The following is a 144179-nucleotide window of genomic DNA, read 5'->3' on the forward strand; positions in this document are numbered from 1 at the left end:
GTGAAGATTTCGTTGGAAACGGGAATATCTTCCTATAAAATCTAGACAGAAGCATTCTCAGAAACTGCTCTGTGATGTCTGCATTCAAGTCACAGAGTTGAACATTGCCTTTCATAAAGCAGGTTTGAAACGCTCTTTTTGTAATATATGGCAGTGGACGTTTCGGACGGTTTGAGGCCCATGGTGATAAAGGGAATATCTTCCCCTACAAGCTAGAAAGAAAGCATTGTGTGAAACTTGTTTGTGATGTGTGTACTCAACTAACAGAGTTGAACCTTTCTTTTCACAGAGCAGTTTTGAAACACTCTTTTTGTAGAATCTGCGAGGGGATATTTGGATAGATTTCAGCATTTCGTTGGAAACGGGAATATCTTCATATAAAATCTCGACAGAAGCATTCTCAGAAACTTCTTTGTGATATCTGCATTCAAGTCACAGAGTTGAATATTCCCTTTCACTGAGTAGGTTTGAAACACTCTTTTTGTAGTATCTGGAAGTAGACATTTGGAGCGCCTTGACGCCTACGGTGAAAAGGGAAATATCTTCTCATAAAAAGTAGACAGAAGCAATCTCAGAATCTTCTTTGGGATATATGCACGCAGCTAACAGAGTTGAACCTTTCTATTGACAGAGCAGTTTTGAAACTGTCTTTCTGTGGAATCTGCAAGTGGATATTTGGATAGCTTGGAGGATTTCGTTGGAAACGGGATTACGTATAAAAAGTAGACAGCAGCATCCTCAGAATCTTCCTTATTGATGTGTGCTTTCAAGTCACAGAGTTGAACATTCCCTTTCGTACAGCAGTTTTGAAAAACTCTTTCTGTAGTATCTGGAAGTGAACTTTAGGAGAGCTTTCACGTCTATAGTGAGAAAGGATATATCTTCAAATAAAAACTAGACAGAAGCATTCTCATAAACTTGTTTGTGATGTGTGAACTCAGCTAACAGACGTGGATCTTTCTTTTGATACAGCAGTTTTGAAAAACACTTTTTGTTGAATCTGCAAGTGGACATTTGGATAGATATGAAGATTTCGTTGGAAATGGGAATATCTTCATATGAAATCTAGACAGAAGCATTCTCAGAAACGTCTTTGTGATGTTTGCATTCAACTCATAGAGTTGAACATTCCGTTTCAGAGAGCAGCTTTGAGGCACTCTTTTTGTAGTATGTGCAAGTGGATATTTGGAGCGCTCTGAGGCCTACGGTGAAAAAGCAAATATCTTCCCATAAACACTAGACAGAAACATTCTCAGAAAATCCTTTATGACGTATGCACTCACCTAACAGAGAAGAACCTTCCTTTTGACAGAGCAGTTTTGATACACTCTTTTTGTAGAATCTGCAAGTGGATATTTGGATAGCTGTGAAGATTTCGTTTGAAACGGGAATATCTTCCTATAAGATCTAGACAGAAGCATTCTCAGAAACTGCTCTGTGATGTCTGCATTCAAGTCACAGAGTTGAACATTGCCTTTCATAGAACAGGTTTGAAACGCTCTTTTTGTAGTATATGGAAGTAGACGTTTCGGACGGTTTGAGGCCCATGGTGATAAAGGGAATATCTTCCCCTACAAGCTAGAAAGAAGCATTCTGTGAAACTTGTTTGTGATGTGTGTACTCAACTAACAGAGCCTTTCTTTTTACAGAGCAGTTTTGAAACTCTCTTTTTGAAGAATCTGCGAGGGGATATTTGGATAGATTTCAGGATTTCGTTGGAAACGGGAATATCTTCATATAAAATCTCGACAGAAGCATTCTCAGAAACTTCTTTGTGATATGTGAATTCAAGTCACAGAGTTGAATATTCCCTTTCACAGAGTAGGTTTGAAACACTCTTTTTGTAGTATCTGGAAGTGGACATTTGGAGCGCCTTGACGCCTACGGTGAAAAGGGAAATATCTTCCCATAAAAACTAGACAGAAGCAATCTCAGAATCTTCTCTGGGATATATGCACCCAGCTAACAGAGTTGAACCTTTCTATTGACAGAGCAGTTTTGAAACAGTCTTTCTGTGGAATCTGCAAGTGGATATTTGGATAGCTTGGAGGATTTCGTTGGAAACGGGATTACGTATAAAAATTAGACAGCAGCATCCTCAGAAACTTCTTTGTGATGTGTGCATTCAAGTCACAGAGTTGAACATTCCCTTTCGTACAGCAGTTTTGAAACACTCTTTCTGTAGTATCTGGAAGTGAACATTAGGACAGCTTTCAGGTCTATGGTGAGAAAGGCAAAATCTTCAAATAAAAACTAGACAGAAGCATTCTCATAAACTTGTTTGTGATGTGTGAACTCAGCTAACAGAGATGGATCTTTCTTTTGATAGAGCAGTTCTGAAAAACACTTTTTGTTGAATCTGCAAGTGGATATTTGGATAGATTTGAAGATTTCGTTGGAAACGGGAAGATCTTCATATCAAATCTAGACAGAAGCATTCTCAGAAACGTCTTTGTGATGTTTGCATTCAACTCATAGAGTTGAACATTCCCTTTCAGAGAGCAGTTTTGAAGCACTCTTTTTGTAGTAAGTGCAAATTGACATTTGGAGCGCTTTGAGGCCTAAGGGGAAAAAGCAAATATCTTCCCATAACCAGTAGACAGAAACATTCTCAGAAACTCCTTTATGACGTATGCACTCACCTAACAGAGAAGAACCTTCCTTTTGACAGAGCAGTTTTGATACACTCTTTTTGTATAGTCTGCAAGTAGATATTTGGATAGCTGTGAAGATTTCGTTGGAAACGGGAATATCTTCCTATAAAATCTAGACAGAAGCATTCTCAGAAACTGCTCTGTGATGTCTGCATTCAAGTCACAGTGTTGAACATTGCCTTTCATAGAGCAGGTTTCTAACACTCTTTTTTTAGTATATGGAAGTGGACGTTTCGGACGGTTTGAGGCCCATGGAGATAACGGGAATATCTTCCCCTACAAGCTAGAAAGAAGCATTGTGTGCAACTTGTTTGTGATGTGTGTAGTCAAGTAACAGAGTTGAACCTTTCTTTTTACAGAGCAGTTTTGAAACACTCTTTTTGTAGAATCTGCGAGGGGATATTTGGATAGATTTCAGGATTTCGTTGGAAACGGGAATATCTTCATATAAAATCTCGACAGAAGAATTCTCAGAAACTTCTTTGTGATATCTGCATTCAAGTCACAGAGTTGAATATTCCCTTTCACAGAGTAGGTTTGAAACACTCTTTTTGTAGTATCTGGAAGTGGTCATTTGGAGCGCCTTGACGCCTACGGTGAAAAGGGAAATATCTTCCCATAAAAACTAGACAGCAGCAATCTCAGAATCTTCTTTGGGATATATGCACGCAGCTAACAGAGTTGAACCTTTCTATTGACAGAGCAGTTTTGAAACAGTCTTTCTGTGGAATCTGCAAGTGGATATTTCGATAGCTTGGAGGATTTCGTTGGAAACGGGATTAAGTATAAAAAGTAGACAGCCGCATCCTCAGAAACTTCTTTGTGATGTGTGCATTCAAGTCACAGAGTTGAACATTCCCTTTCGTACAGCAGTTTTGAAACACTCTTTCTGTAGTATCTGGAAGTGAACATTAGGACAGCTTTCAGGTCTTTGGTGAGAAAGGAAATATCTTCAAATAAAAACTAGACAGAAGCATTCTCATAAACTTGTTTGTGATGTGTGAACTCAGCTAACAGAGGTGGATCTTTCTTTTGATAGAGCAGTTCTAAAAAACACTTTTTGTTGAATCTGCAAGTGGACATTTTGATAGATTTGAAGATTTCGTTGGAAACGGGAATATCTTCATATCAAATCTAGACAGAAGCATTCTCAGAAACGTCTTTGTGATGTTTGCATTCAACTCATAGAGTTGAACATTCCGTTTCAGAGAGCAGCTTTGAAGCACTCTTTTTGTAGTATGTGTAAGCGGATATTTGGAGCGCTCTGAGGCCTACGGTGAAAAAGCAAATATCTTCCCATAACCACTAGACAGAAACACTCTCAGAAACTCCTTTATGACGTATGCACTCACCTAACAGAGAAGAACCTTCCTTTTGACAGAGCAGTTTTGAAACACTCTTTTTGTAGAATCTGCAAGTGGATATTTGGATACCTGTGAAGATTTCGTTGGAAACGGGAATATCTTCCTATAAAATCTAGACAGAAGCATTCTCAGAAACTGCTCTGTGATGTCTGTATTCAAGTCACAGAGTTGAACATTGCCTTTCATAGAGCAGGTTTGAAACGCTCTTTTTGTAGTATATGGAAGTGGACGTTTCGGACGGTTTGAGGCCCATGGTGATAAAGGGAATATCTTCCCCTACAAGCTAGAAAGAAGCATTCTGTGAAACTTGTTTGTGATGTGTGTACTCAACTAACAGAGTTGAACCTTTCTTTTTACAGAGCAGTTTTGAAACAGTCTTTTTGTAGAATCTGCGAGGGCATATTTGGATAGATTTCAGGATTTCGTTGGAAAGGGGAATATCTTCATATAAAATCTCGACAGAAGCATTCTCAGAAACTTCTTTGTGATATCTGCATTCAAGTCACAGAGTTGAATATTCCCTTTCACAGAGTAGGTTTGAAACACTCTTTTTGTAGTATCTGGAAGTGGACATTTGGAGCGCCTTGACGCCTACGGTGAAATGGGAAATATCTTCCCATAAAAACTAGACAGAAGCAATCTCAGAATCTTCTTTGGGATATATGCACTCAGCTAACAGAGTTGAACCTTTCTATTGACAGAGCAGTTTTGAAACAGTCTTTCTGTGGAATCTGCAAGTGGATATTTGGATAGATTGGAGGATTTCGTTGGAAACGGGATTACGTATAAAAAGTAGACAGCAGCATCCTCAGAAACTTCTTTGTGATGTGTGCATTCAAGTCACAGAGTTGAACATTCCCTTTCGTACAGCAGTTTTGAAACACTCTTTCTGTAGTATCTGGGAGTGAACATTAGGACAGCTTTCAGGTCTATGGTGAGAAAGGAAATATCTTCAAATAAAAACTAGACAGAAGCATTCTCATAAACTTTTTTCTGATGTGTGAACTCAGCTAACAGAGGTGGATCTTTCTTTTGATAGAGCAGTTCTGAAAAACACTTTTTGTTGAATCTGCAAGTGGACATTTGGATAGATTTGAAGATTTCGTTGGAAACGGGAATATCTTCATATCAAATCTAGACAGAAGCATTCTCAGAAACGTCTTTGTGATGTTTGCATTCAACGCATAGAGTTGAACATTCCGCTTCAGAGAGCAGCTTTGAAGCACTCTTTTTGTAGCATGTGCAAGTTGACATTTGGAGCGCTCTGAGGCCTACGGGGAAAAAGCAAGTATCTTCCCATAACCACTAGACAGAAACATTCTGAGAAACTTCTTTATGACGTATGTACTCAACTAGCAGAGAAGAACTTTCCTTTTGACAGAGCATTTTTGATACACTCTTTTTGTAGTATCTGCAAGTGGATATTTGGATAGCTGTGAAGATTTCGTTGGAAACGGGAATATCTTCCTATAAAATCTAGACAGAAGCATTCTCAGGAAACTGCTCTGTGATGTCTGCATTCAAGTCACAGCAGTTGAACATTGCCTTTCATAGAGCAGGTTTGAAACGCTCTTTTTGTAGTATATGGAAGTGGACTTTTCGGACGGTTTGAGGCCCATGGTGATAAAGGGAATATCTTCCCCTACAAGCTAGAAAGAAGCATTCTGTGAAACTTGTTTGTGATGTGTGTACTCAACTAACAGAGTTGAACCTTTCTTTTTACAGAGCAGTTTTGAAACACTCTTTTTGTAGAATCTGCGAGGGGATATTTGGATAGATTTCAGGATTTCGTTGGAAACGGGAATAACTTCATATAAAATCTCGACAGAAGCATTCTCAGAAACTTCCTTGTGATATGTGCATTCAAGTCACAGAGTTGAATATTCCCTTTCACAGAGTAGGTTTGAAACACTCTTCTTGTAGTATCTGGAAGTGGACATTTGGAGCGCCTTGACGCCCACGGTGAAAAGGGAAATATCTTCCCATAAAAACTAGACAGAAGCAATCTCAGAATCTTCTTTGGGATATATGCACGCAGCTATCAGAGTTGAACCTTTCTATTGACAGAGCAGTTTTGAAACAGTCTTTCTGTGGAATCTGCAAGTGGATATTTGGATAGCTTGGAGGATTTCGTTGGAAACGGGATTACGCATAAAAAGTAGACAGCAGCATCCTCAGAAACTTCTTTGTGATGTGTGCATTCAAGTCACAGAGTTGAACATTCCCTTTCGTACAGCAGTTTTGAAACACTCTTTCTGTAGTATGTGGAAGTGAACATTAGGACAGCTTTCAGGTCTATGGTGAGAAAGGAAATATCTTCAAATAAAAACTAGACAGAAGCATTCTCATAAACTTGTTTGTGATGTGTGAACTCAGCTTAGAGACGTGGATCTTTCTTTTGATAGAGCAGTTCTGAAAAACACGTTTTGTTGAATCTGCAAGCGGACATTTGGATAGATTTGAAGATTTCGTTGGAAACGGGAATATCTTCATATCAAATCTAGACAGAAGCATTCTCAGAAACGTCTTTGTGATGTTTGCATTCAACTCACAGAGTTGAACATTCCCTTTCAGAGAGCAGCTTTGAAGCACTCTTTTTGTAGTATGTGCAAGGGGATATTTGGAGCGCTCTGAGGCCTAAGGTGAAAAAGCAAATATCTTCCCCTAACCACTAGACAGAAACATTCTCAGAAACTCCTTTATGACGTATGCACTCAACTAACAGAGAAGAACCTTCCTTTTGACAGAGCAGTTTTGATACACTCTTTTTGTAGAATCTGCAAGTGGATATTTGGATAGCTGTGAAGATTTCGTTGGATACGGGAATATCTTCCTATAAAATCTAGACAGAAGCATTCTCAGAAACTGGTCTGTGATGTCTGCATTCAAGTCACAGAGTTGAACATTGCCTTTCATAGAGCAGGTTTGAAACGCTCTTTTTGTAGTATATGGAAGTAGACGTTTCGGACGGTTTGAGGCCCATGGTGATAAAGGGAATATCTTCCCCTACAAGCTAGAAAGAAGCATTCTGTGAAACTTTTTTGTGATGTGTGTACTCCACTAACAGAGTTGAACCTTTCTTTTTACAGAGCAGTTTTGAAACACTCTTTTTGTAGAATCTGCGAGGGGATATTTGGATAGTTTTCAGGATTTCGTTGGAAACGGGAATATCTTCATATAAAATCTCGACAGAAGCATTCTCAGAAACTTCTTTGTGATATGTGCATTCAAGTCACAGTGTTGAATATTCCCTTTCACAGAGTAGGTTTGAAACACTCTTTTTGTAGTATCTGGAAGTGGACATTTGGAGCGCCTTGACGCCTACGGTGAAAAGGGAAATATCTTCCCATAAAAACTAGACAGACGCAATCTCAGAATCTTCTTTGGGATATATGTACGCAGCTAATAGAGTTGAACCTTTCTATTGACAGAGCAGTTTTGAAACAGTCTTTCTGTGGAATCTGCAAGTGGATATTTGGATAGCTTGGAGGATTTCGTTGGAAACGGGATTACGTATAAAAAGTAGACAGCAGCATCCTCAGAAACTTCTTTGTGATGTGTGCATTCAAATCACAGAGTTGAACATTCCCTTTCGTACAGCAGTTTTGAAACACTCTTTCTGTAGTATCTGGAAGTGAACATTAGGACAGCTTTCAGGTCTATGGTGAGAAAGGAAATATCTTCAAATAAAAACTAGACAGAAGCATTCTCATAAACTTGTTTGTGATGTGTGAACTCAGCTAACAGACGTGGATCTTTCTTTAGATAGAGCAGTTTTGAAAAACACTTTTTGTTGAATCTGCAAGTGGACATTTGGATAGATTTGAAGATTTCGTTGGAAACGGGAATATCTTCATATCAAATCTAGACAGAAGCATTCTCAGAAAAGTCTTTGTGATGTTTGCATTCAACTCATAGAGTTGAACATTCCGTTTCAGAGAGCAGCTTTGAAGCACTCTTTTTGTAGTATGTGCAAGTGGATATTTGGAGCGCTCTGAGGCCTACGGTGAAAAAGCAAATATCTTCCCATAACCACTAGACAGAAACATTCTCAGAAACTCCTTTATGACGTATGCACTCACCTAACAGAGAAGAACCTTCCTTTTGACAGAGCAGTTTTGATACACTCTTTTTGTAGAATCTGCAATTGGATATTTGGATAGCTGTGAAGATTTCGTTGGAAACGGGAATATCTTCCTATAAAATCTAGACAGAAGCATTCTCAGAAACTGCTCTGTGATGTCTGCATTCAAGTCACAGAGTTGAACATTGCCTTTCATAGAGCAGGTTTGAAACGCTCTTTTTGTAGTATATGGAAGTGGATGTTTCGGACGGTTTGAGGCCCAAGGTGATAAAGGGAATATCTTCCCTACAAGCTAGAAAGAAGCATTCTGTGAAACTTGTTTGTGATGTGTGTACTCAACTAACAGAGTTGAACATTTCTTTTTACAGAGTAGTTTTGAAACACTCTTTTTGTAGAATCTGCGAGGGGATATTTGGATAGATTTCAGGATTTCGTTGGAAACGGGAATATCTTCATATAAAATCTCGACAGAAGCATTCTCAGAAACTTCTTTGTGATATCTGCCTTTAAGTCACAGAGTTGAATATTCTCTTTCACAGAGTAGGTTTGAAACACTCTTTTTGTAGTATCTGGAAGTGGACATTTGGAGCGCCTTGACGCCTACGGTGAAAAGGGAAATATCTTCCCATAAAAACTAGACAGAAGCAATCTCAGAATCTTCTTTGGGATATATGCACGCAGCTAACAGAGTTGAACCTTTCTATTGACAGAGCAGTTTTGAAACAGTCTTTCTGTGGAATCTGCAAGTGGATATTTGGATAGCTTGGACGATTTCGTTGGAAACGGGATTACGTATAAAAAGTAGCCAGCAGCATCCTCAGAAACTTCTTTGTGATGTGTGCATTCAAGTCAGAGAGTTGAACATTCCCTTTCGTACAGCAGTTTTGAAACACTCTTTCTGTAGTATCTGGAAGTGAACATTAGGACAGCTTTCAGGTCTATGGTGAGAAAGGAAATATCTTCAAATAAAAACTAGACAGAAGCATTCTGATAAACTTGTTTGTGAAGTGTGAACTCAGCTAACAGAGGTGGATCTTTCTTTCGAAACAGCAGTTTTGAAAAACACTTTTTGTTGAATCTGCAAGTGGACATTTGAATAGATTTGAAGATTTCGTTGGAAACAGGAATATCTTCATATCAAATCTAGACAGAAGCATTCTCAGAAACGTCTTTGCGATGTTTGCATTCAACTCATAGAGTTGAACATTCCGTTTCAGAGAGCAGCTTTGAAGCACTGTTTTTGTAGTATGTGCAAGTGCATATTTGGAGCGCTCTGAGGCCTACGGTGAAAAAGCAAATATCTTCCCATAACCACTAGACAGAAACATTCTCAGAAACTCCTTTATGACGTATGTACTCAACTAACAGAGAAGAACCTTCCTTTTGAAAGAGCAGTTTTGATACACTCTTTTTGTAGAATCTGCAAGTGGATATTTGGATAGCTGTGAAGATTTCGTTGGAAACGGGAATATCTTGCCTATAAAATCTAGACAGAAGCATTCTCAGAAATTGCTCTGTGATGTCTGTATTCAAGTCACAGAGTTGAACATTGCCTTTCATAGAGCAGGTTTGAAACGCTCTTTTTGTAGTATATGGAAGTGGATGTTTCGGACGGTTGGAGGCCCATGGTGATAAAGGGAATATCTTCCCCTACAAGCTAGAAAGAAGCATTCTGTGAAACTTGTTTGTGATGTGTGTACTCAACTAACAGAGTTGAACCTTTCCTTTTACAGAGCAGTTTTGAAACACTCTTTTTGTAGAATCTGCGAGGGGATATATGGATAGATTTCAGGATTTCGTTGGAAACGGGAATATCTTCATATAAAATCTCGACAGAAGCATTCTCAGAAACTTCCTTGTGATATGTGCATTCAAGTCACAGAGTTGAATATTCCCTTTCACAGAGTAGGTTTGAAACACTCTTTTTGTAATATCTGAAAGTGGACATTTGGAGCGCCTTGACGCCTACGGTGAAAAGGGAAATATCTTCCCATAAAAACTAGACAGAAGCAATCTCAGAATCTTCTTTGGGATATATGCACGCAGCTAACAGAGTTGAACCTTTCTATTGACAGAGCAGTTTTGAAACAGTCTTTCTGTGGATTCTGCAAGTGGATATTTGGATAGCTTGGAGGATTTCGTTGGAAACGGGATTACGTATAAAAAGTAGACAGCAGCATCCTCAGAAACTTCTTTGTGATGTGTGCATTCAAGTCACAGAGTTGAACATTCCCTTTCATACAGCAGTTTTGAAACACTCTTTCTGTAGTATCTGGAAGTGAACATTAGGACAGCTTTCAGCTCTATGGTGAGAAAGGAAATATCTTCAAATATAAACTAGACAGAAGCATTCTCATAAACTTGTTTGTGATGTGTGAACTCAGCTAACAGAGGTGGATCTTTCTTTTGATAGAGCAGTTCTGAAAAACACTTTTTGTTGAATCTGCAAGTGGACATTTGGATAGATTTGAAGATTTCGTTGGAATCGGGAATATCTTCATATCAAATCTAGACAGAAGCATTCTCAGAAACGTCTTTGTGATGTTTGCATTCAACTCATAGAGTTGAACATTCCCTTTCAGAGAGCAGCTTTGAAGCAGTCTTTTTGTAGTATGTGCAAGTGGATATTTGGAGCGCTCTGAGGCCTACGGTGAAAAAGCAAATATCTTCCCATAACCACTAGACAGAAACATTCTCAGAAACGCCTTTATGACGTATGCACTCACCGAACAGAAAAGAACCTTCCTTTTGACAGAGCAGTTTTGATACACTCTTTTTGTAGAATCTGCAAGTGGATATTTGGATAGCTGTGAAGATTTCGTTGGAAACGGGAATATCTTCCTATAAAATCTAGACAGAAGCATTCTCAGAAACTGCTCTGTGATGTCTGCATTCAAGTCACAGAGTTCAACATTGTCTTTCATAGAGCAGGTTTGAAACGCTCTTTTTGTAGTATATGGAAGTGGACGTTTCGGACGGTTTGAGGCCCATGGTGATAAAGGGAATATCTTCCCCTACAAGCTAGAAAGAAGCATTCTGTGAAACTTGTTTGTGATGTGTGTACTCAACTTACATAGTTGAACCTTTCTTTTTACAGAGCAGTTTTGAAACACTCTTTTTGTAGAATCTGCGAGGGGTTATTTGGATAGATTTCAGGATTTCGTTGGAAACGGGAATATCTTCATATAAAATCTCGACAGAAGCATTCTCAGAGACTTCCTTGTGATATGTGCATTCAAGTCACAGAGTTGAATATTCCCTTTCACAGAGTAGGTTTGAAACACTCTTTTTGTAGTATCTGGAAGTGGTCATTTGGAGCGCCTTGACGCCCACGGTGAAAAGGGAAATATCTTCCCATAAAAACTAGACAGAAGCAATCTCAGAATCTTCTTTGTGATATATGCACGCAGCTGACAGATTTGAACCTTTCTATTGACTGAGCAGATTTGAAACAGTCTTTCTGTGGAATCTGCAAGTGGATATTTGGATAGATTGGAGGATTTCGTTGGAAACGGGATTACGTATAAAAAGTAGACAGCAGTATCCTCAGAAACTTGCTTTGTGATGTGTGCATTCAAGTCACAGAGTTGAACATTCCCTTTCGTACAGCAGTTTTGAAACACTCTTTCTGTAGTATCTGGAAGTGAACATTAGGACAGCTTTCAGGTCTATAGTGAGAAAGGATATATCTTCAAATAAAAACTAGACAGAAGCATTCTCATAAACTTGTTTGTGATGTCTGAACTCAGCTAACAGAGGTGGATCTTTCTTTTGATAGAGCAGTTCTGAAAAACACTTTTTGTTGAATCTGCAAGTGGACATTTGGATAGATTTGAAGATTTCGTTGGAAACGTGAATATCTTCAAATCAAATCTAGACAGAAGCATTCTCAGAAACGTCTTTGTGATGTTTGCATTCAACTCATAGAGTTGAACATTCCGTTTCAGAGAGCAGCTTTGAAGCACTCTTTTTGTACTATGTGCAAGTGGATATTTGGAGCGCTCTGAGACCTACGGTGAAAAAGCAAATATCTTCCCATAACCACTAGACAGAAACATTCTCAGAAACTCCTTTATGACGTATGCACTCACCTAACAGAGAAGAACCTTCCCTTTTGACAGAGCAGCTTTGATACACTCTTTTTGTAGAATCTGCAAGTGGATATTTGGATAGCTGTGAAGATTTCGTTGGAAACGGGAATATCTTCCTATAAAATCTAGACAGAAGCATTCTCAGAAACTGCTCTGTGATGTCTGCATTCAAGTCACAGAGTTGAACATTGCCTTTCATAGAGCAGGTTTGAAACGCTCTTTTTGTAGTATATTGAAGTGGACGTTTCGGACGGTTTGAGGCCCATGGTGATAAAGGGAATATCTTCCCGTACAAGCTAGAAAGAAGCATTCTGTGAAACTTGTTGGTGATGTGTGTACTCAACTAACAGAGTTGAACCTTTCTTTTCACAGAGCAGTTTTGAAACACTCTTTTTGTAGAATCTGCGAGGGGATATTTGGATAGATTTCAGCATTTCGTTGGAAACGGGAATATCTTCATATAAAATCTCGACAGAAGCATTCTCAGAAACTTCCTTGTGATATGTGCATTCAAGTCACAGAGTTGAATATTCCCTTTCACAGAGTAGGTTTGAAACACTCTTTTTGTAGTATCTGGAAGTGGACATTTGGAGCGCCTTGACGCCCACGGTGAAAAGGGAAATATCTTCCCATCAAAACTAGACACAAGCAATCTCAGAATCTTCTTTGGGATGTATGCACCCAGCTAACAGAGTTGAAACTTTCTATTGACAGAGCAGTTTTGAAACAGTCTTTTAGTGGAATCTGCAAGTGGATATTTGGATAGCTTGGAGGATTTCTTTGGAAACGGGATTATGTATACAAAGTAGACAGCAGCATTCTCAGAAACTTCTTTGTGATGTGTGCATTCAAGTCAAAGAGTTGAACATTCCCTTTCGTATAGGAGGTTTGAAACACTCTTTCTCTAGTACCTGGAAGTGAACGGGGCGAGAGCTTTCAGGTCTATGGTGAGAAAGGAAATATCTTCAAATAAAAACTAGACAGAAGCATTCTCATAAACTTGTTTGTGATGTGTGAACTCAGCTAACAGAGGTGGATCTTTCTTTTGATAGAGCAGTTCTGAAAAACACTTTTTGTTGAATCTGCAAGTGGACATTTGGATAGATTTGAAGATTTCGTTGGAAAAGGGAATATCTTCATATCAAATCTAGACAGAAGCATTCTCAGAAACGTCTTTGTGATGTTTGCATTCAACTCATAGAGTTGAACATTCCGTTTCAGAGAGCAGCTTTGAGGCACTCTTTTTGTAGTATGTGCAAGTGGATATTTAGAGCGCTCTGAGGCCTACGTTGAAAAAGCAAATATCTTCCCATAACCACTAGACAGAAACATTCTCAGAAACTTCTTTGTGACGTACGTACTCAACTAACAGAGTTGAACCTTCCTTTTGACACAGCAATTTTGATACAATCTTTTTGTAGAATCTGCAAGTCTATATTTGGATAACTGTGAAGATTTCGTTGGAAACGGGAATTTCTTCCTATAAAATCTAGACAGCAGCATTCTCAGAAACTGCTCTGTGATGTCTGCATTCAAGTCACAGAGTTGAACATTGCCTTTCATAGAGCAGGTTTCAAACACTCTTTTTTTAGTTTATGGAAGTGGACGTTTCGGACGGTTTAAGGCCCATGGTGATAAAGGAAATATCTTCCCCTACAAGCTAGAAAGAAGCATTCTGTGAAACTTGTTTGTGATGTGTGTACTCAACTAACAGAGTTGAACCTTTCTTTTTACAGAGCAGTTTTGAAACACTCTTTTTGTAGAATCTGCGAGGGGAAATTTGGATAGATTTCAGGATTTCCTTGGAAACGGGAATATCTTCATACAAAATCTCGACAGAAGCATCCTCAGAAACTTCTTTGTGATGTGTGCATTCAAGTCACAGAGTTGAACATTCCCTTTCACAGAGTAGGTTTGAAACACTCTTTTTGTAGTATCTGGAAGTGGATATTTGGAGCGCCTTGACACCTACGGTGAAAAGGGAAATATCTTCCCATAAAAACTAGACAGAAGCAATCTCAGAATCTTCTTTGGGATATATGCACGCAGCTAACAGAGTTGAACCTTTCTATTGACAGAGCAGTTTTGAAACAGTCTTTCTGGGGAATCTGCAAGTGGATATTTGGATAGCTTGGAGGATTTCGTTGGAAACGGGATTACGTATAAAAAGTAGACAGCAGCATCCTCAGAAACTTCTTTGTGATGTGTGCATTCAAGTCACAGAGTTGAACATTCCCTTTCGTAGAGCAGTTTTGAAACACTCTTTCTGTAGTATCTGGAAGTGAACATTAGGACAGCTTTCAGCTCTATGGTGAGAAAGGAAATATCTTCAACTAAAAACTAGACAGAAGCATTCTCATAAACTTGTTTGTGATGTGTGAACTCAGCTAACAGAGGTGGATCTTTCTTTTGATAGAGCAGTTCTGAAAAACACTTTTTGTTGAATCTGCAAGTGGATATTTGGATAGATTGAAGATTTCGTTGGAAACGGGAATATCTTCATATCAAATCTAGAGAGAAGCATTCTCAGAAACGTCTTTGCGATGTTTGCATTCAACTCATAGAGTTGAACATTCCGTTTCAGAGAGCAGCTTTGAGGCACTCTTTTTGTAGTATGTGCAAGTGGATATTTGGAGCGCTCTGAGGCCTACGGTGAAAAAGCAAATATCTTCCCATAACCACAAGACAGAAACATTCTCAGAAACTCCTTTATGACTTATGCACTTACCTATCAGAGAAGAATCTTCCTTTTGACAGAGCAGTTTTGATACACTCTTTTTGTAGAATCTGCAAGTGGATATTTGGATAGCTGTGAAGATTTCGCTGGAAACGGGAATATCTTCCTATAAAATCTAGACAGAAGCATTCTCAGAAACTGCTCTGTGATGTCTGCATTCAAGTCACAGAGTTGAACATTGCCTTTCCTATAACAGGTTTGAAACGCTCTTTTTGTAGTATATGGAAGTGGACGTTTCGGACGGTTTGAGGCCCATGGTGATAAAGGGAATATCTTCCCCTACAAGCTAGAAGGAAGCATTCTGTGAAACTTGTTTGTGATGTGTGTACTCAACTAACAGAGTTGAACCTTTCTTTTCACAGAGCAGTTTTGAAACACTCTTTTTGTAGAATCTGCGAGCGGATATTTGGATAGATTTCAGGATTTCGATGGAAACGGGAATATCTTCATATAAAATACTCGACAGAAGCATTCTCAGAAACTTCTTTGTGATATCTGCATTCAAGTCACAGAGTTGAATATTCCCTTTCACAGAGTAGGTTTGAAACACTCTTTTTGTAGTATCTGGAAGTTGACATTTGGAGCGCCTTGACGCCTACGGTGAAAAGGGAAATATCTTCTCATAAAAAGTAGACAGAAGCAATCTCAGAATCTTCTTTGGGATATATGCACGCAGCTAACAGAGTTGAACCTTTCTATTGACAGAGCAGTTTTGAAACAGTCTTTCTGTGGAATCTGCATGTGGATATTTGGATAGCTTGGAGGATTTCGTTGGAAACGGGATTACGCATAAAAAGTAGACAGCTGCATCCTCAGAAACTTCTTTGTGATGTGTGCATTCAAGTCACAGAGTTGAACATTCCCTTTCGTACAACAGTTTTGAAACACTCTTTCTGCAGTATCTGGAAGTGAACATTAGGACAGCTTTCAGGTCTATGGTGAGAAAGGAAATATCTTCAAATAAAAACTAGACAGAAGCATTCTCATAAACTTGTTTGTGATGTGTGAACTCAGCTAACAGAGGTGGATCTTTCTTTTGATAGAGCAGTTCTGAAAAACACTTTTTGTTGAATCTGCAAGTGGACTTTTGGATAGATTTGAAGATTTCGTTGGAAACGTTAATATCTTCATATCAAATCTAGACAGAAGCACTCTCGGAAACGTCTTTGTGATGTTTGCATTCAACTCATAGAGTTGAACATTCCGTTTCAGAGAGCAGCTTTGAAGCACTCTTTTTGTAGTATGTGCAAGTGGATATTTGGAGCGCTCTGAGGCCTACGGTGAAAAAGCAAATATCTTCCCATAACCACTAGACAGAAACATTCTCAGAAACTCCTTTATGACGTATGCACTCACCTAACAGAGAAGAACCTTCCTTTTGACAGAGCAGTTTTGATACACTCTTTTTGTAGAATCTGCAAGTGGATATTTGGATAGCTGTCAAGATTTCGTTGGAAACGGGAATATCTTCCTATAAAATCTAGACAGAAGCATTCTCAGAAACTGCTCTGTGATGCCTGCATTCAAGTCACAGAGTTGAACATTGCCTTTCATAGAGCAGGTTTGAAATGCTCTTTTTGTAGTATATGGAAGTGGACGTTTCAGACGGTTTGAGGCCCATTGTGATAAAGGGAATATCTTCCCCTACAAGCTAGAAAGAAGCATTCTGTGAAACTTGTTTGGGATGTGTGTACTCAACTAACAGAGTTGAACCTTTCTTTTTACAGAGCAGTTTTGAAACACTCTTTTTGTAGAATCTGCGAGGGGATATTTGGATACATTTCAGCATTTCGTTGGAAACGGGAATATCTTCATATAAAATCTCGACAGAAACATTCTCAGAAACTTCATTGTGATATCTGCATTCAAGTCACAGAGTTGAATATTCCCTTTCAGAGAGTAGGTTTGAAACACTCTTTTTGTAGTATCTGGAAGTGGACATTTGGAGCGCCTTGACACCTACGGTGAAAAGGGAAATATCTTCCCATGAAAACGAGACAGAAACAATCTCAGAATCTTCTTTGGGATATATGCACGCAGCTAACAGTGTTGAACCTTTCTATTGACAGAGCAGTTTTGAAACAGTCTTTCTGTGGAATCTGCAAGTGGATATTTGGATAGCTTGGAGGATTTCGTTGGAAACGGGATTAGGTATAAAAAGTAGACAGCAGCATCCTCAGAAACTTCTTTGTGATGTGTGCATTCAAGTCACAGAGTTGAACATTCCCTTTCGTACAGCAGTTTTGAAACACTCTTTCTGCAGTATCTGGAAGTGAACATTAGGACAGCTTTCAGCTCTATGGTGAGAAAGGAAATATCTTCAAATAAAAACTAGACAGAAGCATTCTCATAAACTTGTTTGTGATGTGTGAACTCAGCTAACAGAGGTGGATCTTTCTTTTGATAGAGCAGTTCTTAAAAACACGTTTTGTTGAATCTGCAAGTGGACATTTGGATAGATTTGAAGATTTCGTTGGAAACGGGAATATCTTCATATCAAATCTAGACAGAAGCATTCTCAGAAACGTCTTTGTGATGTTTGCATTCAACTCATGGAGTTGAACATTCCCTTTCAGAGAGCAGCTTTGAAGCACTCTTTTTGTAGTATGTGCAAGTGGACATTTGGAGCGCTTTGAGGCCTACGGGGAAAAAGCAAATATCTTCCCATATCCACTAGACAAAAACATTCTCAGAAACTCCTTTATGACGTATGCACTCACCTAACAGAGAAGAACCTTCCTTTTGACAGAGCAGTTTTGATACACTCTTTTTGTAGAATCTGCAAGTGGATATTTGGATAGCTGTGAAGATTTCCTTGGAAACGGGAATATCTTCCTATAAAATCTAGACAGAAAGCATTCTCAGAAACTGCTCTGTGATGTCTGCATTCAAGTCACAGAGTTGAACATTGCCTTTCATAGAGCAGGTTTGAAACGCTCTTTTTGTACTATATGGAAGTGGATGTTTCGGACGGTTTGAGGCCCATGGTGATAAAGGGAATATCTTCCCCTACAAGCTAGAAAGAAGCATTCTGTGAAACTTGTTTGCGATGTGTGTACTCAACTAATAGATTTGAACCTTTCTTTTTACAGAGCAGTTTTGAAACACTCTTTTTGTAGAATCTGCGAGGGGATATTTGGATAGATTTCAGGATTTCGTTGGAAACGGGAATATCTTCATATAAAATCTCGACAGAAGCATTCTCTGAAACTTCTTTGTGATATGTGCATTCAAGTCACAGAGTTCAATATTCCCTTTCACAGAGTAGGTTTGAGACACTCTTTTTGTAGTATCTGGAAGTGGACATTTGGAGCGCCTTGACGACTACGGTGAAAAGGGAAATATCTTCTCATAAAAAGTAGACAGAAGTAATCTCAGAATCTTCTTTGGGATATATGCACCCAGCTAACAGAGTTGAACCTTTCTATTGACAGAGCAGTTTTGAAACAGTCTTTCTGTGGAATCTGCAAGTGGATATTTGGATAGCTTGGAGGATTTCGTAGGAAACGGGATTACGTATAAAAAGTAGACAGCAGCATCCTCAGAAACTTGTTTGTGATGTGTGCATTCAAGTCACAGAGTTGAACATTCCCTTTCGTACAGCAGTTTTGAAACACTCTTTCTGTAGTATCTGGAAGTGAACATTAGGACAGCTTTCAGGTCTATGGTGAGAAAGGAAATATCTTCAAATAAAAACTAGACAGAAGCATTCTCATAAACTTGTTTGTGATGTGTGAACTCAGCTAACAGAGGTGGATCTTTCTTTTGATAGAGCAGTTCTGAAAAACACGTTTTCTTGAATCTGCAAGTGGACATTTGGATAGATTTGAAGATTTCGTTGGAAACGGGAATATCGTCATATCAAATCTAGACAGAAAGCATTCTCAGCAAACGTCTTTGGGATGTTTGCATTCAACTCATAGAGTTGAACATTCCCTTTCAGAGAGCAGCTTTGAAGCACTCTTTTTGTAGTATGTGCAAGTGGATATTTGGAGCGCTCTGAGGCCTAAGGTGAAAAAGCAAATATCTTCCCATAACCACTAGACAGAAACATTCTCAGAAAGTTCTTTATGACGTATGAACTCAACTAGCAGAGAAGAACTTTCCTTTTGACAGAGCATTTCTGATACACTCTTTTTTTACTATCTGCAAGTGGATATTTGGATAGCTGTGAAGATTTCGTTGGAAACGGGAATATCTTCCTATAAAGTCTGGACAGAAGCATTCTCAGAAACTGCTCTGTGATGTCTGCATTCAAGTCACAGAGTTGAACATTGCCTTTCATAGAGCAGGTTTGAAACGCTCTTTTTGTAGTATATGGAAGTGGACTTTTCAGACGGTTTGAGGCCCATGGTGATAAAGGGAATATCTTCCCCTACAAGCTAGAAAGAAGCATTCTGTGAAACATGTTTGTGATGTGTGTTCTCAACTAACAGAGTTGAACCTTTCTTTTTACAGAGCAGTTTTGAAACACTCTTTTTGTAGAATCTGCGAGGGGATATTTGGATAGATTTCAGGATTTCGTTGGAAACGGGAATATCTTCATATAAAATCTCGACAGAAGCATTCTCAGAAACTTCTTTGTGATATCTGCCTTCAAGTCACAGAGTTGAATATTCCCTTTCACAGAGTAGGTTTGAAACACTCTTTTTGTAGTATCTGGAAGTGGACATTTGGAACGCCTTGGCGCCTATGGTGAAAAGGTAAATATCTTCCCATAAAAACTAGACAGAAGCAATCTCAGAATCTTCTTTGGGATATATGCACGCAGCTAACAGAGTTGAACCTTTCTATTGACAGAGCAGTTTTGAAACAGTCTTTCTGTGGAATCTGCAAGTGGATATTTGGATAGCTTGGAGGATTTCATTGGAAACGGGATTAAGTATAAAAAGTAGACAGCAGCATCCTCAGAAACTTCTTTGTGATGTGTACATTCAAGTCACAGAGTTCAACATTCCCTTTCGTACAGCAGTTTTGAAACACTCTTTCTGTAGTATCTGGAAGTGAACATTAGGACAGCTTTCAGCTCTATGGTGAGAAAGGAAATATCTTCAAATAAAAACTAGACAGAAGCATTCTCATAAACTTGTTTGTGATGTGTGAACTCAGCTAACAGAGGTGGATCTTTCTTTTGATAGAGCAGTTCTGAAAAACACTTTTTTTTGAATCTGCAAGTGGACATTTGGATAGATTTGAAGATTTCTTTGGAAACGGGAATATCTTCATATCAAATCTAGACAGAAGCATTCTCAGAAACGTCTTTGTGATGTTTGCATTCAACTCATAGAGTTGAACATTCCGTTTCAGAGAGTAGCTTTGAAGCACTCATTTTGTAGCATGTGCAAGTGGACATTTGGAGCGCCCTGAGGCCTACGGGGAAAAAGCAAATATATTCCCATAACCACTAGACAGAAACATTCTCAGAAACTCCTTTATGACGTATGTACTCAACTAACAGAGAAGAACCTTCCTTTTGACAGAGCAGTTTTGATACACTCTTTTTGTAGAATCTCCAAGTGGATATTTGGATAGCTGTGAAGATTTCGTTGGAATCGGGAATATCTTCCTATAAAATCTAGACAGAAGCATTCTCAGAAACTGCTCTGTGATGTCTGCATTCAAGTCACAGAGTTGAACATTGCCTTTCATAGAGCAGGTTTGAAACGCTCTTTTTGTAGTGTATGGAAGTGGACTTTTCGGACGGTTGGAGGCCCATGGTGATAAAGGGAATATCTTCCCCTACAAGCTAGAAAGAAAGCATTCTGTGAAACTTGTTTGTGATGTGTGTACTCAACTAACAGAGTTGAACCTTTCTTTTTACAGAGCAGTTTTGAAACACTCTTTTTGTAGAATCTGCGAGGGGATATTTGGATACATTTCAGGATTTCGTTGGAAACGGGAATATCTTCATATAAAATCTCGACAGAAGCATTCTCAGAAACTTCTTTGTGATATGTGCATTCAAGTCACAGAGTTGAATATTCCCTTTCACAGAGTAGGTTTGAAACACTCTTTTTGTAGTATCTGGAAGTGGACATTTGGAGCGCCTTGACACCTACGGTGAGAAGGGAAATATCTTCCCATAAAAACTAGACAGAAGCAATCTCAGAATCTTCTTTGGGATATATGCACGCAGCTAACGGAGTTGAACCTTTCTATTGACAGAGCAGTTTTGAAACAGTCTTTCTGTGGAATCTGCAAGTGGATATTTGGATAGCTTGGAGGATTTCGTTGGCAACGGGATTACGTATAAAAATTAGACAGCAGCATTCTCAGAAACTTCTTTGTGATGTGTGCATTCAAGTCAAAGAGTTGAACATTCCCTTTCGTACAGCAGGTTTGAAACACTCTTTCTCTAGTACCTGGAAGTGAACGTTTCGAGACCTTTCAGGTCTATGGTGAGAAAGGAAATATCTTCAAATAAAAACTAGACAGAAGCATTCTCATAAACTTGTTTGTGATGTGTGAACTCAACTAACAGAGGTGGGTCTTTCTTTTGATACACCAGTTATGAAAAACCCTTTTAATTGAATCTGCAAGTGGACATTTGGATAGATTTGAAGATTTCGTTGGAAACGGGAATATCTTCATATCAAATCTAGACAGAAGCATTCTCAGAAACGTCTTTGCGATGTTTGCATTCAACTCATAGAGTTGAACATTCCGTTTCAGAGAGCAGCTGTGAGGCACTCTTTTTGTAGTATGTGCAAGTGGATATTTGGAGCGCTCTGAGGCCTACGGTGAAAAAGCAAATATCTTCCCATAACCACTAGCAGAAAACATTCTCAGAAACTCCTTTATGACGTATGTACTCAACTAACAGAGAAGAACCTTCCTTTTGACAGAGCAGTTTTGATCCACTCTTTTTGTAGAATCTGCAAGTGGATATTTGGATAGCTGTGAAGGTTTCGTTAGAAACGGAAATATCTTCCTATAAAATGCTAGACAGAAGCATTCTCAGAAACGGCTCTGTGATGTCTGCATTCAAGTCACAGAGTTGAACATTGCATTTCATAGAGCAGGTTTCAAACACTCTTTTTTTAGTATATGGAAGTGGACCTTTCAGACGGCTTGAGGACCATGGTGATAAAGGAAATATCTTCCCCTACAAGCTAGAAAGAAGCATTCTGTGAAACTTGTTTGTGATGTGTGTACTCAACTAACAGAGTTGAACCTTTCTTTTTACAGAGCAGTTTTGAAACACTCTTTTTGTAGAATCTGCGAGGGGATATTTGGATAGATTTCAGGATTTCGTTGGAAACGTGAATATATTCATATAAAATCCCGACAGAAGCATTCTCAGAAACTTCATTGTGATATCTGCATTGAAGTCACAGACTTGAATACTCCCTTTCACAGAGTAGGTTTGAAACACTCTTTTTGTAGTATCTGGAAGTGGACATTTGGATCGCTTTGACGCCTATTGTGAAAAAGGAAATATCTTCCCCTAAAAACTAGACAGAAACGTTCTCAGAAACTCCTTTATGACGTATGCACTCACCTAACAGAGAAGAACCTTCCTTTTGACAGAGCAGTTTTGATACACTCTTTTTGTAGAATCTGCAAGTGGATATTTGGATAGCTGTGAAGATTTCGTTGGAAACGGGAATATCTTCCTATAAAATCTAGACAGAAGCATTCTCAGAAACTGCTCTGTGATGTCTGCATTCAAGTCACAGAGTTGAACATTCCCTTTCATACAGCAGTTTTGAAACACTCTTTCTGTAGTATCTGGAAGTCAACATTAGGACAGCTTTCAGGTCTATGGTGAGAAAGGAAATATCTTCAAATAAAAACTAGACAGAAGCATTCTCATAAACTTGTTTGTGATGTCTGAACTCAGCTAACAGAGGTGGATCTTTCTTTTGATAGAGCAGTTCTGAAAAACACTTTTTGTTGAATCTGCAAGAGGACATTTGGATAGATTTGAAGATTTCGTTGGAAACGGGAATATCTTCATATCAAATCTAGACAGAAGCATTCTCAGAAACGTCTTTGTGATGTTTGCATTCAACTCATAGAGTTGAACATTCCCTTTCAGAGAGCAGCTTTGAAGCACTCTTTTTGTAGTATGTGCAAGTGGATATTTGGAGCTCTCTGAGGCCTACGGTGAAAAAGCAAATATCTTCCCATAACCACTAGACAGAAACATTCTCAGAAACTCCTTTATGACGTATGTACTCATCTAACAGAGAAGAACCTTCCTTTTGACAGAGCAGTTTTGATACACTCTTTTTGTAGAATCTGCAAGTGGATATTTGGATAGCTGGGAAGATTTCGTTGGAAACGGGAATATCTTCCTATAAAATCTAGACAGAAGCATTCTCAGAAACTGCTCTGTGATGTCTGCATTCAAGTCACAGAGTTGAACATTACCTTTCCTAGAGCAGGTTTGAAACGCTCTTTTTGTAGTATATGGAAGTAGACGTTTCGGACGGTTTGAGGCCCATGGTGATAAAGGGAATATCTTCCCCTACAAGCTAGAAAGAAGCATTGTGTGAAACTTGTTTGTGATGTGTGTACTCAACTAACAGAGTTGAACCTTTGTTTTTACAGAGCAGTTTTGAAACACTCTTTTTGTAGAATCTGCGAGGGGATATTTGGATACATTTCAGGATTTCGTTGGAAACGGGAATATCTTCATATAAAATCTCGACAGAAGCATTCTCAGAAACTTCTTTGTGATATGTGCATTCAAGTCACAGAGTTGAAAATTCCCTTTCACAGAGTAGGTTTGAAACACTCTTTTTGTAGTATCTGGAAGTGGACATTTGGAGCGCCTTGACGCCTACGGTGAAAAGGGAAATATCTTCCCATAAAAACTAGACAGAAGCAATCTCAGAATCTTCTTTGGGATGTATGCACGCAGCTAACAGAGTTGAACCTTTCTATTGACAGAGCAGTTTTGAAACAGTCTTTCTGTGGAATCTGCAAGTGGATATTTGGATAGCTTGGAGGATTTCGTTGGAAACGGGATTACGTATAAAAAGTAGACAGCAGCATCTTCAGAAACTTCTTTGTGATGTGTGCATTCAAGTCACAGAGTTGAACATTCCCTTTCGTACAGCAGTTTTGAAACACTCTTTCTGTAGTATCTGGAAGTGAACATTAGGACAGCTTTGAGGTCTACGGTGAGAAAGGCAATATCTTCAAATAAAAACTGGACAAAAGCATTCTCATAAACTTGTTTGTGATGTCTGAACTCAGCTAACAGTAGGTGGATCTTTCTTTTGATAGAGCAGTTCTGAAAAACACTTTTTGTTGAATCTGCAAGTGGACATTTGGATAGATTTGAAGATTTCGTTGGAAACGGGAATATCTTCATATCAAATCTAGACAGAAGCATTCCCAGAACCGTCTTTGTGATGTTTGCATTCAACTCATAGAGTTGAACATTCCCTTTCAGAGAGCAGCTTTGAAGCACTCTTTTTGTAGGATGTGCAAGGGGATATTTGGAGCGCTCTGAGGCCTAAGGTGAAAAAGCAAATATCTTCCCATAACCACTAGACAGAAACATTCTCAGAAACTCCTTTATGACGTATGTACTCAACTAACAGAGAAGAACCTTCCTTTTGACAGAGCAGTTTTGATACACTCTTTTTGTAGAATCTGCAAGTGGATATTGGATAGCTGTGAAGATTTCCTTGGAAACGGGAATATCTTCCTATAAAATCTAGACAGAAGCATTCTCAGAAACTGCTCTGTGATGTCTGCATTCAAGTCACAGAGTTGAACATTGCCTTTCCTAGAGCAGGTTTGAAACGCTCTTTTTGTAGTATATGGAAGTGGACGTTTCGGACGGTTTGAGGCCCATGGTGATAAAGGGAATATCTTCCCCTACAAGCTAGAAGGAAGCATTCTGTGAAACTTGTTTGTGATGTGTGTACTCAACTAACAGAGTTGAACCTTTCTTTTAACAGAGCAGTTTTGAAACACTCTTTTTGTAGAATCTGCGAGGGGATATTTGGATAGATTTCAGGATTTCGTTGGAAACGGGAATATCTTCATATAAAATCTCGACAGAAGCATTCTCAGAAACTTCTTTGTGATATCTGCCTTTAAGTCACAGAGTTGAATATTCCCTTTCACAGAGTAGCTTTGAAACACTCTTTTTGTAGTATCTGGAAGTGGACATTTGGAGCGCCTTGACACCTACGGTGAAAAGGGAAATATCTTCCCATAAAAACTAGACAGAAGCAATCTCAGAATCTTCTTTGGGATATATGCACGCAGCTAACAGAGTTGAACCTTTCTATTGACAGAGAAGTTTTGAAACAGTCTTTCTGTGGAATCTGCAAGTGGATATTTGGATAGCTTGGAGGATTTCGTTGGAAACGGGATTACGTATAAAAATTAGACAGCAGCATCCTCAGAAACATCCTTGTGATGTGTGCATTCAAGTCACAGAGTTGAACATTCCCTTTCATACAGCAGTTTTGAAACACTCTTTCTGTAGTATCTGGAAGTGAACTTTAGGAGAGCTTTCAGGTCTATAGTGAGAAAGGATATATCTTCAAATAAAAACTAGACAGAAGCATTCTCATAAACTTGTTCGTGATGTGTGAACTCAGCTAACACACGTGGATCTTTCTTTTGATAGAGCAGTTCTGAAAAACACTTTTTGTTAAATCTGCAAGAGGACATTTGGATAGATTAGAAGATTTCGTTGGAAACGGGAATATCTTCATATCAAATCTAGACAGAAGCATTCTCAGAAACGTCTTTGTGATGTTTGCATTCAACTCATAGAGTTGAACATTCCCTTTCATAGAGCAGCTTTGAAGCACTCTTTTTGTAGTATGTGCAAGCGGATATTTGGAGCACTCTGAGGCCTAAAGTGAAAAAGAAAATATCTTCCCATAACCACTAGACAGAAACATTCTCAGAAACTCCTTTATGACGTATGCACTCACCTAACAGAGAAGAACCTTCCTTTTGACAGAGCAGTTTTGATACACTCTTTTTGTAGAATCTGCAAGTGGATATTTGGATAGCTGTGAAGATTTCGTTGGAAACGGTAATATCTTCCTATAAAATCTAGACAGAAGCATTCTCAGAAACTGCTCTGTGATGTCTGCATTCAAGTCACAGAGTTGAACATTGCCTTTCATAGAGCAGGTTTGAAACGCTCTTTTTGTAGTATATGGAAGTGGACGTTTCGGACGGTTTGAGGCCCATGATGATAAAGGGAATATCTTCCCCTACAAGCTAGAAAGAAAGCATTCTGTGAAACTTGTTTGTGATGTGTGTACTCAACTAACTGAGTTGAACCTTTCTTTTTACAGAGCAGTTTTGAAACACTCTTTTTGTAGAATCTGTGAGGGGATATTTGGATAGATTTCAGGATTTCGTTGGAAACGGGAATATCTTCATATAAAATCTCGACAGAAGCATTCTCAGAAACTTCTTTGTGATATGTGCATTCAAGTCACCGAGTTGAATATTCCCTTTCACAGAGTAGGTTTGAAACACTCTTTTTGTAGTATCTGGAAGTGGACATTTGGAGCGCCTTGACGCCTATGGTGAAAAGGGAAATATCTTCCCATAAAAACTAGACAGAAAGCAATCTCAGAATCTTCTTTGGGATATATGCACGCAGCTAACAGAGTTGAACCTTTCTATTGACTGAGCAGATTTGAAACAGTCTTTCTGTGGAATCTGCAAGTGGATATTTGGATAGATTGGAGGATTTCGTTGGAAACGGGATTACGTATCAAAAGTAGACAGCAGCATCCTCAGAAACTTCTTTGTGATGTGTGCATTCAAGTCACAGAGTTGAACATTCCCTTTCGTACAGCAGTTTTGAAGCACTCTTTCTGTATTATCTGGGAGTGAACATTAGGACAGCTTTCAGGTCTATGGTGAGAAAGGAAATATCTTCAAATAAAAACTAGACAGAAGCATTCTCATAAACTTGTTTGTGATGTGTGAAGTCAGCTAACAGAGGTGGATCTTTCTTTTGATAGAGCAGTTCTGAAAAACACTTTTTGTTGAATCTGCAAGTGGACATTTGGATAGATTTGAAGATTTCGTTGGAAACGGGAATATCTTCATATCAAATCTAGACAAAAGGATTCTCGGAAACGTCTTTGTAATGTTTGCATTCAACTCATAGAGTTGAACATTCCGTTTCAGAGAGCAGCTTTGAAGCACTCTTTTTGTAGTATGTGCAAGTGGATATTTGGAGCGCTCTGAGGCCTACGGGGAAAAAGCAAATATCTTCCCATAAACACTAGACTGAAACATTCTCAGAAACTCCTTTATGACGTATGCACTCACCTAACAGAGAAGAACCTTCTTTTTGACAGAGCAGTTTTGATACACTCTTTTTGTAGAATCTGCAAGTGGATATTTGGATAGCTGTGAAGATTTCGTTGGAAACGGGAATATCTTCCTATAAAATCTAGACAGAAGCATTCTCAGAAACTACTCTGTGATGTCTGCATTCACGTCACAGAGTTGAACATTGCCTTTCATAGAGCAGGTTTGAAACACTCTTTTTGTAGTATATGGAAGTGGACGTTTCGGACGGTTTGAGGCCCATGGTGATAAAGGGAATATCTTCCCCTACAAGCTAGAAAGAAGCATTCTGTGAAACTTGCTTGTGATGTGTGTACTCAACTAACAGAGTTGAACCTTTCTTTTCACAGAGCAGTTTTGAAACACTCTTTTTGTAGAATCTGCGAGGGGATATTTGGATAGATTTCAGGATTTCGTTGGAAACGGGAATATCTTCATATAAAATCTCGACAGAAGCATTCTCAGAAACTTCCTTGTGATATGTGCATTCCAGTCACAGAGTTGAATATTCCCTTTCACAGAGTAGGTTTGAAACACTCTTTTTGTAGTATCTGGAAGTGGACATTTGGAGCGCCTTGACGCCTACGGTGAAAAGGGAAATATCTTCCCATAAAAACTAGACAGAAGCAATCTCAGAATCTTCTTTGGGATATATGCACGCAGCTATTAGAGTTGAACCTTTCTATTGACAGAGCAGTTTTGAAACAGTCTTTCTGTGGAATCTGCAAGTGGATATTTGGATAGCTTGGGGGATTTCTTTGGAAACGGGATTACGTATAAAAAGTAGACAGCAGCATCCTCAGAAACTATTTTGTGATGTGTGCATTCAAGTCACAGAGTTGAACATTCCCTTTCGTACAGCAGTTTTGAAACACTCTTTCTGTAGTATCTGGAAGTGAACATTAGGACAGCTTTCAGGTCTATGGTGAGAAAGGAAATATCTTCAAATAAAAACTAGACAGAAGCATTCTCATAAACTTGTTTGTAATGTGTGAACTCAGCTAACAGAGATGGGTCTTTCTTTTGATAGAGCAGTTCTGAAAAACACTTTTTGTTGAATCTGCAAGTGGACATTTGGATAGATTTGAAGATTTCGTTGGAAACGGGAATATCTTCATATCAAATCTAGACAGAAGCATTCTCAGAGACGTCTTTGTGATGTTTGCATTCAACTCATAGAGTTGAACATTCCCTTTCAGAGAGCAGCTTTGAAGCACTCTTTTTGTAGCATGTGCAAGTGGACATTTGGAGCGCCCTGAGGCCTACGGTGAAAAAGCAAATATCTTCCCATAACCACTAGACAGAAACATTCTCAGAAACTTCTTTATGACGTATGTTCTCAACTAGCAGAGAAGAACTTTCCTTTTGACAGAGCTTTTTTGATACACTCTTTTTGTAGTATCTGCAAGTGGATATTTGGATAGCTGTGAAGATTTCGTTGGAATCGGGAATATCTTCCTATAAAGTCTGGACAGAAGCATTCTCAGAAACTGCTCTGTGATGCCTGCATTCAAGTCACAGAGTTGAACATTGCCTTTCATAGAGCAGGTTTGAAACGCTCTTTTTGTAGTATATGGAAGTGGATGTTTCGGACGGTTGGAGGCCCATGGTGATAAAGGGAATATCTTCCCCTACAAGCTAGAAAGAAGCATTCTGTGAAACTTGTTTGTGATGTGTGTACTCAACTAACAGAGTTGAACCTTTCTTTTTACAGAGCAGTTTTGAAACACTCTTTTTGTAGAATCTGCGAGGGGATATTTCGATAGATTTCAGGATTTTGTTGGAAACGGGAATATCTTCATATAAAATCTCGACGGAAGCATTCTCAGAAACTTCTTTGTGATATGCGCATTCAAGTCACAGAGTTGAATATTCCCTTTCACAGAGTAGGTTTGAAACACTCTTTTTGTAGTATCTGGAAGTGGACATTTGGAGCGCCTTGACGCCTACGGTGAAAAGGGAAATATCTTCCCATAAAAACTAGACAGAAGCAATCTCAGAATCTTCTTTGGGATATATGTACGCAGCTAACAGAGTTGAACCTTTCTATTGACAGAGCAGATTTGAAACAGTCTTTCTGTGGAATCTGCAAGTGGATATTTGGATAGCTTGGAGGATTTCGTTGGAAACGGGATTACGTATAAAAAGTAGACAGCAGCATCCTCAGAAACTTCTTTGTGATGTGTGCATTCAAGTCACAGAGTTGAACATTCGCTTTCGTACAGCAGTTTTGAAACACTCTTTCTGTAGTATCTGGAAGTGAACATTAGGACAGCTTTCAGGTCTATGGTGAGAAAGGAAATATCTTCAAATAAAAACTAGACAGATAAGCATTCTGATAAACTTGTTTGTGAAGTGTGATCTCAGCTAACAGAGGTGGATCTTTCTTTTGATAGAGCAGTTCTGAAAAACACTTTGTTGAATCTGCAAGTGGACATTTGGATAGATTTGAAGATTTCGTTGGAAACGGGAATATCTTCATATCAAATCTAGACAGAAGCATTCTCAGAAACGTATTTGTTATGTTTGCATTCAACTCATAGAATTGAACATTCCCTTTCAGAGAGCAGCTTTGAAGCACTCTTTTTGTAGTATGTGCAAGGGGATATTTTGAGCGCTCTGAGGCCTAAGGTGAAAAAGCAAATATCTTCCCATAACCACTAGACACAAACATTCTCAGAAACTCCTTTACGACGTATGTACTCAACTAACAGAGAAGAACCTTCCTTTTGACAGAGCAGTTTTGATACACTCTTTTTGTAGAATCTGCAAGTGGATATTTGGATAGCTGTGAAGATTTCGTTGGAAACGGGAATATCTTCCTATAAAATCTAGACAGAAGCATTCTCAGAAACTGCTCTGTGATGTCTGTATTCAAGTCACAGAGTTGAACATTGCCTTTCATAGAGCAGGTTTGAAGCGCTCTTTTTGTAGTATATGGAAGTGGATGTTTCGGACGGTTGGAGGCCCATGGTGATAAAGGGAATATCTTCCCCTACAAGCTAGAAAGAAGCATTCTGTGAAACTTGTTTGTGATGTGTGTACTCAACTAACAGAATTGAACTTTTCTTTTTACAGAGCAGTTTTGAAACACTCTTTTTGTAGAATCTGCGAGGGGTTATTTGGATAGATTTCAGGATTTCGTTGGAAACGGGAATTTCTTCCTATAAAATCTTGACAGAAGCATTCTCAGAAACTTCCTTGTGACATGGGCATTCAAGTCACAGAGTTGAATATTCCCTTTCACAGAGTAGGTTTGAAACACTCTTTTTGTAGTATCTGGAAGTGGACATTTGGAGCGCCTTGACGCCTACGGTGAAAAGGGAAATATCTTCCCATAAAAACTAGACAGAAGCAATCTCAGAATCTTCTTTGGGATATATGCACGCAGCTAACAGAGTTGAACCTTTCTATTGACAGAGCAGTTTTGAAACAGTCTTTCTGTGGAATCTGTAAGTGGATATTTGGATAGCTTGGAGGATTTCGTTGGAAACGGGATTACGTATAAAAAGTAGACAGCAGCATCCTCAGAAACTTCTTTCTGATGTGTGCATTCAAGTCACAGAGTTGAACATTCCCTTTCGTACAGCAGTTTTGAAACACTCTTTCTGTAGTATCTGGAAGTGAACATTAGGACAGCTTTCAGCTCTATGGTGAGAAAGGAAATATCTTCAAATAAAAACTAGACCGAAGCATTCTCATAAACTTGTTTGTGATGTGTGAACTCAGCTAACAGAGGTGGATCTTTCTTTTGATAGAGCAGTTCTGGAAAACACTTTTTGTTGAATCTGCAAGTGGACATTTGGATAGATTTGAAGATTTCGTTGGAAACGGGAATATCTTCATATCAAATCTAGACAGAAGCATTCTGAGAAACGTCTTTGTGATGTTTGCATTCAACTCATAGAGTGTAACATTCCCTTTCAGAGAGCAGCTTTGAAGCACTCTTTTTGTAGTATGTGCAAGTGGATATTTGGAGCGCTCTGAGGCCTACGGTGAAAAAGCAAATATCTTCCCATAACCACTAGACAGAAACATTCTCAGAAACTTCTTTATGACGTATGTACTCAACTAGCAGAGTAAGAACTTTCCTTTTGACAGAGCATTTCTGATACACTCTTTTTGTACTATCTGCAAGTGGATATTTGGATAGCTGTGAAGATTTCGTTGGAAACGGGAATATCTTCCTATAAAGTCTGGACAGAAGCATTCTCAGAAACTGCTCTGTGATGTCTGCATTCAAGTCACAGAGTTGAACATTGCCTTTCATAGAGCAGGTTTGAAACGCTCTTTTTGTAGTATATAAAAGTGGACGTTTCGGACGGTTTGAGGCCCATGGTGATAAAGGGAATATCTTCCCCTACAACCTAGAAAGAAGCATTCTGAGAAACTTGTTTGTGATGTGTGTACTCAACTAAGAGAAGTGAAACTTTCTTTTTACAGAGCAGTTTTGAAACACTCTTTTTCTAGAATCTGCGAGGGGATATTTGGATAGATTACAGAATTTCGTTGTAAACGGGAATATCTTCATAAAAAATCTCGACAGAAGCATTCTCAGAAACTTCTCTGTGATATGTGCATTGAAGTCACCGAGTTAAATATTCCCTTCCACACAGTAGGTTTGAAACACTCTTTTTTTTTAGTATCTGGAAGTGGAAATTTGGAGCGCTTTGATGCCTATGGTGAAAAAGGAAATATCTTCCAATAAAAACTAGTCAGAAGCAATCTCAGAATCTTCTTTGGGATATATGCACGCAGCTAACAGAGTTGAACCTTTCTATTGCCAGAGCAGTCTTGAAACAGTCTTTCTGTGGAATCTGCAAGTGGATATTTGGATAGCTTGGAGGATTTCGTTGGAAACGGGATTACGTATAAAAAGTAGACAGCAGCATCCTCAGAAACTTCTTTGTGATGTGTGCATTCAAGTCACACAGTTGAACATTCCCTTTCGTACAGCAGTTTTGAAACACTCTTTCTGTAGTATCTGGAAGTGAACATTAGGACAGCTTTCAGCTCTATGTTGAGAAAGGAAATATCTTCAAATAAAAACTAGACAGAAAGCATTCTCATAAACTTGTTTGTGATGTGTGAACTCAGCTAACAGAGGTGGATCTTTCTTTTGATAGAGCAGTTCTGAAAAACACTTTTTGTTGAATCTGCAAGTGGACATTTGGATAGATTTGAAGATTTCGTTGGTAACGGGAATATCTTCATATCAAATCTAGACAGAAGCATTCTCAGAAACGTCTTTGTGCTGTTGGCATTCAACTCATAGAGTTGAACATTCCGTTTCAGAGAGCAGCTTTGAGGCACTCTTTTTGTAGTATGTGCAAGTGGATATTTGGAGCGCTCTGAGGCCTACGGTGAAAAAGCAAATATCTTCCCATAACCACTAGACAGAAACATTCTCAGAAACTCCTTTATGACGTATGCACTCACCTAACAGAGAAGAACCTTCCTTTTGACAGAGCAGTTTTGATACACTCTTTTTGTAGAATCTCCAAGTGGATATTTGGATAGCTGTGAAGATTTCGTTGGAAACGGGAATATCTTCTTATGAAATCTAGACAGAAGCATTCTCAGAAACTGCTCTGTGATGTCTGCATTCAAGTCACAGAGTTGAACATTGCCTTTCATAGAGCAGGTTTGAAAGGCTCTTTTTGTACTATATGGAAGAGGACGTTTCGAACGGTTTGAGGACCATGGTGATAAAGGGAATATCTTCCCCTACAAGCTAGAAAGAAGCATTCTGTGAAACTTGTTTGTGATGTGTGTACTCAACTAACAGAGTTGAACCTTTGTTTTTACAGAGCAGTTTTGAAACACTCTTTTTGTAGAATCTGCGAGCGGATATTTGGATAGATTTCAGGATTTCGTTGGAAACGGGAATATCTTCATATAAAATCTCGACAGAAGCATTCTCAGAAACTTCTTTGTGATATCTGCATTCAACTCACAGAGTTGAATATTCCCTTTCACAGAGTAGGTTTGAAACACTCTTTTTGTAGTATCTGGAAGTGGACATTTGGAGCGCCTTGACGCCTACGGTGAAAAGGGAAATATCTTCCCATAAAAACTAGACAGAAGCAATCTCAGAATCTTCTTTGGGATATATGCATGCAGCTAACAGAGTTGAACCTTTGTATTGACAGAGCAGTTTTGAAACAGTCTTTCTGTGGAATCTGCAAGTGGATATTTGGATAGCTTGGAGGATTTCGTTGGAAACGGGATTACGTATAAAAAGTAGACAGCAGCATCCTCAGAAACTTCTTTGTGATGTGTGCATTCAAGTCACAGTAGTTGAACATTCTCTTTCGTACAGCAGTTTTGAAATGCTCTTTCTGTAGTATCTGGAAGTGAACATTAGGACAGCTTTCAGGTCTATGGTGAGAAAGGAAATATCTTCAAATAAAAACTAGACAGAAGCATTCTAATAAACTTGTTTGTGATGTGTGAACTCAGCTAACACAGGTGGATCTTTCTTTTGATAGAGCAGTTCTGAAAAACACTTTTTGTTGAATCTGCAAGTGGACATTTGGATAGATTTGAAGATTTCGTTGGAAACGGGAATATCGTCATATCAAATCTAGACAGAAGCATTGTCAGAAACGTCTTTGTCATGTTTGCATTCAACTCATAGAGTTGAACATTCCGTTTCAGAGAGCAGCTTTGAAGCACTCTTTTTGTAGTATGTGCAAGCGGATATTTGGAGCGCTCTGAGGCCTACGGTGAAAAAGCAAATATCTTCCCATAACCACTAGACAGAAACATTCTCAGAAACTGCTTTATGACGTATGCACTCACCTAACAGAGAAGAACCTTCCTTTTGACAGAGCAGTTTTGATACACTCTTTTTGTAGAATCTTCAAGTGGATATTGGGATAGCTGTGAAGATTTCGTTGGAAACGGGAATATCTTCCTATAAAATCTAGACAGAAGCATTCTCAGAAACTGCTCTGTGATGTCTGCATTCAAGTCACAGAGTTGAACATTGCCTTTCATAGAGCAGGTTTGAAATGCTCTTTTTGTAGTATATGGAAGTGGATGTTTCAGACGGTTGGAGGCCCATGGTGATAAAGGGAATATCTTCCCCTACAAGCTAGAAAGAAGCATTCTGTGAAACTAGTTTGTGATGTGTGTACTCAACTAACAGAGTTGAACCTTTCTTTTTACAGAGCAGTTTTGAAACACTCTTTTTGTAGAATCTGCGAGGGGTTATTTGGATACATTTCAGCATTTCGTTGGAAACGGGAATATCTTCATATAAAATCTCGACAGAAGCATTCTCAGAAACTTCCTTGTGTTATGTGCATTCAAGTCACAGAGTTGAATATTCCCTTTCACAGAGTAGGTTTGAAACACTCTTTTTGTAGTATCTGGAAGTGGACATTTGGAGCGCCTGGACGCCTACGGTGAAAAGGGAAATATCTTCCCATAAAAACTAGACAGAAGCAATCTCAGAATCTTCTTTGGGATATATGCACGCAGCTAACAGAGTTGAACCTTTCTATTGACAGAGCAGTTTTGAAACAGTCTTTCTGTGTAATCTGCAAGTGGATATTTGGTTAGATTGGAGGATTTCGTTGGAAACGGGATTACGTATAAATAGTAGACAGCAACATCCTCAGAAACTTCTTTGTGATGTGTGCATTCAAGTCACAGAGTTGAACATTCCCTTTCGTACAGCAGTTTTGAAACACTCTTTCTGTAGTATCTGGAAGTGAACATTAGGACAGCTTTCAGGTCTATGGTGAGAAAGGAAATACCTTCAAATAAAAACTAGACAGAAGCATTCTCATAAACTTGTTTGTGATGTGTGAACTCAGCTAACGGAGGTGGATCTTTCTTTTGATAGAGCAGTTCTGAAAAACACTTTTTGTTGAATCTGCAAGTGGACATTTGGATAGATTTGAAGATTTCTTTGGAAACGGGAATATCTTCATATCAAATCTAGACAGAAGCATTTTCAGAAACGTCTTTGTGATGTTTACATTCAACTCATAGAGTTGAACATTCCGTTTCAGAGAGCAGATTTGAGGCACTCTTTTTGTAGTATGTGCAAGTGGATATTTGGAGCGCTCTGAGGCCTACGGTGAAAAAGCAAATATCTTCCCATAACCACTAGACAGAAACATTCTCAGAAACTCCTTTATGACGTATGTACTCAACTAACAGAGAAGAACCTTCCTTTTGACAGAGCAGTTTTGATACACTCTTTTTGAAGAATCTGCAAGTGGATATTTGGATAGCTGTGAAGATTTCGTTGGAAACGGGAATATCTTCCTATAAAATCTAGACAGAAGCATTCTCAGAAACTGCTCTGTGATGTCTGCATTCAAGTCACAGAGTTGAACATTGCCTTTCATAGAGCAGGTTTGAAACGCTCTTTTTGTAGTATATGAAAGTGGATGTTTCGGACGGTTGGAGGCCCATGGTGATAAAGGGAATATCTTCCCCTACAAGCTAGAAAGAAGCATTCTGTGAAACTTGTTTGTGATGTGTGTACTCAACTAACAGAGTTGAACCTTTCTTTTTACAGAGCAGTTTTGAAACACTCTTTTTGTAGAATCTGCGAGGGGATATTTGGATAGATTTCACGATTTCGTTGGAAACGGGAATATCTTCATAGAAAATCTCGACAGAAGCATTCTCAGAAACTTCTTTGTGATATGTGCATTCAATTCACAGAGTTGAATATTCCCTTTCACAGAGTAGGTTTGAAACACTCTTTTTGTAGTATCTGGAAGTGGACATTTGGAGCGCCTTGACACCTACGGTGAAAAGGGAAATATCTTCCCATAAAAACTAGACAGAAGCAATCTCAGAATCTTCTTTGGGATATATGCACGCAGCTAACAGAGTTGAACCTTTCTATTGACAGAGCAGTTTTGAAACACTCTTTCTGTGGAATCTGCAAGTGGATATTTGCATAGATTGGAGGATTTCGTTGGAAACGGGATTACGTATAAAAAGTAGACAGCAGCATCCTCAGAAACTTCTTTGTGATGTGTGCATTCAAGTCACAGAGTTGAACATTCCCTTTCGTACAGCAGTTTTGAAACACTCTTTCTGTAGTATCTGGAAGTGAACATTAGGACAGCTTTCAGGTCTATGGTGAGAAAGCAAATATCTTCAAATAAAAACTAGACAGAAGCATTCTCATAAACTTGTTTGTGATGTGTGAACTCAGCTTACAGAGGTGGATCTTTCTTTTGATAGAGCAGTTCGGAAAAACACTTTTTGTTGAATCTGCAAGTGGACATTTGGATAGATTTGAAGATTTCTTTGGAAACGGGAATATCTTCATATCAAATCTAGAGAGAAGCATTCTCAGAAACGTCTTTGTGATGTTTGCATTCAACTCATAGAGTTGAACATTCCCTTTCAGAGAGCAGCTTGGAAACACTCTTTTTGTAGTATGTGCAAGTGGATATTTGGAGCGCTCTGAGGCCTACGGTGAAAAAGCAAATATCTTCCCATAAACACTAGACAGAAACATTCTCAGAAACTTCTTTATGACGTATGTACTCAACTAGCAGAGAAGAACTTTCCTTTTGACAGAGCATTTTTCATACACTCTTTTGTAGTATCTGCAAGTGGATATTTCGATAGCTGTGAAGATTTCGTTGGAAACGGGAATATCTTCCTATAAAGTCTGGACAGAAGCATTCTCAGAAACTGCTCTGTGATGTCTGCATTCAAGTCACAGAGTTGAACATTGCCTTTCATAGAGCAGGTTTGAAACGCTCTTTTTGTAGTATATGGAAGTGGACTTATCGGACGGTTTGAGGCCCATGGTGATAAAGGGAATATCTTCCTCTACAAGCTAGAAAGAAGCATTCTGTGAAACTTGTTTGTGATGTGTGTACTCAGCTAACAGAGTTGAACCTTTCTTTTTACAGAGCGGTTTTGAAACACTCTTTTTGTAGAATCTGCAAGGGGATATTTGGATAGATTTCAGGATTTCGTTGGAAACGGGAATATCTTCATATAAAATCTCGACAGAAGCATTCTCAGAAACTTCTTTGTAATATGTGCATTCTAGTCACAGAGTTGAATATTCCCTTTCACAGAGTAGGTTTGAAACACTCTTTTTGTAGTATCTGGAAGTGGACATTTGGAGCGCCTTGACACCTACGGTGAAAAGGGAAATATCTTCCCATAAAAACTAGACAGAGGCAATCTCAGAATCTTCTTTGGGATATATGCACGCAGCTAACAGAGTTGAACCTTTCTATTGACAGAGCAGTTTTGAAACAGTCTTTCTGTGGAATCTGCAAGTGGATATTTGGATAGCTTGGAGGATTTCGTTGGAAACGGGATTACGTATAAAAAGTAGACAGCAGCATCCTCAGAAACTTCTTTGTGATGTGTGCATTCAAGTCACAGAGTTGAACATTCCCTTTCGTACGGCAGTTTTGAAACACTCCTTCTGTAGTATCTGGAAGTGAACATTAGGACAGCTTTCAGGTCTATGGTGAGAAAGGAAATATCTTCAAATAAAAACTAGACAGAAAGCATTCTCATAAACTTGTTTGTGATGTGTGAACTCAGCTAACAGAGGTGGATCTTTCTTTTGATAGAGCAGTTCTGAAAAACACATTTTGTTGAATCTGCAAGTGGACATTTGGATAGATTTGAAGATTTCGTTGGAAACGGGAATATCTTCATATCAAATCTAGACAGAAGCATTCTCAGAAACGTCTTTGTGATGTTTGCATTCAACTCATAGAGTTGAACATTCGGTTTCAGAGAGCAGCTTTGAGGCACTCTTTTTGTAGTATGTGCAAGTGGATATTTGGAGCGCTCTGAGGCCTAGGGTGAAAAAGCAAATATCTTCCCATAACCACTAGACAGAAACATTCTCAGAAACTCCTTTATGACGTATGCACTCACCTAACAGAGAAGAACCTTCCTTTTGACAGAGCAGTTTTGATACACTCTTTTTGTGGAATCTGCAAGTGGATATTTGGATAGCTGTGAAGATTTCGTTGGAAACGGGAATATCTTCCTATAAAATCTAGACAGAAGCATTCTCAGAAACTGCTCTGTGATGTCTGCATTCAAGTCACAGAGTTGAACATTGCCTTTCATAGAGGAGGTTTGAAACGCTCTTTTTGTAGTATATGGAACTGGATGTTTCGGACGGTTGGAGGCCCATGGTGATAAAGGGAATATCTTCCCCTACAAGCTAGAAAGAAGCATTCTGTGAAACTTGTTTGTGATGTGTGTACTCAACTAACAGAGTTGAACCTTTCTTTTTACAGAGCAGTTTTGAAACACTCTTTTTGTAGAATCTGCGAGGGGATATTTGGATACATTTCAGCATTTCGTTGGAAACGGGAATATCTTCATATAAAATTTCGACAGAAGCATTCTCAGAAACTTCTTTGTGATATCTGCATTCAAGTCACAGAGTTGAATATTCCCTTTCACAGAGTAGGTTTGAAACACTCTTTTTGTAGTATCTGGAAGTGGACATTTGGAGCGCCTTGACACCTACGGTGAAAAGGGAAATATCTTCCCATAAAAAATAGACAGAAGCAATCTCAGAATCTTCTTTGGGATATATGCACGCAGCTAACAGAGTTGAACCTTTCTATTGACAGAGCAGTTTTGAAACAGTCTTTCTGTGGAATCTGCAAGTGGATATTTGGATAGCTTGGAGGATTTCGTTGGAAACGGGATTAAGTATAAAAAGTAGAGAGCAGCATCCTCAGAAACTTCTTTGTGATGTGTGCATTCAAGTCACAGAGTTGAACATTCCCTTTCGTACAGCAGTTTTGAAACACTCTTTCTGTTGTATCTGGAAGTGAACATTAGGACAGCTTTCAGGTCTATGGTGAGAAAGGAAATATCTTCAAATAAAAACTAGACAGATGCATTCTCATAAACTTGTTTGTGATGTCTGAACTCAGCTAACAGAGGTGGATCTTTCTTTTGATAGAGCAGTTCTGAAAAACACTTTTTGTTGAATCTGCAAGTGGACATTTGGATAGATTTGAAGATTTCGTTGGAAACGGGAATATCTTCATATCAAATCTAGACAGAAGCATTCTCAGAAACGTCTTTGTGATGTTTGCATTCAACTCATAGAGTTGAACATTCCGTTTCAGAGAGCAGCTTTGAAGCACTCTTTTTGTAATATGTGCAAGTGGATATTTGGAGCGCTCTGAGGCCTACGGGGAAAAAGCAAATATCTTCCCATAACCACTAGACAGAAACATTCTGAGAAACTCCTTTATGACGTATGCACTCACCTAACAGAGAAGAACCTTCCTTTTGCCAGAGCATTTTTGATACACTCTTTTTGTAGAATCTGAAAGTGGATATTTGGATAGCTGTGAAGATTTCGTTGGAAACGGGAATATCTTCCTATAAAATCTAGACAGAAGCATTCTCAGAAACTGCTCTGTGATGTCTACATTCAAGTCACAGAGTTGAACATTGCCTTTCATAGAGCAGGTTTGAAACGCTCTTTTTGTAGTATATGGAAGTGGACGTATCGGACGGTTTGAGGCCCATGGTGATAAAGGGAATATCTTCCCCTACAAGCTAGAAAGAAGCATTGTGTGAAACTTGTTTGTGATGTGTGTACTCAACTAACAGAGTTGAACCTTTCTTTTCACAGAGCAGTTTTGAAACACTCTTTTTGTAGAATCTGCGAGCGGATATTTGGATAGATTTCAGGATTTCGATGGAAACGGGAATATCTTCATATAAAATCTCGACAGAAGCATTCTCAGAAACTTCTTTGTGATATGTGCATTCAAGTCACAGAGTTGAATATTCCCTTTCACAGAGTAGGTTTGAAACACTCTTTTTGTAGTATCTGGAAGTGGACATTTGGAGCGCCTTGACACCTACTGTGAAAAGGGAAATATCTTCCCATAAAAACTAGACAGAAACAATCTCAGAATCTTCTTTGGGATATATGCACGCAGCTAACAGAGTTGAACCTTTCTATTGACAGAGCAGTTTTGAAACAGTCTTTCTGTGGAATCTGCAAGTGTATATTTGGATAGCTTGGAGGATTTCGTTGGAAACGGGATTACGTATAAAAAGTAGACAGCAGCATCCTCAGAAACTTCTTTGTGATGTGTGCATTCAAGTCACAGAGTTGAACATTCCCTTTCGTACAGCAGTTTTGAACCACTCTTTCTGTAGTAACTGGAAGTGAACATTAGGACAGCTTTCAGGTCTATGGTGAGAAAGGAAATATCTTCAAATAAAAACTAGACAGAAAGCATTCTCATAAACTTGTTTGTGATGTGTGAACTCAGCTAACAGAGGTGGATCTTTCTTTTGATAGAGCAGTTCTGAAAAACACTTTCTGTTGAATCTGCAAGTGGACATTTGGATAGATTTGAAGATTTCGTTGGAAACGGGAATATCTTCATATCAAATCTAGACAGAGCATTCTCAGAAACGTCTTTGTGATGTTTGCATTGAACTCATAGAGTTGAACATTCCCTTTCAGAGAGCAGCTTTGAAGCACTCTTTTTGTAGTATGTTCAAGTGGACATTTGGAGCGCTCTGAGGCCTATGGGGAAAAAGCAAATATCTTCCCATAACAACTAGACAGAAACATTCTCAGAAACTTCTTTATGACGTATGTACTCAACTAGCAGAAAAGAACTTTCCTTTTGACAGAGCTTTTTTGATACACTCTTTTTGTAGTATCTGCAAGTGGATATTTGGATAGATGTGAAGATTTCGTTGGAATCGGGAATATCTTCCTATAAAGTCTGGACAGAAGCATTCTCAGAAACTGCTCTGTGATGTCTGCATTCAAGTCACAGAGTTGAACATTGCCTTTCATAGAGCAGGTTTGAAACGCTCTTTTTGTAGTATATGGAAGTGGACTTATCGGACGGTTTGAGGCCCATGGTGATAAAGGGAATATCTTCCCCTACAACCTAGAAAGAAGCATTCTGTGAAACTTGTTTGTGATGTATGTACTCAACTAACAGAGTTGAACCTTTCTTTTTACAGAGCAGTTTTGAAACACTCTTTTTGTAGAATCTGCGAGGGGATATTTGGATACATTTCAGGATTTCGTTGGAAACGGGAATATCTTCATATAAAATCTCGACAGAAGCATTCTCAGAAACTTCTTTGTGATATCTGCATTCAAGTCACAGAGTTGAATATTCCCTTTCACTGAGTAGGTTTGAAACACTCTTTTTGTAGTATCTGGAAGTGGACATTTGGAGCGCCTTGACGCCTACGGTGAAAAGGGAAATATCTTCCCATAAAAACTAGGCAGAAGAAATCTCCGAATCTTCTTTGGGATATATGCACGCAGCTAACAGAGTTGAACCTTTCTATTGACAGAGCAGTTTTGAAACAGTCTTTCTGTGGAATCTGCAAGTGGATATTTGGATAGCTTGGAGGATTTCGTTGGAAAAGGGATTATGTATAAAAATTAGACAGCAGCATCCTCAGAAACTTCTTTGTGATGTGTGCATTCAAGTCACAGAGTTGAACATTCCCTTTCATACAGCAGTTTTGAAACGCTCTTTCTGTAGTATCTGGAAGTGAACTTTAGGACAGCTTTCAGGTCTATGGTGAGAAAGGAAATATCTTCAAATAAAAACTAGACAGAAGCATTCTCATAAACTTGTTTGTGATGTCTGAACTCAGCTAACAGGAGGTGGATCTTTCTTTTGATAGAGCAGTTCTGAAAAACACTTTTTTTTGAATCTGCAAGTGGACATTTGGATAGATTTGAAGATTTCGTTGGAAACGGGAATATCTTCATATCAAATCTAGACAGAAGCATTCTCAGAAACGTCTTTGTGATGTTTGCATTCAACTCATAGAGTTGAACATTCCCTTTCAGAGAGCAGCTTTGGAGCACTCTTTTTGTAGCATGTGCAAGTGGACATTTGGAGCGCCCTGAGGCCTACGGGGAAAAAGCAAATATCTTCCCATAACCACTAGACAGAAACAATCTCAGAAACTTCTTTATGGCGTATGTACTCAACTAGCAGAGAAGAACTTTCCTTTTGACAGAGCACTTTTGATACACTCTTTTTGTAGTATCTGCAAGTGGATATTTGGATAGCTGTGAAGATTTCGTTGGAATCGGGAATATATTCCTATAAAGTCCGGACAGAAGCATTCTCAGAAACTGCTCTGTGATGTCTGCATTCAAGTCACAGAGTTGAACATTGCCTTTCATACAGCAGGTTTGAAACGCTCTTTTTGTAGTATATGGAAGTGGATGTTTCCGACGGTTGGAGGCCCATGGTGATAAAGGGAATATCTTCCCCTACAAGCTAGAAAGAAGCATTCTGTGAAACTTGTTTGTGATGTGTGTACTCAACTAACAGAGTTGAACCTTTCTTTTCACAGAGCAGTTTTGAAACACTCTTTTTGTAGAATCTGCGAGGGGATATTTGGATAGATTTCAGGATTTCGTTGGAAACGGGAATATCTTCATTTAAAATCTCGACAGAAGCATTCTCAGAAACGTCTTTGTGATATGTGCATTCAAGTCACAGAGTTGAATATTCCCTTTCACAGAGTAGGTTTGAAACACTCTTTTTGTAGTATCTGGAAGTGGACATTTGGAGCGCCTTGACGCCTACGGTGAAAAGGGAAATATCTTCCCATAAAAACTAGACAGAAGCAATCTCAGAATCTTCTTTGGGATATATGCACGCAGCTAACAGAGTTGAACCTTTCTATTGACAGAGCAGTTTTGAAACAGTCTTTCTGTGGAATCTGCAAGTGGATATTTGGATAGCTTGGAGGATTTCGTTGGAAACGGGATTACGCATAAAAAGTAGACGGCACCATCCTCAGAAACTTCTTTGTGATGTGTGCATTCAAGTCACAGAGTTGAACATTCCCTTTCGTACAGCTGTTTTGAAACACTCTTTCTGTAGTAACTGGAAGTGAACATTAGGACAGCTTTCAGGTCTATGGTGAGAAAGGAAATATCTTCAAATAAAAACTAGACAGAAGCATTCTCATAAACTTGTTTGTGATGTGTGAACTCAGCTAACAGAGGTGGATCTTTCTTTTGATAGAGCAGTTCTGAAAAACACTTTTTGTTGAATCTGCAAGTGGACATTTGGATAGATTTGAAGATTTCGTTGGAAACGGGAATATCTTCATATTAAGTCTAGACAGAAGCATTCTCGGAAACGTCTTTGTGATGTTTGCATTCAACTCATAGAGTTGAACATTCCGTTTCAGAGAGCAGCTTTGAAGCACTCTTTTTGTAGTATGTGCAAGGGGATATTTGGAGCGCTCTGAGGCCTAAGGTGAAAAAGCAAATATCTTCCCATAACCACTAGACAGAAACATTCTCAGAAACTCCTTTATGACGGTATGCACTCACCTAACAGAAAATAACCTTCCTTTTGACAGAGCAGTTTAGATACACTCTTTTTGTAGAATCTGCAAGTGGATATTTGGATAGCTGTGAAGATTTCGTTGGAAACGGGAATATCTTCCTATAAAATCTAGACAGAAGCATTCTCAGAAACTGCTCTGTGATGTCTGCATTCAAGTCACAGAGTTGAACATTGCCTTTCATAGAGCAGGTTTGAAACGCTCTTTTTGTAGTATATAGAAGTGGACTTATCGGACGGTTTGAGGCCCATGGTGATAAAGGGAATATCTTCCCCTACAAGCTAGAAAGAAGCATTGTGTGAAACTTGTTTGTGATGTGTGTACTCAACTAACAGAGTTGAACTTTTCTTTTTACAGAGCAGTTTTGAAACACTCTTTTTGTAGAATCTGCGAGGGGATATTTGGATAGATTTCAGGATTTCGTTGGAAACGGGAATATCTTCATATAAAATCTCGACAGAAGCATTCTCAGAAACTTCTTTGTGATATGTGCATTCAAGTCACAGAGTTGAATATTCCCTTTCACAGAGTAGGTTTGAAACACTCTTTTTGTTGTATCTGGAAGTGGACATTTGGAGCGCCTTGACACCTACGGTGAAAAGGGAAATATCTTCTCATAAAAAGTAGACAGAAGTAATCTCAGAAACTTCTTTGGGATATATGCACGCAGCTAACAGAGTTGAACCTTTCTATTGACAGAGCAGTTTTGAAACAGTCTTTCTGTGGAATCTGCAAGTGAATATTTGGATAGCTTGGAGGATTTCGTTGGAAACGGGATTACGTATAAAAAGTAGACAGCAGCATCCTCAGAAACTTCTTTGTGATGTGTGCATTCAAGTCACAGAGTTGAACATTCCCTTTCGTACAGCAGTTTTGAAACACTCTTTCTGTAGTATCTGGAAGTGAACATTAGGACAGATTTCAGGTCTATGGTGAGAAAGGAAATATCTTCAAATAAAAACTAGACAGAAGCATTCTGATAAACTTGTTTGTGAAGTGTGATCTCAGCTAACAGAGGTGGATCTTTCTTTTTATAGAGCAGTTCTGAAAAACACTTTGTTGAATCTGCAAGTGGACATTTGGATAGATTTGAAGATTTCGTTGGAAACGGGAATATCTTCATATCAAATCTAGACAGAAGCATTCTCAGAAACGTCTTTGTGATGTTTGCATTCAACTCATAGAGTTGAACATTCCGCTTCAGAGAGCAGCTTTGAAGCACTCTTTTTGTAGCATGTGCAAGTTGACATTTGGAGCGCTCAGAGGCCTACGGGGAAAAAGCAAGTATCTTCCCATAACCACTAGACAGAAACATTCTCAGAAACTCCATTATGACGTATGCACTCAACTAACAGAGAACAACCTTCCTTTTGACAGAGCAGTTTTGATACACTCTTTTTGTAGAATCTGCAAGTGGATATTTGGATAGCTGTGAAGATTTCGTTGGAAACGGGAATATCTTCCTATAAAATCTAGACAGGCAGCATCCTCAGAAACTGCTTTGTGATATCTGCATTCAAGTCACAGAGTTGAACATTCCCTTTCATGGAGCAGGTTTGAAATGCTCTTTTTGTTACATGTGGAAGTGGACGTTTCGAACGGTTTGAGACCCATGGTGATAAAGGAAATATCTTCCCCCACAAGCTAAGAAGAGCATTCTGTGAAACTTGTTTGTGATATGTGTACTCAACTAACATAGTTGAACCTTTCTTTTTACAGAGCAGTTTTGAAACACTCTTTTTGTAGAATCTGCGAGGGGATATTTGGATAGATTTCAGGATTTCGTTGGAAACGGGAATATCTTCATATAAAATCTCGAAAGAAGCATTCTCAGAAACTTCTTTGTGATATGTGCATTCAAGTCACAGAGTTGAATATTCCCTTTCACAGAGTAGGTTTGAAACACTCTTTTTGTAGTATCTGGAAGTGGATATTTGGAGCGCCTTGACACCTACGGTGAAAAGGGAAGTATCTTCCCATCAAAACTAGACAGAAGCAATCTCAGAATCTCCTTTGGGATATATGCACGCAGCTAACAGAGTTGAACCTTTCTATTGACAGAGCAGTTTTGAAACAGTCTTTCTGTGGAATCTGCAAGTGGATATTTGGATAGCTTGGAGGATTTCGTTGGAAACGGGATTACGTATAAAAACTAGACAGCAGCATCCTCAGAAACTTCTTTGTGATGTGTGCATTCAAGTCACAGAGTTGAACATTCCCTTTCGTACAGCAGTTTTGAAACACTCTTTCTGTAGTATCTGGAAGTGAACATTAGGACAGCTTTCAGGTCTATGGTGATAAAGGAAATATCTTCAAATAAAAACTAGACAGAAGCATTCTCATAAACTTGTTTCTGATGTGTGAACTCAGCTAACAGAGGTGGATCTTTCTTTTGATAGAGCAGTTCTGAAAAACACTTTTTGTTGAATCTGCAAGTGGATATTTGGATAGATTTGAAGATTTCGTTGGAAACGGGCATATCTTCATATCAAATCTAGACAGAAGCATTCTCAGAAACGTCTTTGTGATGTTTGCATTCAACTCATAGAGTTGAACATTCCGTTTCAGAGAGCAGCTTTGAGGCACTCTTTTTGTAGTATGTGCAAGTGGATATTTGGAGCGCTCTGAGGCCTACGGTGAAAAAGCAAATATCTTCCCATAACCACTAGTCAGAAACATTCTCAGAAACTCCTTTATGACGTATGTACTCAACTAGCAGAGAAGAACTTTCCTTTTGACAGAGCATTTTTGATACACTCTTTTTGTACTATCTGCAAGTGGATATTTGGATAGCTGTGAAGATTTCGTTGGAAACGGGAATATCTTCCTATAAAGTCTGGACAGAAGCATTCTCAGAAACTGCTCTGTGATGTCTGCATTCAAGTCACAGAGTTGAACATTGCCTTTCATACAGCAGGTTTGAAACGCTCTTTTTGTAGTATAGGGAAGTGGACTTTTCGGACGGTTTGAGGACCACGATGATAAAGGGGAATCTTCCCCTACAAGCTAGAAAGAAGCATTCTGTGAAACTTGTTTGTGATGTGTGTACTCAACTAACAGAGTTGAACCTTTCTTTTTACAGAGCAGTTTTGAAACACTCTTTCTGTAGAATCTGTGAGGGGATATTTGGATAGATTTCAGGATTTCGGTGGAAACGGGAATATCTTCATATAAAATCTCGACAGAAGCATTCTCAGAAACTTCTTTGTGATATGTGCATTCAAATCACTGAGTTGAATATTCCCTTTCACAGAGTAGGTTTGAAACACTCTTTTTGTAGTATCTGGAAGTGGACATTTGGAGCGCCTTGACGCCTACGGTGAAAAGGGAAATATCTTCCCATAAAAACTAGACAGAAGCAATCTCAGAATCTTCTTTGGGATATATGCACGCAGCTAACAGAGTTGAACCTTTCTATTGACAGAGCAGTTTTGAAACAGTCTTTCTGTGGAATCTGCAAGTGGATATTTGGATAGCTTGGAGGATTTCGTTGGAAACGGGATTAAGTATAAAAAGTACACAGCAGCATCATCAGAAACTTCTTTGTGATGTGTGCATTCAAGTCACAGAGTTGAACATTCCCTTTCGTACAGCAGTTTTGAAACACTCTTTCTGTAGTATCTGGAAGTGAACATTAGGACAGCTTTCAGCTCTATGGTGAGAAAGGAAATATCTTCAAATAAAAACTAGACAGAAGCATTCTCATAAACTTGTTTGTGATGTGTGAACTCAGCTAACAGACGTGGATCTTTCTTTTGATACAGCAGTTTTGAAAAACACTTTTTGTTGAATCTGCAAGTGGACATTTGGATAGATATGAAGATTTCGTTGGAAACGGGAATATCTTCATATCAAATACTAGACAGAAGCATTCTCAGAAACGTCTTTGCGATGTTTGCATTCAACTCATAGAGTTGAACATTCCGTTTCAGAGAGCAGCTTTGAGGCACTCTTTTTGTAGTATGGGCAAGTGGATATTTGGAGCGCTCTGAGGCCTACGGTGAAAGAGCAAATATCTTCCCATAACCACTAGACAGAAACATTCTCAGAAACTCCTTTATGACGTATGCACTCACCTAACAGAGAAGAACCTTCCTTTTGACAGAGCAGTTTTGATACACTCTTTTTGTAGAATCTGCAAGTGGATATTCGGATAGCTGTGAAGATTTCGTTGGAAACGGGAATATCTTCCTATAAAATCTAGACAGAAGCATTCTCAGAAACTGCTCTGTGATGTCTGCATTCAAGTCACAGAGTTGAACATTGCCTTTCATAGAGCAGGTTTGAAACGCTCTTTTTGTAGTATATTGAAGTGGACGTTTCGGACGGTTTGAGGCCCATGGTGATAAAGGGAATATCTTCCCCTACAAGCTAGAAAGAAGCATTCTGTGAAACTTGTTTGAGATGTGTGTACTCAACTAACAGAGTTGAACCTTTCTTTTTACAGAGCAGTTTTGAAACACTCTTTTTGTAGAATCTGCGAGGGGATATTTGGATAGATTTCAGGATTTCGTTGGAAACGGGAATATCTTCATATAAAATCTCGACAGAAGCATTCTCAGAAACTTCTTTGTGATATGTGCATTCAAGTCACAGAGTTGAATATTCCCTTTCACAGAGTAGGTTTGAAACACTCTTTTTGTAGTATCTGGAAGTGGACATTTGGAGCGCCTTGACACCTACGGTGAAAAGCGAAATATCTTCCCATAAAAACTAGACAGAAGCAATCTCAGAATCTTCTTTGGGATATATGCACGCAGCTAACAGAAGTTGAACCTTTCTATTGACAGAGCAGTTTTGAAACAGTCTTTCTGTGGAATCTGCAAGTGGATATTTGGATAGCTTGGAGGATTTCGTTGGAAACGGGATTACGTATAAAAAGTAGACAGCAGCATCCTCAGAAACTTCTTTGTGATGTGTGCATTCAAGTCACAGAGTTGAACATTCCCTTTCGTACAGCAGTTTTGAATCACTCTTTCTGTAGTAACTGGAAGTGAACATTAGGACAGCTTTCAGGTCTATGGTGAGAAAGGAAATATCTTCAAATAAAAACTAGACAGAAGCATTCTCATAAACTTGTTTGTGATGTGTGAACTCAGCTAACAGAGGTGGATCTTTCTTTTGATAGAACAGTTCTGAAAAACACTTTTTGTTGAATCTGCAAGTGGACATTTGGATAGATTAGAAGATTTCGTTGGAAACGGGAATATCTTCATATCAAATCTACACAGAAGCATTCTCAGAAAGGTCTTTGTGATGTTTGCATTCAACTCATAGAGTTGAACATTCCCTTTCAGAGAGCAGCTTTGAAGCACTCTTTTTGTAGTATGTGCAAGGGGATATTTGGAGCGCTCTGAGGCCTAAGGTGAAAAAGCAAATATCTTCCCATAACCACTAGACAGAAACATTCTCAGAAACTCCTTTATGACGTGTGCACTCACCTAACAGAGAAGAACCTTCCTTTTGACAGAGCATTTTTGATACACTCTTTTTGTAGAATCTGCAAGTGGATATTTGGATAGCTGTGAAGATTTCGTTGGAAACGGGAATACCTTCCAATAAAATCTAGACAGAAGCATTCTCAGAAACTGCTCTGTGATGTCTGCATTGAAGTCACAGAGTTGAACATTGCCTTTCATAGAGCAGGTTTGAAACGCTCTTTTTGTAGTATATGGAAGTGGACGTTTCGGACGGTTTGAGGCCCATGGTGATAAAGGGAATATCTTCCCCTACAAGCTAGAAAGAAGCATTCTGTGAAACTTGTTTGTGATGTGTGTACTCAGCTAACAGAGTTGAACCTTTCTTTTTACAGAGCAGTTTTGAAACACTCTTTTTGTAGAATCTGCGAGGGGATATTTGGATAGATTTCAGGATTTTGTTGGAAACGGGAATATCTTCATATAAAATCTCGACAGAAGCATTCTTAGAAACTTCTTTGTGATATCTGCATTCAAGTCACAGAGTTGAATATTCCCTTTCACAGAGTAGGTTTGAAACACTCTTTTTGTAGTATCTGGAAGTGGACATTTGGAGCGCCTTGACGCCTACGGTGAAAAGGGAAATATCTTCCCATAAAAACTAGACAGAAGCAATATCAGAATCTTCTTTGGGATATATGCACGCAGCTAACAGAGTTGAACCTTTCTATTGACAGAGCCGTTTTGAAACAGTCTTTCTGTGGAATCTGCAAGTGGATATTTGGATAGCTTGGAGGATTTCGTTGGAAACGGGATTACGTATAAAAAGTAGACAGCAGCATCCTCAGAAACTTCTTTGTGATGTGTGCATTCAAGTCACAGAGTTGAACATTCCCTTTCGTACAGCAGTTTTGAAACACTCTTTCTGTAGTATCTGGAACTGAACATTAGGACAGCTTTCAGGTCTATGGTGAGAAAGGAAATATCTTCAAATAAAAACTAGACAGAAAGCATTCTCATAAACTTGTTTGTGATGTGTGAACTCAGCTAACACACGTGGATCTTTCTTTTGATAGAGCAGTTCTGAAAAACACTTTTTGTTGAATCTGCAAGTGGACATTTGGATAGATTTGAAGATTTCGTTGGAAACGGGAATATCTTCATATCAAATCTAGACAGAAGCATTCTCAGAAACGTCTTTGTGATGTTAGCATTCAACTCATAGAGTTGAACATTCCCTTTCAGAGAGCAGCTTTGAAGCACTCTTTTTGTAGTATGTGCAAGTGGATATTTGGAGCGCTCTGAGGCCTATGGTGAAAAAGCAAATATCTTCCCATTACCACTAGACAGAAACATTCTCACAAACTCCTTTATGACGTATGCACTCACCTAACAGAGAAGAACCTTCCTTTTGACAGAGCACTTTTGATACACTCTTTTTGTAGAATCTGAAAGTGGATATTTGGATAGCTGTGAAGTTTTCGTTGGAAACGGGAATATCTTCCTATAAATTCTAGACAGAAGCATTCTCAGAAACTGCTCTGTGATGTCTGCATTCAAGTCACAGAGTTGAACATTGCCTTTCATAGAGCAGGTTTGAAACGCTCTTTTTGTAGTATATGGAAGTAGACGTTTCGGACGGTTTGAGGCCCATGGTGATAAAGGGAATATCTTCCCCTGCAAGATAGAAAGAAGCATTCTGTGAAACTTGTTTGTGATGTGTGTACTCAACTAACAGAGTTGAACCTTTCTTTTTACAGAGCAGTTTTGAAACACTCTTTTTGTAGAACCTGCGAGCGGATATTTGGATAGATTTCAGGATTTCGTTGGAAACGGGAATACCTTCATATAAAATCTCGACAGAAGCATTCTCAGCAAACTTCTTTGTGATATGTGTATTCAAGTCACAGAGTTGAATACTCCCTTTCACAGAGTAGGTTTGAAACACTCTTTTTGTAGTATCTGGAAGTGGACATTTGGAGCGCCTTGACGCCTACGGTGAAAAGGGAAATATCTTCCCATAAAAACTAGACAGAAGTAATCGCAGAATCTTCTTTGGGATATATGCACGCAGCTAACAGAGTTGAACCTTTCTATTGACAGAGCAGTTTTGAAACAGTCTTTCTGTGGAATCTGCAATTGGATATTTGGATAGCTTGGAGGATTTCGTTGGAAACGGGATTACGTATAAAAAGTAGACAGCAGCATCCTCAGAAACTTCTTTGTGATGTGTGCTTTCAAGTCACAGAGTTGAACATTCCCTTTCGTACAGCAGTTTTGAAAAACTCTTTCTGTAGTATCTGGAAGTGAACATTAGGACAGCTTTCAGCTCTATGGTGAGAAAGGAAATATCTTCAAATAAAAACTAGACAGAAGCATTCTCATAAACTTGTTTGTGATGTGTGAACTCAGCTAACAGAGGTGGATCTTTCTTTTGATATAGCAGTTTTGAAAAACACTTTTTGTTGAATCTGCAAGTGGACATTTGGATAGATTTGAAGATTTCGTTGGAAACGGGAATATCTTCATATCAAATCTAGACAGAAGCATTCTCAGAAACATCTTTGTGATGTTTGCATTCAACTCATAGAGTTGAACATTCCGTTTCAGAGAGCAGCTTTGAAGCACTCTTTTTGTAGCATGCGCAAGTGGACATTTGGAGCGCTCTGAGGCCTACGGGGAAAAAGCAAATATCTTCCCATAACCACTAGACAGAAACATTCTCAGAAACTCCTTTATGACGTATGCACTCACCTAACAGAGAAGAACCTTCCTTTTGACAGAGCAGTTTTGATACACTCTTTTTGTAGCATCTGCAAGTGGATATTTGGATAGCTGTGAAGATTTCGTTGGAAACGGGAATATCTTCCTATAAAATCTAGACAGAAGCATTCTCAGAAACTGCTCTCTGATGTCTGCATTCAAGTCACAGAGTTGAACATTGCCTTTCATAGAGCAGGTTTGAAATGCTCTTTTTGTAGTATATGGAAGTGGACGTTTCAGACGGTTTGAGTCCCATGGTGATAAAGGGAATATCTTCCCCTACAAGCTAGAAAGAAGCATTCTGTGAAACTTGTTTGTGATGTGTGTACTCAACTAACAGAGTTGAACCTTTCTTTTCACAGAGCAGTTTTGAAACACTCTTTTTGTAGAATCTGCGAGGGGATATTTGGGATAGATTTCAGCATTTCGTTGGAAACGGGAATATCTTCATATAAAATCTCGACAGAAGCATTCTCAGAAACTTCCTTGTGATATGTGCATTCAAGTCACAGAGTTGAATATTCCCTTTCGCAGAGTAGGTTTGAAACACTCTTTTTGTAGTATCTGGAAGTGGACATTTGGAGCGCCTTGACGCCCACGGTGAAAAGGGAAATATCTTCCCATCAAAACTAGACAGAAGCAATCTCAGAATCTTCTTTGGGATATATGCACGCAGCTAACAGAGTTGAACCTTTCTATTGACAGAGCATTTTTGAAACAGTCTTTCTGTGGAATCTGCAAGTGGATATTTGGATAGCTTGGAGGATTTCGTTGGAAACGGGATTACGTATAAAAAGTAGACAGCAGCATCCTCAGAAACTTCTTTGTGATGTGTGCATTCAAGTCACAGATTTGAACATTCCCTTTCGTACAGCAGTTTTGAAACACTCTTTCTGTAGTATCTGGAAGTGAACATTAGGACAGCTTTCAGGTCTATGGTGAGAAAGGAAATATCTTCAAATAAAAACTAGACAGAAGCATTCTCATAAACTTGTTTGTGATGTGTGAACTCAGCTAAGAGAGGTGGATCTTTCTTTTGATACAGCAGTTTTGAAAAACACTTTTTGTTGAATCTGCAAGTGGACATTTGGATAGATTTGAAGATTTCGTTGGAAACGGGAATATCTTCATATCAAATCTAGACAGAAGCATTCTCAGAAACGTCTTTTTGATGTTTGCATTCAACTCATAGAGTTGAACATTCCCTTTCAGAGAGCAGCTTTGAAGCACTCTTTTTGTAGCATGTGCAAGTGGACATTTGGAGCGCCCTGAGGCCTACGGGGAAAAAGCAAATATCTTCCCATAACCACTAGACAGAAACATTCTCAGAAACTTCTTTATGACGTATGTACTCAACTAGCAGAGAAGAACTTTCCTTTTGACAGAGCTTTTTTGATACACTCTTTTTGTAGTATCTGCAAGTGGATATTTGGATAGCTGTAAAGATTTCGTTGGAATCGGGAATATCTTCCTATAAAGTCAGGACAGAAGCATTCTCAGAAACTGCTCTGTGATGTCTGCATTCAAGTCACAGAGTTGAACATTGCCTTTCATAGAGCAGGTTTCAGACACTCTTTTGTTAGTATATGGAAGTGGACGTTTCGGACGGTTTGAGGCCCATGGTGATAAAGGAAATTTCTTCCCCTACAAGCTAGAAAGAAGCATTCTGTGAAACTTGTTTGTGATGTGTGTACTCAACTAACAGAGTTGAACCTTTCTTTTTACAGAGCAGTTTTGAAACACTCTTTTTGTAGAATCTGCGAGGGGATATTTGGATAGATTTCAGGATTTCGTTGGAAACGGGAATATATTCATATAAAATCTCGACAGAAGAATTCTCAGAAACTTCTTTGTGATATGTGCATTCAAGTCACAGAGTTGAATGTTCCCTTTCACAGAGTAGGTTTGAAACACTCTTTTTGTAGTATCTGGAAGTGGACATTTGGAGCGCCTTGACACCTACGGTGAAAAGGGAAATATCTTCTCATAAAAAGTAGACAGACGCAATCTCAGAATCTTCTTTGGGATATATGCACGCAGCTAACAGAGTTGAACCTTTCTATTGACAGAGCAGTTTTGAAACAGTCTTTCTGTGGAATCTGCAAGTGGATATTTGGATAGCTTGGAGGATTTCGTTGGAAACGGGATTACGTATAAAAAATAGACTGCAGCATCCTCAGAAACTTCTTTGTGATGTGTGCATTCAAGTCACAGAGTTGAACATTCCCTTTCGTACAGCAGTTTTGAAACACTCTTTCTGTAGTAACTGGAAGTGAACATTAGGACAGCTTTCAGCTCTATGGTGAGAAAGGAAATATCTTCAAATAAAAACTAGACAAAAGCATTCTCATAAACTTGTTTTTGATATGTGAACTCAGCTAACAGAGGTGGATCTTTCTTTTGATAGAGCAGTTCTGAAAAACACTTTTTGTTGAATCTGCAAGTGGACATTTGGATAGATTTGAAGATTTCGTTGGAAACGGGAATATCTTCATATCAAATCTAGACACAAGCATTCTCAGAAACGTCTTTGTGATGTTTGCATTCAACTCATAGAGCTGAACATTCCGTTTCAGAGAGCAGCTTTGAAGCACTCTTTTTGTAGTATGTGCAAGTGGATATTTGGAGCGCTCTGAGGCCTACGGTGAAAAAGCAAATATCTTCCCATAACCACTAGACAGAAACATTCTCAGAAACTTCTTTATGACGTATGTACTCAACTAGCAGAGAAGAACTTTCCTTTTGACAGAGCTTTTTTGATACACTCTTTTTGTAGTATCTGCAAGTGGATATTGGGATAGCTGTGAAGATTTCGTTGGAATCGGGAATATCTTCCTATAAAGTCTGGACAGAAAGCATTCTCAGAAACTGCTCTGTGATGTCTGCATTCAAGTCACAGAGTTGAACGTTGCCTTTCATAGAGCAGGTTTGAAACGCTCTTTTTGTAGTATATGGAAGTGGACTTATCGGACGGTTTGAGGCCCATGGTGATAAAGGGAATATCTTCCCCTACAAGCTAGAAAGAAGCATTCTGTGAAACTTGTTTGTGATGTGTGTACTCAACTAACAGAGTTGAACCTTTCTTTTCACAGAGCAGTTTTGAAACACTCTTTTTGTAGAATCTGCGAGGGGATATTTGGATAGATTTCAGGATTTCGTTGGAAACGGGATTATCTTCATATAAAATCTCGACAGAAGAATTCTCAGAAACTTCCTTGTGATATGTGCATTCAAGTCACAGAGTTGAATATTCCCTTTCACAGAGTAGGTTTGAAACACTGTTTTTGTAGTATCTGGAAGTGGACATTTGGAGCGCCTTGACGCCTACGGTGAAAAGGGAAATATCTTCCCATAAAAACTAGACAGAAGCAATCTCAGAATCTTCTTTGGGATATATGCACGCAGCTAACAGAGTTGAACCTTTCTATTGACAGAGCAGTTTTGAAACAGTCTTTCTGTGGAATCTGAAAGTGGATATTTGGATAGCTTGGAGGATTTCGTTGGAAACGGGATTACGTATAAAAAGTAGACAGCCAGCATCCTCAGAAACTTCTTTGTGATGTGTGCATTCAAGTCACAGAGTTGAACATTCCCTTTCGTACAGCAGTTTTGAAACACTCTTTCTGTAGTAACTGGAAGTGAACATTAGGACAGCTTTCAGGTCTATGGTGAGAAAGGAAATATCTTCAAATAAAAACTAGACAGAGCATTCTCATAAACTTGTTTGTGATGTGTGAACTCATCTAACAGACGTGGATCTTTCTTTTGATACAGCAGTTTTGAAAAACACTTTTTGTTGAATCTGCAAGTGGACATTTGGATAGATATGAAGATTTCGTTGGAAACGGGAATATCTTCATATCAAATCTAGACAGAAGCATTCTCAGAAACGTCTTTGCGATGTTTGCATTCAACTCATAGAGTTGAACATTCCGTTTCAGAGAGCAGCTTTGAGGCACTCTTTTTGTAGTATGTGCAAGTGGATATTTGGAGCGCTCTGAGGCCTACGGTGAAAAAGCAAATATCTTCCCATAACAACTAGATAGAAACATTCTCAGAAACTCCTTTATGACGTATGCACTCACCTAACAGAAAAGAACCTTCCTTTTGACAGAGCAGTTTTGATACACTCTTTTTGTAGAATCTGCAAGTGGATATTTGGATAGCTATGAAGATTTGGTTGGAAACGGGAATATCTTCCTATAAAATCTAGACAGAAGCATTCTCAGAAACTGCTCTGTGATGTCTGCATTCAAGTCACAGAGTTGAACATTGCCTTTCATAGAGCAGGTTTGAAACTCTCTTTTTGTAGTATATGGAAGTGGACTTATCGGACGGTTTGAGGCCCATGGTGATAAAGGGAATATCTTCCCCTACAAGCTAGAAAGAAGCATTCTGTGAAACTTGTTTGTGATGTGTGTACTCAACTAACAGAGTTGAACCTTTCTTTTTACAGAGCAGTTTTGAAACACTCTTTTGTAGAATCTGTGAGGGGATATTTGGATAGATTTCAGGATTTCGTTTTAAACGAGAATATCTTCATATAAAATCTCGACAGAAGCATTCTCAGAAACTTCTTTGTGATATCTGCATTCAAGTCACAGAGTTGAATATTCCCTTTCACAGAGTAGGTTTGAAACACTCTTTTTGTAGCATCTGCAAGTGGACATTTGGAGCACCTTGACACCTATGGTGAAAAGGGAAATATCTTCCGATAAAAACTAGACAGAAGCAATCTCAGAATCTTCTTTGGGATATATGCACGCAGCTAACAGAGTTGAACCTTTCTATTGAGAGAGCAGTTTTGAAACAGTCTTTCTGTGGAATCTGCAAGTGGATATTTGGATAGCTTGGAGGATTTCCTTGGAAACGGGATTACGTATAAAAAGTAGACAGCAGCATCCTCAGAAACTTCTTTGTGATGTGTGCATTCAAGTCACAGAGTTGAACATTCCCTTTCGTACAGCAGTTTTGAAACACTCTTTCTGTAGTATCTGGAAGTGAACATTAGGACAGCTTCCAGGTCTATGGTGAGAAAGGAAATATCTTCAAATAAAAACTAGACAGAAGCATTCTCATAAACTTGTTTGTGATGTGTGTACTCAGCTAACAGAGGTGGATCTTTCTTTTGATAGAGCAGTTTTGAAAAACACTTTTTGTTGAATCTGCAAGTGGACATTTGGATAGATTTAAAGATTTCGTTGGAAACGGGAATATCTTCATATCAAATCTAGACAGAAGCATTCTCAGAAACGTCTTTGTGATGTTTCCATTCAACTCATAGAGTTGAACATTCACTTTCAGAGAGCAGCTTTGAAGCACTCTTTTTGTAGTATGTGCAAGTGGATATTTTGATCGCTCTCTGGCCTACGGTGAAAAAGCAAATATCTTCCCATAACCACTAGACAGAAACATTCTCAGAAACTCCTTTATGACGTATGCACTCACCTAACAGAAAAGAACCTTCCTTTTGACAGAGCAGTTTTGATACACTCTTTTTGTAGAATCTGCAAGTGGATATTTGGATAGCTATGAAGATTTGGTTGGAAACGGGAATATCTTCCTATAAAATACTAGACAGAAGAATTCTCAGAAACTGCTCTGTGATGTCTGCATTCAAGTCACAGAGTTGAACATTGCCTTTCATAGAGCAGGTTTGAAACGCTCTTTTTGTAGTATATGGAAGTGGATGTTTCGGACGGTTGGAGGCCCATGGTGATAAAGGGAATATCTTCCCCTACAAGCTAGAAAGAAGCATTCTGTGAAACTTGTTTGTGATGTGTGTACTCAACTAACAGAGTTGAACCTTTCTTTTTACAGAGCAGTTTTGAAACACTCTTTTTGTAGAATCTGCGAGGGGATATTTGGATAGATTTCAGGATTTCGTTGGAAACGGGAATATCTTCATATAAACTCTCGACAGAAGCATTCTCAGAAACTTCTTTGTGATATCTGCATTCAACTCACAGAGTTGAATATTCCCTTTCGCAGAGTAGGTTTGAAACACTCTTTTTGTAGTATCTGGAAGTGGACATTTGGAGCGCCTTGACGCCTACGGTGAAAAGGGAAATATCTTCCCATAAAAACTAGACAGAAGCAATCTCAGAATCTTCTTTGGGATATATGCACGCAGCTAACAGAGTTGAACATTTCTATTGACAGAGCAGTTTTGAAACAATCTTTCTGTGGAATCTGCAAGTGGATATTTGGATAGCTTGGAGGATTTCGTTGGAAACGGGATTACGTATAAAAAGTAGACAGCAGCATCCTCAGAAACTACTTTGTGATGTGTGCATTCAAGTCACAGAGTTGAACATTCCCTTTCGTACAGCAGTTTTGAAACACTCTTTCTGTAGTATCTGGAAGTGAACATTAGGACAGCTTTCAGGTCTATAGTGAGAAAGGATATATCTTCAAATAAAAACTAGAGAGAAGCACTTTTAAAAACTTGTTTGTGATGTGTGAACTCAACTAACAGAGGTGGATCTTTCTTTCGATACAGCAGTTTTGAAAAACACTTTTTGTTGAATCTGCAAGTGGACATTTGGATAGATTGGAAGATTTCTTTGGAAACGGGAATATCTTCATATCAAATCTAGACAGAAGCATTCTCAGAAACGTCTTTGCGATGTTTGCATTCAACTCATAGAGTTGAACATTCCGTTTCAGAGAGCAGCTTTGAGGCACTCTTTTTGTAGTATGTGCAAGTGGATATTTGGAGCGCTCTGAGGCCTACGGTGAAAAAACAAATATCTTCCCATAACCACTAGACAGAAACATTCTCAGAAACTCCTTTATGACGTTTGTACTCAACTAACAGAGAAGAACCTTCCTTTTGACAGAGCAGTTTTGATACACTCTTTTTGTAGAATCTGCAAGTGGATATTTGGATAGCTGTGAAGATTTCGTTGGAAACGGGAATATCTTCCTATAAAGTCTGGACAGAAGCATTCTCAGAAACTGCTCTGTGATGTCTGCATTCAAGTCACAGAGTTGAACATTGCCTTTCATGGAGCAGGTTTGAAACGCTCTTTTTGTAGTATATGGAAGTGGACTTATCGGACGGTTTGAGGCCCACGGTGATAAAGGGAATATCTTCCCCTACAAGCTAGAAAGAAGCATTCTGTGAAACTTGTTTGTGATGTGTGTACTCAACTAACAGAGTTGAACCTTTCTTTTTACAGAGCAGTTTTGAAACACTCTTTTTGTAGAATCTGCGAGGGGATATTTGGATAGATTTCAGGATTTCGTTGGAAACGCGAATATCTTCATATAAAATCTCGACAGAAGCATTCTCAGAAACTTCTTTGTGATATCTGCCTTCAAGTCACAGAGTTGAATATTCCCTTTCACAGAGTAGGTTTGAAACACTCTTTTTGTAGTATCTGGAAGTGGACATTTGGAGTGCCTTGACGCCTACGGTGAAAAGGGAAATATCTTCCCATAAAGCTAGACAGAAGCAATCTCAGAATCTTCTTTGGGATATATGCACGCAGCTAACAGAGTTGAACCTTTCTATTGACAGAGCAGTTTTGAAACAGTGTTTCTGTGGAATCTGCAAGTGGATATTTGGATAGCTTGGAGGATTTCGTTGGAAACGGGATTAAGTATAAAAAGTAGACAGCAGCATCCTCAGAAACTTCTTTGTGATGTGTGCATTCAAGTCACAGAGTTGAACATTCCCTTTCGTACAGCAGTTTTGAAACACTCTTTCTGTAGTAACTGGAAGTGAACATTAGGACAGCTTTCAGGTCTATGGTGAGAAAGGAAATATGCTTCAAATAAAAACTAGACAGAAGCATTCTCATAAACTTGTTTGTGATGTGTGAACTCAGGTAACAGACGTGGATCTTTCTTTTGATAGAGCAGTTTTGAAAAACACTTTTTGTTGAATCTGCAAGTGGACATTTGGATAGATTTGAAGATTTCGTTGGAAACGGGAATATCTTCATATCAAATCTAGACAGAAGCATTCTCGGAAACGTCTTTGTCATGTTTGCATTCACCTCATAGAGTTGAACATTCCGTTTCAGAGAGCAGCTTTGAAGCACTCTTTTTGTAGTATGTGCAAGGGGATATTTGGAGCGCTCTGAGGCCTAAGGTGAAAAAGCAAATATCTTCCCATAACCACTAGACAGAAACATTCTCAGAAACTCCTTTATGACGTATGTACTCAACTAACAGAGAAGAACCTTCCTTTTGACAGAGCAGTTTTGATACACTCTTTTTGTAGAATCTGCAAGTGGATATTTGGATACCTGTGAAGATTTCGTTGGAAACGGGAATATCTTCCTATAAAATCTAGACAGAAGCATTCTCAGAAACTGCTCTGTGATGTCTGCATTCAAGTCACAGAGTTGAACATTGCCTTTCATAGAGCAGGTTTGAAATGCTCTTTTTGTAGTATATGGAAGTGGACGTTTCAGACGGTTTGAGGTCCATGGTGATAAAGGGAATATCTTCCCCTACAAGCTAGAAAGAAGCATTCTGTGAAACTTGTTTGTGATGTGTGTAGTCAACTAACAGAGTTGAACCTTTCTTTTTACAGAGCAGTTTTGAAACACTCTTTTTGTAGAATCTGCGAGGGGATATTTGGATAGATTTCAGGATTTCATTGGAAAGGGGAATATCTTCATATAAAATCTCGACAGAAGCATTCTCAGAAACTTCCTTGTGATATGTGCATTCAAGTCACAGAGTTGAATATTCCCTTTCACAGAGTAGGTTTGAAACACTCTTTTTGTAGTATCTGGAAGTGGACATTTGGAGCGCCTGGATGCCTACGGTGAAAAGGGAAATATCTTCCCATAAAAACTAGACAGAAGCAATCTCAGAATCTTCTTTGGGATATATGCACGCAGCTAACTGAGTTGAACCTTTCTATTGACAGAGCAGTTTTGAAACATTCTTTCTGTGGAATCTGCAAGTGGATATTTGGATAGCTTGGAGGATTTCGTTGGAAACAGGATTACGTATAAAAAGTAGACAGCAGCATCCTCAGAAACTTCTTTGTGATGTGTGCATTCAAGTCACAGAGTTGAACATTTCCTTTCGTACAGCAGTTTTGAAACACTCTTTCTGTAGTATCTGGAAGTGAACATTAGGACAGCTTTCAGCTCTATGGTGAGAAAGGAAATATCTTCAAATAAAAACTAGACAGAAAGCATTCTCATAAACTTGTTTGTGATGTGTGAACTCAGCTAACAACGGTGGATCTTTCTTTTGATAGAGCAGTTCTGAAAAACACTTTTTGTTGAATCTGCAAGTGGACATTTGGATAGTTTTGAAGATTTCCTTGGAAAAGGGAATATCTTCATATCAAATCTAGACAGAAGCATTCTCAGAAACGTCTTTGTGATGTTAGCATTCAACTCATAGAGTTGAACATTCCATTTCAGAGAGCAGCTTTGAGGCACTCTTTTTGTAGTATGTGCAAGTGGATATTTGGAGCGCTCTGAGGCCTACGGTGAAAAAGCAAATATCTTCCCATAACCACTAGACAGAAACATTCTCAGAAACTCCTTTATGACGTATGTACTCAACTAACAGAGAAGAACCTTCCTTTTGACAGAGAAGTTTTGATACACTCTTTTTGTAGAATCTGCAAGTGGATATTTGGATAGCTGTGAAGATTTCGTTGGAAACGGGAATATCTTCCTATAAAATCTAGACAGAAGCATTCTCAGAAACTGCTCTGTGATGTCTGCATTCATGTCACAGAGTTGAACATTGCCTTTCATAGAGCAGGTTTCAAACACTCTTTTTTTAGTATATGGAAGTGGACGTTTCGGACGGTTTGAGGCCCAAGGTGATACAGGGAATATCTTCCCCTACAAGCTAGAAAGAATCATTCTGTGAAACTTGTTTGTGATGTGTGTACTCAACTAACAGAGTTGAACCTTTCTTTTTACAGAGCAGTATTGAAACACTCTTTTTGAAGAATCTGCGAGGGGATATTTGAATAGATTTCAGGATTTCGTTGGAAACGGGAATATCTTCATATAAAATCTCGACAGAAGCATTCTCAGAAACTTCATTGTGATATCTGCATTCAAGTCACAGAGTTGAATATTCCCTTTCACAGAGTAGGTTTGAAACACTCTTTTTGTAGTATCTGTAAGTGGACATTTGGAGCGCCTTTACACCTACGGTGAAAAGGGAAATATCTTCCCATAAAAACTAGACAGAAGCAATCTCAGAATCTTCTTTGTGATATATGCACGCAGCTAACAGAGTTGAACCTTTCTATTGACAGAGCAGTTTTGAAACACTCTTTCTGTGGAATCTGCAAGTGGATATTTGCATAGATTGGAGGATTTCGTTGGAAACGGGATTACGTATAAAAAGTAGACAGCAGCATCCTCAGAAACTTCTTTGTGATGTGTGCATTCAAGTCACAGAGTTGAACATTCCCTTTCGTACAGCAGTTTTGAAACACTCTTTGTGTAGTATCTGGAAGTGAACATTAGGACAGCTTTCAGGTCTATGGTGAGAAAGGAAATATCTTCAAATAAAAACTAGACAGAAGCATTCTCATAAACTTGTTTGTGATGTGTGAACTCAGCTAACAGAGGTGGATCTTTCTTTTGATAGAGCAGTTCTGAAAAACACTTTTTGTTGAATCTGCAAGAGGACATTTGGATAGATTTGAAGATTTCGTTGGAAACGGGAATATCTTCATATCAAATCTAGACAGAAGCATTCTCAGAAACGTCTTTGTGATGTTTGCATTCAACACATAGAGTTGAACATTCCCTTTCAGAGAGCAGCTTTGAAGCACTCTTTTTGTAGCATGTGCAAGTGGACATTTGGAGCGCCCTGAGGCCTACGGGGAAAAAGCAAATATCTTCCCATAACCACTAGACAGAAACATTCTCAGAAACTCCTTTATGACGTATGCACTCACCTAACAGAAAAGAACCTTCCTTTTGACAGAGCTGTTTTGATACACTCTTTTTGTAGAATCTGCAAGTGGATATTTGGATAGCTGTGAAGATTTCGTTGGAAACGGGAATATCTTCCTATAAAATCTAGACAGAAGCATTCTCAGAAACTGCTCTGTGATGTCTGCATTCAAGTCACAGAGTTGAACATTGCTTTTCCTAGAGCAGGTTTGAAACGCTCTTTTTGTAGTATATGGAAGTGGACGTTTCGGACGGTTTGAGGCCCATGGTGATAAAGGGAATATCTTTCCCTACAAGCTAGAAAGAACCATTCTGTGAAACTTGTTTGTGATGTGTGTACTCAACTAACAGAGTTGAACCTTTCTTTTTACAGAGCAGTTTTGAAACACTCTTTTTGTAGAATCTGCGAGGGGATATTTGGATACATTTCAGGATTTCGTTGGAAACGGGAATATCTTCAGTATCAAAATCTCGATCAGAAGCATTCTCAGAAACTTCCTTGTGATATGTGCATTCAAGTCACAGTAGTTGAATATTCCCTTTCACAGAGTAGGTTTGAAACACTCTTTTTGTAGTATCTGGAAGTGGACATTTGGAGCGCCTTGACGCCTACGGTGAAAAGGGAAATATCTTCCCATAAAAACTAGACAGAAGCAATCTCAGAATCCTCTTTAGGATATATGCACGCAGCTAACAGAGTTGAACCTTTCTATTGACAGAGCAGTTTTGAAACAGTCTTTCTGTGGAATCTGCAAGTGGATATTTGGATAGCTTGGAGGATTTCGTTGGAAACGGGATTACGTATAAAAAGTAGACAGCAGCATCCTCAGAAACTACTTTGTGATGTGTGCATTCAAGTCACAGAGTTGAACATTCCCTTTCGTACAGCAGTTTTGAAACACTCTTTCTGTAGTATCTGGAAGTGAACATTAGGACAGCTTTCAGCTCTATGGTGAGAAAGGAAATATCTTCAAATAAAAACTAGACAGAAGCATTCTCATAAACTTGTTTGTGATGTGTGAACTCAGCTAACAGAGGTGAATCTTTCTTTTGATAGAGCAGTTCTGAAAAACACTTTTTGTTGAATCTGCAAGTGGACATTTGGATAGATTTGAAGATTTCGTTGGAAACGGGAATATCTTCATATCAAATACTAGACAGAAGCATTCTCAGAAACGTCTTTGTGATGTTTGCATTCAACTCATAGAGTTGAACATTCCGTTTCAGAGAGCAGCTTTGAGGCACCCTTTTTGTAGTATGTGCAAGTGGATATTTGGAGCGCTCTGAGGCCTACGGTGAAAAAGCAAATATCTTCCCATAACCACTAGACAGAAACATTCTCAGAAACTCCTTTATGACGTATGCACTCACCTAACAGAGGAGAACCTTCCTTTTGACAGAGCAGTTTTGATACACTCTTTTTGTAGAATCTGCAAGTGGATATTTGGATAGCTGTGAAGATTTCGTTGGAAACGGGAATATCTTCCTATAAAATCTAGACAGGAAGCATTCTCAGAAACTGCTCTGTGATGTCTGCATTCAGGTCACAGAGTTGAACATTGCCTTTCATAGAGCAGGTTTCAAACACTCTTTTTTTAGTATATGGAAGTGGACGATTCGGACGGTTTGAGGACCATGGTGATAAAGGAAATATCTTCCCCTACAAGCTAGAAAGAAGCATTCTGTGAAACTTGTTTGTGATGTGTGTACTCAACTAACAGAGTTGAACCTTTCTTTTTACAGAGCAGTTTCGAAACACTCTTTTTGTAGAATCTGCGAGGGGATATTTGGATAGATTTCAGGATTTCGTTGGAAACGGGAGTATCTTCATATAAAATCTCGACAGAAGCATTCTCAGAAGCTTCTTTGTGATATGTGCATTCAAGTCACAGAGTTGAATCTTCCCTTTCACAGAGTAGGTTTGAAACACTCTTTTTGTAGTATCTGGAAGTGGACATTTGGAGCGCCTTGACGCCTACGGTGAAAAGGGAAATATCTTCTCATAAAAAGTAGACACAAGCAATCTCAGAATCTTCTTTGGGATATATGCACGCAGCTAACAGAGTTGAACCTTTCTATTGACAGAGCAGTTTTGAAACAGTCTTTCTGTGGAATCTGCAAGTGGATACTTGGATAGCTTGGAGGATTTCGTTGGAAACGGGATTACGTATAAAAAGAAGACAGCAGCATCCTCAGAAACTTCTTTGTGATGTGTGCATTCAAGTCACAGAGTTGAACATTCCCTTTCGTACAGCAGTTTTGAAACACTCCTTCTGTAGTATCTGGAAGTGAACATTAGGACAGCTTTCAGGTCTATGGTGAGAAAGGAAATATCTTCAAATAAAAACTAGACAGAAGCATTCTCATAAACTTGTTTCTGATGTGTGAACTAAGCTAACAGAGGTGGATCTTTCTTTTGATAGAGCAGTTCTGAAAAACACTTTTTGTTGAATCTGCAAGTGGACATTTGGATAGATTTGAAGATTTCGTTGGAAACGGGAATATCTTCATATCAAATCTAGACAGAAGCATTCTCAGAAACGTCTTTGTGATGTTTGCATTCAACTCATAGAGTTGCACATTCCGTTTCAGAGAGCAGCTTTGAGGCACTCTTTTTGTAGTATGTGCAAGTGGATATTTGGAGCGCTCTGAGGCCTACGGTGAAAAAGCAAATATCTTCCCATAACCACTAGACTGAAACATTCTCAGAAACTCCTTTATGACGTATGTACTCAACTAACAGAGGAGAACATTCCTTTTGACAGAGCAGTTTTGATACACTCTTTTTGTAGAATCTGCAAGTGGATATTTGGATAGCTTGGAAGATTTCGTTGGAAAAGGGAATATCTTCCTATAAAACCTAGACAGAAGCATTCTCAGAAACTGCTCTGTGATGTCTGCATTCAAGTCACAGAGTTGAACATTGCCTTTCATAGAGCAGGTTTGAAACGCTCTTTTTGTAGTATATGGAAGTGGACGTTTCAGACGGTTTGAGGCCCATGGTGTTAAAGGGAATATCTTGCCCTACAAGCTAGAAAGAAGCATTCTGTGAAACTTGTTTGTGATGTGTGTACTCAACTAACAGAGTTGAACCTTTCTTTTTACAGAGCAGTTTTGAAACAATCTTTTTGTAGAATCTGCGAGGGGATATTTGGATAGATTTCAGGATTTCGTTGGAAAGGGGAATATCTTCATATAAAATCTCGACAGAAGCATTCTCAGAAACTTCCTTGTGATATGTGCATTCAAGTCACAGAGTTGAATATTCCCTTTCACAGAGTAGGTTTGAAACACTCTTTTTGTAGTATCTGGAAGTGGACATTTGGAGCGCCTTGACGCCTACGGTGAAAAGGGAAATATCTTCCCTTAAAAACTACACAGAAGCAATCTCAGAATCTTCTTTGGGATATATGCACGCAGCTAAGAGAGTTGAACCTTTCTATTGACAGTGCAGTTTTGAAATAGTCTTTCTGTGGAATCTGCAAGTAGATATTTGGATAGCTTGGAGGATTTCGTTGGAAACGGGATTACGTATAAAAAGTAGACAGCAGCATCCTCAGAAAACTTCTTTGTGATGTGTGCATTCAAGTCACAGAGTTGAACATTCCCTTTCGTACAGCAGTTTTGAAACACTCTTTCTGTAGTATCTGGAAGTGAACATTAGGACAGCTTTCAGGTCTATGGTGAGAAGGGAAATATCTTCAAATAAAAACTAGACAGAAGCATTCTCATAAACTTGCTTGTGATGTGTGAACTCAGCTAACAGAGGTGGATCTTTCTTTTGATAGAGCAGTTCTGAAAAACACTTTTTGTTGAATCTGCAAGTGGACATTTGGATAGATTTGAAGATTTCGTTGGAAACGGGAATATCTTCATATCAAATCTAGACAGAAGCATTCTCAGAAACGTCTTTGCGATGTTTGCATTCAACTCATAGAGTTGAACATTCCGTTTCAGAGAGCAGCTGTGAGGCACTCTTTTTGTAGTATGTGCAAGTGGATATTTGGAGCGCTCTGAGGCCTACGGTGAAAAGGCAAATATCTTCCCATAACCACTAGACAGAAACATTCTCAGAAACTCCTTTATGACGTATGCACTCACCTAAAAGAGAAGAACCTTCCTTTTGACAGAGCAGTTTTGATACACTCTTTTTGTAGAATCTGCAAGTGGATATTTGGATAGCTGTGAAGATTTTGCTGGAAACGGGAATATCTTCTTATAAAATCTAGACAGCAGCATTCTCAGAAACTGCTCTGTGATGTCTGCATTCAAGTCACAGAGTTGAACATTGCCTTTCATAGAGCAGGTTTGAAATGCTCTTTTTTTAGTATATGGAAGTGGACTTTTCGGACGGTTTGAGGCCCATGGTGATAAAGGGAATATCTTCCCCTACAAGCTAGAAAGAAGCATTCTGTGAAACTTGTTTGTGATGTGTGTACTCAACTAACAGAGTTGAACCTTTCTTTTTACAGAGCAGTTTTGCAACACTCTTTTTGTAGAATCTGCGAGGGGATATTTGGATAGATTTCAGGATTTCGTTGGAAACGGGAATATCTTCATATAAAATCTCGACAGAAGCATTCTCAGAATCTTCTTTGTGATATGTGCATTCAAGTCACAGAGTTGAATATTCCCTTTCACAGAGTAGGTTTGAAACACTCTTTTTGTAGTATCTGGAAGTGGACATTTGGAGCGCCTTGACACCTACGGTGAAAAGCAAAATATCTTCCCATAAAAACTAGACAGAAGCAATCTCAGAATCTTCTTTGGGATATATGCACGCAGCTAACAGAGTTGAACCTTTCTATTGACAGAGCAGTTTTGAAACAGTCTTTCTGTGGAATCTGCAAGTGGATACTTGGATAGCTTGGAGGATTTCGTTGGAAACGGGATTAAGTATAAAAAGTAGACAGCAGCATCCTCAGAAACTTCTTTGTGATGTCTGCATTCAAGTCACAGAGTTGAACATTCCCTTTCGTACAGCAGTTTTGAAACACTCTTTCTGTAGTATCTGCAAGTGAACATTAGGACAGTTTTCAGGTCTATGGTGAGAAAGGAAATATCTTCAAATAAAAACTAGACAGAAGCATTCTGATAAACTTGTTTGTGAAGTGTGAACTCAGCTAACAGAGGTGGATCTTTCTTTTGATAGAGCAGTTCTGAAAAACACTTTTTGTTGAATCTGCAAGTGGACATTTGGATAGATTTGAAGATTTCGTTAGAAACGGGAATATCTTCATATCAAATCTAGACAGAAGCATTCTCAGAAACGTCTTTGTGATGTTTGCATTCAACTCATAGAGTTGAACATTCCCTTTCAGAGAGCAGCTTTGAAGCACTCTTTTTGTAGTATGTTCAAGTGGACATTTGGAGCGCTTTGAGGCCTACGGGGAAAAAGCAAATATCTTCCCATAACCACTAGACAGAAACATTCTCAGAAACTCCTTTATGACGTATGCACTCACCTAACAGAAAAGAACCTTCCTTTTGACAGAGCAGTTTTGATACACTCTTTTTGTAGAATCTGCAAGTGGATATTTGGGATAGCTGTGAAGATTTCGTTGGAAACGGGAATATCTTCCTATAAAATCTAGACAGAAGCATTCTCAGAAACTGCTCTGTGATGTCTGCATTCAAGTCACAGAGTTGAACATTCCCTTTCATACAGCAGTTTTGAAACACTCTTTCTGTAGTATCTGGAAGTGAACATTAGGACAGCTTTCAGGTCTATGGCGAGAAAGGAAATATCTTCAAATAAAAACTAGACAGAAGCATTCTGTGAAACTTGTTTGTGATGTGTGTACTCAACTAACAGAGTTGAACCTTTCTTTTCACAGAGCAGTTTTGAAACACTCTTTTTGTAGAATCTGCGAGGGGATATTTGGATAGATTTCAGGATTTCGTTGGAAACAGGAATATCTTCATATAAAATCTCGACAGAAGCATTCTCAGAAACTTCTTTGTGATATGTGCATTCAAGTCACAGAGTTGAATATTCCCTTTCACAGAGTAGGTTTGAAACACTCTTTTTGTAGTATCTGGAAGTGGACATTTGGAGCGCCTTGACGCCTACGGTGAAAAGGGAAATATCTTCCCATAAAAAGTAGACAGAAGCAATCTCAGAATCTTCTTTGTGATATATGCACGCAGCTAACAGAGTTGAACCTTTCTATTGACAGAGCAGTTTTGTAACAGTCTTTCTGTGGAATCTACAAGTGGATATTTGGATAGCTTGGAGGATTTCGTTGGAAACGGGATTAGGTATAAAAAGTAGACAGCAGCATCCTCAGAAACTGCTTTGTGATGTGTGCATTCAAGTCACAGAGTTGAACATTCCCTTTCATACAGCAGTTTTGAAACACTCTTTCTGTAGTATCTGGAAGTGAACTTTAGGAGAGCTTTCAGGTCTATAGTGAGAAAGGATATATCTTCAAATAAAACTAGACAGAAGCATTCTCATAAACTTGTTTCTGATGTGTGAACTCAGCTAACAGAGGTGGATCTTTCTTTTGATAGAGAAGTTCTGAAAAACACTTTTTGTTGAATCTGCAAGTGGACATTTGGATAGATTTGAAGATTTCGTTGGAAACGGGAATATCTTCATATCAAATCTAGACAGAAGCATTCTCAGAGACGTCTTTGTGATGTTTGCATTCAACTCATAGAGTTGAACATTCCGTTTCAGAGAGCAGCTTTGAGGCACTCTTTTTGTAGTATGTGCAAGTGGATATTTGGACCGCTCTGTGGCCTACGGTGAAAAAGCAAATATCTTCCCATAACCACTAGACAGAAACATTCTCAGAAACTCCTTTATGACGTGTGCACTCACCTAACAGAGAAGAACCTTCCTTTTGACAGAGCAGTTTTGATACACTCTTTTTGTAGAATCCGCAAGTGGATATTTGGATAGCTGTGAAGATTTCGTTGGAAACGGGAATATCTTCCTATAAAATCTAGACAGAAAGCATTCTCAGAAACTGCTCTGTGATGTCTGCATTCAAGTCACAGAGTTGAACATTGCCTTTCATAGAGCAGGTTTGAAACGCTCTTTTTGTAGTATATGGAAGTGGACTTTTCGGAAGGTTTGAGGCCCATGGTGATAAAGGGAATATCTTCCCCTACAAGCTAGAAAGAAGCATTCTGTGAAACTTGTTTGTGATGTGTGTACTCAACTAACAGAGTTGAACCTTTCTTTTCACAGAGCAGTTTTGAAACACTCTTTTTGTAGAATCTGCGAGCGGATATTTGGATAGATTTCAGGATTTCGATGGAAACGGGAATATCTTCATATAAAATCTCGACAGAAGCATTCTCAGAAACTTCTTTGTGATATGTGCATTCAAGTCACAGAGTTGAATATTCCCTTTCACAGAGTAGGTTTGAAACACTCTTTTTGTAGTATCTGGAAGTGGACATTTGGAGCGCCTTGATGCCTACGGTGAAAAGGGAAATATCTTCCCATAAAAACTAGACAGAAGCAATCTCAGAATCTTCCTTGGGATATATGCACGCAGCTAACAGAGTTGAACCTTTCTATTGACAGAGCAGTTTTGAAACAGTCTTTCTGTGGAATCTGCAAGTGGACATTTGGATAGCTTGGAGGATTTCGTTGGAAACGGGATTACGTATAAAAAGTAGACAGCAGCATCGTCAGAAACTTCTTTGTGATGTGTGCATTCAAGTCACAGAGTTGAACATTCCCTTTCGTACAGCAGTTTTGAAACACTTTTTCTGTAGCATCTGGAAGAGAACATTAGGACAGCTTTCAGGTCTAGGGTGAGAAAGGCAATATCTTCAAATAAAAACTAGACAGAAGCATTCTCATAAACTTTTTTGTGATGTGTGAACTCAGCTAACAGAGGTGGATCTTTCTTTTGATAGAGCAGTTCTGAAAAACACTTTTTGTTGAATCTGCAAGTGGACATTTGGATAGATTTGAAGATTTCGTTGGAAACGGGAATATCTTCATAACAAATCTAGACAGAAGCATTCTCAGAAACGTCTTTGTGATGTTTGCATTCAACTCATAGAGTTGAACATTCCCTTTCAGAGAGCAGCTTTGAAGCACTCTTTTTGTAGTATGTGCAAGTGGATATTTGGAGCGCTACTGAGGCCTACGGTGAAAAAGCAAATATCTTCCCATAACCACTAGGCAGAATCATTCTCAGAAACTCCTTTATGACGTATGTACTCAACTAACAGAGAAGAACCTTCCTTTTGACAGAGCAGTTTTGATACACTCTTTTTGTAGAATCTGCAAGTGGATATTTGGATAGCTGTGAAGATTTCGTTGGAAACGGGAATATCTTCCTATAAAATCTAGACAGAAGCATTCTCAGAAACTGCTCTGTGATGTCTGTATTCAAGTCACAGAGTTGAACATTGCATTTCATAGAGCAGGTTTGAAACGCTCTTTTTGTAGTATATGGAAGTGGATGTTTCGGACGGTTGGAGGCCCATGGTGATAAAGGGAATATCTTCCCCTACAAGCTAGAAAGAAGCATTCTGTGAAACTTGTTTGTGATGTGTGTACTCAACTAAGAGAGTTGAACCTTTCTTTTCACAGAGCAGTTTTGAAACACTGTTTTTGTAGAATCTGCGAGGGGATATTTGGATAGATTTCAGGATTTCGTTGGAAACGGGAATATCTTCATACAAAATCTCGACAGGAGCATTCTCAGAAACTTCTTTGTGATATGTGCATTCAAGTCACAGAGTTGAATATTCCCTTTCACAGAGTAGGTTTGAAACACTCTTTTTGTAGTATCTGGAAGTGGACATTTGGAGCGCCTTGACACCTACGGTGAAAAGGGAAATATCTTCCAATAAAAACTAGACAGAAGCAATCTCAGAATCTTCTTAGGGATATATGTACGCAGCTAATAGAGTTGAACCTTTCTATTGACAGAGCAGTTTTGAAACAGTCTTTCTGTGGAATCTGCAAGTGGATATTTGGATAGCTTGGAGGATTTCGTTGGAAACGGGATTACGTATAAAAAGTAGACAGCAGCATCCTCAGAAACTTCTTTGTGATGTGTGCATTCAAGTCACAGAGTTGAACATTCCCTTTCATACAGCAGTTTTGAAACACTGTTTCTGTAGTATCTGGAAGTGAACATTAGGACAGCTTTCAGGTCTATGGTGAGAAAGGCAATATCTTCAAATAAAAACTAGACAGAAAGAATTCTCATCAACTTGTTTGTGATGTGTGAACTCAGCTAACACACGTGGATCTTTCTTTTGATAGAGCAGTTCTGAAAAACACTTTGTTGAATCTGCAAGTGGACATTTGGATAGATTTCAAGATTTCGTTGGAAACGGGAATATCTTCATATCAAATCTAGACAGAAGCATTCTCAGAAACGTCTTTGTGATGTTTGCATTCAACTCATAGAGTTGAACATTCCGTTTCAGAGAGCAGCTTTGAAGGACTCTTTTTGTAGTATGTGCAAGTGGATATTTGGAGCGCTCTGAGGCCTACGGTGAAAAAGCAAATATCTTCCCATAACCACTAGACAGAAACATTCTCAGAAACTTCTTTATGACGTATGTACTCAACTAACACAGAAGAACCTTCCTTTTGACAGAGCAGTTTTGATAAACTCTTTTTGTAGAATCTGCAAGTGGATATTTGGATATCTGTGAAGAATTCGTTGGAAACGGGAATATCTTCCTATAAAATCTAAACAAAAGCATTCTCAGAAACTGCTCTGTGATGTCTGCATTCAAGTCACAGAGTTGAACATTGCCTTTCATAGAGCAGGTTTGAAACGCTCTTTTTGTAGTATATGGAAGTGGAAGTTTCGGACGGTTGGAGGCCCATGGTGATAAAGGGAATATCTTCCCCTACAAGCTAGAAAGAAGCATTCTGTGAAACTTGTTTGTGATGTGTGTACTCAACTAACAGAGTTGAACCTTTCTTTTTACAGAGTAGTTTTGAAACACTCTTTTTGTAGAATCTGCGAGGGGATATTTGGATAGGTTTCAGGATTTCGTTGGAAACGGGAATATCTTCATATAAAATCTCGACAGAAGCATTCTCAGAAACTTCTTTGTGATATCTGCATTCAAGTCACAGAAGTGAATATTCCCTTTCACAGAGTAGGTTTGAAACACTCTTTTTGTAGTATCTGGAAGTGGACATTTGGAGCGCCTTGACGCCTATGGTTAAAAGGGAAATATCTTCCCATAAAAACTAGACAGAAGCAATCTCAGAATCCGCTTTGGGATATATGCACGCAGCTAACAGAGTTGAACCTTTCTATTGACAGAGCAGTTTTGAAACAGTCTTTCTGTGGAATCTGCAAGTGGATATTTGGATAGCTTGGAGGATTTCGTTGGAAACGGGATTACGTATAAATAGTAGACAGCAGCATCCTCAGAAACTTTTTTGTGATATGTGCATTCAAGCCACAGATTTGAACATTCCCTTTCGTACAGCAGTTTTGAAACACTCTTTCTGTAGTATCTGGAAGTGAACATTAGGACAGCTTTCAGGTCTATGGTGAGAAAGGAAATATCTTCAAATAAAAACTAGACAGAAGCATTCTGATAAACTTGTTTGTGAAGTGTGATCTCAGCTAACAGAGGTGGATCTTTCTTTTGATAGAGTAGTTCTGAAAAACACTTTGTTGAATCTGCAAGTGGACATTTGGATAGATTTGAAGATTTCGTTGGAAACGGGAATATCGTCATAAATCTAGACAGAATCATTCTCAGAAACGTCTTTGTCATGTTTGCATTCAACTCATAGAGTTGAACATTCCGTTTCAGAGAGCAGCTTTGAAGCACTCTTTTTGTAGTATGTGCAAGTGGATATTTGGAGCGCTCTGAGGCCTAAGGTGAAAAAGCAAATATCTTCCCGTAACCACTAGACAGAAACATTCTCAGAAACTCCTTTATGACGTATGCACTCACCTAACAGAGAAGAACCTTCCTTTTGACAGAGCAGTTTTGATACACTCTTTTTGTAGAATCTGCAAGTGGATATTTGGATAGCTGTGAAGATTTCGTTGGAAAGGGGAATATCTTCCTATAAAATCTAGACGGAAGCATTCTCAGAAACTGCTCTGTGATGTCTGCATTCAAGTCACAGAGTTGAACATTGCATTTCATAGAGCAGGTTTGAAATGCTCTTTTTGTAGTATATGGAAGTGGACGTTTCAGACGGTTTGAGGCCCATGGTGATAAAGGGAATATCTTCCCCTACAAGCTAGAAAGAAGCATTCTGTGAAACTTGTTTGTGATGTGTGTACTCAACTAACAGAGTGGAACCTTTCTTTTTACAGAGCAGTTTTGAAACACTCTTTTTGTAGAATCTGCGAGGGGATATTTGGATAGATTTCAGGATTTCGTTGGAAACGGGAATATCTTAATATAAAATCTCGGCAAAAGCATTCTCAGAAACTTCTTTGTGATATGTGCATTCAAGTCACAGAGTTGAATATTCCCTTTCACAGAGTAGGTTTGAAACACTCTTTTTGTAGCATCTGGAAGTGGACATTTGGAGTGCCTTGACTCCTACGGTGAAAAGGGAAATATCTTCCCATAAAAACTAGACAGAAGCAATCTCAGAATCTTCTTTGGGATATATGCACGCAGCTAATAGAGTTGAACCTTTCTATTGACAGAGCAGTTTTGAAACAGTCTTTCTGTGGAATCTGCAAGTGGATATTTGGATAGCTTGGAGGATTTCGTTGGAAACGGGATTACGTAGAAAAAGTAGACAGCAGCATCCTCAGAATCTTCTTTGTGATGTGTGCATTCAAGTCACAGAGTTGAACATTCCCTTTCGTACAGCAGTTTTTAAACACTCTTTCTGTAGTATCTGGAAGTGAACATTAGGACAGCTTTCAGGTCTATGGTGAGAAAGGAAATATCTTCAAATAAAAACTAGACAGAAGCATTCTCATAAACTTGTTTGTGATGTGTGAACTCAGCTAACAGAGGTGGATCTTTCTTTTGATAGAGCAGTTCTGAAAAACACTTTTTGTTGAATCTGCAAGTGGACATTTGGATAGATTTGAAGATTTCGTTGGAAACGGGAATATCTTCATATCAAATCTAGACAGCAGCATTCTCAGAAACGTCTTTGCGATGTTTGCATTCAACTCACAGAGTTGAACATTCCGTTTCAGAGAGCAGCTTTGAGGCACTCTTTTTGTAGTATGTGCAACTGGATATTTGGAGCGCTCTGAGGCCTACGGTGAAAAAGAAAATATCTTCCCATAACCACTAGACAGAAACATTCTCAGAAACTTCTTTATGACGTATGTACTCAACTAGCAGAGAAGAACTTTCCTTTTGACAGAGCATTTTTGATACATTCTTTTTGTAGTATCTGCAAGTGGATATTTGGATAGCTGTGAAGATTTCGTTGGAAACGGGAATATCTTCCTATAAAGTCTGGACAGAAGCATTCTCAGAAACTGCTCTGTGATGTCTGCATTCAAGTCACAGAGTTGAACATTGCCTTTCATAGAGCAGGTTTGAAACGCTCTTTGTGTAGTATATGGAAGTGGATGTTTCGGACGGTTGGAGGCCCATGGTGATAAAGGGAATATCTTCCCCTACAAGCTAGAAAGAAGCATTCTGTGAAAGTTGTTTGTGATGTCTGTACTCAACTAACAGAGTTGAACCTTTCTTTTTACAGAGCAGTTTTGAAACACTCTTTTTGTAGAATCTGCGAGGGGATATTTGGATAGATTTCAGGATTTCGTTGGAAACGGGAATATCTTCATAAAAAATCTCGACAGAAGCATTCTCAGAAACTTCTTTGTGATATGTGCATTCAAGTCACAGAGTTGAATATTCCCTTTCACACAGTAGGTTTGAAACACTCTTTTTGTAGTATCTGGAAGTGGACATTTGGAGCGCCTTGACGCCTACGGTGAAAAGGGAAATATCTTCCCACAAAAACTAGACAGAAGCAATCTCAGAATCTTCTTTGGGATATATGCACGCAGCTAACAGAGTTGAACCTTTCTATTGACAGAGCAGTTTTGAAACATTCTTTCTGTGGAATCTGCAAGTGGATATTTGGATAGCTTGGAGGATTTCGTTGGAAACAGGATTACGTATAAAAAGTAGACAGCAGCATCCTCAGAAACATCCTTGTGATGTGTGCATTCAAGTCACAGAGTTGAACATTCCCTTTCGTACAGCAGTTTTGAAACACTCTTTCTGTAGTATCTGGAAGTGAACTTTAGGACACCTTTCAGGTCTATAGTGAGAAAGGATATATCTTCAAATAAAAACTAGACAGAAGCATTCTCATAAACTTGTTTGTGATGTGTGAACTCAGCTAACAGAGGTGGATCTTTCTTTTGATAGAGCAGTTCTGATAAACACTTTTTGTTGAATCTGCAAGTGGACATTTGGATAGATTTGAAGATTTCGTTGGAAACGGGAATATCTTCATATCAAATCTAGACAGAAGCATTCTCGGAAACGTCTTTGTGATGTTTGCATTCAACTCATAGAGTTGAACATTCCGTTTCAGAGAGCAGCTTTGAAGCACTCTTTTTGTAGTATGTGCAAGTGGATATTTGGAGCGCTGTGAGGCCTACGGTGAAAAAGCAAATATCTTCCCATAACCACTAGACAGAAACATTCTCAGAAACTCCTTTATGACGTATGCACTCACCTAACAGAGAAGAACCTTCCTTTTGACAGAGCAGTTTTGATACACTCTTTTTGTAGAATCTGAAAGTGGATATTTGGATAGCTGTGAAGAGTTCGTTGGAAACGGGAATATCTTCCTATAAAATCTAGACAGAAGCATTCTCAGAAACTGCTCTGTGATGTCTGCATTCAAGTCACAGAGTTGAACATTGCCTTTCATAGAGCAGGTTTGAAACGCTCTTTTTGTAGTATATGGAAGTGGACGTTTCGGACGGTTTGAGGCCCATGGTGATAAAGGGAATATCTTCCCCTACAAGCTAGAAAGCAGCATTCTGTGAAACTTGTTTGTGATGTGTGCACTCAACTAACAGAGTTGAACCTTTCTCTTTACAGAGCAGTTTTGAAACACTCTTTTTGTAGAATCTACGAGGGGATATTTGGATACATTTCAGGATTTCGCTGGAAACGGGAATATCTTCATATAAAATCTCGACAGAAGCACTCTCAGAAACTTCTTTGTGATATGTGCATTCAAGTCACAGAGTTGAATATTCCCTTTCACAGAGTAGGTTTGAAACACTCTTTTTGTAGTGTCTGGAAGTGGACATTTGGAGCGCCTTGACACCTACGGTGAAAAGGGAAATATCTTCCCATAAAAACTAGACAGAAGCAATCTCAGAATCTTCTTTGGGATATATGCACGCAGCTAACAGAGTTGAACCTTTCTATTGACAGAGCAGTTTTGAAACAGTCTTTCTGAGGAATCTGCAAGTGGATATTTGGATAGCTTGGAGGATTTCGTTGGAAACGGGATTACGTATAAAAAGTAGACAGCAGCATCCTCAGAAACTTCTTTGTGATGTGTGCATTCAAGTCACAGGGTTGAACATTCCCTTTCGTACAGCAGTTTTGAAACACTCTTTCTATAGTATCTGGAAGTGAACATTAGGACAGCTTTCACGTCTATGGTGAGAAAGGAAATATCTTCAAATAAAAACTAGACAGAAGCATTCTCATAAACTTGTTTGTGATGTGTGAACTCAGCTAACAGAGGTGGATCTTTCTTTTGATAGAGCAGTTCTGAAAAACACTTTTTGTTGAATCTGCAAGCGGACATTTGGATATATTTGAAGATTTCGTTGGAAACGGGAATATCTTCATATCAAATCTAGACAGAAGCATTCTCAGAAACGTCTTTGTGATGTTTGCATTCAACTCATAGAGTTGAACGTTCCGTTTCAGAGAGCAGCTTTGAAGCACTCTTTTTGTAGTATGTGCAAGTGGATATTTGGAGCGCTCTGAGGCCTACGGTGAAAAAGCAAATATCTTCCCATAACCACTAGACAGAAACATTCTCAGAAACTCCTTTATGACGTATGCACTCACCTAACAGAGAAGAACCTTCCTTTTGACAGAGCAGTTTTGATACACTCTTTTTGTAGAACCTGCAAGTGGATATTTGGATAGCTGTGAAGATTTCGTTGGAAACGGTAATATCTTCCTATAAAATCTAGACAGAAGCATTCTCAGAAACTGCTCTGTGATGTCTGCATTCAAGTCACAGAGTTGAACATTGCCTTTCATAGAGCAGGTTTGAAACGCTCTTTTTGTAGTATATGGAAGTGGACGTTTCGGACGGTTTGAGTCCCATGGTGATAAAGGGAATATCTTCCACCACAAGCTAGAAAGAAGCATTCTGTGAAACTTGTTTGTGATGTGTGTACTCAACTAACAGAGTTGAACCTTTCTTTTTAAAGAGCAGTTTTGAAACACTCTTTTTGTAGAATCTGCGAGGGGATATTTGGATAGATTTCAGGATTTCGTTGGAAACGGGAATATCTTCATATGAAATCTCGACAGAAGCATTCTCAGAAACTTCCTTGTGATATGTGCATTCAAGTCACAGAGTTGAATATTCCCTTTCACAGAGTAGGTTTGAAACACTCTTTTTGTAGTATCTGGAAGTGGACATTTGGAGCGCCTTGACGCCTACGGTGAAAAGGGAAGTATCTTCCCATCAAAACTAGACAGAAGCAATCTCAGAATCTTCTTTGGGATATACGCACGCAGCTAACAGAGTTGAACCTTTCTATTGACAGAGCAGTTTTGAAACAGTCTTTCTGTGGAATCTGCAAGTGGATATTTGGATAGCTTGGAGGATTTCGTTGGAAACGGGATTACGTATAAAAAGTAGACAGCAGCATCCTCAGAAACTTCTTTGTGATGTGTGCATTCAAGTCACAGAGTTGAACATTCCCTTTCGTACAGCAGCTTTGAAACACTCTTTCTGTAGTATCTGGAAGTGAACATTAGGACAGCTTTCAGGTCTGTGGTGAAAAAGGGAATATCTTCAAATAAAAACTAGACAGAAGCATTCTCATAAACTTGTTTGTGATGTGTGAACTCAGCTAACAGAGGTGGATCTTTCTTTTGATAGAGCAGTTCTGAAAAACACTTTTTGTTGAATCTGCAAGTGGACATTTGGATAGATTTGAAGATTTCGTTGGAAACGGGAATATCTTCATATCAAATCTAGACAGAAGCATTCTCAGAAACGTCTTTGCGATGTTTGCATTCAACTCATAGAGTTGAACATTCCGTTTCAGAGAGCAGCTTTGAGGCACTCTTTTTGTAGTATGTGCAAGTGGATATTTGGAGCGCTCTGAGGCTTACGGTGAAAAAGCAAATATCTTCCCATAACCACTAGTCAGAAACATTCTCAGAAACTCCTTTATGACGTATGCACTCACCTAACAGAGAAGAACCTTCCTTTTGACAGAGCAGTTTTGATACACTCTTTTTGTAGAATCTGCAAGTGGATATTTGGATAGCTGTGAAGATTTCGTTGGAATCGGGAATATCTTCCTACAAAATCTAGACAGAAGCATTCTCAGAAACTGCTCTGTGATGTCTGCATTCAAGTCATAGAGTTGAACATTGCCTTTCATAGAGCAGGTTTGAAACGCTCTTTTTGTAGTATATGGAAGTGGACGTTTCGGACGGTTTGAGGCCCATGGTGATAAAGGGAATATGTTCCCCTACAAGCTAGAAAGAAGCATTCTATGAAACTTGTTTGTGATGTGTGTACTCAACTAACAGAGTTGAACCTTTCTTTTTAAAGAGCAGTTTTGAAACACTCTTTTTGTAGAATCTGTGAGGGGATATTTGGATAGATTTGAGGATTTCGTTGGGAACGGGAATATCTTCATATAAAATCTCGACAGAAACATTCTCAGAAACCTCTTTGTGATATGTGCATTCAAGTCACAGAGTTGAATATTCCCTTTGACAGAGTAGGTTTGAAACACTCCTTTTGTAGTATCTGGAAGTGGACATTTGGAGCACCTTGACGCCTACGGTGAAAAGGGAAATATCTTCCCATAAAAACTAGACAGAAGCAATCTCAGAATCTTCTTTGGGATATATGCACGCAGCTAACAGAGTTGAACCTTTCTATTGACAGAGCAGTTTTGAAAGAGTCTTTCTGTGGAATCTGCAAGTGGATATTTGGATAGCTTGGAGGATTTCGTTGGAAACGGGATTACGTATAAAAAGTAGACAGCAGCATCCTCAGAAACTCCTTTGTGATGTGTGCATTCAAGTCACAGAGTTGAACATTCCCTTTCGTACAGCAGTTTTGAAACACTCTTTCTGTAGTATATGGAAGTGAACATTAGGACAGCTTTCAGCTCTATGGTGAGAAAGGAAATATCTTCAAATAAAAACTAGACAGAAGCATTCTCATAAACTTGTTTGTGATGTGTGAACTCAGCTAACAGAGGTGGATCTTTCTTTTGATAGAGCAGTTCTGAAAAACACTTTTTGTTGAATCTGCAAGTGGACATTTGGATAGATATGAAGATTTCGTTGGAAACGGGAATATCTTCATATCAAATCTAGACAGAAGCATTCTCAGAAACGTCTTTGTGATGTTTGCATTCAACTCATAGAGTTGAACATTCCGTTTCAGAGAGCAGCTTTGAGGCACTCTTTTTGTAGTATGTGCAAGTGGATATTTGGAGCGCTCTGAGGCCTACGGTGAAAAAGCAAATATCTTCCCATGACCACTAGACAGAAACATTCTCAGAAACTCCTTTATGACGTATGCACTCACCTAACAGAAAAGAACCTTCCTTTTGACAGAGCAGTTTTGATACACTCTTTTTGTAGAATCTGCAAGTGGATATTTGGATAGCTGTGAAGATTTCGTTGGAAACTTGAATATCTTCCTATAAAATCTAGACAGAAGCATTCTCAGTAAACTGCTCTGTGATGTCTGCATTCAAGTCACAGAGTTGAACATTGCCTTTCATGGAGCAGGTTTGAAACGCTCTTTTTGTAGTATATGGAAGTGGACTTATCGGACGGTTTGAGGCCCACGGTGATAAAGGGAATATCTTCCCCTACAAGCTAGAAAGAAGCATTCTGTGAAACTTGTTTGTGATGTGTGTACTCAACTAACAGAGTTGAACCTTTCTTTTTACAGCGCAGTTTTGAAACACTCTTTTTGTAGAATCTGCGAGGGGATATTTGGATAGATTTCAGGATTTCGTTGGAAACGGGAATATCTTCATATAAAATCTCGACAGAAGAATTCTCAGAAACTTCTTTGTGATATCTGCATTCAAGTGACAGAGTTGAATATTCCCTTTCACAGAGTAGGTTTGAAACACTCTTTTTGTAGTATCTGGAAGTGGACATTTTGAGCGCCTTGACACCTACGGTGAAAAGGGAAATATCTTCCCATAAAAACTAGACAGAAAGCAATCTCAGAATCTTCTTTGGGATATATGCACGCAGCTAACAGAGTTGAACCTTTCTATTGACAGAGCAGTTTTGTAACAGTTTTTCTGTGGAATCTGCAAGTGGATATTTGGATAGCTTGGAGGATTTCGTTGGAAACGGGTTTACGTATAAAAAGTAGACAGTAGCATCCTCAGAAACTTCTTTGTTATGTGTGCATTCAAGTCACAGAGTTGAACATTCCCTTTCGTACAGCAGTTTTGAAACACTCTTTCTGTAGTATCTGGAAGTGAACATTAGGACAGCTTTCAGCTCTATGGTGAGAAAGGAAATATCTTCAAATAAAAACTAGACAGAAGCATTCTCATAAACTTGTTTGTGATGTGTGAACTCAGCTAACAGAGGTGGATCTTTCTTTTGATAGAGCAGTTCTGAAAAACACTTTTTGTTGAATCTGCAAGTGGATATTTGGATAGATTGAAGATTTCGTTGGAAACGGGAATATCTTCATATCAAATCTAGACAGAAGCATTCTCAGAAACGTCTTTGTGATGTTTGCATTCAACTCATAGAGTTGAACATTCCCTTCCATAGAGCAGATATGAAGCACTCTTTTTGTAGCATGTGCAAGTGGACATTTGGAGCGCCCTGAGACCTACGGGGAAAAAGCAAATATCTTCCCATAACCACTAGACAGAAACATTCTCAGAAACTCCTTTATGAAGTATGCACTCACCTAACAGAGAAGAACCTTCCTTTTGACAGAGCAGTTTTGATAAACTCTTTTTGTAGAATCTGCAAGTGGATATTTGGATAGCTGTGAAGATTTCGTTGGAAACGGGAATATCTTCCTATAAAATACTAGACAGAAGCATTCTCAGAAACTGCTCTGTGATGTCTGCATTCAAGTCACAGAATTGAACATTGCCTTTCATAGAGCAGGTTTGAAACGCTCTTTTTGTACTATATGGAAGAGGACGTTTCGGACGGTTTGAGGACCATGGTGATAAAGGGAATATCTTCCCCTACAAGCTAGAAAGAAGCATTGTGTGAAACTAGTTTGGGATGTGTGTACTCAACTAACAGAGTTGAACCTTTCTTTTTACAGAGCAGTTTTGAAACACTCTTTTTGTAGAATCTGCGAGGGGATATTTGGATAGATTTCAGGATTTCGTTGGAAACGGGAATATCTTCATATAAAAGTCTCGACAGAAGCATTCTCAGAAACTTCTTTGTGATATCTGCATTCAAGTCACAGAGTTGAATATTCCCTTTCACCGAGTAGGTTTGAAACACTCTTTTTGTAGTATCTGGAAGTGGACATTTGGAGCGCCTTGACGCCTACGGTGAAAAGGGAAATATCTTCCCATAAAAACTAGACAGAAGCAATCTCAGAATCTTCTTTGTGATATATGCACGCAGCTAACAGAGTTGAACCTTTCTATTGACTGAGCAGATTTGAAACAGTCTTTCTGTGGAATCTGCAAGTGGATATTTGGATAGCTTGGAGGATTTCATTGGAAACGGGATTACGTATAAAAAGTAGACAGCAGCATCCTCAGAAACTTCTTTGTGATGTGTGCATTCAAGTCACAGAGTTGAACATTCCCTTTCGTACAGCAGTTTTGAAACACTCTTTCTGTAGTATCTGGAAGTGAACATTAGGACAGCTTTCAGGTCTATGGTGAGAAAGGAAATACCTTCCAATAAAAACTAGACAGAAGCATTCTCATAAACTTGTTTGTGATGTGTGAACTCAGCTAACAGAGGTGGATCTTTCTTTTGATAGAGCAGTTCTGAAAAACACTTTTTGTTGAATCTGCAAGTGGACATTTGGATAGAGTTGAAGATTTCGTTGGAAACGGGAATATCTTCATATCAAATCTAGACAGAAGCATTCTCAGAAACGTCTTTGTGATGTTTGCATTCAACTCATAGAGTTGAACATTCCCTTTCAGAGAGCAGCTTTGAAGTACTCTTTTTGTAGCATGTGCAAGTGGACATTTCGAGCGCCCTGAGGCCTACGGGGAAAAAGCAAATATCTTCCTATAACCACTAGACAGAAACATTCTCAGAAACTGCTTTAGGACGTATGCACTCACCTAACAGAGAAGAACCTTCCTTTTGACAGAGCAGTTTTGATACACTCTTTTTGTAGAATCTGCAAGTGGATATTTGGATAGCTGTGAAGATTTCGTTGGAAACGGGAATATCTTCCTATAAAATCTAGACAGAAGCATTCTCAGAAACTGCTCTGTGATGTCTGCATTCAAGTCACAGAGTTGAACATTGCCTTTCATAGAGCAGGTTTGAAACGCTCTTTTTGTAGTATAGGGAAGTGGATGTTTCGGACGGTTGGAGGCCCATGGTGATAAAGGGAATATCTTCCCCTACAAGCTAGAAAGAAGCATTCTGTGAAACTTGTTTGTGATGTGTGTACTCAACTAACAGAGTTGAACCTTTCTTTTTACAGAGCAGTTTTGAAACACTCTTTTTGTAGAATCTGTGAGGGGATATTTGGATAGATTTCAGGATTTCGTTGGAAACGAGAATATCTTCATATAAAATCTCGACAGAAGCATTCTCAGAAACTTCCTTGTGATATCTGCATTCAAGTCACAGAGTTGAATATTCCCTTTCACAGAGTAGGTTTCAAACACTCTTTTTATAGTATCTGGAAGTGGACATTTGGAGCGCCTTGACGCCTACGGTGAAAAGGGAAATATCTTCCCATAAAAACTAGACAGAAGCAATCTGAGAATCTTCTTTGGGATATATGCACGCAGCTAACAGAGTTGAACCTTTCTGTTGACAGAGCAGTTTTGAAACAGTCTTTCTGTGGAATCTGCAAGTGGATATTTGGATAGATTGGAGGATTTCGTTGGAAACGGGATTACGTATAAAAAGTAGACTGCAGCATCCTCAGAAACATCCTTGTGATGTGTGCATTCAAGTCACAGAGTTGAACATTCCCTTTCGTACAGCAGTTTTGAAACACTCTTTCTGTAGTATCTGGAAGTGAACTTTATGAGAGCTTTCAGGTCTATAGTGAGAAAGGATATATCTTCAAATAAAAACTAGACAGATAAGCATTCTCATAAACTTGTTTGTGATGTGTGAACTCAGCTAACAGAGGTGGATCTTTCTTTTGATAGAGCAGTTCTGAAAAACACTTTTTGTTGAATCTGCAAGTGGACATTAGGATAGATTTGAAGATTTCGTTGGAAACGGGAATATCTTCATATCAAATCTAGACAGAAGCATTCTCAGAAACGTCTTTGTGATGTTTGCATTCAACTCATAGAGTCGAACATTCCGTTTCAGAGAGCAGCTTTGAGGCACTCTTTTTGTAGTATGTGCAAGTGGATATTTGGAGCGCTCTGAGGCCTACGGTGAAAAAGCAAATATCTTCCCATAACCACTAGACAGAAACATTCTCAGAAACTCCTTTATGACGTATGCACTCACCTAACAGAGGAGAACCTTCCTTTCGACAGAACAGTTTTGATACACTCTTTTTGTAGAATCTGCAAGTGGATATTTGGATAGCTGTGAAGATTTCGTTGGAAACGGGAATATCTTCCTATAAAATCTAGACAGAAGCATTCTCAGAAACTGCTCTGTGATGTCTGCATTCAAGTCACAGAGTTGAACATTGCCTTTCATAGAGCAGGTTTGAAACGCTCTTTTTGTAGTATATGGAAGTGGACTTTTCGGACGGTTTGAGGCCCATGGTGATAAAGGGAATATCTTCCACTACAAGCTAGAAAGAAGCATTCTGTGAAACTTGTTTGTGATGTGTGTACTCAAGTAACAGAGTTGAACCTTTCTTTTTACAGAGCAGTTTTGAAACACTCTTTTTGTAGAATCTGCGAGGGGATATTTGGATAGATTTCAGGATTTCGTTGGAAAAGGTAATATCTTCATATAAAATCTCGACAGAAGCATTCTCAGAAACTTCTTTGTGATATGTGCATTCAAGTCACAGAGTTGAATATTCCCTTTCACAGAGTAGGTTTGAAACACTCTTTTTGTAGTATCTGGAAGTGGACATTTGGAGCACCTTGACACCTACGGTGAAAAGGGAAATATCTTCCCATAAAAACTAGACAGAAGCAATCTCAAAATCTTCTTTGGGATATATGCACGCAGCTAACAGAGTTGAACCTTTCTATTGACAGAGCAGTTTTGAAACAGTCTTTCTGTGGAATCTGCAAGTGGGTATTTGGATAGCTTGGAGGATTTCTTTGGAAACGGGATTACGTATAAAAAGTAGACAGCAGCATCCTCAGAAATTTCCTTGTGATGTGTGCATTCAAGTCACAGAGTTGAACATTCCCTTTCGTACAGCAGTTTTGAAACACTCTTTCTGTAGTATCTGGAAGTGAACTTTAGGAGAGCTTTCAGGTCTATAGTGAGAAAGGATATATCTTCAAATAAAAACTAGACAGAAGCATTCTCATAAACTTGTTTGTGATGTGTGAACTCAGCTAACAGAGGTGGATCTTTCTTTTGATAGAGCAGTTCTGAAAAACACTTTTTGTTGAATCTGCAAGTGGACATTTGGATAGATTTGAAGATTTCGTTGGAAAGGGGAATATCTTCATATCAAATCTAGACAGAAGCATTCTCAGAAACGTCTTTGTGATGTTTGCATTCAACTCATAGAGTTGAACATTCGGTTTCAGAGAGCAGCTTTGAGGCACTCTTTTTGTAGTATGTGCAAGTGGATATTTGGAGCGCTCTGAGGCCTACGGTGAAAAAGCAAATATCTTCCCATAACCACTAGACAGATAAACATTCTCAGAAACTCCTTTATGACGTATGCACTCACCTAACAGAAAAGAACCTTCCTTTTGACAGAGCAGTTTTGATACACTCTTTTTGTAGAATCTGCAAGTGGATATTTGGATAGCTGTGAAGGTTTCGTTGGAAACGGGAATATCTTCCTATAAAATCTAGACAGAAGCATTCTCAGAAACTGCTCTGTGATGTCTGCATTCAAGTCACAGAGTTGAACATTGCCTTTCATAGAGCCGGTTTGAAACGCTCTTTTTGTAGTATATGGAAGTGGATGTTTCGGACGGTTGGAGGCCCATGGTGATAAAGGGAATATCTTCCCCTACAAGATAGAAAGAAAGCATTGTGTGAAACTTGTTTGTGATGTGTGTACTCAACTAACAGAGTTGAACCTTTCTTTTCACAGAGCAGTTTTGAAACACTCTTTTTGTAGAATCTGCGAGGAGATATTTGGATAGATTTCAGCATTTGGTTGGAAACGGGAATATCTTCATGTAAAATCTCGACAGAAGCATTCTCAGAAACTTCTTTGTGATATCTGCATTCAAGTCACAGAGTTGAATATTGCCTTTCACATAGTAGGTTTGAAATACTCTTTTTGTAGTATCTGGAAGTGGACATTTGGAGCGCCTTGACACCTACGGTGAAAAGGGAAATATCTTCCCATAAAAACTAGACAGAAGCAATCTCAGAATTTTCTTTGGGATATATGCACGCAGCTAAAAGAGTTGAACCTTTCTATTGACAGAGCAGTTTTGAAACAGTCTTTCTGTGGAATCTGCAAGTGGATATTTGGATAGCTTGGAGGATTTCGTTGGAAACGGGATTACGTATAAAAAGTAGACAGCAGCATCCTCAGAAACTACTTTGTGATGTGTGCATTCAAGTCACAGAGTTGAACATTCCCTTTCGTACAGCAGTGTTGAAACACTCTTTCTGTAGTATCTGGAAGTGAACATTAGGACAGCTTTCAGGTCTATGGTGAGAAAGGAAATATCTTCAAATAAAAACTAGACAGAAGCATTCTCATAAACTTGTTTGTGATGTGTGAACTCAGCTAACAGACCTGGATCTTTCTTTTGATACAGCAGTTTTGAAAAACACTTTTTGTTGAATCTGCAAGTGGACATTTGGATAGATATGAAGATTTCGTTGGAAACGGGAATATCTTCATATCAAATCTAGACAGAAGCATTCTCAGAAACGTCTTTGTGATGTTTGCATTCAACTCATAGAGTTGAACATTCGGTTTCAGAGAGCAGCTTTGAAGCACTCTTTTTGTAGCATGTGCAAGTGGACATTTGGAGCGCCCTGAGGCCTACGGGGAAAAAGCAAATATCTTCCCATAACCACTAGACAGAAACATTCTCAGAAACTTCTTTATGACGTATGTACTCAACTAACCGAGAAGAACCTTCCTTTTGACAGAGCAGTTTTGATACACTCTTTTTGTAGACTCTGCAAGTGGATATTTGGATATCAGTGAAGAATTCGTTGGAAACGGGAATATCTTCCTATAAAATCTAAACAGAAGCATTCTCAGAAACTGCTCTGTGATGTCTGCATTCAAGTCACAGAGTTGAACATTGCCTTTCATAGAGCAGGTTTGAAACACTCTTTTTTTAGTATATGGAAGTGGACGTTTCGGACGGTTTGAGGCCCATGGTGATAAAGGAAATATCTTCACCTACAAGGTAGAAAGAAGCATTCTGTGAAACTTGTTTGTGATGTGTGTACTCAACTAACAGAGTTGAACCTTTCTTTTTACAGAGCAGTTTTGAAACACTCTTTTTGTAGAATCTGCGAGGGGATATTTGGATACATTTCAGGATTTCGTTGGAAAGGGGAATATCTTCATATAAAATCTCGACAGATGCATTCTCGGAAGCTTCTTTGTGATATGTGCATTCAAGTCACAAAGTTGAATATTCCCTTTCACAGAGTAGGTTTGAAACACTCTTTTTCTAGTATCTGGAAGTGGACATTTGGAGCGCCTTGATGCCTACGGTGAAAAGGGAAATATCTTCTCATAAAAAGTAGACAGAAGCAATCTGAGAATCTTCTTTGGGATATATGCACGCAGCTAACACAGTTGAACCTTTCTATTGAAAGAGCAGTTTAGAAACAGTCTTTCTGTGGAATCTGCAAGTGGATATTTGGATAGCTGTGAAGATTTCGTTGGAAACAGGAATATCTTCCTATAAAGGCTGGACAGAAGCATCCTCAGAAACTTCTTTGTGATGTGTGCATTCAAGTCACAGAGTTGAACATTCCCTTTCGTACAGCAGTTTTGAAACACTCTGTAGTATCTGGAAGTGAACATTAGGACAGCTTTCAGGTCTATGGTGAGAAAGGAAATATCTTCAAATAAAAACTAGACAGAAGCATTCTCATCAACTTGTTTGTGATGTGTGAACTCAGCTAACAGAGGTGGATCTTTCTTTTGATAGGGCAGTTCTGAAAAACACTTTTTGTTGAATCTGCAAGTGGACATTTGGATAGATTTGAAGATTTCGTTGGAAACGGGAATATCCTCATATCAAATCTAGACAGAAGCATTCTCAGAAACGTCTTTGTGATGTTAGCATTCAACTCATAGAGTTGAACATTCCCTTTCAGAGAGCAGCTTTGAAGCACTCTTTTTGTACTATGTGCAAGTGGATATTTGGAGCGCTCTGAGGCCTATGGTGAAAAAGCAAATATCTTCCCATAACCACTAGACAGAAACATTCTCAGAAACTCCTTTATGACGTATGCACTCACCTAACAGAGAAGAACCTTCCTTTTGACAGAGCAGTTTTGATACACTCTTTTTGTAGAATCTGCAAGTGGATATTTGGATAGCTGTGAAGATTTCGTTGGAAAGGGGAATATCTTCCTATAAAATTTAGACGGAAGCATTCTCAGAAACTGCTCTGTGATGTCTGCATTGAAGTCACAGGGTTGAACATTGCCTTTCATAGAGCAGGTTTGAAACGCTCTTTTTGTAGTATATGGAAGTGGACGTTTCGGACGGTTTGAGGCCCATGGTGATAAAGGGAATATCTTCCCCTACAAGCTAGAAAGAAGCATTCTGTGAAACTTGTTTTTGATGTGTGTACTCAACTAACAGAGTTGAACCTTTCTTTTTACAGAGCAGTTTTGAAACACTCTTTTTGTAGAATCTGCGAGGGGATATTTGGATACATTTCAGCATTTCGTTGGAAACGGGAATATCTTCATATAAAATCTCGACAGAAGCATTCTCAGAAACTTCTTTGTGATATGTACATTCAAGTCACAGAGTTGAATATTCCCTTTCACAGAGTAGGTTTGAAACACTCTTTTTGTAGTATCTGGAAGTGGACATTTGGAGCGCCTTGACACCTACGGTGAAAAGGGAAATATCTTCCCATAAAAACTAGACAGAAGCAATCTCAGAATCTTCTTTGGGATATATGCACGCAGCTAACAGAGTTGAACCTTTCTATTGACAGAGCAGTTTTGAAACAGTCTTTCTGTGGAATCTGCAAGTGGATATTTGGATAGAGTGGAGGATTTCGTTGGAAACGGGATTACGTATAAAAAGTAGACCGCAGCATCCTCAGAAACTTCTTTGTGATGTGTGCATTCAAGTCACAGAGTTGAACATTCCCTTTCGTACAGCAGTTTTGAAACACTCTTTCTGTAGTATCTGGAAGTGAACATTAGGACAGCTTTCAGGTCTATGGTGAGAAAGGAAGCATCTTCAAATAAAAACTAGACAGAAGCATTCTCATAAACTTGTTTGTGATGTGTGAACTCATCTAACAGAGGTGGATCTTTCTTTTGATAGAGCAGTTCTGAAAAACACTTTTTGTTGAATCTGCAAGTGGACATTTGGATAGATTTGAAGATTTCGTTGGAAACGGGAATATCTTCATATCAAATGCTAGACAGAAGCATTCTCAGAAACGTCTTTGTGATGTTTGCATTCAACTCATAGAGTTGAACATTCCGTTTCAGAGACCAGCTTTGAAGCACTCTTTTTGTAGTATGTGCACGTGGATATTTGGAGCGCTCTGAGGCCTACGGTGAAAAAGCAAATATCTTCCCATAACCACTAGACAGAAACATTCTCAGAAACTCCTTTATGACGTATGCACTCACCTAACAGAGAAGAACCTTCCTTTTGACAGAGCAGTTTTGATACACTCTTTTTGTAGAATCTGCAAGTGGATATTTTGATAGCTGTGAAGATTTCGTTGGAAACGGGAATATCTTCCTATAAAATCTAGACAGAAGCATTCTCAGAAACTGCTCTGTGATGTCTGCATTCAAGTCACAGAGTTGAACATTGCCTTTCATAGAGCAGGTTTGAAACGCTCTTTTTGTAGTATATGGAAGTGGATGTTTCGGACGGTTTGAGGCCCACGGTGATAAAGGGAATATCTTCCCCTACAAGCTAGAAAGAAGCATTCTGTGAATCTTGTTTGTGATGTGTGTACTCAACTAACAGGGTTGAACCTTTCTTTTTACAGAGCAGTTTTGAAACACTCTTTTTGTAGAATCTGCGAGGGGATATTTGGATAGATTTCAGGATTTCGTTGGAAACGGGAATATCTTCATATAAAATCTCGACAGAAGCATTCTCAGAAACTTCCTTGTGATATGTGCATTCAAGTCACAGAGTTGAATATTCCCTTTCACAGAGTAGGTTTGAAACACTCTTTTTGTAGTATCTGGAAGTGGACATTTGGAGCGCCTTGACGCCTACAGTGAAAAGGGAAATATCTTCCCATAAAAACTAGACAGAAGCTATCTCAGAATCTTCTTTGGGATATATGCACGCAGCTAACAGAGTTGAACCTTTCTATTGACAGAGCAGTTTTGAAACAGTCTTTCTGTGGAATCTGCAAGTGGATATTTGGATAGCTTGGAGGATTTCGTTGGAAACGGGATTACGTATAAAAAGTAGACAGCAGCATCCTCAGAAACTTCTTTGTGATGTGTGCATTCAAGTCACAGAGTTGAACATCACCTTTCGTACAGCAGTTTTGAAACACTCTTTCTGTAGTATCTGGAAGTGAACATTAGGATAGCTTTCAGGTCTATGGTGAGAAAGGAAATATCTTCAAATAAAAACTAGACAGAAGCATTCTCATAAACTTGTTTGTGAGGTGTGAACTCAGCTAACAGAGGTGGATCTTACTTTTGATAGAGCAGTTCTGAAAAACACTTTTTGTTGAATCTGCAAGTGGACATTTGGATAGATTTGAAGATTTCGTTGGAAACGGGAATATCTTCATATCAAATCTAGACAGAAGCATTCTCAGAAACGTCTTTGTGATGTTTGCATTCAACTCATAGAGTTGAACATTCCGTTTCAGAGAGCTGCTTTGAAGCACTCTTTTTGTAGCATGTGCAAGTGGATATTTGGAGCGCTCTGAGGCCTACGGTGAAAAAGCAAATATCTTCCCATAACCACTAGACAGAAACATTCTCAGAAACTTCTTTATGACGTATGTACTCAACTAGCAGAGAAGAACTTTCCTTTTGACAGAGCATTTTTGATACACTCTTTTTGCAGTATCTGCAAGTGTATATTTGGATAGCTGTGAAGATTTCTTTGGAAACGGGAATATCTTCCTATAAAGTCTGGACAGAAGCATTCTCAGAAACTGCTCTGTGATGTCTGCATTCAAGTCACAGAGTTGAACATTGCCTTTCATAGAGCAGGTTTGAAATGCTCTTTTTGTAGTATATGGAAGTGGACGTTTCAGACGGTTTGAGGCCCATGGTGATAAAGGGAATATCTTCCCCTTCAAGCTAGAAAGAAGCATTCTGTGAAACTTGTTTGTGATGTTTGTACTCAACTAACAGAGTTGAACCTTTCTTTTTACAGAGCAGTTTTGAAACACTCTTTTTGTAGAATCTGCGAGGGGATATTTGGATACATTTCAGGATTTCGTTGGAAACGGGAATATCTTCATAGAAAATCTCGACAAAAGCATTCTCAGAAACTTCCTTGTGATATGTGCATTCAAGTCACAGAGTTGAATATTCCCTTTCATAGAGTAGGTTTGAAACACTCTTTTTGTAGTATCTGGAAGTGGACATTTGGAGCGCCTTGACGCCTACGGTGAAAAGGGAAATATCTTCCCATAAAAACTAGACAGAAGCAATCTCAGAATCTGCTTTGGGATATATGCACGCAGCTAACAGAGTTGAACCTTTCTATTGACAGAGCAGTTTTGAAACAGTCTTTCTGTGGAATCTGCAAGTGGATATTTGGATAGCTTGGAGGATTTCGTTGGAAACGGGATTAAGTATAAAAAGTAGACAGCTGCATCCTCAGAAACTTCTTTGTGATGTGTGCATTCAAGTCACAGAGTTGAACATTCCCTTTCGTACAGCAGTTTTGAAACACTCTTTCTGTAGTATCTGGAAGTGAACATTAGGACAGCTTTCAGCTCTATGGTGAGAAAGGAAATATCTTCAAATAAAAACTAGACAGAAGCATTCTCATAAACTTGTTCGTGATGTGTGAACTCAGCTAACACACGTCGATCTTTCTTTTGATAGAGCAGTTCTGAAAAACACTTTTTGTTGAATCTGCAAGAGGACATTTGGATAGATTTGAAGATTTCGTTGGAAACGGGAATATCTTCATATCAAATCTAGACAGAAGCTTTCTCAGAAACGTCTTTGTGATGTTTGCATTCAACTCATAGAGTTGAACATTCCGTTTCAGAGAACAGCTTTGAGGCACTCTTTTTGTAGTATGTGCAAGTGGATATTTGGAGCGCTCTGAGGCCTACGGTGAAAAAGCAAATATCTTCCCATAACCACTAGACAGAAACTTTCTCAGAAACTCCTTTATGACGGTATGCACTCACCTAACAGAGAAGAACCTTCCTTTTGACAGAGCAGTTTTGATACACTCTTTTTGTAGAATCTGCAAGTGGATATTTGGATACCTGTGAAGATTTCGTTGGAAACGGGAATATCTTCCTATAAAATCTAGACAGAAGCATTCTCAGCAAACTGCTCTGTGATGTCTGCATTCAAGTCACAGAGTTGAACATTGCCTTTCATAGAGCAGGTTTGAAACGCTCTTTTTGTAGTATATGGAAGTGGACTTATCGGACGGTTTGAGGCCCATGGTGATAAAGGGAATATCTTCCCCTACAAGCTAGAAAGAAGCATTCTGTGAAACTTGTTTGTGATGTGTGTACTCAACTAACAGAGTTGAACCTTTCTTTTTACAGAGCAGTTTTGAAACACTCTTTTTGTAGAATCTGCGAGGGGATATTTGAATAGATTTCAGGATTTCGTTGGAAACGGGAATATCTTCATATAAAATCTCGACAGAAGCATTCTCAGAAACTTCTTTGTGATATGTGCATTGAATTCACAGAGTTGAATATTCCCTTTCACAGAGTAGGTTTGAAACACTCTTTTTGTAGTATCTGGAAGTGGACATTTGGAGCGCCTTGACACCTACGGTGAAAAGGGAAATATCTTCCCATAAAAACTAGACAGAAGCAATCTCAGAATCTTCTTTGGGATATATGCACGCAGCTAACAGAGTTGAACCTTTCTATTGACAGAGCAGTTTTGAAACAGTCTTTCTGTGGAATCTGCAAGTGGATATTTGGATAGCATGGAGGATTTCGTTGGAAACGGGATTACGTATAAAAGTAGACAGCAGCATCCTCAGAAACATCCTTGTGATGTGTGCATTCAAGTCACAGAGTTGAACATTCCCTTTCGTACAGCAGTTTTGAAACACTCTTTCTGTAGTATCTGGAAGTGAACATTAGGACAGCTTTCAGGTCTATGGTGAGAAAGGAAATATCTTCTAATAAAAACAAGACAGAAGCATTCTCATAAACTTGTTTGTTATGTGTGAACTCAGCTAACACACGTGGATCTTTCTTTTGATAGAGCAGTTCTGAAAAACAATTTTTGTTGAATCTGCAAGTGGACATTTGGGTAGATTTGAAGATTTCGTTGGAAACGAGAATATCTTCATATCAAATCTAGACAGAAGCATTCTCGGAAACGTCTTTGCGATGTTTGCATTCAACTCATAGTGTTGAACATTCCGTTTCAGAGAGCAGCTTTGAGGCACTCATTTTGTAGTATGTGCAAGTGGATATTTGGAGCGCTCTGAGGCCTTCGGTGAAAAAGCAAATATCTTCCCATAACCACTAGACAGAAACATTCTCAGAAACTCCTTTATGACGTATGCACTCACCTAACAGAGAAGAACCTTCCTTTTGACAGAGCAGTTTTCATACACTCTTTTGGTAGAATCTGCAAGTGGATATTTGGATAGCTGTGAAGATTTCGTTGGAAACGGGAATATCTTCCTATAAAATCTAGACAGAAGCATTCTCAGAAACTGCTCTGTGATGTCTGCATTCAAGTCACAGTAGTTGAACATTGCCTTTCATAGAGCAGGTTTGAAACGCTCTTTTTGTAGTATATGGAAGTGGACTTATCGGACGGTTTGAGGCCCATGGTGATAAAGGGAATATCTTCCCCTACAAGCTAGAAAGAAGCATTGTGTGAAACTTGTTTGTGATGTGTGTACTCAACTAACAGAGTTGAACCTTTCTTTTTACAGAGCAGTTTTGAAACACTCTTTTTGTAGAATCTGCAAGGGGATATTTGGATACATTTCAGGATTTCGTTGGAAACGGGAATATCTTCATATAAAATCTCGACAGAAGCATTCTCAGAAACTTCCTTGAGATATGTGCATTCAAGTCACAGAGTTGAATATTCCCTTTCACAGAGTAGGTTTGAAACACTCTTTTTGTAGTATCTGGAAGTGGACATTTGGAGCGCCTTGACGCCTACGGTGAAAAGGGAAATATCTTCCCATAAAAACTAGACAGAAGCAATCTCAGAATCTTCTTTGGGATATATGCACGCAGCTAACAGAGTTGAACCTTTCTATTGACAGAGCAGTTTTGAAACAGTCTTTCTGTGGAATCTGCAAGTGGATATTTGGATAGCCTGGAGGATTTCGTTGGAAACGGGATTACGTATAAAAAGTAGACAGCAGCATCCTCAGAAACTTCTTTGTGATGTGTGCATTCAAGTCACATAGTTGAACATTCCCTTTCGTACAGCAGTTTTGAAACACTCTTTCTGTAGTATCTGGAAGTGAACATTAGGACAGCTTTCAGGTCTATGGTGAGAAAGGAAATATCTTCAAATAAAAACTAGACAGACAAGCATTCTCATAAACTTGTTTGTTATGTGTGAACTCAGCTAACACACGTGGATCTTTCTTTTGATAGAGCAGTTCTGAAAAACAATTTTTGTTGAATCTGCAAGTGGACATTTGGATAGATTTGAAGATTTCGTTGGAAACGGGAATATCTTCATATCAAATCTAGACAGACGCATTCTCAGAAACGTCTTTGTGATGTTTGCATTCAACTCATAGAGTTGAACATTCCGTTTCAGAGAGCAGCTTTGAAGCACTCTTTTTGTAGTATGTGCAAGTGGATATTTGGTGCGCTCTGAGGCCTACGGTGAAAAAGCAAATATCTTCCCATAACCACTAGACAGAAACATTCTCAGAAACTCCTTTATGACGTATGCACTCACCTAACAGAAAATAACCTTCCTTTTGACAGAGCAGTTTAGATACACTCTTTTTGTAGAATCTGCAAGTGGATATTTGGATAGCTGTGAAGATTTCGTTGGAAACGGGAATATCTTCCTATAAAATCTAGACAGAAGCATTCTCAGAAACTGCTCTGTGATGTCTGCATTCAAGTCACAGAGTTGAACATTGCCTTTCATAGAGCAGGTTTGAAACGCTCCTTTTCTATTATATGGAAGTGGATGTTTCGGACGGTTGGAGGCCCATGGTGATAAAGGGAATATCTTCCCCTACAAGCTAGAAAGAAGCATTCTGTGAAACTTGTTTGTGATGTGTGTACTCAACTAACAGAGTTGAACCTTTCTTTTTACAGAGCAGTTTTGAAACACTCTTTTTGTAGAATCTGCGAGGGGATATTTGGATAGATTTCAGGATTTCGTTGGAAACTGGAATATCTTCATATAAAATTTCGACAGAAGCATTCTCAGAAACTTCTTTGTGATATCTGCATTCAAGTAACAGAGTTGAATATTCCCTTTCACAGAGTAGGTTTGAAACACTCTTTTTGTAGTATCTGGAAGTGGACATTTGGAGCGCCTTGACGCCTACGGTGAAAAGGGAAATATCTTCCCATAAAAACTAGACAGAATCAATCTCAGAATCTTCTTTGGGATATATGCACGCAGCTAACAGAGTTGAACCTTTCTATTGACAGAGCAGTTTTGAAACAGTCTTTCTGTGGAATCTGCAAGTGGATATTTGGATAGCCTGGAGGATTTCGTTGGAAACGGGATTACGTATAAAAAGTAGACAGCAGCATCCTCAGAAACTTCTTTGTGATGTGTGCATTCAAGTCACAGAGTTGAACATTCCCTTTCGTACAGCAGCTTTGAAACACTCTTTCTGTAGTATCTGGAAGTGAACATTAGGACAGCTTTCAGGTCTATGGTGAGAAAGGAAATATCTTCAAATAAAAACTAGACAGAAGCATTCTCATAAACTTGTTTGTGATGTGTGAACTCAGCTAACAGAGGTGGATCTTTCTTTTGATAGAGCAGTTCTGAAAAACACTTTTTGTTGAAACTGCAAGTGGACATTTGGATAGATTTGAAGATTTCGTTGGAAACGGGAATATCTTCATATCAAATCTAGACAGAAGCATTCTCAGAAACGTCTTTGTGATGTTTGCATTCAACTCATAGAGTTGAACATTCCCTTTCAGAGAGCAGCTTTGAAGCACTCTTTTTGTAGCATTTGCAAGTGGACATTTGGAGCGCCCTGAGGCCTACGGGGAAAAAGCAAATATCTTCCCATAACCACTAGACAGAAACATTCTCAGAAACTCCTTTGTGACGTATGCACTCACCTAACAGAGAAGAACCTTCCTTTTGACAGAGCAGTTTTGATACACTCTTTTTGTAGAATCTGCAAGTGGATATTTGGATAGCTGTGAAGATTTCGTTGGAAACGGGAATATCTTCCTATAAAATCTAGACAGAAGCATTCTCAGAAACTGCTCTGTGATGTCTGCATTCAAGTCACAGAGTTGAACATTGCCTTTCATAGAGCAGGTTTGAAACCCTCTTTTTGTAGTATATGGAAGTGGACGTTTCGGACGGTCTGAGGCCCATGGTGATAAAGGGAATATCTTCCCCTACAAGCTAGAAAGAAGCATTCTGTGAAACTTGTTTGTGATGTGTGTACTCAACTAACAAAGTTGAACCTTTCTTTTTACAGAGCAGTTTTGAAACACTCTTTTTGTAGAATCTGCGAGGGGATATTTGGATACATTTCAGGATTTCGTTGGAAACGGGAATATCTTCATATAAAATCTCGACAGAAGCATTCTCAGAAACTTCTTTGTGATATGTGCATTCAAGTCACAGAGTTGAATATTCCCTTTCACAGAGTAGGTTTGAAACACTCTTTTTGTAGTATCTGGAAGTGGACATTTAGAGCGCCTTGACACCTACGGTGAAAAGGGAAATATCTTCCCATAAAAACTAGACAGAAGCAATCTCAGAATCTTCTTTGGGATATATGCACGCAGCTAACAGAGTTGAACCTTTCTATTGAGAGAGCACTTTTGAAACAGTCTTTCTGTGGAATCTGCAAGTGGATATTTGGATAGCTTGGAGGATTTCGTTGGAAACGGGATTACGTATAAAAAGTAGACAGCAGCATCCTCAGAAACTTCTTTGTGATGTGTGCATTCAAGTCACAGAGTTGAACTTTCCCTTTCGTACAGCAGTTTTGAAACACTCTTTCTGTAGTATCTGGAAGTGAACACTAGGACAGCTTTCAGGTCTATGGTGAGAAAGGAAATATCTTCAAATAAAAACTAGACAGAAACATTCTCATAAACCTGTTTGTGATGTGTGAACTCAGCTAACAGACGTGGATCTTTCTTTTGATACAGCAGTTTTGAAAAACACTTTTTGTTGAATCTGCAAGTGGACATTTGGATAGATTTGAAGATTTCGTTGGAAACGGGAATATCTTCATATCAAATCTAGACAGATAAGCATTGTCAGAAACGTCTTTGTGATGTTTGCATTCAACTCATAGAGTTGAACATTCCGTTTCAGAGAGCAGCTTTGAAGCACTCTTTTTGTAGTATGTGCAAGTGGATATTTGGAGCGCTCTGAGGCCTAAGGTGAAAAAGCAAATATCTTCCCATAACCACTAGACAGAAACATTCTCAGAAACTCCTTTATGACGTATGCACTCACCTAACAGAAAAGAACCTTCCTTTTGACAGAGCAGTTTTGATACACTCTTTTTGTAGAATCTGCAAGTGGATATTTGGATAGCTGTGAAGATTTCTTTGGAAACCGGAATATCTTCCTATAAAATCTAGACAGAAGCATTCTCAGAAACTGCTCTGTGATGTCTGCATTCAAGTCACAGAGTTGAACATTGCCTTTCATAGAGCAGGTTTGAAACGCTCTTTTTGTAGTATATGGAAGTGGACTTATTGGACGGTTGGAGGCCCATGGTGATAAAGGGAATATCTTCCCCTACAAGCTAGAAAGAAGCATTCTGTGAAACTTGTTTGTGATGTGTGTACTCAACTAACAGAGTTGAACCTTTCTTTTTACAGAGCAGTTTTGAAACACTCTTTTTGTAGAATCTGCGAGGGGATATTTGGATAGATTTCAGGATTTCGTTGGAAACGGGAATATCTTCATATAAAATATCGACAGAAGCATTCTCAGAAACTTCTTTGTGATATCTGCATTCAAGTCACAGAGTTGAATATTCCCTTTCACAGAGAAGGTTTGAAGCACTCTTTTTGTAATATCTGGAAGTGGACATTTGGAGCGCCTTGACGCCTACGGTGAAAAGGGAAATATCTTCCCATAAAAACTAGACAGAAGCAATCTCAGAATCTTCTTTGGGATATATGTACGCAGCTAATAGAGTTGAACCTTTCTATTGACAGAGCAGTTTTGAAACAGTCTTTCTGTGGAATCTGCAAGTGGATATTTGGATAGCTTGGAGGATTTCGTTGGAAACGGGATTATGTATAAAAAGTAGACAGCAGCATCCTCAGAAACTTCTTTGTGATGTGTTCATTCAAGTCACAGAGTTGAACATTCCCTTTCGTACAGCAGTTTTGAAACACTCTTTCTGTAGTATCTGGAAGTGAACATTAGGACAGCTTTCAGGTCTATGGTGAGAAAGGCAATATCTTCAAATAAAAACTAGACAGAAGGTTTCTCATAAACCTGTTTGTGATGTGTGAACTCAGCTAACAGACGTGGATCTTTCTTTTGATACAGCAGTTTTGAAAAACACTTTTTGTTGAATCTGCAAGAGGACATTTGGATAGATTTGAAGATTTCGTTGGAAACGGGAATATCTTCCTATCAAATCTAGACAGAAGCATTCTCAGAAACGTCTTTGTCATGTTTGCATTCAACTCATAGAGTTGAACATTCCCTTTCAGAGAGCAGCTTTGGAACACTCTTTTTGTAGTATGTGCAAGTGGATATTTGGAGCGCTCTGAGGCCTACGGTGAAAAAGCAAATATCTTCCCATAACCACTAGACAGAAACATTCTCAGAAACTCCTTTATGACGTATGCACTCACCTAACAGAGAAGAACCTTCCTTTTGACAGAGCAGTTTTGATACACTCTTTTTGTAGAATCTGCAAGTGGATCTTTGGATAGCTGTGAAGATTTCGTTGGAATCGGGAATATCTTCCTACAAAATCTAGACAGAAGCATTCTCAGAAACTGCTCTGTGATGTCTGCATTCAAGTCACAGAGTTGAACATTGCCTTTCATAGAGCAGGTTTGAAACGCTCTTTTTGTAGTATATGGAAGTGGACGTTTCGGACGGTTTGAGGCCCATGGTGATAAAGGGAATATCTTACCCTACAAGCTAGAAAGAGAGCATTCTGTGAAACTTGTTTGTGATGTGTGTACTCAACTAACAGAGTTGAACCTTTCTTTTTACAGAGCAGTTTTGAAACACTCTTTTTGTAGAATCTGCGAGGGGATATTTGGATAGATTTCAGGATTTCGTTGGAAACGGGAATATCTTTATATAAAATCTCGACAGAGCATTCTCAGAAACTTCTTTGTGATATCTGCATTCCAGTCACAGAGTTGAATATTCCCTTTCACAGAGTAGGTTTGAAACACTCTTTTTATAGTATCTGGAATTGGACATTTGGAGCGCCTTGACGCCTACGGTGAAAAGGGAAATATCTTCCCATAAAAACTAGACAGAAGCAATCTCAGAATCTTCTTTGGGATATACGCACGCAGCTAACAGAGTTGAACCTTTCTATTGACAGAGCAGTTTTGAAACAGTCTTTCTGTGGAATCTGCAAGTGGATATTTGGATAGATTGGAGGATTTCGTTGGAAACGGGATTACGTATAAAAAGTAGACAGCAGCATCCTCAGAAACTACTTTGTGATGTGTGCATTCAAGTCACAGAGTTGAAAATTCCCTTTCGTACAGCAGTTTTGAAACACTCTTTCTGTAGTATCTGGAAGTGAACTTTAGGACAGCTTTCAGGTCTATAGTGAGAAAGGATATATCTTCAAATAAAAACTAGACAGAAGCATTCTCATAAACGTGTTTGTGATGTGTGTACTCAGCTAACAGACGTGGATCTTTCTTTTGATACAGCAGTTTTGAAAAACACTTTTTGTTGAATCTGCAAGTGGACATTTGGATAGATATGAAGATTTCGTTGGAAACGGGAATATCTTCATATCAAATCTAGACAGAAGCATTCTCAGAAACGTCTTTGCGATGTTTGCATTCAACTCATAGAGTTGAACATTCCGTTTCAGAGAGCAGCTTTGAAGCACTCTTTTTGTAGTATGTGCAAGTGGATATTTGGAGGGCTCTGAGGCCTACGGTGAAAAAGCAAATATCTTCCCATAACCACTAGACAGAAACATTCTCAGAAACTCCTTTATGACGTGTGCACTTACCTAACAGAGAAGAACCTTCCTTTTGACAGAGCAGTTTTGATACACTCTTTTTGTAGAATCTGCAAGTGGATATTTGGATAGCTGTGAAGATTTCGTTGGAAACGGGAATATCTTCCTATAAAATCTAGACAGAAGCATTCTCAGAAACTGCTCTGTGATGTCTGCATTCAAGTCACAGAGTTGAACATTGCCTTTCCTAGAGCAGGTTTGAAACGCTCTTTTTGTAGTATATGGAAGTGGACTTATCGGACGGATTGAGGCCCATGGTGATAAAGGGAATATCTTCCCCTACAAGCTAGAAAGAAGCATTGTGTGAAACTTGTTTGTGATGTGTGTACTCAACTAACAGAGTTGAACCTTTCTTTTTACAGAGCAGTTTTAAAACACTCTTTTTGTAGAATCTGCGAGGGGATATTTGGATAGATTTCAGGATTTCGTTGGAAACGGGAACATCTTCATAGAAAATCTCGACAGAAGCATTCTCAGAAGCTTCTTTGTGATATGTGCATTCAAGTCACAGAGTTGAATATTCCCTTTCACAGAGTAGGTTTGAAACACTCTTTTTGTAGTATCTGAAGTGGACATTTGGAGCGCCTTGACGCCTACGGTGAAAAGGGAAATATCTTCTCATAAAAAGTAGACAGAAGCAATCTCAGAATCTTCCTTGGGATATATGTACGCAGCTAACAGAGTTGAAACTTGCTATTGACAGAGCAGTTTTGAAACAGTCTTTCTGTGGAATCTGCAAGTGGATATTTGGATAGCTTGGAGGATTTCGTTGGAAACGGGATTACGTATAAAAAGTAGACAGCAGCATCCTCAGAAACTTCTTTGTGATGTGTTCATTCAAGTCACAGAGTTGAACATTCCCTTTCGTACAGCAGTTTTGAAACACTCTTTCTGTAGTATCTGGAAGTGAACATTAGGACAGCTTTCAGGTCTATGGTGAGAAAGGAAATATCTTCAAATAAAAACTAGACAGAAGCATTCTCATAAACTTGTTTGTGATGTGTGAACTCAGCTAACAGAGGTGGATCTTTCTTTTGATAGAGCAGTTCTGAAAAACACTTTTTGTTGAATCTGCAAGTGGACATTTGGATAGATTTGAAGATTTCGTTGGAAACGGGAATATCTTCATATCAAATCCAGACAGAAGCATTCTCAGAAACGTCTTTGAGATGTTTGCATTCAACTCATAGAGTTGAACATTCCCTTTCAGAGAGCAGCTTTGAAGCACTCTTTTTGTAGTATGTGGAAGTGGATATTTGGAGCAGCTCTGAGGCCTACGGTGAAAAATCAAATATCTTCCCATAACCACTAGACAGAAGCATTCTGTGAAACTTGTTTGTGATGTGTGTACTCAACTAACAGAGTTGAACCTTTCTTTTTACAGAGCAGTTTTGAAACACTCTTTTTGTAGAATCTGCGAGGGGTTATTTGGATAGATTTCAGGATTTCGTTGGAAACGGGAATATCTTCCTATAAAATCTAGACAGAAGCATTCTCAGAAACTGCTCTGTGATGTCTGCATTCAAGTCACAGAGTTGAACATTGCCTTTCATAGAGCAGGTTTGACACGCTCTTTTTGTAGTATATGGAAGTGGACGTTTCGGACGGTTTGAGGCCCATGGTGATAAAGGGAATATGCTTCCCCTACTAGCTAGAAAGAAGCATTGTGTGAAACTTGTTTGTGATGTGTGTACTCAACTAACAGAGTTGAACCTTTCTTTTTACAGAGCAGTTTTGATACACTCTTTTTGTAGAATCTGCGAGGGGATATTTGGATAGATTTCAGGATTTCGTTGGAAACGGGAATATCTTCATATAAAATCTCGACAGAAGCATTCTCAGAAACTTCTTTGTGATATGTGCATTCAAGTCACAGAGTTGAATATTCGCTTTCACAGAGTAGGTTTGAAACACTCTTTTTGTAGTATCTGGAAGTGGACATTTGGAGCGCCTTGACACCTACGGTGAAAAGGAAAATATCTTCCCATAAAAACTAGACAGAAAGCAATCTCAGAATCTTCTTTGGGATATATGCACGCAGCTAACAGAGTTGAACCTTTCTATTGACAGAGCAGTTTTGAAACAGTCTTTCTGTGGAATCTGCAAGTGGATATTTGGAAAGCTTGGAGGATTTCGTTGGAAACGGGATTAAGTATAAAAAGTAGACAGCAGCATCCTCAGAAACTTCTTTGTGATGTGTGCATTCAAGTCACAGAGTTGAACATTCCCTTTCGTACAGCAGTTTTGAAACACTCTTTCTGTAGTATCTGGAAGTGAACATTAGTACAGCTTTCAGGTCTATGGTGAGAAAGGCAATATCTTCAAATAAAAACTAGACAGAAGCATTCTCAAAAACTTGTTTGGGAAGTGTGAACTCAGGTAACAGAGGTGGATCTTTATTTTGATAGAGCAGTTCTGAAAAACACTTTTTGTTGAATCTGCAAGTGGACATTTGGATAGATTTGAAGATTTCGTTGGAAACGGGAATATCTTCATATCAAATCTAGACAGAAGCATTCTCAGAAACGTCTTTGTGATGTTTGCATGCAACTCATAGAGTTGAACATTCCGTTTCAGAGAGCAGCTTTGAAGCACTCTTTTTGTAGTATGCGCAAGTGGATATTTGGAGCGCTCTGAGGCCTACGGTGAAAAAGCAAATATCTTCCCATAACCACTAGACAGAAACATTCTCAGAAACTTCTTTATGACGTATGTACTGAACTAGCAGAGAAGAACTGTCCTCTTGACAGAGCATTTTTGATACACTCTTTTTGTAGTATCAGCAAGTGGATATTTGGATAGATGTGAAGATTTCGTTGGAATCGGGAATATCTTCCTATAAAGTCCGGACAGAAGCATTCTCAGAAACTGCTCTGTGATGTCTGTATTCAAGTCACAGAGTTGAACATTGCCTTTCATAGAGCAGGTTTGAAATGCTCTTTTTGCAGTATATGGAAGTGGACGTTTCAGACGGTTTGAGGCCCATGGTGATAAAGGGAATATCTTCCCCTACAAGCTAGAAAGAAGCATTCTGTGAAACTTGTTGGTGATGTGTGTACTCAACTAACAGAGTTGAACCTTTCTTTTTACAGAGCAGTTTTGAAACACTCTTTTTGTAGAATCTGCGAGGGGATATTTGGATAGATTTCAGGATTTCGTTGGAAACGGGAATATCTTCATATAAAATCTCGACAGAAGCATTCTCAGAAACTTCCTTGTGATATGTGCATTCAAGTCACAGAGTTGAATATTCCCTTTCACAGAGTAGGTTTGAAACACTCTTTTTGTAGTATCTGGAAGTGGACATTTGGAGCGCCTTGACGCCCACGGTGAAAAGGGAAATATCTTCCCATAAAAACTAGACAAAAGCAATCTCAGAATCTTCTTTGGGATATATGCACGCAGCTAACAGAGTTGAACCTTTCTATTGACAGAGCAGTTTTGAAACAGTCTTTCTGAGGAATCTGCAAGTGGATATTTGGATAGCTTGGAGGATTTCGTTGGAAACGGTATTATGTATAAAAAGTAGACAGCAGCATCCTCAGAAACTTCTTTGTGATGTGTGCATTCAAGTAACAGAGTTGAACATTCCCTTTCGTACAGCAGTTTTGAAACACTCTTTCTGTAGTATCTGGAAGTGAACATTAGGACAGCTTTCAGCTCTATGGTGAGAAAGGAAATATCTTCAAATAAAAACTAGACAGAAGCATTCTCATAAACTTGTTTGTGATGTCTGAACTCAGCTAACAGAGGTGGATCTTTCTTTTGATAGAGCAGTTCTGAAAAACACTTTTTGTTGAATCTGCAAGTGGACATTTGGATAGATTTGAAGATTTCGTTGGAAACGGGAATATCTTCATATCAAATCTACACAGAAGCATTCTCAGAAACGTCTTTGTGATGTTTGCATTCAACTCATAGAGTTGAACATTCCGTTTCAGAGACCAGCTTTGAAGCACTCTTTTTGTAGGATGTGCAAGTGGATATTTGGAGCGCTCTGAGGCCTACGGTGTAAAAGCAAATATCTTCCCATAACCACTAGACAGAAACATTCTCAGAAACTCCTTTATGACGTATGCACTCACCTAACAGAGAAGAACCTTCCTTTTGACAGAGCAGTTTTGATACACACTTTTTGTAGAATCTGCAAGTGGATATTTGGATAGCTGTGAAGATTTCGTTGGAAACGGAAATATCTTCCTATAAAATCTAGACAGAAGCATTCTCAGCAAACTGCTCTGTGATGTCTGCATTCAAGTCACAGAGTTGAACATTGCTTTTCCTAGAGCAGGTTTGAAACGCTCTTTTTGTAGTATATGGAAGTGGACGTTTCGGACGGTTTGAGGCCCATGGTGATAAAGGGAATATCTTCCCCTACAAGCTAGAAAGAAGCATTCTGTGAAACTTGTTTGTGATGTGTGTACTCAACTAACAGAGTTGAACCTTTCTTTTACAGAGCAGTTTTGAAACACTCTTTTTGTAGAATCTGCGAGGGGATATTTGGATAGATTTCAAGATTTCGTTGGGAACGGGAATATCTTCATATAAAATCTCGACAGAAGCATTCTCAGAAACTTCTTTGTGATATCTGCATTCAAGTCACAGAGTTGAATATTCCCTTTCACAGAGAAGGTTTGAAACACTCTTTTTGTAGTATCTGGAAGTGGACATTTGGAGCGCCTTGACGCCTACGGTGGAAAGGGAAATATCTTCCCATAAAAACTAGACAGAAAGCATCTCAGAATCTTCTTTGGGATATATGCACGCAGCTAACAGAGTTGAACCTTTCTATTGACAGAGCAGTTTTGAAACAGTCTTTCTGTGGAATCTGCAAGTGGATATTTGGATAGCTTGGAGGATTTCGTTGGAAACGGGATTACGTATAAAAAGTAGACAGAGCATCCTCAGAAACTTCTTTGTGATGTGTGCATTCAAGTCACAGAGTTGAGCATTCCCTTTCGTACAGCAGTTTTGAAACACTCTTTCTGTAGTATCTGGAAGTGAACATTAGGACAGCTTTCATCTCTATGGTGAGAAAGGAAATATCTTCAAATAAAAACTAGACAGAAAGCATTCTCATAAACTTGTTTGTGATGTGTGAACTCAGCTAACACACGTGGATCTTTCTTTTGATACAGCAGTTTTGAAAAACACTTTTTGTTGAATCTGCAAGTGGACATTTGGATAGATATGAAGATTTCGTTGGAAACGGGAATATCTTCATATCAAATCTAGACAGAAGCATTCTCAGAAACGTCTTTGTGATGTTTGCATTCAACTCATAGAGTTGAACATTCCGTTTCAGAGAGCAGCTTTGAAGCACTCTTTTTGTAGTATGTGCAAGTGGACATTTGGAGCGCTTTGAGGCCTACGGTGAAAAAGCAAATATCTTCCCATAACCACTAGACAGAAAACATTCTCAGAAACTCCTGTATGACGTATGCACTCACCTAACAGAGAAGAACCTTCCTTTTGACAGAGCAGTTTTGATACACTCTTTTTGTAGAATCTGCAAGTGGATATTTGGATAGCTGTGAAGCTTTCGTTGGAAACGGGAATATCTCCCTATAAAATCTAGACAGAAGCATTCTCAGAAACTTCTCTGTGATGTCTGCATTCAAGTCACAGAGTTGAACATTGCCTTTCATAGAGCAGGTTTCAAACACTCTTTTTTTAGTATATGGAAGTGGACGTTTCGGACGGTTTGAGGCCCATGGTGATAAAGGAAATATCTTCCCCTACAAGCTAGAAAGAAAGCATTCTGTGAAACTTGTTTGTGATGTGTGTACTCAACTAACAGAGTTGAACCTTTCTTTTTACAGAGCAGTTTTGAAACACTCTTTTTGTAGAATCTGCGAGGGGATATTTGGATACATTTCAGGATTTCGTTGGAAAGGGGAATATCTTCATATAAAATCTCGACAGAAGCATTCTCAGAAACTTCTTTGTGATATCTGCATTCAAGTCACAGAGTTGAATATTCCCTTTCACAGAGTAGGTTTGAAACACTCTTTTTGTAGTATCTGGAAGTGGACATTTGGAGCGCCCTGACGCCTACGGTGAAAAGAGAAATATCTTCCCATAAAAACTAGACAGAAGCAATCTCAGAATCTTCTTTGGGATATATGCACGCAGCTAACAGAGTTGAACCTTTCTATTGACAGAGCAGTTTTGAAACAGTCTTTCTGTGGAATCTGCAAGTGGATATTTGGATAGCTTGGAGGATTTCGTTGGAAACGGGAATACGTATAAAAAGTAGACAGCAGCATCCTCAGAAACTTCTTTGTGATGTCTGCATTCAAGTCACAGAGTTGAACATTCCCTTTCGTACAGCAGTTTTGAAACACTCTTTCTGTAGTATCTGGAAGTGAACATTAGGAGAGCTTTCAGGTCTATGGTGAGAAAGGAAATATCTTCAAATAAAAACTAGACAGAAGCATTCTCATAAACTTGTTTGTGATGTGTGAACTCAGCTAACAGAGGTGGATCTTTCTTTTGATAGAGCAGTTCTGAAAAACACTTTTTGCTGAATCTGCAAGTGGACATTTGGATAGATTTGAAGATTTCGTTGGAAACGGGAATATCTTCATATCAAATCTAGACAGAAGCATTCTCAGAAACGGCTTTGTGATGTTTGCATTCAACTCATAGAGTTGAAAATTCCCTTTCAGAGAGCAGCTTTGAAGCACTCTTTTTGTAGTATGTGCAAGTGGATATTTGGAGCGCTCTGAGGCCTACGGTGAAAAAGCAAATATCTTCCCATAACCACTAGACAGAAACATTCTCAGAAACTCCTTTATGACGTATGCACTCACCTAACAGAAAAGAACCTTCCTTTTGACAGGGCAGTTTTGATACACTCTTTTTGTAGAATCTGCAAGTGGATATTTGGATAGCTGTGAAGATTTCGTTGGAAACGGGAATATCTTCCTATAAAATCTAGACAGAAGCATTCTCAGAAACTGCTCTGCGATGTCTGCATTCAAGTCACAGAGTTGAACATTGCCTTTCATAGAGCAGGTTTGAAACGCTCTTTTTGTAGTATATGGAAGTGGACTTATCGGACGGTTTGAGGCCCATGGTGATAAAGGGAATATCTTCCCCTACAAGCTAGAAAGAAGCATTCTGTGAAACTTGTTTGTGATGTGTGTACTCAACTAACAGAGTTGAACCTTTCTTTTTACAGAGCAGTTTTGAAACACTCTTTTTGTAGAATCTGCGAGGGGATATTTGGATACATTTCAGGATTTCGTTGGAAACGGGAATATCTTCATATAAAATCCTCGACAGAAGCATTCTCAGAAGCTTCTTTGTGATATGTGCATTCAAGTCACAGAGTTGAATATTCCCTTTCACAGAGTAGGTTTGAAACACCCTTTTTCTAGTATCTGGAAGTGGACATTTGGAGCGCCTTGACGCCTACAGTGAAAAGGGAAATATCTTCTCATAAAAAGTAGACAGAAGCAATCTCAGAATCTCCTTTGGGATATATGCACGCAGCTAACAGAGTTGAACCTTTCTATTGACAGACCAGTTTTGAAACAGTCTTTCTGTGGAATCTGCAAGTGGATATTTGGATAGCTTGGAGGATTTCGTTGGAAACGGGATTACGTATAAAAAGTAGACAGCAGCATCCTCAGAAACTTCTTTGTGATGTGTGCATTCAAGTCACAGAGTTGAACATTCCCTTTCATACATCAGTTTTGAAACACTCTTTCTGTAGTATCTGGAAGTGAATTTTAGGAGAGCTTTCATGTCTATAGTTGGAAAGGATATATCTTCAAATAAAAACTAGACAGAAGCATTCTCATAAACTTCTTTGTGATGTGTGAACTCAGCTAACCAAGGTGGATCTTTCTTTTGATAGAGCAGTTCTGAAAAACACTTTTTGTTGAATCTGCAAGTGGACATTTGGATAGATTTGAAGGTTTCGTTGGAAACGGGAATATCTTCATATCAAATCTAGACAGAAGCATTCTCAGAGACGTCTTTGTGATGTTTGCATTCAACTCATAGAGTTGAACATTCCCTTCCAGAGAGTAGCTTTGAAGCACTCTTTTTGTAGCATGTGCAAGTGGACATTTGGAGCGCCCTGAGGCCTACGGGGAAAAAGCAAATATCTTCCCATAACCACTAGACAGAAACATTCTCAGAAACTTCTTTCTGACGTATGTACTCAACTAACAGAGAAGAACCTACCTTTTGACAGAGCATTTTTGATACACTCTTTTTGTAGAATATGCAAGTGGATATTTGGATAGCTCTGAAGATTTCTTTGGAAACGGGAATATCTTCATATCAAATCTAGACAGAAGCATTCTCAGAAACTGCTCTGTGATGTCTGCATTCAAGTCACAGAGTTGAACATTGCCTTTCAGAGACCAGGTTTGAAACGCTCTTTTTGTAGTATATGGAAGTGGATGTTTCGGACGGTTGGAGGCCCATGGTGATAAAGGGAATATCTTCCCCTACAAGCTAGAAAGAAGCATTCTGTGAAACTTGTTTGTGATGTGTGTACTCAACTAAAAGAGTTGAACCTTTCTTTTCACAGAGCAGTTTTGAAACACTCTTTTTGTAGAATCTGCGAGCGGATATTTGGATAGATTTCAGGATTTCGTTGGAAACGGGAATATCTTCATATAAAATCTCGACAGAAGCATTCTCAGAAACTTCTTTGTGACATCTGCCTTTAAGTCACAGAGTTGAATATTCCCTTTCACAGAGTAGGTTTGAAGCACTCTTTTTGTAGTATCTGGAAGTGGACATTTGGAGCGCCTTGACACCTACGGTGAAAAGGGAAATATCTTCCCATAAAAACTAGACAGAAGCAATTTCAGAATCTTCTTTGGGATATATGCACGCAGCTAACAGAGTTGAACCTTTCTATTGACAGAGCAGTTTTGAAACAGTCTTTCTGTGGAATCTGCAAGTGGATATTTGGATAGTTGGAGGATTTCGTTGGAAACGGGATTACGTATAAAAAGTAGACAGCAGCATCCTCAGAAACATCCTTGTGATGTGTGCATTCAAGTCACAGAGTTGAACATTCCCTTTCGTACAGCAGTGTTGAAATACTCTTTCTGTAGTATCTGGAAGTGAACTTTAGGACAGCTTTCAGGTCTATAGTGAGAAAGGATATATCTTCAAATAAAAACTAGACAGAAGCATTCTCATAAACTTGTTTGTTATGTGTGAACTCAGCTAACACACGTGGATCTTTCTTTTGATAGAGCAGTTCTGAAAAACAATTTTTGTTGAATCTGCAAGTGGACATTTGGATAGATTTGAAGATTTCCTTGGAAACGGGAATATCTTCATATCAAATCTAGACAGAAGCATTCTCAGAAACGTCTTTGTCATGTTTGCATTCAACTCATAGAGTTGAACATTCCCTTTCAGAGAGCAGCTTTGAAAGACTCTTTTTGTAGTATGTGCAAGTGGATATTTGGAGCGCTCTGAGGCCAACGGTGAAAAAGCAAATATCTTCCCATAACCACTAGACAGAAACATTCTCAGAAACTCCTTTATGACGTATGCACTCACCTAACAGAGAAGAACCTTCCTTTTGACAGAGCAGTTTTGATACACTCTTTTTGTAGAATCTGCAAGTGGATATTTGAATAGCATTGAAGATTTCGTTGGAAACGGGAATATCTTCCTATAAAATCTAGACAGCAGCATTCTCAGAAACTGCTCTGTGATGTCTGCATTCAAGTCACAGAGTTGAACGTTGCCTTTCATAGAGTAGGTTTCAAACACTCTTTTTTTAGTATATGGAAGAGCACGTTTCGGACGGATTGAGGACCATGGTGATAAAGGAAATATCTTCCCCTACAAGCTAGAAAGAAGCATTCTGTGATACTTGTTTGTGATGTGTGTACTCAACTAACAGAGTTGAACCTTTCTTTTTACAGAGCAGTTTTGAAACACTCTTTTTGTAGAATCTGCGAGGGGATATTTGGATAGATTTCAGAATTTCGTTGGAAACGGGAATATCTTCATATAAAATCTCGACAGAAGCATTCTCAGAAACTTCTTTGTGATATGTGCATTCAAGTCACAGAGTTGAATATTCCCTTTCACAGAGTAGGTTTGAAACACTCTTTTTGTAGTATCTGGAAGTGGACATTTGGAGAGCCTTGACGCCTACGGTGAAAAGGGAAATATCTTCCCATAAAAACTAGACAGAAGCAATCTCAGAATCTTCTTTGGGATATATGCACGCAGCTAACAGAGTTGAACATTTCTATTGACAGAGCAGTTTTGAAACAGTCTTTCTGTGGAATCTGCAAGTGGATATTTGGATAGCTTGGAGGATTTTGTTGGAAACGGGATTACGTATAAAAAGTAGACAGCAGCATCCTCAGCAAACTTCTTTGTGATGTGTGCATTCAAGTCACAGAGTTGAACATTCCCTTTCGTACAGCAGTTTTGAAACACTCTTTCTGTAGTAACTGGAAGTGAACATTAGGACAGCTTTCAGGTCTATGGTGAGAAAGGAAATATCTTCAAATAAAAACTAGACAAAAGCATTCTCATAAACTTGTTTGTGATGTGTGAACTCAGCTAACAGAGATGGATCTTTCTTTTGATAGAGCAGTTCTGAAAAACACTTTTTGTTGAATCTGCAGGTGGACATTTGGATAGATTTGAAGATTTCGTTGGAAACGGGAATATCTTCATATCAAATCTAGGCAGAAGCATTCTCGGAAACGTCTTTGTGATGTTTGCATTCAACTCATAGAGTTGAACATTCCGTTTCAGAGAGCAGCTTTGAGGCACTCATTTTGTAGTATGTGCAAGTGGATATCTGGAGTGCTCTGAAGCCTTTGGTGAAAAAGCAAATATCTTCCCATAACCACCAGACAGAAACATTCTCAGAAACTCCTTTATGACGTATGCACTCACCTAACAGAGAAGGACCTTCCTTTTGACAGAGCACTTTTGATACACTCTTTTTGTAGAATCTGCAAGTGGATATTGGGATAGCTGTGAAGATTTCATTGGAAACGGGAATATCTTCCTATAAAATCTAGACAGAAGCATTCTCAGAAACTGCTCTGTGATGTCTGCATTCATGTCACGGAGTTGACCATTGCCTTTCATAGAGCAGGTTTGAAACGCTCTTTTTGTAGTATATGGAAGTGGACGTTTCGGACGGTTTGAGGCCCATGGTGATAAAGGGAATATCTTCCCCTACAAGCTAGAAAGAATCATTCTGTGAAACTTGTTTGTGATGTGTGTACTCAAGTAACAGAGTTGAACCTTTCTTTTTACAGAGCAGTTTTGAAACACTCTTTTTGTAGAATCTGCGAGGGGATATTTGGAGAGATTTCAGGATTTCGTGGGAAACGGGAATATCTTCATATAAAATCTCGACAGAAGCATTCTCAGAATCTTCTTTGTGATATCTGCATTCAAGTCACAGAGTTGAATATTCCCTTTCACAGAGTAGGTTTGAAACACTCTTTTTGTAGTATCTGGAAGTGGACATTTGGAGCGCCTTGACGCCTACGGTGAAAAGGGAAATATCTTCCCATAAAAACTAGACAGAAGCAATCTCAGAATCTTCTTTGGGATATATGCACGCAGTTTACAGAGTTGAACCTTTCTATTGACAGAGCAGTTTTGAAACAGTCTTTCTGTGGAATCTGCAAGTGGATATTTGGATAGCTTGGAGGATTTCGTTGGAAACGGGATTACGTATAAAAAGTAGACAGCAGCATTCTCAGAAACTTCGTTGTGATGTGTGCATTCATGTCACAGAGTTCAACATTCCCTTTCATACAGCAGGTTTCAAACACTCTTTCTGTAGTATCTGGAAGTGAACATTATGAGAGTTTTCAGGTCTGCGGTGAGAAAGGAAATATCTAAAAATAAAAACTAGACAGGAAGCATTCTCATAAACTTGTTTGTGATGTCTGAACTCAGCTAACAGAGGTGGATCTTTCTTTTGATAGAGCAGTTCTGAAAAACACTTTTTGTTGAGTCTGCAAGTGGACATTTGGATAGATTTGAAGATTTCGTTGGAAACGGGAATATCTTCATATCAAATCTAGACAGAAGCATTCTCAGAAACGTCTTTGTGATGTTTACATTCAACTCATAGAGTTGAACATTCCCTTTCAGAGAGCAGCTTTGAAGCACTCTTTTTGTAGCATGTGCAAGTGGACATTTGGAGCGCTCTGAGGCCTACGGGGAAAAAGCAAATATCTTCCCATAACCACTAGACAGAAAACATTCTCAGAAACTCCTTTATGACGTATGCACTCACCTAGCAGAGAAGAACCTTCCTTTTGACAGAGCAGTTTTGATACACTCTTTTTGTAGAATCTGCAAGTGGATATTTGGATAGCTGTGAAGATTTCGTCGGAAACGGGAATATCTTCCTATAAAATCTTGACAGAAGCATTCTCAGAAACTGCTCTGTGATGTCTGCATTCAAGTCACAGAGTTGAACATTGTCTTTCATAGAGCAGGTTTGAAACGCTCTTTTTGTAGTATATGGAAGTAGACGTTTCGGACGGTTTGAGGCCCATGGTGATAAAGGGAATATCTTCCCCTACAAGCTAGAAAGAAGCATTCTGTGAAACTTGTTTGTGAGGTGTGTACTCAACTAACAGAGTTGAACCTTTCTTTTTACAGAGCAGTTTTGAAACACTCTTTTTGTAGAATATGTGAGGGGATATTTGGATAGATTTCAGGATTTCGTTGGAAACGGGAATATCTTCATATAAAATCTCGACAGAAGCATTCGCAGAAACTTCTTCGTGATATGTGCATTCAAGTCACAGAGTTGAATATTCCCTTTCACAGAGTAGGTTTGAAACACTCTTTTTGTAGTATCTGGAAGTGGACATTTGGAGCGCCTTGATGCCTATGGTGAAAAGGGAAATATCTTCCCATAAAAACTAGACAGAAGCAACCTCAGAATCTTCTTTGGGATGTATGCACCCAGCTAACAGAGGTGAACCTTTCTATTGACAGAGCAGTTTTGAAACACTCTTTTTGTGGAATCTGCAAGTGGATATTTGGATAGCTTGGAGGATTTCGTTGGAAACGGGATTACGTATACAAAGTAGACAGCAGCATCCTCAGAAACATCCTTGTGATGTGTGCATTGAAGTCACAGAGTTGAACATTCCCTTTCGTACAGCAGTTTTGAAACACTCTTTCTGTAGTATCTGGAAGTGAACTTTAGGACAGCTTTCAGGTCTATAGTGAGAAAGGATATATCTTCAAATAAAAACTAGACAGATAAGCATTCTCATAAACTTGTTTGTGATGTGTGAACTCAGCTAACAGAGGTGGATCTTTCTTTTGATAGAGCAGTTCTGAAAAACACTTTTTGTTGAATCTGCAAGTGGACATTTGGATAGATTTGAATATTTCGTTGGAAACGGGAATATCGTCATATCAAATCTAGACAGAAGCATTCTCAGAAACGTCTTTGCGATGTTTGCATTCAACTCATAGAGTTGAACATTCCGTTTCAGAGAGCAGCTTTGAAGCACTCTTTTTGTAGTATGTGCAAGTGGATATTTGGAGCGCTCTGAGGCCTACGGTGAAAAAGCAAATATCTTCTCATAACCACTAGACAGAAACATTCTCAGAAACTCCTTTATGACGTATGTACTCAACTAACAGGAGAAGAACCTTCCTTTTGACAGAGCAGTTTTGATACACTCTTTTTGTGGAATCTGCAAGTGGATATTTGGATAGCTGTGAAGATTTCGTTGGAAACGGGAATATCTTCCTATAAAATCTAGACAGAAAGCATTCTCAGAAACTGCTCTGTGATGTCTGCATTCAAGTCACAGAGTTGAACATTGCCGTTCATAGAGCAGGTTTGAAACACTCTTTTTGTAGTATATGGAAGTGGACGTTTCGGACGGTTTGAGGCCCATGGTGATAAAGGGAATATCTTCCCCTACAAGCTAGAAAGAGCATTCTGTGAAACTTGTTTGTGATGTGTGTACTCAACTAACAGAGTTGAACCTTTCTTTTTACAGAGCAGTTTTGAAACACTCTTTTTGTAGAATCTGCGAGGGGATATTTGGATAGATTTCAGGATTTCGTTGGAAAGGGGAATATCTTCATATAAAATCTTGACAGAAGCATTCTCTGAAACTTCTTTGTGATATGTGCATTCAAGTCACAGAGTTCAATATTCCCTATCACAGAGTAGGTTTGAAACACTCTTTTTGTAGTATCTGAAGTGGACATTTGGAGCGCCTTGACGCCTACGGTGAAAAGGGAAATATCTTCTCATAAAAAGTAGACAGAAGCAATCTCAGAATCTTCTTTGGGATATATGTACGCAGCTAATAGAGTTGAACCTTTCTATTGACAGAGCAGTTTTGAAACAGTCTTTCTGTGGAATCTGTAAGTGGATATTTGGATAGCTTGGAGGATTTCGTTGGAAACGGGATTACGTATAAAAAGTAGACAGCAGCATCCTCAGAAACAACCTTGTGATGTGTGCATTCAAGTCACAGAGTTGAACATTCCCTTTCGTACAGCAGTTTTGAAACACTCTTTCTGTAGTATCTGGAAGTGAACTTTAGGAGAGCTTTCAGGTCTATAGTGAGAAAGGATATATCTTCAAATAAAAACTAGACAGAAGCATTCTGATAAACTTGTTTGTGAAGTGTGATCTCAGCTAACAGAGGTGGATCTTTCTTTTGATAGAGCAGTTCTGAAAAACATTTTGTTGAATCTGCAAGTGGACATTTGGATAGATTTGAAGATTTCGTTGGAAACGGGAATATCTTCATATCAAATCTAGACAGAAGCATTCTCAGAAACGTCTTTGTGATGTTTGCATTCAACCCATAGAGTTGAACATTCTGTTACAGAGAGCAGCTTTGAAGCGCTCTTTTTGTAGTATGTGCAAGTGGATATTTTGAGCGCTCTGAGGCCTAAGGTGAAAAAGCAAATATCTTCCCATAACCACTAGACAGAAACATTCTCAGAAACTCCTTTATGACGTATGCACTCACATAACAGAGAAGAACCTTCCTTTTGACAGAGCAGTTTTGATACACTCTTTTTGTAGAATCTGCAAGTGGATATTTGGATAGCTGTGAAGATTTCGTTGGAAACGGGAATATCTTCCTATAAAATCTAGACAGAAGCATTCTCAGAAACTGCTCTGTGATGTCTGCATTCAACTCACAGAGTTGAACATTGCCGTTCATAGAGCAGGTTTGAAACACTCTTTTTGTAGTATATGGAAGTGGACGTTTCGGACGGTTTGAGGCCCATGGTGATAAAGGGAATATCTTCCCATACAAGCTAGAAAGAAACATTCTCAGAAACTCCTTTATGACGTATGTACTCAACTAACAGAGAAGAACCTTCCTTTTGACAGAGCAGTTTTGAAACACTCTTTTTGTAGAATCTGCGAGGGGATATTTGGATAGCTTTCAGGATTTCATTGGAAACGGGAATATCTTCATATAAAATCTCGACAGAAGCATTCTCAGAAACTTCTTTGTGATATCTGCATTCAAGTCACAGAGTTGAATATTCCCTTTCAGAGAGTAGGTTTGAAACACTCTTTTTGTAGTATCTGGAAGTGGACATTTGGAGCGCCTTGACACCTACGGTGAAAAGGGAAATATCTTCCCATAAAAACTAGACAGAAGCAATCTCAGAATCTTCTTTGGGATATATGCACGCAGCTAAAAGAGTTGAACCTTTCTATTGACAGAGCAGTTTTGAAACAGTCTTTCTGTGGAATCTGCAAGTGGATATTTGGATAGCTTGGAGGATTTCGTTGGAAACGGGATTACGTATAAAAAGTAGACAGCAGCATCCTCAGAAACTTCTTTGTGATGTGTGCATTCAAGTCACAGAGTTGAACATTCCCTTTCGTACAGCAGTTTTGAAACACTCTTTCTGTAGTATCTGGAAGTGTACATTAGGACAGCTTTCAGGTCTATGGTGAGAAAGGAAATATCTTCAAATAAAAACTAGACAGAAGCATTCTCATAAACTTGTTTGTGATGTGTGAACTCAGCTAACAGACGTGGATCTTTCTTTTGATACAGCAGTTTTGAAAAACACTTTTTGTAGAATCTGCAAGTGGACATTTGGATAGATTTGAAGATTTCGTTGGAAACGGGAATATCTTCATATCAAATCTAGACAGAGGCATTCTCAGAAACGTCTTTGTGATGTTTGCATTCAACTCATAGAGTTGAACATTCCGTTTCAGAGAGCAGCTTTGAGGCACTCTTTTTGTAGTATGTGCAAGTGGATATTTGGAGCGCACTGAGGCCTACGGTGAAAAAGCAAATATCTTCCCATAACCACTAGACAGAAAACATTCTCAGAAACTCCTTTATGACGTATGCACTCACCTAACAGAGAAAAACCTTCCTTTTGACAGAGCAGTTTTGATACACTCTTTTTGTAGAATCTGCAAGTGGATATTTGGATAGCTGTGAAGATTTCGTTGGAAACGGGAATATCTTCCTATAAAATCTAGACAGAAGCATTCTCAGAAACTGCTCTGTGATGTCTGCATTCAAGTCACAGAGTTGAACATTGCCTTTCCTAGAGCAGGTTTGAAACGCTCTTTTTGTAGTATATGGAAGTGGACGTTTCAGACGGTTTGAGGCCGATGGTGATAAAGGGAATATCTTCCCCTACAAGCTAGAAAGAAGCATTCTGTGAAACTTGTTTGTGATGTGTGTACTCAACTAACAGAGTTGAACCTTTCTTTTTACAGAGCAGTTTTGATACACTCTTTTTGTAGAATCTGCGAGGGGATATTTGGATAGATTTCAGGATTTCGTTGGAAACGGGAATATCTTCATATAAAATCTCGACAGAAGCATTCTCAGAAACTTCTTTGTGATATGTGCATTCAAGTCACAGAGCTGAATATTCTGCCTTTCACAGAGTAGGTTTGAAACACTCTTTTTGTAGTATCTGGAAGTGGACATTTGGAGCGCCTTGACGCCTACGGTGAAAAGGGAAATATCTTCCCATAAAAACTAGACAGAAGCAATCCTCAGAATCTTCTTTGGGATATATGCACGCAGCTAACAGAGTTGAACCTTTCTATTGACAGAGCAGTTTTGAAACAGTCTTTCTGTGGAATCTGCAAGTGGATATTTGGATAGCTTGGAGGATTTCGTTGGAAACGGGATTACGTATAAAAAGTAAGACAGCAGCATCCTCAGAAACTTCTTTGTGATGTGTGCATTCAAGTCACAGAGTTGAACATTCCCTTTCGTACAGCAGTATTGAAACACTCTTTCTGTAGTATCTGGAAGTGAACATTAGGACAGCTTTCAGGTCTATGGTGAGAAAGTAAATATCTTCAAATAAAAACTAGACAGAAGCATTCTCATAAAGTTGTTTGTGATGTGTGAACTCAGCTAACAGAGGTGGATCTTTCTTTTGATAGAGCAGTTCTGAAAAACACTTTTTGTTGAATCTGCAAGTGGACATTTGGATAGATTTGAAGATTTCGTTGGAAACGGGAATATCTTCATATCAAATCTAGACAGAAGCATTCTCAGAAACGTCTTTGTGATGTTTGCATTCAACTCATAGAGTTGAACATTCCCTTTCAGAGAGCAGCTTTGATGCACTCTTTTTGTAGCATGTGCAAGTGGACATTTGGAGCGCCCTGAGGCCTACGGGGAAAAAGCAAATATCTTCCCATAACCACTAGACAGAAACATTCTCAGAAACTTCTTTATGACGTATGTACTCAACTAGCAGAGAAGAACTTTCCTTTTGACAGAGCACTTTTGATACACTCTTTTTGTAGAATCTGCAAGTGGATATTTGGATAGCTGTGAAGATTTCGTTGGAAACGGGAATATCTTCCTATGAAATCTAGACAGAAGCATTCTCAGAAACTGCTCTGTGATGTCTGCATTCACGTCACAGAGTTGAACATTGCCTTTCATAGAGCAGGTTTGAAACGCTCTTTTTGTAGTATATGGAAGTGGACGTTTCGGACGGTTTGAGGCCCATGGTGATAAAGGGAATATCTTCCCCTACAAGCTAGAAAGAAGAATTGTGTGAAACTTGTTTGTGATGTGTGTACTCAACTAACAGAGTTGAACCTTTCTTTTCACAGAGCAGTTTTGAAACACTCTTTTTGTAGAATCTGCGAGGGGATATTTGGATAGATTTCAGGATTTCGTTGGAAACGGGAATATCTTCATATAAAATCTCGACAGAAGCATTCTCAGAAACTTCTTTGTGATATGTGCATTCAAGTCACAGAGTTGAATATTCCCTTTCACAGAGTAGGTTTGAAACACTCTTTTTGTAGTATCTGGAAGTGGACATTTGGAGCGCCTTGACACCTACGGTGAAAAGGGAAATATTTCCCATGAAAACTAGACAGAAGCAATCTCAGAATCTTCTTTGGGGATATATGCACGCAGCTAACAGAGTTGAACCTTTCTATTGACAGAGCAGTTTTGAAACAGTCTTTCTGTGGAATCTGCAAGTGGATATTTGGATAGCTTGGAGGATTTCGTTGGAAACGGGATTACGCATAAAAAGTAGACAGCAGCATCCTCAGAAACTTCTTTGTGATGTGTGCATTCAAGTCACAGAGTTGAACATTCCCTTTCGTACAGCAGTTTTGAAACACTCTTCCTGTAGTATCTGGAAGTGAACATTAGAACAGCTTTCAGCTCTATGGTGAGAAAGGAAATATCTTCAAATAAAAACTAGACAGAAGCATTCTGATAAACTTGTTTGTGAAGTGTGAACTCAGCTAACAGAGGTGGATCTTTCTTTTGATAGAGCAGTTCTGAAAAACACTTTTTGTTGAATCTGCAAGTGGACATTTTGATAGAATTGAAGATTTCGTTGGAAACGGGAATATCTTCATATCAAATCTAGACAGAAGCATTCTCAGAAACGTCTTTGTGATGTTTGCATTCAACTCATAGAGTTGAACATTCCGTTTCAGAAAGCAGCTTTGAAGCACTCTTTTTGTAGTATGTGCAAGGGGATATTTGGAGCGCTCTGAGGCCTAAGGTGAAAAAGCAAATATCTTCCCATAACCACTAGACAGAAACATTCTCAGAAACTCCTTTATGACGTATGTACTCAACTAACAGAGAAGATCCTTCCTTTTGACAGAGCAGTTTTGATACACTCTTTTTGTAGAATCTGCAAGTGGATATTTGGATAGCTGTGAAGATTTCGTTGGAAACGGGAATATCTTCCTATAAAATCTAGACAGAAGCATTCTCAGAAACTGCTCTGTGATGTCTGCATTCAAGTCACAGAGTTGAACATTGCCTTTCATAGAGCAGGTTTGAAACGCTCTTTTTGTAGTATATGGAAGTGGATGTTTCGGACGGTTGGAGGCCCATGGTGATAAAGGGAATATCTTCCCGTACAAGCTAGAAAGAAGCATTCTGTGAAACTTGTTTGTGATGTGTGTACTCAACTAACAGAGTTGAACCTTTCTTTTTACAGAGCAGTTTTGAAACACTCTTTTTGTAGAATCTGCGAGGGGATATTTGGATAGATTTCAGGATTTCGTTGGTAACGGGAATATCTTCATATAAAATCTCGACAGAAGCATTCTCAGAAACTTCTTTGTTATATGTGCATTCGAGTCACAGAGTTGAATATTCCCTTTCACAGAGTAGGTTTGAAACACTCTTTTTGTAGTATCTGGAAGTGGACATTTGGAGCGCCTTGACACCTACGGTGAAAAGGGAAATATCTTCCCATAAAAACTAGACAGAAGCAATCTCAGAATCTTCTTTGCGATATATGCACGCAGCTAACAGAGTTGAACTTTTCTATTGACAGAGCAGTTTTGAAACAGTCTTTCTGTGGAATCTGCAAGTGGATATTTGGATAGATTGGAGGATTTCGTTGGAAACGGGATTACGTATAAAAAGTAGACAGCAGCGTCCTCAGAAACTTCTTTGTGATGTGTGCATTCAAGTCACAGAGTTGAACATTCCCTTTCGTACAGCAGTTTTGAAACACTCTTTCTGTAGTATCTGGAAGTGAACATTAGGACAGCTTTCAGGTCTATGGTGAGAAAGGAAATATCTTCAAATAAAAACTAGACAGAAGCATTCTCATAAACTTGTTTGTGATGTGTGAACTCAGCTAACACACGTGGATCTTTCTTTTGATACAGCAGTTTTGAAAAACACTTTTTGTTGAATCTGCAAGTGGACATTTGGATAGATATGAAGATTTCGTTGGAAACGGGAATATCTTCACATCAAATCTAGACAGAAGCATTCTCAGAAACGTCTTTGTGATGTTTGCATTCAACTCATAGAGTTGAACATTCCGTTTCAGAGACCAGCTTTGAAGCACTCTTTTTGTAGTATGTGCAAGTGGATATTTGGAGCGCTCTGAGGCCTACGGTGAAAAAGCAAATATCTTCCCATAACCACTAGACAGGAACATTCTCAGAAACTCCTTTATGACGTATGCACTCACCTAACAGAGAAGAACCTTCCTTTTGACAGAGCAGTTTTGATACAGTCTTTTTGTAGAATCTGCAAGTGGATATTGGGATAGCTGTGAAGATTTCGTTGGAAACGGGAATATCTTCCTATAAAATCTAGACAGAAGCATTCTCAGAAACTGCTCTGTGATGTCTGCATTCAAGTCACAGAGTTGAACATTGCCTTTCATAGAGCAGGTTTGAAACGCTCTTTTTGCAGTATATGGAAGTGGATGTTTCGGACGGTTTGAGGCCCATGGTGATAAAGGGAATATCTTCCCCTACAAGCTAGAAAGAAGCATTCTGTGAAACTTGTTTGTGATGTGTGTACTCAACTAACAGAGTTGAACCTTTCTTTTCACAGAGCAGTTTTGAAACACTCTTTTTGTACAATCTGCGAGCGGATATTTGGATAGATTTCAGGATTTCGTTGGAAACGGGAATATCTTCATATAAAATCTCGACAGAAGCATTCTCAGAAACTTCTTTGTGATATCGGCATTCAAGCCACAGAGTTGAATATTCCCTTTCACAGAGTAGGTTTGAAACACTCTTTTTGTAGTATCTGGAAGTGGACATTTGGAGCGCCTTGACACCTACGGTGAAAAGGGAAATATCTTCCCATAAAAACTAGACAGAAAGCAATCTCAGAATCTTCTTTGGGATATATGCACGCAGCTAACAGAGTTGAACCTTTCTATTGACAGAGCAGTTTTGAAACAGTCTTTCTGTGGAATCTGCAAGTGGATATTTGGATAGCTTGGAGGATTTCGTTGGAAACGGGATTACGCATAAAAAGTAGACAGAGCATCCTCAGAAACTTCTTTGTGATGTGTGCATTCAAGTCACAGAGTTGAACTTTCCCTTTCGTACAGCAGTTTTGAAACACTCTTTCTGTAGTACCTGGAAGTGAACATTAGGACAGCTTTCAGGTCTATGGTGAGAAAGGAAATATCTTCAAATAAAAACTAGACAGAAGCATTCTGATAAACTTGTTTGTGAAGTGTGAACTCAGCTAACAGAGGTGGATCTTTCTTTTGATACAGCAGTTCTGAAAAACACTTTTTGTTGAATCTGCAAGTGGACATTTGGATAGATTTGAAGATTTCGTTGGAAACGGGAATATCTTCATATCAAATCTAGACAGAAGCATTTCTCGGAAACGTCTTTGTGATGTTTGCATTCAACTCATAGAGTTGAACATTCCGTTTCAGAGAGCAGCTTTGAAGCACTCTTTTTGTAGTATGTGCAAGTGGATATTTGGAGCGCTGTGAGGCCTGCAGTGAAAAAGCAAATATCTTCCCATAACCACTAGACTGAAACATTCTCAGAAACTCCTTTATGACGTATGCACTCACCTAACAGAGAAGAACCTTCCTTTTGACAGAGCAGTTTTGATACACTCTTTTTGTAGAATCTGCAAGTGGATATTTGGATACCTGTGAATATTTCGTTGGAAACGGGAATATCTTCCTATAAAATCTAGACAGAAGCATTCTCAGAAACTGCTCTGTGATGTCTGCATTCAAGTCACAGAGTTGAACATTGCCTTTCATAGAGCAGGTTTGAAACGCTCTTTTTGTAGTATATGGAAGTGGACGTTTCGGACGGTTTGAGTCCCATGGTGATAAAGGGAATATCTTCCCCCACAAGCTAGAAAGAAGCATTCTGTGAAACTTGTTTGTGATGTGTGTACACAACCAACAGAGTTGAACCTTTCTTTTTACAGAGCAGTTTTGAAACACTCTTTTTGTAGAATCTGCGAGGGGATATTTGGATAGATTTCAGGATTTCATTGGAAACGGGAATATCTTCATATAAAATCTCGACAGAAGCATTCTCAGAAACTTCTTTGTGATATGTGCATTCAAGTCAGAGAGTTGAATATTCCCTTTCACAGAGTAGGTTTGAAACACTCTTTTTGTAGTATCTGGAAGTGGACATTTGGAGCGCCTTGACGCCTACGGTGAAAAGGGAAATATCTTCCCATAAAAACTAGACAGAAGTAATCTCAGAATCTTCTTTGGGATATATGCACGGAGCTAACAGAGTTGAACCTTTCTATTGACATAGCAGTTTTGAAACAGTCTTTCTGTGGAATCTGCAAGTGGATATTTGGATAGCTTGGAGGATTTCGTTGGAAACGGGATTACGTATAAAAAGTAGACAGCAGCATCCTCAGAAACTTCTTTGTGATGTGTGCATTCAAGTCACAGAGTTGAACATTCCCTTTCGTACAGCAGTTTTGAAACACTCTTTCTGTAGTATCTGGAAGTGAACATTAGGACAGCTTTCAGGTCTATGGTGAGAAGGGAAATATCTTCCAATAAAAACTAGACAGAAGCATTCTCATAAACTTGTTTGTGATGTGTGAACTCAGCTAACAGAGATGGGTCTTTCTTTTGATAGAGCAGTTCTGAAAAACACTTTTTGTTGAATCTGCAAGTGGACATTTGGATAGATTTGAAGATTTCGTTGGAAACGGGAATATCTTCATATCAAATCTAGACAGAAGCATTCTCAGAAACGTCTTTGGGATGTTTGCATTCAACTCATAGAGTTGAACATTCCGTTTCAGAGAGCAGTTTGAGGCACTCTTTTTGTAGTATGTGCAAGTGGATATTTGGAGCGCTCTGAGGCCTACGGTGAAAAAGCAAATATCTTCCCATAACCACTAGACAGAAACATTCTCAGAAACTTCTTTATGACGTATGTACTCAACTAGCAGATAAGAACTTTCCTTTTGACAGAGCATTTTTGATACACTCTTTTTGTAGTATCTGCAAGTGGATATTTGGATAGCTGTGAAGATTTCGTTGGAAACGGGAATATCTTCCTATAAAGTCTGGACAGAAGCATTCTCAGAAACTGCTCTGTGATGTCTGCATTCAAGTCACAGAGTTGAACATTGCCCTTCATAGAGCAGGTTTGAAACGCTCTTTTTGTAGTATATGGAAGTGGACTTATCGGACGGTTTGAGGCCCATGGTGATAAAGGGAATATCTTCCCCTACAAGCTAGAAAGAAGCATTCTGTGAAACTTGTTTGTGAGGTGTGTACTCAACTAACAGAGTTGAACCTTTCTTTTTACAGAGCAGTTTTGAAACACTCTTTTTGTAGAATCTGCGAGGGGATATTTGGATAGATTTCAGGATTTGGTTGGAAACGGGAATATCTTCATATAAAATCTCGACAGAAGCATTCTCAGAAACTTCCTTGTGATATGTGCATTCAAGTCACAGAGTTGAATATTCCCTTTCACAGAGTAGGTTTGAAACACTCTTTTTGTAGTATCTGGAAGTGGACATTTGGAGCGCCTTGACGCCTATGGTGAAAAGGGAAATATCTTCCCATAAAAACTAGACAGAAGCAATCTCAGAATCTTCTTTGGGATATATGCACGCAGCTAACAGAGTTGAACCTTTCTATTGACAGAGCAGTTTTGAAACAGTCTTTCTGTGGAATCTGCAAGTGGATATTTGGATAGCTTGGAGGATTTCGTTGGAAACGGGATTACGTATAAAAAGTAGACCGCAGCATCCTCAGAAACATCTTTGTGATGTGGGCATTCAAGTCACAGAGTTGAACATTCCCTTTCGTACAGCAGTTTTGAAACACTCTTTCTGTAGTATCTGGAAGTGAACATTAGGACAGCTTTCAGGTCTATGGTGAGAAAGGAAATATCTTCAAATAAAAACTAGACAGAAGCATTCTCATAAACTTGTTTGTGATGTGTGAACTCAGCTAACAGAGGTGGATCTTTCTTTTGATAGAGCAGTTCTGAAAAACACTTTTTGTTGAATCTGCAAGTGGACATTTGGAAAGATTTGAAGATTTCGTTGGAAACGGGAATATCTTCATATCAAATCTAGACAGACGCATTCTCAGAAACGTCTTTGTGATGTTTGCATTCAACTCATAGAGTTGAACATTCCGTTTCAGAGAGCAGCTTTGAAGCACTCCTTTTGTAGTATGTGCAAGTGGATATTTGGTGCGCTCTGAGGCCTACGGTGAAAAAGCAAATATCTTCCCATAACCACTAGACAGAAACATTCTCAGAAACTCCTTTATGACGTATGTACTCAACTAACAGAGAAGAACCTTCCTTTTGACAGAGCAGTTTTGATACACTCTTTTTGTAGAATCTGCAAGTGGATATTTGGATAGCTGTGAAGATTTCGTTGGAAGCGGGAATATCTTCCTATAAAATCTAGACAGAAGCATTCTCAGAAACTGCTCTGTGATGTCTGCATTCAAGTCACAGAGTTGAACATTGCCTTTCATAGAGCAGGTTTGAAACGCTCTTTTTGTAGTATATGGAAGTGGATGTTTCGGACGGTTGGAGGCCTATGGTGATAAAGGGAATATCTTCCCCTACAAGCTAGAAAGAAGCATTCTGTGAAACTTGTTTGTGATGTCTGTACTCAACTAACAGAGTTGAACCTTTCTTTTCACAGAGCAGTTTTGAAACACTCTTTTTGTAGAATCTGCGAGGGGATATTTGGATAGATTTCAGGATTTCGTTGGAAACGGGAATATCTTCATATAAAATCTCGACAGAAGCATTCTCAGAAACTTCATTGTGATATCTGCATTCAAGTCACAGAGTTGAATATTCCCTTTCAGAGAGTAGGTTTGAAACACTCTTTTTGTAGTATCTGGAAGTGGACATTTGAAGCGCCTTGACACCTACGGTGAAAAGGGAAATATCTTCCCATAAAAACTAGACAGAAGCAATCTCAGAATCTTCTTTGGGATATATGCACGCAGCTAACAGAGTTGAACCTTTCTATTGACAGAGCAGTTTTGAAACAGTCTTTCTGTGGAATCTGCAAGTGGATATTTGGATAGCTTGAAGGATTTCGTTGGAAACGGGATTAAGTATAAAAAGTAGACAGCAGCATCCTCAGAAACTTCTTTGTGATGTGTGCATTCAAGTCACAGAGTTGAACATTCCCTTTCGTACAGCAGTTTTGAAACACTCTTTCTGTAGTATCTGGAAGTGAACATTAGGACAGCTTTCAGGTCTACGGTGAGAAAGGAAATATCTTCAAATAAAAACTAGACAGAAGCATTCTCATAAACTTGTTTGTGATGTGTGAACTCAGCTAACACACGTGGATCTTTCTTTTGATAGAGCAGTTCTGAAAAACAATTTTTGTTGAATCTGCAAGGGGACATTTGGATAGATTTGAAGATTTCGTTGGAAACGGGAATATCTTCATATCAAATCTAGACAGAAGCATTCTCAGAAAGGTCTTTGTGATGTTTGCATTCAACTCATAGAGTTGAACATTCCCTTCCAGAGAGTAGCTTTGAAGCACTCTTTTTGTAGCATGTGCAAGTGGACATTTGGAGCGCCCTGAGGCCTACGGGGAAAAAGCAAATATCTTCCCATAACCACTAGACAGAAACATTCTCAGAAACTCCTTTATGACGTATGCACTCACCTAACAGAGGAGAACCTTCCTTTCGACAGAGCAGTTTTGATACACTCTTTTTGTAGAATCTGCAAGTGGATATTTGGATAGCTGTGAAGATTTCGTTGGAAACGGGAATATCTTCCTATAAAATCTAGACAGAAGCATTCTCAGAAACTGCTCTGTGATGTCTGCATTCAAGTCACAGAGTTGAACATTGCCTTTCCTAGAGCAGGTTTGAAACGCTCTTTTTGTAGTATATGGAAGTGGACGTTTCGGACGGTTTGAGGCGCATGGTGATAAAGGGAGTATCTTCCCCTACAAGCTAGAAAGAAGCATTCTGTGAAACTTGTTTGTGATGTGTGTACTCAACTAACAGAGTTGAACCTTTCTTTTTACAGAGCAGTTTTGAAACACTCTTTTTGTAGAATCTGTGAGGGGATATTTGGATAGATTTCAGGATTTCGTTGGAAACGGGAATATCCTCATATAAAATCTCGACAGAAGCATTCTCAGAAACTTCTTTGGGATATCTGCATTCAAGTCACATAGTTGAATATTCCCTTTCACAGAGTAGGTTTCAAACACTCTTTTTGTAGTATCTGGAAGTGGACATTTGGAGCGCCTTGATGCCTACGGTGAAAAGGGAAATATCTTCCCATAAAAACTAGACAGAAGGAATCTCAGAATCTTCTTTGGGATATATGCACGCAGCTAACAGAGTTGAACCTTTCTATTGACAGAGCGGTTTTGAAACAGTCTTTCTGTGGAATCTGCAAGTGGATATTTGGATAGCTTGGAGGATTTCGTTGGAAACGGGATTAAGTATAAAAAGTAGACAGCAGCATCCTCAGAAACTTCTTTGTGATGTGTGCATTCAAGTCACAGAGTTGAACGTTCCCTTTCGTACAGCAGTTTTGAAACACTCTTTCTGTAGTATCTGGAAGTGAACATTAGGACAGCTTTCAGGTCTATGGTGAGAAAGGAAATATCTTCAAATAGAAACTAGACAGAAAGCATTCTCATAAACTTGTTTGTGATGTGTGAACTCAGCTAACAGACGTGGATCTTTCTTTTGATACAGCAGTTTTGAAAAACACTTTTTGTTGAATCTGCAAGTGGACATTTGGATAGATATGAAGATTTCGTTGGAAACGGGAATATCTTCATATCAAATCTAGACAGAGCATTGTCAGAAACGTCCTTGTGATGTTTGCATTCAACTCATAGAGTTGAACATTCCCTTTCAGAGAGCAGCTTTGAAGCACTCTTTTTGTAGTATGTGCAAGTGGATATTTGGAGCGCTCTGAGGCCTAAGGTGAAAAAGCAAATATCTTCCCATAACCACTAGACAGAAACATTCTCAGAAACTTCTTTATGACGTATGTACTCAACTAACAGAGAAGAACCTTCCTTTTTACAGAGCAGTATTGATACACTCTTTTTGTAGACTCTGCAAGTGGATATTTGGATATCAGTGAAGAATTCGTTGGAAACGGGAATATCTTCCTATAAAATCTAAACAGAAGCATTCTCAGAAACTGCTCTGTGATGTCTGCATTCAAGTCAGAGAGTTGAACATTGCCTTTCACAGAGGAGGTATGAAACGCTCTTTTCGTAATATATGGAAGTGGACGTTTCGGACGGCTTGATGCCCATGGAGATAAAGGAAATATCTTCCCCTACAAGCTAGAAAGAAGCATTCTGTGAAACTTGTTTGTGATGTGTGTACTCAACTAACAGAGTTGAACTTTTCTTTTTACAGAGCAGTTTTGAAACACTCTTTTTGTAGAATCTGCGAGGGGATATTTGGATAGATTTCAGGATTTCGTTGGAAAGGGGAATATCTTCATATAAAATCTCGACAGAAGCATTCTCAGAAACTTCTTTGTGATATGTGCATTCAAGTCACAGAGTTGAATATTCCCTTTCACAGAGTAGGTTTGAAACAATCTTTTTGTAGTATCTGGAAGTGGACATTTGGAGCGCCTTGACGCCTACGGTGAAAAGGGAAATATCTTCCCATAAAAACTAGACAGAAGCAATCTCAGAATTATCTTTGGGATATATGCACACAGCTAACAGAGTTGAACTTTTCTATTGACATAGCAGTTTTGAAACAGTCTTTCTGTGGAATCTGCAAGTGGATATTTGGATAGCTTGGAGGATTTCGTTGGAAATGGGATTACGTATAAAAAGTAGACAGCAGCATCCTCAGCAAACTTCTTTGTGATGTGTGCATTCAAGTCACAGTGTTGAACATTCCCTTTCGTACAGCAGTTTTGAAACACTCTTTCTGTAGTATCTGGAAGTGAACATTAGGACAGCTTTCAGGTCTATGGTGAGAAAGGAAATATCTTCAAATAAAAACAAGACAGAAGCATTCTCATAAACTTGTTTGTGATGTGTGAACTCAGCTAACAGAGGTGGATCTTTCTTTTGATAGAGCAGTTCTGAAAAAAACTTTTTGTTGAATCTGCAAGTGGACATTTGGATAGATTTGAAGATTTCGTTGGAAACGGGAATATCTTCATATCAAATCTAGACAGAAGCATTCTCAGAAACGTCTTTGTGATGTTTGCATTCAACTCATAGAGTTGAACATTCCGTTTCAGAGAGCAGCTTTGAAGCACTCTTTTTGTAGTATGTGCAAGTGGATATTTGGAGCGCTCTGAGGCCTACGTTGAAAAAGCAAATATCTTCCCATAACCACTAGACAGAAACATTCTCAGAAACTCCTTTATGACGTATGCACTCACCTAACAGAGAAGAACCTTCCTTTTGACAGAGCACTTTTCATACACTCTTTTTGTAGAATCTGAAAGTGGATATTTGGATAGCTGTGAAGATTTCGTTGGAAACGGGAATATCTTCCTATAAAATCTAGACAGAAGCATTCTCAGAAACAGCTCTGTGATGTCTGCATTCAAGTCACAGAGTTGAACATTGCCTTTCATAGAGCAGGTTTGAAACGCTCTTTTTGAAGTATATGGAAGTGGACGTTTCGGACGGTTTGAGGCCCATGGTGATAAAGGGAATATCTTCCCCTACAAGCTAGAAAGAAGCATTGTGTGAAACTTGTTTGTGATGTGTGTACTCCACTAACAGAGTTGAACCTTTCTTTTTACAGAGCAGTTTTGAAACACTCTTTTTGTAGAATCTGCGAGGGGATATTTGGATAGATTTCAGGATTTCGTTGGAAACGGGAATATCTTCATATAAAATCTCGACAGAAGCATTCTCAGAAACTTCTTTGTGATATCTGCATTCAAGTCACAGAGTTGAATATTCCCTTTCACAGAGTAGGTTTGAAACACTCTTTTTGTAGTATCTGGAAGTGGACATTTGGAGCGCCTTGACACCTACGGTGAAAAGGGAAATATTTTCCCATAAAAAGTAGACAGAAGCAATCTCAGAATCTTCCTTTGGGATATATGCACGCAGCTAACAGAGTTGAACCTTTCTATTGACAGAGCAGTTTTGAAACAGTCTTTCTGTGGAATCTGCAAGTGGATATTTGGATAGCTTGGAGGATTTCGTTGGAAACGGGATTACGTATAAAAAGTAGACAGCAGCATTCTGTGAAACTTGTTTGTGATGTGTGTACTCAACTAACAGAGTTGAACCTTTCTTTTTACAGAGCAGTTTTGAAACACTCTTTCTGTAGTATCTGGAAGTGAACATTAGGACAGCTTTCAGGTCTATGGTGAGAAAGGAAATATCTTCAAATAAAAACTAGACAGAAGCATTCTCATAAACTTGTTTGTGATGTGTGAACTCAGCTAACAACGGTGGATCTTTCTTTTGATAGAGCAGTTCTGAAAAACACTTTTTGTTGAATCTGCAAGTGGACATTTGGATAGTTTTGAAGATTTCCTTGGAAAAAGGAATATCTTCATATCAAATCTAGACAGAAGCATTCTCAGAAACGTCTTTGTGATGTTTGCATTCAACTCATAGAGTTGAACATTCCCTTTCAGAGAGCAGCTTTGAAGCACTCTTTTTGTAGTATGTGCAAGGGGATATTTGGAGCGCTGTGAGGCCTACGGTGAAAAAGCAAATATCTTCCCATAACCACTAGACAGAAACATTCTCAGAAACTCCTTTATGACGTATGCACTCACCTAACAGAGAAGAACCTTCCTTTTGACAGAGCAGTTTTGATACACTCTTTTTGTAGAATCTGCAAGTGGATATTTGGATATCTGTGAAGATTTCGTTGGAAACGGGAATATCTTCCTATAAAATCTAGACAGAATCATTCTCAGAAACTGCTCTGTGATGTCTGCATTCAAGTCACAGAGTTGAACATTGCCTTTCCTAGAGCAGGTTTGAAACGCTCTTTTTGTAGTATATGGAAGTGGACGTTTCGGACGGTTTGAGGCCCTTGGTGATAAAGGGAATATCTTCCCCTACAAGCTAGAAAGAAGCATTCTGTGAAACTTGTTTGTGATGTGTGTACTCAACTAACAGAGTTGAACCTTTCTTTTTACAGAGCAGTTTTGAAACACTCTTTTTGTAGAATGTGCGAGGGGATATTTGGATAGATTTCAGGATTTCGTTGGAAACGGGAATATCTTCATATAAAATCTCGACAGAATCATTCTCAGAAACTTCTTTGTGATATGTGCATTCAAGTCACAGAGTTGAATATTCCCTTTCACAGAGTAGGTTTGAAACACTCTTTTTGTAGTATCTGGAAGTGGACATTTGGAGCGCCTTGACGCCTACGGTGAAAAGGGAAATATCTTCCCATAAAAACTAGACAGAAGCAATCTCAGAATCCTCTTTGGGATACATGCACGCAGCTAACAGAGTTGAACCTTTCTATTGACAGAGCAGTTTTGAAACAGTCTTTCTGTGGAATCTGCAAGTGGATATTTGGATAGCTTGGAGGATTTCGTTGGAAACAGGATTACGTATAAAAAGTAGACAGCAGCATCCTCAGAAACTTCTTTGTGATGTATGCATTCAAGTCCCAGAGTTGAACATTCCCTTTCGTACAGCAGTTTTGAAACACTCTTTCTGTAGTATCTGGAAGTGAACATTAGGACAGCTTTCAGGTCTAGGGTGAGAAAGGAAATACCTTCAAATAAAAACTAGACAGAAGCATTCTCATAAACTTGTTTATGATGTCTGAACTCAGCTAACAGAGGTGGATCTTTCTTTTGATAGAGCAGTTCTGAAAAACACTTTTTGTTGAATCTGCAAGTGGACATTTGGATAGATTTGAAGATTTCGTTGGAAACGTGAATATCTTCAAATCAAATCTAGACAGAAGCATTCTCAGAAAGGTCTTTGTGATGTTTGCATTCAACTCATAGTAGTTGAACATTCCCTTCCAGAGAGTAGCTTTGAAGCACTCTTTTTGTAGCATGTGCAAGTGGACATTTGGAGCGCCCTGAGGCCTACGGGGAAAAAGCAAATATCTTCCCATAACCACTAGACAGAAACATTCTCAGAAACTCCTTTATGACGTATGCACTCACCTAACAGAGAAGAACCTTCCTTTTGACAGAGCAGTTTTGATACACTCTTTTTGTAGAATCTGCAAGTTTATATTGGGATAGCTGTGAAGATTTCGTTGGAAACGGGAATATCTTCCTATAAAATCTAGACAGAAGCATTCTCAGAAACTGCTCTGTGATGTCTGCATTCAAGTCACAGAGTTCAACATTGCCTTTCCTAGAGCAGGTTTGAAACGCTCTTTTTGTAGTATATGGAAGTGGACGTTTCGGACGGTTTGAGGCCCATGGTGATAAAGGGAATATCTTCCCCTACAAGCTAGAAAGAAGCATTCTGTGAAACTTGTTTGTGATGTGTGTACTCAACTAACAGTGTTGAACCTTTCTTTATACAGAGCAGTTTTGAAACACTCTTTTTGTAGAATCTGCGAGGGGATATTTGGATAGATTTCAGGATTTCGTTGGAAACGGGAATATCTTCATATAAAATCTCGACAGAAGCATTCTCAGAAACTTCTTTGTGATATCTGCCTTCAAGTCACAGAGTTGAATATTCCCTTTCACAGAGTAGGTTTGAAACACTCTTTTTGTAGTATCTGGAAGTGGACATTTGGAGGGCCTTGACGCCTACGGTGAAAAGGGAAATATCTTCCCATAAAAACTAGACAGAGAAGCAATCTCAGAATCTTCTTTGGGATATATGCACGCAGCTAACATAGTTGAACCTTTCTATTGACAGAACAGTTTTGAAACAGTGTTTCTGTGGAATCTGCAAGTGGATATTTGGATAGCTTGGAGGATTTCGTTGGAAACGGGATTACGTATAAAAAGTAGACAGCAGCATCCTCAGAAACTTCTTTGTGATGTGTGCATTCAAGTCACAGAGTTGAACATTCCCTTTAGTACAGCAGTTTTGAAACACTCTTTCTGTAGTATCTGGAAGTGAACATTAGGACAGCTTTCAGGTCTATGGTGAGAAAGGAAATATCTTCAAATAAAAACTAGACAGAAGCATTCTGATAAACTTGTTTGTGAAGAGTGATCTCAGCTAACAGAGGTGGATCTTTCTTTTGATAGAGCAGTTCTGAAAAACACTTTGTTGAATCTGCAAGTGGACATTTGGATAGATTTGAAGATTTCGTTGGAAACGGGAATATCTTCATATCAAATCTAGACAGAAGCATTCTCAGAAACGTCTTTGTGATGTTGGCATTCAACTCATAGAGTTGAAGATTCCCTTTCAGAGAGCAGCTTTGAAGCACTCTTTTTGTAGTATGTGCAAGGGGATATTTGGAGCGCTCTGAGGCCTACGGTGAAAAAGCAAATATCTTCCCATAACCACTAGACAGAAACATTCTCAGAAACTCCTTTATGACGTATGCACTCACCTAACAGAAAAGAACCTTCCTTTTGACAGAGCAGTTTTGATACACTCTTTTTGTAGAATCTGCAAGTGGATATTTGGATAGCTGTGAAGATTTCGTTGGAAACGGGAATATCTTCCTATAAACTCTAGACAGAAGCATTCTCAGAAACTGCTCTGTGATGTCTGCATTCAAGTCACAGAGCTGAACATTGCCTTTCATAGAGCAGGTTTGAAACACTCTTTTTGTAGTATATGGAAGTGGACGTTTCGGACGGTTTGAGGCCCATGGTGATAAAGGGAATATCTTCCCCTACAAGCTAGAAAGAAGCATTCTGTGAAACTTGTTTGTGATGTGTGTACTCAACTAACAGAGTTGAACCTTTCGTTTTACAGAGCAGTGTTGAACCACTCTTTCTGTAGAATCTGCGAGGGGATATTTGGATAGATTTCAGGATTTCCTTGGAAACGGGAATATCTTCATATAAAATCTCGACAGAAGCATTCTCAGAAACTTCTTTGTGATATCTGCATTCAAGTCACAGAGTTGAATATTCCCTTTCACAGAGTAGGTTTGAAACACTCTTTTTGTAGTATCTTTAAGTGGACATTTGGAGCGCCTTGACACCTACGGTGAAAAGGGAAATATCTTCCCATAAAAACTAGACAGAAGCAATCTCAGAATCTTCTTTGGGATATATGCACGCAGCTAACAGAGTTGAACCTTTCTATTGACAGAGCAGTTTTGAAACAGTCTTTCTGTGGAATCTGCAAGTGGATATTTGGATAGCTTGGAGGATTTCGTTGGAAACGGGATTACATATAAAAAGTAGACAGCAGCATCCTCAGAAACTCCTTTGTGATGTGTGCATTCAAGTCACAGAGTTGAACATTCCCTTTCGTACAGCAGTTTTGAAACACTCTTTCTGTAGTATCTGGAAGTGAACATTAGGACAGCTTTCAGGTCTATGGTGAGAAAGGAAACATCTTCAAATAAAAACTAGACAGAAGCATTCTCATAAACTTGTTTGTGATGTGTGAACTCAGCTAACAGAGGTGGATCTTTCTTTTGATACAGCAGTTTTGAAAAACACTTTTTGTTGAATCTGCAAGTGGACATTTGGATAGATTTGAAGATTTCATTGGAAACGGGAATATCTTCATATCAAATCTAGACAGAAGCATTCTCAGAAACGTCTTTGCGTTGTTTGCATTCAACTCATAGAGTTGAACATTCCGTTTCAGAAAGCAGCTTTGAGGCACTCTTTTTGTAGTATGTGCAAGTGGATATTTGGAGCGCTCTGAGGCCTACGGTGAAAAAGCAAATATCTTCCCATAACCACTAGACAGAAACATTCTCAGAAACTCCTTTATGACGTATGCACTCACCTAACAGAAAAGAACCTTCCTTTTGACAGAGCAGTTTTGATACACTCTTTTTGTAGAATCTGCAAGTGGATATTTGGATAGCTGTGAAGATTTCGTTGGAAACGGGAATATATTCCTATAAAATCTAGACAGAAGCATTCTCAGAAACTGCTACTGTGATGTCTGCATTCAAGTCACAGAGTTGAACATTGCCTTTCATAGAGCAGGTTTCAAGCACTCTTTTTTTAGTATATGGAAGTGGACGTTTCGGACGGTTTGAGGCCCATGGTGATAAAGGAAATATCTTCCCCTACAAGCTAGAAAGAAGCATTCTGTGAAACTTGTTTGTGATGTGTGTACTCAACTAACAGAGTTGAACCTTTCTTTTTACAGAGCAGTTTTGAAACACTCTTTTTGTAGAATCTGCGAGGGCATATTTGGATAGATTTCAGGATTTCGTTGGAAATGGGAATATCTTCATATAAAATCTCGACAGAAGCATTCTCAGAAGCTTCTTTGTGATATGTGCATTCAAGTCACAGAGTTGAATATTCCCTTTCACAGAGTAGGTTTGAAACACTCTTTTTGTAGTATCTGGAAGTGGACATTGGGAGTGCCTTGACGCCTACGGTGAAAAGGGAAATATCTTCTCATAAAAAGTAGACAGAAGCAATCTCAGAATCTGTTTTGGGATATATGCACGCAGCTAACAGAGTTGAACCTTTCTATTGACAGAGCAGTTTTGAAACAGTCTTTCTGTGGAATCTGCAAGTGGATATTTGGATAGCTTGGAGGATTTCGTTGGAAACGGGATTACGTATAAAAAGTAGACAGCAGCATCCTCAGAAACTTCTTTGTGATGTGTGCATTCAAGTCACAGAGTTGAACATTCCCTTTCGTACAGCAGTTTTGAAACACTCTTTCTGTAGTATCTGGAAGTGAACTTTAGGAGAGCTTTCAGGTCTATAGTGAGAAAGGATATATCTTCAAATAAAAGCTAGACAGAAGCATTCTCATAAACTTGTTTGTGATGTGTGAACTCAGCTAACAGAGGTGGATCTTTCTTTTGATAGAGCAGTTCTGAAAAACACTTTTTGTTGGATCTGCAAGTGGACATTTGGATAGATTTGAAGATTTCATTGGAAACGGGAATATCTTTATATCAAATCTAGACAGAAGCATTCTCAGAAACTTCTTTGTGATGTTTGCATTCAACTCATAGAGTTGAACATTCACTTTCAGAGAGCAGCTTTGAAGCACTCTTTTTGTAGTATGTGCAAGTGGATGTTTTGATCGCTCTGTGGCCTACGGTGAAAAAGCAAATATCTTCCCATAACCACTAGACAGAAACATTCTCAGAAACTCCTTTATGACGTATGCCCTCACCTAACAGAGAATAACCTTCCTTTTGACAGAGCATTTTTGATACACTCTTTTTGTAGCATCTGCAAGTGGATATTTGGATAGCTGTGAAGATTTCTTTGGAAACGGGAATATCTTCCTATAAAATCTAGACAGAAGCATTCTCAGAAACTGCTCTGTGATGTCTGCATTCAAGTCACAGAGTTGAACATTGCCTTTCATAGAGCAGGTTTGAAACGCTCTTTTTGTAGGATATGGAAGTGGACTTATCGGACGGTTGGAGGCCCATGGTGATAAAGGGAATATCTTCCCCTACAAGCTAGAAAGAAGCATTCTGTGAAACTTCTTTGTGATGTGTGTACTCAACTAACAGAGTTGAACCTTTCTTTTCACAGAGCTGTTTTGAAACACTCTTTTTATAAAATCTGCGAGGGGATATTTGGATAGATTTCAGGATTTCGTTGGAAACGGGAATATCTTCATATAAAATCTCGACAGAAGCATTCTCAGAAACTTCTTTGTGATATCTGCCTTTAAGTCACAGAGTTGAATATTCCCTTTCACAGAGTAGGTTTGAAACACTCTTTTTGTAGTATCTGGAAGTGGACATTTGGAGCGCCTTGTCACCTACGGTGAAAAGGGAAATATCTTCCCATAAAAACTAGACAGAAGCAATCTCAGAATCTTCTTTGGGATATATGCACGCAGCTAACAGAGTTGAACCTTTCTATTGACAGAGCAGTTTTGAAACAGTCTTTCTGTGGAATCTGCAAGTGGATATTTGGATAGATTGGAGGATTTCGTTGGAAACGGGATTACGTATAAAAAGTGGACAGCAGCATCCTGAGAAACTTCCTTGTGATGTGTGCATTCAAGTCACAGAGTTGAATATTCCCTTTCGTACAGCAGTTTTGAAACACTCTTTCTGTAGTATCTGGAAGTGAACTTTAGGAGAGCTTTCAGGTCTATAGTGAGAAAGGATATATCTTCAAATAAAAACTAGACAGAAGCATTCTCATAAACTTGTTTGTGATGTGTGAACTCAGCTAACAGAGGTGGATCTTTCTTTTGATAGAGCAGTTCTGAAAAACACTTTTTGTTGAATCTGCAAGTGGACATTTCGATAGATTTGAAGATTTCGCTGGAAACGGGAATATCTTCATATCAAATCTAGACAGAAGCATTCTCAGAAACGTCTTTGCGATGTTTGCATTCAACTCATAGAGTTGAACATTCCGTTTCAGAGAGCAGTATGAGGCACTCTTTTTGTAGTATGTGCAAGTGGATATTTGGAGCGCTCTGAGGCCTACGGTGAAAAAGCAAATATCTTCCCATAACCACTAGACAGAAACATTCTCAGAAACTGCTTTATGACGTATGCACTCACCTAACAGAGAAGAACCTTCCTTTTGACAGAGCAGTTTTGACACACTCTTTTTGTAGAATCTGCAAGTGGATATTTGGATAGCTGTGAAGATTTCGTTGGAAACGGGAATATCTTCCTATAAAATCTAGACAGAAGCATTCTCAGAAACTGCTCTGTGATGTCTGCATTCAAGTCACAGAGTTGAACATTGCCTTTCATAGAGCAGGTTGGAAATGCTCTTTTTGTAGTATATGGAAGTGGACGTTTCAGACGGTTTGAGGCCCATGGTGATAAAGGGAATATCTTCCACTACAAGCTAGAAAGAAGCATTCTGTGAAACTTGTTTGTGATGTGTGTACTCAACTAACAGAGTTGAACCTTTCTTTTTACAGAGCAGTTTTGAAACACTCTTTTTGTAGAATCTGCGAGGGGATATTTGGATACATTTCAGGATTTTGTTGGAAACGGGAATATCTTCATATAAAATCTCGACAGAAGCATTCTCAGAAACTTCTTTGTGATATGTGCATTCAAGTCACAGAGTTGAATATTCCCTTTCACAGAGTAGGTTTGAAACACTCTTTTTGTAGTATCTGGAAGTGGACATTTGGAGCGCGTTGACACCTACGGTGAAAAGGGAAATATCTTCCCATAAAAACTAGACAGAAGCAATCTCAGAATCTTCTTTGGGATATATGCACGCAGCTAACAGAGTTGAACCTTTCTATTGACAGAGCAGTTTTGAAACAGTCTTTCTGTGGAATCTGCAAGTGGATATTTGGATAGCTTGGAGGATTTCGCTGGAAACGGGATTACGTATAAAAAGTAGACAGCAACATCCTCAGAACCTTCTTTGTGATGTGTGCATTCAAGTCACAGAGTTGAACATTCCCTTTCGTACAGCAGTTTTTAAACACTCTTTCTGTGGTATCTGGAAGTGAACATTAGGACAGCTTTCAGGTCTATGGTGAGAAAGGAAATATCTTCAAATAAAAACTAGACAGAAGCATTCTCATAAACTTGTTTGTGATGTGTGAACTCAGCTAACAGAGGTGGATCTTTCTTTTGATAGAGCAGTTCTGAAAAACACTTTTTGTTGAATCTGCAAGTGGACATTTGGATAGATTTGAAGATTTCGTTGGAAACGGGAATATCTCCATATCAAATCTAGACAGAAGCATTCTCAGAAACGTCTTTGTGATGTTTGCATTCAACTCATAGAGTTGAACATTCCGTTTCAGAGAGCAGCTTTGAAGCACTCTTTTTGTAGTATGTGAAAGTGGATATTTGGAGCGCTGTGAGGCCTAAGGTGAAAAAGCAAATATCTTCCCGTAACCACTAGACAGAAACATTCTCAGAAACTCCTTTATGACGTGTGCACTCACCTAACAGAGAAGAACTTTCCTTTTGACAGAGCAGTTTTGATACACTCTTTTTGTAGAATCTGCAAGTGGATATTTGGATAGCTGTGAAGATTTCGTTGGAAACGGGAATATCTTCCTATAAAATCTAGACAGAAGCATTCTCAGAAACTGCTCTGTGATGTCTGCATTCAAGTCACAGAGTTGAACATTGCCTTTCATAGAGCAGGTTTGAAACACTCTTTTTGTAGTATATGCAAGTGGACGTTTCGGACGGTTTGAGGCCCATGGTGATAAAGGGAATATCTTCCCCTACAAGCTAGAAAGAAGCATTCTGTGAAACTTGTTTGTGATGTGTGTACTCAACTAACAGAGTTGAACCTTTCTTTTTACAGAGCAGTTTTGAAACACTCTTTTTGTAGAATCTGCGAGTGGATATTTGGATACATTTCAGGATTTCGTTGGAAACGGGAATATCTTCATATAAAATCTCGACAGAAGCATTCTCAGAAACTTCTTTGTGATATGTGCATTCAAGTCACAGAGTTGAATATTCCCTTTCGCAGAGTAGGTTTGAAACACTCTTTTTGTAGTATCTGGAAGTGGACATTTGGAGTGCCTTGACGCCTACGGTGAAAAGGGAAATATCTTCCCATAAAAACTAGACAGAAGCAATCTCAGAATCTTCTTTGGGATATATGCACGCAGCTAACAGAGTTGAACCTTTCTATGGACAGAGTAGTTTTGAAATAGTCTTTCTGTGGAATCTGCAAGTGGATATTTGGATAGCTTGGAGGATTTCGTTGGAAACGGGATTACGTATAAAAAGTAGACAGCAGCATTCTCAGAAACTGCTCTGTGATGTCTGCATTCAAGTCACAGTAGTTGAACATTCCCTTTCATACAGCAGTTTTGAAACACTCTTTCTGTAGTATCTGGAAGTGAACATTAGGACAGCTTTCAGGTCTATGGTGAGAAAGGAAATATCTTCAAATAAAAACTAGACAGAAGCATTCTCATAAACTTGTTTGTGATGTGTGAACTCAGCTAACAGAGGTGGATCTTTCTTTTGATAGAGCAGTTGTGAAAAACACTTTTTGTTGAATCTGCAAGTGGACATTTGGATAGATTTGAAGATTTCGTTGGAAACGGGAATATCTTCATATCAAATCTAGACAGAAGCATTCTCAGAAACGTCTTTGTGATGTTTGCATTCAACTCATAGAGTTGAACATTCAGCTTCAGAGAGCACCTTTTAAGCACTCTTTTTGTAGTATGTGCAAGTGGATATTTAGAGCGCTGTGAGGCCTACGGTGAAAAAGCAAATATCTTCCCATAACCACTAGACAGAAACATTCTCAGAAACTCCTTTATGACGTATGCACTCACCTAACAGAGAAGAACCTTCCTTTTGACAGAGCAGTTTTGATACACTCTTTTTGTAGAATCTGCAAGTGGATATTTGGATAGCTGTGAAGATTTCGATGGAATCGGGAATATCTTCCTACAAAATCTAGACAGAAGCATTCTCAGAAACTGCTCTGTGATGTCTGCATTCAAGTCACAGAGTTGAACATTGCCTTTCATAGAGCAGGTTTGAAATGCTCTTTTTGTAGTATATGGAAGTGGACTTATCGGACGGTTTGAGGCCCATGGTGATAAAGGGAATATCTTCCCCTACAAGCTAGAAAGAAGCATTGTGTGAAAGTTGTTTGTGATGTGTGTACTCAACTAACAGAGTTGAACCTTTCTTTTTACAGAGCAGTTTTGAAACACTCTTTTTGTAGAATCTGCGAGGGGATATTTGGATACATTTCAGGATTTCGTTGGAAACGGGAATATCTTCATATAAAATCTCGACAGAAGCATTCTCAGAAGCTTCTTTGTGATATGTGCATTCAAGTCACAGAGTTGAATATTCCCTTTCACAGAGTAGGTTTGAAACACTCTTTTTGTAGTATCTGGAAGTGGACATTTAGAGCGCCTTGACGCCTACGGTGAAAAGGGAAATATCTTCTCATAAAAAGTAGACAGAAGCAATCTCAGAATCTTCTTTGGGATATGTGCACGCAGCTAACAGAGTTGAACCTTTCTATTGACAGAGCAGTTTTGAAACAGTCTTTCTGTGGAATCTGCAAGTGGATATTTGGATAGCTTGGAGGATTTCGTTGGAAACGGGATTACGTATAAAAAGTAGACAGCAGCATCCTCAGAAACTTCTTTGTGATGTGTGCATTCAAGTCACAGAGTTCAACATTCCCTTTCGTACAGCAGTTTTGAAACACTCTTTCTGTAGTAACTGGAAGTGAACATTAGGACAGCTTTCAGGTCTATGGTGAGAAAGGAAATATCTTCAAATAAAAACTAGACAGAAGCATTTTCATAAACTTGTTTGTGATGTGTGAACTCAGCTAACAGAGGTGGATCTTTCTTTTGATAGAGCAGTTCTGAAAAACACTTTTTGTTGAATCTGCAAGTGGACATTTAGATAGATTTGAAGATTTCGTTGGAAACGGGAATATCTTCATATCAAATCTATACAGAAGCATTCTCAGAAACGTCTTTGTGATGTTTGCATTCAACTCATAGAGTTGAACATTCCGTTTCAGAGAGCAGCTTTGAGGCACACTTTTTGTAGTATGTGCAAGTGGATATTTGGAGAGCTCTGAGGCCTACGGTGAAAAAGCAAATATCTTCCCATAACCACTAGACAGAAACATTCTCAGAAACTCCTTTATGACGTATGCACTCACCTAACAGAGAACAACCTTCCTTTTGACAGAGCAGTTTTGATACACTCTTTTTGTAGAATCTGCAAGTGGATATTTGGATAGCTGTGAAGATTTCGTTGGAAACGGGAATATCTTCCTATAAAATCTAGACAGAAGCATTCTCAGAAACTTCTTTGTGATATCTGCATTCAAGTCACAGAGTTGAATATTCCGTTTCACAGAGTAGGTTTGAAACACTCTTTTTGTAGTATCTGGAAGTGGACATTTGGAGCGCCTTGACGCCTACGGTGAAAAGGGAAATATCTTCTCATAAAAAGTAGACACAAGCAATCTCAGAATCTTCTTTGGGATATATGCACGCAGCTAACAGAGTTGAACCTTTCTATTGACAGAGCAGTTTTGAAACAGTCTTTCTGTGGAATCTGCAAGTGGATATTTGCATAGCTTGGAGGATTTCGTTGGAAACGGGATTACGTATAAAAAGTAGACAGCAGCATCCTCAGAAACTTCTTTGTGATGTGTGCATTCAAGTAACAGAGTTGAACATTCCCTTTCGTACAGCAGTTTTGAAACACTCTTTCTGTAGTATCTGGAAGTGAACATTAGGACAGCTTTCAGGTCTATGGTGAGAAAGGAAATATCTTCAAATAAAAACTAGACAGAAGCATTCTCATAAACTTGTTTGTGATGTGTGAACTCAGCTAACAGAGGTGGATCTTTCTTTTGATAGAGCAGTTCTGAAAAACACTTTTTGTTGAATCTGCAAGTGGACATTTGGATAGATTTGAAGATTTCGTTGGAAACGAGAATATCTTCATATCAAATCTAGACAGAAGCATTCTCAGAAACGTCTTTGTGATGTTTGCATTCAACTCATAGAGTTGAACATTCCGTTTCAGAGAGCAGCTTTGAGGCACTCTTTTTGTAGTTTGTGCAAGTGGATATTTGGAGCGCTCTGAGGCCTACGGTGAAAAAGCAAATATCTTCCCATAACCACTAGACAGAAACATTCTCAGAAACTCCTTTATGACGTATGTACTCAACTAACAGAGAAGAACCTTCCTTTTGACAGAGCAGTTTTGATACACTCTTTTTGTAGAATCTGCAAGTGGATATTTGGATAGCTGTGAAGATTTCGTTTGAAACGGGAATATCTTCCTATAAAATCTAGACGGAAGCATTCTCAGAAACTGCTCTGTGATGTCTGCATTCAAGTCACAGAGTTGAACATTGCCTTTCATAGAGCAGGTTTGAAACGCTCTTTTTGTAGTATATGGAAGTGGACGTTTCGGACGGTCTGAGGCCCATGGTGATAAAGGGAATATCTTCCCCTACAAGCTAGAAAGAAGCATTCTGTGAAACTTGTTTGTGATGTGTGTACTCAACTAACAGAATTGAACCTTTCTTTTCACAGAGCAGTTTTGAAACACTCTTTTTGTAGAATCTGCGAGGGGATATTTGGATAGATTTCAGCATTTCGTTGGAAACGGGAATATCTTCATATAAAATCTCGACAGAAGCATTCTCAGAAACTTCTTTGTGATATGTGCATTCAAGTCACAGAGTTGAATATTCCCTTTCACAGAGTAGGTTTGAAACACTCTTTTTGAGGTATCTGGAAGTGGATATTTGGAGCGCCTTGACGCCTACGGTGAAAAGGGAAATATCTTCCCATAAAAACTAGACAGCAGAAATCTCAGAATCTTCTTTGGGATATATGCACGCAGCTAACAGAGTTGAACCTTTCTATTGACAGAGCAGTTTTGAAACAGTCTTTCTGTGGAATCTGCAATTGGATATTTGGATAGCTTGGAGGATTTCGTTGGAAACGGGATTACGTATAAAAAGTAGACAGCAGCATCCTCAGAAACTTCTTTGTGATGTGTGCATTCAAGTCACAGAGTTGAACTTCCCTTTCGTACAGCAGTTTTGAAACACTCTTTCTGTAGTAACTGGAAGTGAACATTAGGACAGCTTTCAGGTCTATGGTGAGAAAGGAAATATCTTCAAATAAAAACTAGACAGAAGCATTCTCATAAACTTGTTTGTGATGTGTGAACTCAGCTAACAGAGGTGGATCTTTCTTTTGATGGAGCAGTTCTGAAAAACACTTTTTGTTGAATCTGCAAGTGCACATTTGGATAGATTTGAAGATTTCGTTGGAAACGGGAATATCTTCATATCAAATCTAGACAGAAGCATTCTCAGAAACGTCTTTGTGATGTTTGCATTCAACTCATAGAGTTGAACATTCCGTTTCAGAGACCAGCTTTGAAGCACTCTTTTTGTAGTATGTGCAAGTGGATATTTGGAGCGCTCTGTGGCCTACGGTGAAAAAGCAAATATCTTCCCATAACCACTAGACAGAAA

At 38.8% G+C, this 144179-nt stretch overlaps 1 annotated feature.

Moving 5' to 3' along the window:
- Positions 1 to 144179: part of a centromere (Linear centromere model derived predominantly from reads generated in PMID: 17803354. This region does not represent an actual centromere sequence, as long-range ordering of repeats and unmapped WGS contigs is not provided by the model. For details of model production, see http://arxiv.org/abs/1307.0035.) that runs on past both edges of the window.

Source organism: Homo sapiens, chromosome 21 (genome assembly GCF_000001405.40).
Source record: "Homo sapiens chromosome 21, GRCh38.p14 Primary Assembly".
Lineage (NCBI taxonomy): Eukaryota > Metazoa > Chordata > Mammalia > Primates > Hominidae > Homo > Homo sapiens.